This window comes from Canis lupus, chromosome 32, assembly GCF_003254725.2.
Source record: "Canis lupus dingo isolate Sandy chromosome 32, ASM325472v2, whole genome shotgun sequence".
Lineage (NCBI taxonomy): Eukaryota > Metazoa > Chordata > Mammalia > Carnivora > Canidae > Canis > Canis lupus.
The window spans coordinates 2,369,386-2,487,793 of record NC_064274.1 but is presented as its reverse complement, the minus strand read 5'-3'; the positions used below and the strand labels follow the sequence as shown (position 1 = coordinate 2,487,793).

Below are 118,408 nucleotides of genomic sequence, written 5' to 3'. Positions count from 1 at the left end.
TCAAAGAAGAAATAAAAACTTACATGGAAACAAATGAAAATGAAAACACAATAGTCCATAACCTTTGGGATGCAGCAAAACCTGTCCTAAGAGGAAAGTATATAGCAATATAGGCCTACCTCAAGAAACAAGAAAAATCTCAAATAAACAATCTAACCTTATACCTAAAGAACTAGAAAAAGAACAATAAACAGAATCTAAAGCCAGCAGAAGGAAGGAAATAATAAAGGTTAGAGCAGAAATAAATGATATAGAAACTAAAAACAACAACAGAACAGATCAATGAAGCAAGGAGCTGATTCTTTGAAAAAAAATAATAAAAATAATAAACCTCTAGCCAAACTTATCCAAAAAAAAGGAGAAAGGGCCAAAATAAATAAAATTATAAATGAGAGAGGAGAAATAACAACACAGAAATACAAACAACTATAAGAGAATATTATGAAAAACGGTATGTCAACAAATTGGACAACCCGGAAGAAATGGATAAATTCTTAGAAACATACAAACTACCAAAACTGAAACAGGAAGAACTAGAAACCTTGAACAGACCCATAACCAGCAAAGAAACTGAATCAGAAATCAAAAATCTCCCAAAAAACCAAAGTCCAGGGCTAGAGGGCTTCACAAGGGAATTGTACCAAACATTTAAAGAAGAGTTAATACCTATTCTTCTCAAACAGTTCCAAAAAACAGAAAAGGAAGGAAAAGAACCAATTACATTCTATGAGGCCAACATTATCCTGATGCTAAAACCAGATAAAGACTATACTATAGGGATCCCTGGGTGGTGCAGCGGTTTGGCGCCTGCCTTTGGCCCAGGGCGCGATCCTGGAGACCCAGGATCGAATCCCACGTCGAGCTCCCTGCAAGGAGCCTGCTTCTCCCTCTGCCTATGTCTCTGCCTCTCTCTCTCTCTCTCTCTGTGTGACTATCATAAATAAATTTTTTAAAAAATTTAAAAAAAAGACTATACTATAAAAGAGAACAATAGGTCAATATCCCTGATGAACATGGATGTAAAATACCTCAATTAAATACTAGCAAACCAAATCCAACAATACATTAAAAAAAAAGTCGTTAACCATGATCAGGTGGGATTTTTTTTCCTGGGATGCAAGTGTAGTTCAATATTCTCAGATCAATCATTGTGATACATCACATTAATAAAAGAACCGTATGATCCTTTCAATAGATGCACAGAAAGAACTTGACAAAGTATAACATCCATTCATGATAAAAACCCTTAACAAAGTAGGTTCAGAGGGAACATACCTCAACACAATAAAGGCCATATATGAAAAATCCACAGCTAATATCACCCTCAATGGGGAAAAACTGAAAGCTTTCCCTCTATGGTCAAGAACAAGACAGGGATGTCCACTCTCACCTCACCTCACCACTTTATTTAACATAGTACTGGAAGTCCTAGCCACAGCAATCAGACAACAAAAAGAAATAAAAGGTATCCAAACCGGCAAGGAAGAAGTCAAACTTTCACTACTTGCATCTGACATGATACTGTATCTAGAAAACCTGAAAGACCACCAAAAACTGATAAACAAATTCAGTAAAATCACAGTATACAAAACCAATGTACAGAAATCTGTTGCTTTTCTATACACCAAAAATGAAGCAGCAGAAAGAGTAATTAAGGAATCAATCCCATTTACAATTGCACCAAAAACAGTAAGATACCTAGGAATAAGCCTAATCAAAGAGATAAAAGACCTGTACTCTGAAAACTATAAAACACTGATGAAAGAAATTGAAAATAACACCAAAAAAATGGAAAAACATTCCATACTCATGAATTGGAAGAAAAAATATTGTTAAAATGTCTATACCACCCAAAGCAATCTAATTTAATGCAATCCCTATCAAAATACCAATACCATTTTTCACAGAGCTACTACAAACAATCCTAAAATGTGTATGGAGGCACAAAAGACTCTGAATAGCCAAAACAACTTTGAAAAACAAAAGCAAAGCTGAAGGCATCACAATTCCAGACTTCAAGTTATATTAGAAACCTGTATATTAATCAAAACAGTATGGTACTAGCAGCACAAAAATAGACACACAGGTCAACAGAACAGAACAGAAAACCCAGAAGTGAACCCACAACTATAGAGTCAATTAATTTTTAACAAAACAAAAAAAGAATATCTAATGGGAAAAGGACAGTCTCTTCAACAAATAATGTGGATAAACTGGACAGCAACATGAAACTAAACCACTTTCTTACACCATACAAAAATAAATTCAAAATGGATTAAACACCTAAATGTGAGACCTGAACAGGAATTTATCTGGCAAAGTGGTAGGGAAGAATTACTCTAACACATACAAAAGCTAGAGGACAGAAAGCATGGTATTTTTGGGAAACAACCTCAAATAAATCAGTATGCATGGAACTTAGAGTAGGGTTAAATGGGATAAGGCTAGAAAGGCAAGTTACAGCTTATTATTGTGGGTATTGAAGGGCAAGGCAACGTGCAATCAACCAAGGATCCTCAACAATGGAGTGATACAATCAGATACACCACACTGTCTTCCTTGGGGAAAATGGGGTAAAAAGGGAGAATCTATAGAGAGGAAAACAACTTAAGAGCTCTACTGTCCAACGTTACAACTGTCAGCCACGTGTGGCTATTGAGCTATTCAAATATGGTCAGCACAAATTGAGATGGCTGAAAGTAAAACATACACCCTGGATTTCAAAAACTCAGTATAAAAATAATAGTGTAAAATATCAATAATTTATATATATATAAAATACTGATTATATGTTGAAGTGAGTATTTTTGATACATCGGACTAAAAATATATTATGAAAATTAATTTCACCTACTTTATCTTGCATTTTTAATGCAGCTACCAGAAATTTTAAAATTACATACATGATTTGGGTTTGTGGCTGGCATTGTATTGGGTCACACATTGAACAGTGCTGATTTAAAGGGCTATTTCAGCAATCTGTATAATATACGATGATGAAGGCTTAAGTTAGAAGCAATTTGAAGTGGACTTATTTAAGAGATACATAGAATTGGGATAATTAGGTCACATTGATGGCTGGATGAGAAAAGAGAAATGAATGGCAAGACTTAAGGATGGATCCAGGCACATGGCTTGGGCAACCGAGTGGATATTAGTGATCTTTAATAAGATAGGAGAGGAGCTGGAGGAGCTGATTTAAGAGGAAGATATTGAGTTCACTTTTGGATAACTGATTCTGAAGGCCTCAATACCCAGGTTGGAAAAGCTAGGTAGGCAGATGGACACATGGATGTGGAGCTCAGGAGACAATGCTGGTAGATTTGCATATTGGGGCAACATCAGACTACAAGTGACATTTAAGGCCATGGGTACAACTGAGAGTGCCCAGAGAGGGAAGAGGATTGAGGAGTAACCAGTAGCAAATACAGACTTCATAGGCTATATGCAAATACTAACATACACTCTGAGATAAATTGTGTTGTGAATAACATTAGTCTCACAAGACATTCCTAAGAAAAAAATTCTGGGGGTGCCTGGGTGGCTCAATCAGTTAAGCATCTGCCTTCAGCTCAGGTCATGATCTCGGGGTCCTGGGAGTGAGCCCCATATTGGGTTCCATGCTCAGCAGGGAGTCTGCTGCTCCCTCTCCCCACCCCCACCCCCGCTGCACTCATGAGCTCTCTCCTCTCTCAAATAAATAAAAATCTTTTTTTTTAAAAGAAAAGAAAAAATTCTGTGGCAAAATATGAAAATTATATAGGGATTATATAATATGCACTAACATATTAATATATTAAAGATTCTGAGAAGTCGGGTGAAGAAATCTCTTTAGCATTTTCATCATATGTGATTACAGAAACCTTCTTCCCAATAATACTCGTTAATATCTTTAAGAAATACACTTTGGAAAAAAAAATACACTTTGAGAAGGATTTTTCTATGGTAATCTAACCCTTTAGTAGGATAAAAGGTCAAATAAAGTATATCTAAAGCATAACCTTTAGGGCAGATTTACAAAAAAAAATACTTTGGAATTTCTGTCAAATAGATAGATATACTTTTCATATCTAGGTTCCTCTATGCAAGCCCCAGCAAATTTGGGGGCATTTTAATGCTGTCTAGAATTCGAAGTGCTTGAAATAAAATACCAGATTCCCTATAGTTTACTCTCAATGCTAGAGAATCTGTAAACTTAAAACAGAAAAATTCTTTTTTTTTTTAAAGATTTTATTTATTCATGAGAGATACACAGAGAGAGAGAAAGAGAGAGAGAGAGAGAGAGGCAGAGACACAGGCAGAGGGAGAAGCAGGCTCCATGCAGGGAGCCTCATGGACTCGATCCCAGGACTCCAGGATCATGCCCTGTGCCCAAGGCAGGCGCTAAACCGCTGAGCCACCCAGGGATCCCCCAAAAGAAAAATTCTTGTTTAAGTTTGAATATGGGATATCTGATGATCTAGTAAAAGATTATCTCATGAAAACAAAGTTTAAAGGACAAAAAAAAAATTCTCAAGGCAGCCACTGAAATTGTCAAGAAGCAAAAAGTTGGGGATTTTTTTCTTATAAACTGCTTATTTAGCCAAAAAATGTACAAGCTACTATAATTTATATTACTTGTGGTGCCTTTGGTGTGTGGGTTCAGAAAATGAGTTGGGTAATAACACATCTTATAAGAGCAGCAGATGGCATAATAATTTCCCTTGCTTAGCAACTACTATGCCATCCACTTATGGGCACTGCCTTGAGTCCCATGCTAATTAATATACAGTATTAGAACATTTAACAATAAGAAGCTCCAACTTGTCAATAGTCTAGGTATAAGAGTCAGGAAGTACACAAATAACAGAATTCCTAAACAGAGGAATTCAAGCTTAAATTTTTAATTTTCTTTGGATTTAAGGTATCTTGAAATGCTGTAGTTTTTTAAACCACTTTAAAAACTGAATCATGATTGGATGTTAACTAGACTTGCTGTGGCGATCATTTTACTATATATATATATATATATATAGAGAGAGAGAGAGAGAGAGAGAGAGAGAGAGTCATTGTATTGTACATCTGGAATTAATATAATGTTGTATGTCAATTATACCTCAAAATTATAAAAAACTTGAATCATGCCATCACTTTGTATTTATGTAGTATATTTTGCAGGAGATGTTGAATAAATTGGATCTTATTTTCGGTAAAAAAATTCCTACACGATAGATAAGGAGTTAAGGGAGGAAGAAAAACACTGGACATTATCTAGTGCTTGGACTCACTAGTTGATTGACCTGGAGTAAAAACTTTATCAAGTTTCTATTTCTGCATTAGTAAATTAATAATAATACCAGTCCTACCCACTGCACATTATCAAAATTATTTTTTATCAAAATTATTAAGTCATAATACATATGGTTGTTGTGAGGACCAAAACAAAACAACAGATCTTACTAGAAATGTAAGCTCCTTAAATGCACAGATTTTTGTCTTTTTTTCGGTTCAATGCTATATCCTTAATACCTAGAAGTGTACCTGGCATATAGTGAATACTCAGTGAATGCTATAAAAATGCTTTTACTATTATAGAGATGCAATGTATTATATGTAAGATATCATTATTATTTACTATACCATGGAAAGTAAAAAAGGCAGAAAGAGGGTAACTTGCTCAAGTTATTTCTTAAGTCAGAATGGAATTAAGGCTGACTTTTGAGGTGTAGGCACTGTATTTATCTGGTCATTCAGCAATTTTTCAAGAGTGCATACTATATGCCAGGCATGGTGCTAGGTACAGGATATACAGTGGTAAAAAATATATACATGACAGTCAGACATGAGACATAGGCATTAAACAAATGAACATACAAATAAATTTTAACAAGAGCTATAAAGAATGAACAGCATCTTCTCTCTCTCTCTCTCTCTCTCTCTGTGACTAGCATGAATAAATAAATAAAATCTTAGAAAAAAAAAAAAAAGGGATCCCTGGGTGGCGCAGCGGTTTGGCGCCTGCCTTTGGCCCAGGGCGCGATCCTGGAGACCCAGGATCGAATCCCGCGTCGGGCTCCCGGTGCATGGAGCCTGCTTCTCGCTCTGCTTCTCTCTCTCTCTCTCTCTCTCTCTGTGACTATCATGAATAAATAAATAAAATCTTTAAAAAAAAAAAAAAAAGGGATCCCTGGGTGGCGCAGCGGTTTGGCGCCTGCCTTTGGCCCAGGGCCCGATCCTGGAGACCCGGGATCGAATCCCGCGTCGGGCTCCTGGTGCATGGAGCCTGCTTCTCTGTCTGCTTCTCTCTCTCTCTCTCTCTCTCTCTCTCTGTGACTATCATGAATAAATAAAATCTTAAAAAAAAAATGAACAGCATCTGATGGGAGAATGAGAGTGAGGGTTTCCTAATTTACATCTAGACTAAAATTTAAGCTAAAATTTATCAACAAAAACAGTTCATTTTGACAAGATGTGTATTTTAAGAGAATGTTCACTCATTTTTATACATATCGCTATTTCTAGCTATCGCCAAATCAGAAGAAACTTAGTATCATCTATAACCATCCAAGACAGACCTATTAAAATAAAAATTTGGAAAAAAATGACAGCATTATTCACTCACCCCTGTCATTTTAGTTTTCACAATTTGATGCTCATTGATATTTGCTGACCTTAATATTAAAACTCAGCTATAAGTCTCAAACACTCCTTCAAAATTATATACTATCCTAAAAACAAACTTACACCATGTCTTAATTACTTTTTGTAGGAACTCAAAGGTTCCCATTGTTTTTAATTTTATTCTTTTAAAATATCGAGAGTTATCGTTGTTATACTCAAACATTATTTTCCCATGGGAACATATATTTGTTAAATGATTAGCTTTCTCATTGAAAGAGGGTTTCTCCCAAACTACAGACATGTAACAAAGGCTCTGATTTATTTTTCCTTTGAATTATCAATGAATCCATTGAGATGATTTGACAAGTCCATCTGCTTTTAACGGTTAATTTAGGCTTTTAATCTATGCAAAATTGCTTTCTACCTTGTAGGCAATATTGGGAGAAGAGTAAGAGTTGAAATCAACCCCTTATTTTTAAATGAAGATAAAGAAAGGGAACATTGTAGTTAGGATTAAAGAGCAACTATTGGTAAATATGTGTGACACAGTCGACAGTTAAAATTTTAGGGTCAGATATTGGCAATTATCAGTAACTTTTTGAAAACTTAAAAAAAATAATACTAAGGGCAGAACCATTTTACCAAACAATTTAAGAGAAAAGAATAATTAAATGTTTGTGGGAAAAAATGGATTTATATAAGACTAGTGGAGGTGGAAAAAATGGATTTAACTACTCATTAGAAAAGGTATGATAGATACTTAAAAATCTTGCAAAGGGTAAGTTTTCAGAAGCTTTCTGTTAAATAAAAGTTACTGTAAGAAATTATTTTACTAATAAGTGGGAAATATCAGAAAGGGAGACAGAACATGAAAGACTCCCAACTCTGGGAAACAAACTAGGGGTGGTGGAAGGGGAGGTGCGAGGGAGGTGGGGGTGACTGTGTGTCGGGCACTGAGGTGGGCACTTGACAGGATGAGCACTGGGTGTTATTCTGTATGTTGACAAATTGAACACCAACAAAAAATAAATTTATTAAAAAAAAGAAATTATTTTACCACCTTAAATAACTTAGCCCAGAATTATTAATTTCTGTTTAAATTGATTTTAAGGAATAACTTACATGAAATAAAATGTACCCATCTTAAGCAGTCATTTCTTCTATAACCCAGCATAATTATTCCTAAAAATCACAGTGCTGTGCAAATTACCACAGTAGAAAACAAAAGGCCCCGGGAGAAAATGGGGTTAAGAAAGCAATAGTTTCCCTTTCCCTCTGTTCCTCCCTCCCCCAGCTCATGTGCTCTCTCTCTCTCCCTCTCACAAAAAAAATGTTTAAAAATAAAATAAAATAAAAGTTAAAAAATGTCCCACGTCACACACACACACACACACACACACACATACACACAAACTGTAGCTGGCTTTTTGCAAAAATTGACAAATTGATCCTACAATTTGTATGGAAACTTAAAAGACCCAAAATAAGTCCAGAAATAAACCCTTACATTTATAGTCACTTAATTTGTAACAAGGGTACCAAGACCACTGGCAGATGAAAAGAGCAGTCCTTGCAATAAATGGTGGTCAAACAACCAAATATCCATACACAAAGGAATAAAGTTGAACCCCCTACCTAACACCATATAAATATTTAACTAAAAGTGAATCAAAGACCTAAATGTAAGATTACAACTATTAATATATTTAGAGGAACACACAGGTGTTAATTTTTATGAACTTGATAAAAAAGGAGGGTTCTTAGATACCAAAAACAGGGCAGCCCGGGTGGCTCAGTGGTTTAGCGCTGCCTTCAGCCCAGGGTGTGATCCTGGAGACCCCGGATCGAGTCCCATGTTGGGCTCCCTACAGGGAGCCTGCTTCTCCCTCTGCCTGTGTCTCTGCCTCTCTCTCTCTCTCTCTCTCATGAATAAATAAATTAAATATTTAAAAAAATACCAAAAAACACAAAAATAACAACAAAAACAGACAAATCAGACATCATCAAAAGTAGAAACTTTTGTGCTTCAAAGGTCACCATTGGGGCAGCGTGGGTGGCTCAGTGGTTTAGCTCCAGCTTCAGTCCAGGGTGTGATCCTGGAGACCTGGGATCGAGTCCCATGTTGGGCTCCCTGCATAGAGCTTGTTTCTCCCTCTGCCTATGTCTCTGCCTCTCTCTCTCTCTCTGTGTCTCTCATGAATAAATAAAATCTTAAAAAAAAAAAAAAAAAAGGACAGCATCAAGAAAGTGAAAAGCCAACTCAGAGAATGGGAGACAAATCTTACAAAACATTTATCTGATAAGAAACTTGTATCTAGAATACATAATGACTTCCCAAACATCAATAAAAAACCAAACATATAACCTAGTTAAAAAATGAGCAAAAATTTTGAATATACACATCTCCAAAGAAGAAACAAATGTCCAATAAGCACATCTTTAACTATCCAGGAAATGCAAATCAAAACTACAAGGAGATACAAATTCACACCAAGATGGCTATAATTAAAAAAACAAACAAACAAACAAACAAACAGATAATAACAACTGTTGGTGACGATGTGGAGAAATTGGAATCCTTACATGTGCCAAAATGATTATAACATGATGCAGTCATTTTGGGAAAGAGCCTAGTATATCCTCCAAAGACAAAACACCAAGTAACCATTTGGTCCAGCAATTCTACTGCTAGGTAAATATTCAGGAGAAATTAAAACATATGTCCATACATAAGAGACTCTTAACTATAGGAAGCAAACTGAGGGTTGCTGGAGGGTAAGTGGGTGAGGAGTTGGGCTAACTGGGTGATGGACATTAAGGAGGACACATGATGTGATGAGCACTGGATGTTACATAAGACTGATGAATCACTAAATTCTACCTCTGAAACTAATAATACACTATATGTTAATTAAATTGAATTTTTTTAAAGTCTGTACAAAAACCTGTATACAAATGTTTGTAGTACTATTGTTCATAATAGCCAAATAATGGAAACAATCCAAATGTCCATTAACTGTTGACTGGACAAACTATGATGTAGTCATACAATGGAAAAGTACTCAAAAATAAAAATAAATGAAGTACTGATGCATGCTATAGAATAGATAAATCTTAAAAACATTATGCTAAGTGAAAAAGCTAGTCACAAAAGACCACATATTATATGATTCCATTTATTTGAAATGTCCAGAATAGGCAAATTTTTAAAAGATAGAATGTTTAGAGGTTACTTAGGGCTGGGGAAAGCATGTTAGGAAAATGAAGAATGAATAGATAGGAAATTGCCTTTGGGGTTTATAAATTTTTCAAATTGATGATGGTAATGGTTGCACAACTCTGAATATGCTAAAGAAAACCCAAAACTGTACACTACAAATGGATGCATTGTATGGTATGTCACTTATACCTTAATAAAGCTGCTATAAAATTTTCAATTAAATATGAACTGCATAAACAACAGAGAAAAATCAATTAATCTAAAGCTGCTTATTTATTTTTTTATTTTTATTTTTTAAATTTTTTAAAGCTGCTTTTTAAAAAAGATCAATAAAATAATAAACTTCTAGCTTAGAAGAATCAAGAAAAAAAGAGAAGACACAAACTACCAGTATAGAAGAGAGGGGCATCACCATATCAATATTAAAAGGATAATAAAGAAATACTTTAAGCACATTTATTGCAACAAATTTGACATTTTAGAAGAAATAGACAAAACCAAAACTGACAAAAAAATATTTTTAAAAAAACCCTGAACAATCCTGCATCATTTGAATAAATTAAATTAGTCACTTAAAATGTTTCTACAAAAAATATCCTAGTTCCAGATGGATTTACTGGTAACATTTATCCAAATTTGAGGAAGACATAATAGTTATCTTACTGAAAGTTTCAGAAAATAGAAGGAATATTTCCCAACTCATTTTGAATCATTACCCTGATGATAAAGCTATTACTAAAATATAAAATTAAAAAAAATTAAAGACCATTATTTCTCCTGAACCTTGCTGGAAAAGTTTCTAATAAAATCTTATCAATTCCAAATTGCAACATATAAAAAAGATAATGCAGCATGACCACATGACCAAATGGGATTTACCTCAGGAGCAGAAGGTTGGTCTAACATTTGAAAACAAGCAATGTAATTCACCATGTTAACTAAAAAAGAAAATCCATATGGTTCTCTAAATAAGTGTGGAAAAAAAGCACTTGATGAAATTTAACACCTATCATGAACAACAACAATAACAAAAAAATTCTCAGCAAACTAGAAATAGGAAAGAACTTCCTCAACCTTTCTCTGGCTAAGAGCCATTAAAGAATATTTAAATAAACACAGATACTAAACAGGTGTTAGAAGACAATATTGTTAACATACCAGTTCTATCTAAATTCAAATGCATATTCAATAAAATCTCAATCAAAATACAATAGCCCATTTTGCAGAAATTGATGAGCCAATTCTAAAATTTATATAGGAAAACAAATGGCCCGGGCAGTCTCCATGGCTCAGCTAAGGTTTAGCACCATCAGCCCAGGGCGTGACCCTGGGGTCCCAGGAGTCCCACGCTGGGCTCCCTGCATGGAGCCTGCTTCTCCCTCTGCCTGTGTCTCTGCCTCTCTCCCTCTCTGTGTCTCTCATGAATAAATAAATAAATAATCGTAAAAAAAACAAAACAAAACAAAAAAAAAGGCCTAAAACAGCCAGAACAAAAAAAAAATTTTTTTTAAAGACTTTATTTACTCATTCCTGAGAGACAGAGATAGAGGCAGAGACTCAGGCAGAGGGAGAAGCAGGACCCCGGGATCACACCCTGAACGGAAGGCAAACACTCAACCACTGAGCCAGCCAGGTGTCCCAGAACAAATTTTTTTAAAAAACAAAGTTGGAATGCTTACATAATTTGGTTTTAAGGTTTACCATAAATTATAGATATCAAGACAGTGTGGTATTAATATACAGACAGATATTAGAGAGCTCAAATACATACCTATACATATACGATTAATTAATTTTGACCAAGCCAAATATGGCTTGTTGTCTTTTCAACAAATGGTGCTAGAAAAATTAAGTATCTACATGGAAAAAATGCATTTCAATCATTATACCATGGAAAAAAATCTTTTTTAAATAAGCCAGAAACCTAAAAATGAAGGTTAAAAATTATAAACCCCCCCCCAAAATTATAAACCCCCCCAAAATAATAATAAAAAATAAGATAAAAATTATAAACCTTATAGAAGAAATGTAATACAGCAAAATATAGAAAAAAGTTTTGCAATTTTGGGGAAGGAAAGCATTAACCATATGAGAAACATAAAATAAAATAGTTATGAAAATTGTAAAATTCCACTTTTTGAAAGACATAACTAAGAAATGAAGTTAGAGCACAACTGGAAGAAAATATTTGCAACATATACATTACAATGGACTTGAAACCAAATTATATAAAATACTCATAACTCAGTAAGAAGACAACCCAATTTTTAAAGAGCAAAACATCTGAACAGACACCTTGTTCTAATTACAAAATAAGATATGAGAACATCTAATTAGCACATGAAAAGCTCATTAGTCATCAGAGGAATGCAAATTGAAATCACAATGATACCACTACACACCCACTAAAATAGCTAAAATTAAACAAATGAAAAACCCAACTGAGAATATTAAGTAATTTCAACTTTCAGATGTTGCTGGTGGGAGTATAAAATGGTATGACCACTTTGTAGACCTATTTGGTTGTTTCTTGAGAAAAATGTCAGTTACCATAAGACCTAGCAGTTCCATTATTTATCCAAGGGAAATGAAAGCAAATGTCCACCAAAATAAAAACAAAAAGTTTGTACATGAATATTCAGTTTTATTCATAATAGCCCCAAACTGGAAACAACACAAATACCCATCTGTTGAATGGATAAATACAGTTGCCGTATCTATATGAGGGAATATATTTCAGCAATAAAAAAAAAAAGAAAGAACACCATATTTGATATATATTATATAGCAACTTGGATAAATTTCAAAACATTATTCCTTTTTTTTTTAAAGATTTATTTATTTACTTTTATTTATGATAGACACAGAGAGAGAGAAAGAGGCAAAGACACAGGAGGAGGGAGAAGCAGGCTCCATGCCGGGAGCCCGATGTGGGACTCGATCCCGGGACTCCAGGATAGCGCCCTGGGCCGAAGGCAGGTGCCAACTCACTGAACCACCCAGGGATTCCCTCAAAACATTATTCCTGAGCAAAAGAAGCCAAACATAAAATACATGCGTCAATCCTATGGTCCATTTATATGAAAGTCTAGAGCAGTCTGCAAATCTGTTGCTTGAGGTGAAGGCAGGAATTAGTATAAATTGCACTAACTAAACTCTTTGAGGTGATGGAAATATTCTGCATTTTGATTTTCATCGTGCTCACATGTGTATAAACTTTTGTCATACTCAGTGAACTGTAAGGTCAGTTCTACTATAATGCTTACTTTTGACAATGTAAATTTGTTCTAACACGGTACAAAAAAATTACTATAAGTTAAATTTGACTTTGTGTGATTTCACCACTAAAAAACACCAGATGAACACAGAAAATTGTACCCAGCTGAAATGATATGCATATATAACTTGCCAACCTTTATGCTATTATTTTCATATTTTACTTCAAACTGTCATAAACCCCACCATACACTGTTACATTTGCTTTTAAAAGGTAATTTTTTAAATGATAAAAGTGAAAAAAAAATCTCATATTTTCCCACGTATTTACCACTTCTGGCATTTTTCATTCATTTGTATGGAACTAGGTTTATATCTGGTATAATTTTTCTTCCTCTAGAAGAACTTGTAAATTTTCTTGTAATTCAGGTTTGCTGGAAATAAACTCTTTGCTTTTGTCTGCCTCAAAATGTCTTTATATTGCTCTCCTTTTTAATGGTTATTTTCATTTGACATAGAATCTTAGATTATTTTTTTTTAAAGATTTTATTTATTTGAGAGAGAAAAAGCAAGAGACAGAGCACAAGCGGGGGGGGGGGGGGCAGGGGCAAAGAGAGGGAGAAGCAGACTCCCTGCTGAGCAGGGAGCCCCACAGGGGGCTCTGTCCCAGGAATCTGGGATCATGACCTGAGCCAAGGTCAGATGCCCAACTGACTGAGCCACTCTTAGATCAACTTTTTAAAAAAGCATATTAAAGTTATCATCCCATTCCTTGTTTTAGCTTGATTTTTTCTGACAAGAAATCAGTAGTAATTCTTATCTTGATATCCCTATATTTAATGTTTCTTTTTTTCCTTTGGCTGCTTCTCAGAGCTTCACTTTATCACTGGTTCTCAACAATTTGAATATGGTATGCCTTAGAATAGTTTTCTTTTCAATTATCCTGCATGGAATTTGTTGAGTTTAAGGCAATGAAACTTGCCTTAAAATTACTGGACAATAACAACAATGTACCGTATATAGCAGAGTTGGAACTTAAATCCTTAGTTTGACTCCAGGGTTTGTGCTCTTAATCACTATATTATTTTAGCAAACTACCTTAGAGAAGTACTTGCTCATACTTACAAAGACACACATAATAATTATGTTCATCAAAATGTTATATTGGAAAAAACCTAAATGTCTATCAATAGGGACTGGTAATATACATATGGTAATATATATATTAGGGTACATTCATATTATGGAGCAACATACAAACTTTAAAAAAATATAGTAGTCATAGAATAATGCTCCGGATATTGAGTAAAAAAATAATTGTAAAACATTAAATATAGTATAATGCAGTCGATTTTAATCCATATGCCACAGGCAATTGACTGTATACATGTGGGAACAGAATTTGTATAAGTATAGAAGATTCACATGGAGCCACCAGAGAGGTTGGGTGGGCGATTCACAGAAAGTTTTGATCTGATTGAATCTTTTTACCATGGGAATCTGTTCATGTGTTTATAATTAACAAAATGAAAATGAAATGGACATTTCTCCCCTCCAAAAAATAAATGGACACTTTTTTCTGCAAAGAATATCTACTATGTGTCTAAAAATACTTTGAGTAAGAAATATTTTGAGCTCATAGAAATAGTTACTGATTTCACAGAAATCAGAGATATTTAATAAAAATTCAAAGAATGAATGGGCCTTAAAGATTTGTTAACCCTCCCATCAGTGCTCCTGATTCTTCCTAAATATCCATCCAAGTTGTAGTAACCTAAATGTAGTACACATCTATTGGTTTTCATGCCCAACACGCAATAGCCACTTCTTTTGGTAAAAGCACCTCAATGTTCACCTGAGGACTTTCTTTTACCCTACTGAATGCATTTTCAGTGAAATGATCAATTCTGTCTTTTCCTGACCAAGGAGTGGGTGTGTAAGCTAAACTAGGCCAAGCAGACTCTCTGCCTTGAGAACTTAAATCTTGAGTGGAATGACACAAGGTCAGAAGACTGAGCTGATTCAGTAGCTGAGGAAACTGTCCATTGGTTCCTGCTACTTAGATTCCATGAGATGCTTCCTATCCTTTCCCAATACCAGTTCCTTGGCCTTTCCTTAAGTTCTGTGAATCATCCCAAATCCTTCTGATTAATCCCGTCTCTGTTTAAGTCAGTCAGTTTCCATTGACAGTAATTATAGAATGCTAACTGATACAGCTGGATGTAAATACACTCAATAAAGAGGTTACAACTAATTTGTAAGAGAGTACACTGCATTTAAGTTTTGCTTAACTTTGTGCCAGAACTTACTTCTTTATAAAATCTATATTAGTTACAGCTCTATGTCTGGAGCTTCAGAGTATCCAAGCTCCGTCTTGCAATGGCATATATTTAAAAACTATTATCAAAAAAAAAAAAAAAAAAAACTATTATCATTTGTACCTAAATACTTTCTTAGCAAAAAACTCATTTTCTCAATTAAAATATGTATAACTACTTCACACTGACTAGAAATGGTTATAAGAAAAAAGACAGACAATTCTAAATGTTGACGAGAATGTGAAGAAACTGGAAGCTTCATACCTTGCTGCAGGGAATATAAAATAAGACAGCCACTGTGGAAAACAGTTTATACGATTAAAATATTTATACAATTTAATGTTTTCAAATGGACTTTATAAATAATCACCTATTGTAATATCATCCCATGTCATGATATCCATGAAATCATGGTCTTTAGATGTTATATTTTTCTATGATACATTAAAGATACACTTAAATATTCATTTAAAATGTGGTTCACTTACTATTGAAATTGATTTCTTGTTCCGCTAATGGTAGATACTTATTGCCCTTTGGGAAACACTGTTTTTTTTTATATTTTAAAAAATGTATAAACTAATTTTCATTAAACCAATTACCAACTTAGGAAACAAAAATATAAAATTTATGTAACATGTGATGAGATACAGAAAGTATTAAACCTTTCATTTAGTAAATAGTGATTGTTTCTACTTGCCTTTTTTCAAAAGGAAGTGATTAAAGTGCTGGCAGTTTGGGAGCCAAGAAGTCTCTCTTCTACTCTGTACCCAACATGACCATAGCCACTCTATTTCAGGGAAAAAGGAGACCTCCACATAGAGAAAAGGAAAAAAAGGAAGTACAACAAAATGTTAACTGGTTATTTAAGAAATTATGGGTCATTGTTTTCTTTACATTTTTTACTGTGTTCTTTCTCCTTTGCTTCGCTTATTTAATGTTCCTCTATTTTTTAAAATAAAATTATATAGTAAAACTTTTTGTTCTTTGGATATGTTCAGATGAAAATATTATTTCAACCGATTCCTTATAATAGTTATATTTCTAATTTTAGATTTTGATTCAAAAATAAAAATTTAAGTGAGGATACCAACTTCTTCCTTATTTTTTGAAGTACTGATATTTATATACACCTTTTTTTAAAGATTATTTATTTATTCATGAGATAGATAAAGAGAGAGAGAGAGAGAGAGGGACAGAGACAGAGACACAGGCAGAGGGAGAAGCAGGCTCCATGCAGGGGGCCCGACATGGGACTCAATCCTGGGTCTCCAGGATCACACCCCAGGCAGTGCTAAACCGCTGAGCCACCCAGCCTGCCCTTATATACACCTTCTATAGCTAATTATGTTACTAAGTTCTCAGAGCAATAGAAATAGATATTTGCCCATTATTACACGAAAAATATATAGATATCTGCCCAGTATTACATGAAAAAAATTAATAAAAACTGAATGCCTTCAATGGCCTGAGTAGCACACACAAAAATTGGGTTCTGAGACCTAAAACCTTCTTGTAATTATAGCTTCATTATTCTCAAGACACTATTGGTTAAGATATATGATACATGGGATTTTTCAGAATTTGCTTTTAATTACTCTAGTAGGCATAAGGACAAACTGGGGGCTGGTGGATAGATGAAAGGGATAGATGTAATTAGCACAACTGCATAATGCTGATAATTACTGAAGGTGGGTGGTAAGTAAACAGGTTTTCCTTATTTTTTAAAATTTACTGTTTGAAAAATTCTATAATAAAATTTAAAACAAAGAAAAGAATTCTAAATGCACTATTTACAGTGACAACTAAAGCAAACTCCATGGTATAACCAAAACAGAATTAAAATGAACAAATAAAAAACTCATTATAAAACAAAGCTCCAAGTGGTCTATATAATAATTTTGCTTTTTTATCTGTATAGCCAAAGGAAAAAACCAAGTATTTACCAATAAACAAAGGCTATTTAAAAGTTGCATGAAAGCTTATGATCGCCACCTACTGTACACTGTTATTAACTGCTTGCTACAGAAAAACAATCACTATTGAATAAGTGCCTGCCTCCCCCTCCAGGCAAAGCATCTGGTCCTTCATGTGATAATCCTAATACCATTAAATTCATGTTTACATGTATGTTTATATTAGTAATATTAATTAACGTTCTATTAAATAACTTATAACAACGTGAAATGCCACCTGCAAAAAATATTTTGTCAGAAAAGCATAGTGGTACCATTTTACAATGTCCTTATTTTACAGAAGAAAGATCCTAGATTTTGAATTGTTTTCTCATACACTGAGAACCCAGAATTTAAATTACTTACACACAGAGATAAATCAAAAACCTATAAATTAGTCCTGGCTTTTTTTTTTTTTAAGATTTTATTTATTTATTCATGAGAGACACACAGAGAGAGGCAGAGACACTGGCAGAGGAAGAAGCAGGCTCCATGCAGGAAGCCCGATGTGGGACTCAATCCCAGATCTCCAGGATCATGCCCTGAGCCCAAGGCAGTTGCTTAACCGCTGAGCCACCCAGATATCCCAGTCCTGGCTCTTAAATTTGGTGCATTAGCTTTTTATTACCTGTTCTTAAAATTGCAACTTATTTTTTTTTTAAGATTATTTATTTACTCAGGAGAGACAGAGAGAGGGAGACAGAGACACAGGCAGAGGGAGAAGCAGGCTCCATGCAGGGAGCCTGATGTGGGACTTGATCCCGGGTCTCCAGGATCACGCCCTGGGCTGAAAAAATTGCAACTTTTATTGCAAATTTTACTTTTTTTTTAATAACCTAGCTAATTGCATATACCAGTGATTCTTTTCTTTAAAAAAAATTTTTTTTATTTATTTATGATAGTCACACAGAGAGAGAGAGAGAGAAAGAGAGACAAAGAGGCAGAGACACAGGCAGAGGGAGAAGCAGGCTCCATGCAGGAAGCCCGATGTGGGACTCGATCCCGGGTCTCCAGGATTGCGCCCTGGGCCAAAGGCAGGCGCTAAACCGCTGGGCCACCCAGGGATCCCCTACCAGTGATTCTTGATCCCGGTGCATCAGTATTACCTGTGACTTTTTTTTTTTTTTGAGTAGGCTCCATGCCCACCCAACACAGGGGTTGAACTCACAACCCAGAAATTAAGAGTCACATGCTCTACCGACTGAGCCAGACAGGTGCCCCTGGAGTTTTTATTTTTTTTAATATTTTATTTATTCATGAGACACACACACACACACACACACACACACACACACACAGGCAGAGGGAGAAGCAGGCTCCAAGCAGAGAGCCTGATGTGGGACTTGATCCTCGAGACTCCAGGATCACGCCCTGGGCAGAAGGCAGGTGCCAAACCGCTGAGGCACCCAGGGATCCCTCCCGTGGAGTTTTTAAATAAACTGTTTGTGGTATCACAGCCAAAGATGTTTTTTATCTAGCCAGAATTTAAAAAGCCAATAGAAAATAACAGGGGTTCTCAAAGTGTTATCCACGAAACAGCAACATCATCACCTGGGAATTTGTTAGAAATGTACATTTTAAAGGTTCACCCAAGACTGCTAAGCAGAGCCCAGAGATTCGTGATTGTGAGCCCACCAGGTGATTTGAATACAGGCTAAAGTCTGAATATCACTGGTATTTAATATAAAATTTTTAAGGTTTTAATCTCTTTAAATGTAAGATTTAATTCTCTGTTCTCTATGAAAATATGATGATAGTAATAATAATGCAAAAGAGAAAGACATTTACATTAAGGGTAATCTAGTACAATCCTATTTTCTAGAAACATATCATTATAAACACTCAACATTAGTTCTAGTTAGCCAAAAGGAAAAAAGCTTAATGAAAGAGTAGGGAATAATTTATCCCTTAATGTTAATAAAACCCTTGAATGTTCTTGCCTAGAGCAAATTTTCCAACCATACTTCCTTGTTCTGGTTTGTTCTGATCACAAAAGCACTTAAGACACAATTAAGACTTCTAGCCATATCATACCTTTTAACCCAGGGATGTCACTGCTAGGACTAGAGAGGAAAATAAACTACACTCAAAGATTTTCTCCAAAGCATTGTAAATAACAGAGAAGGGGGATCTGAAAGTGATTTAAATGTCCAACAATTAAGAAATGATTCCATAAATTACAGGACAGGATAGAATATTGCTCAACCATTAAAATGATGCTTTCCACATGAGATTTCAAATAATATGGAAAAATGCTTACTTTATAGCATCATGTGTATGTTCTCTGTCTCTCTGTCAAGTGAAAAAGACAATATAAAGCACCAAAATATTAATGCTCGTTATCTCTGAGTAGTAGGATTATGAGATTTTTTATAATTATTAGTGTTTTTAAAACTTTCCATCATAAGACTACACTTAATCTACTCATCAGAATAAGATCCACAAATATAAAATACAGCTTCTACTCTGAATTAGGATCTTCAAATAATGACTAATCAGTAAGCCTTCAAAAGATAGTAACTGGGGAAAACAAGTAAATATCTTTTTGTCTCCCTAACCTACACCACTCTTTTCTCATACCACTCCTTCTAACCCTTTTATTTCTACTTTCTTCACATCAGCTCTGCCATAACCAGAGATACTAAGACATAATTATCCAATGTTTTCACAATTTTAAACTGTTCAGTTAAACAGTCCAATTTATCTTAGAATATATAAAAAGGAGATAAAATACCCTAATGGTTAAGAGAACAGACTTCAAAATCAGACAGATCTAGGTTTGAGTCTTAGTTTAGGGGAGCTCACAGAGGTTTCAATTTCGTTATCTGTAAGTAGGAGTACCAACCCTCCTTCAGTGAACTGTTATGAGGATGAAATGAGAGGATGCATATAAAGCATAAGCTGGTAGTAGGCACTCAGAAGATAACTGCTATTACTATTTTATAGTTAATGTTAAAATTGTTTTAGGTAAATAGCCCTCAAATTTTAATTTTCCTGTGGAAAAAAGCTTACTAAGGTACAATGGTTGCTCACAGTCATTTGGACTCCTCCATCCACTTCTATTTCAAAAACAATTTGGAAGCTGCCAAAATACTCTTTACAAAGTGGGTGTTACTAAAACCCACCAACAAATTTATCAATGCTATTATTTCATGAAAGAAGCAGCATTTGAACATCTGAAAAAGAAAGAACAGAAGAGAAAAGAAAAGAAAAGGAAAGAAAAGAAAAGGAAAGGAAAGAAAAGTCTGAGGATAGTCTTTGGGTAAAGGAAATCATTCCAAAGAAAGGACAGTGGGCAACTGCATCTCAAACTTATCCTTATGTTTTCCATTTTGTCACCTGCCAGTAAATACATAAAGACCAACACCACTTTGCAAATGGACACTTGATGAAAGACACTCAACTTCCTAGCCTGATACTTCTCCAATTCAATGAAGTTGTTCTATCCACATCATGGGATGTTCATTCAACAAACACTATCCAAACCTATTACTTGCTGTTAAGTAAAGGAATTCAAGATCAAATGAGGTTAAGTATATGAAGTATAGTGAAAACACTATACACTATATGTATATTATAAAGCACCATTAAATTATATAGTGTTGTCATTATAAAACCCCACAAATATTTTAAATTAATTCCTAAAAGGAAAAACGATTTCCCACTCACATGTTTTAATGTCTTAGTCATTTTCTATGTTCACGCTATCACAAGTGACATTTAAAATTCTTAGAATGAACACTTGCCAGACTTTTTCTTTAGAAAATAGTCAAATTTGGGATCCCTGGGTGGCGCAGCGGTTTGGCACCTGCCTTTGGCCCAGGGCGTGATCCTGGAGACCCAGGATCGAATCCCACGTCGGGCTCCCGGTGCATGGAGCCTGCTTCTCCCTCTGCCTGTGTCTCTGCCTCTCTCTCTCTCTCTGTGTGACTATCATAAATAAATAAAAATTTAAAAAAAAAGAAAATAGTCAAATTTGTGATATAGCTCACGACTTGCCATTCTCTATCTTACAAAAATTGAGAATATTACTTTTCCCCAGACAGTATGGCTCTCAAGGGAAAGTTATTAAGCTAGATATTGCCACTATAATTACCAGCATGCAGAATCTAAATTCTAAAGAAGACAATTTAATAGGATTTAAAATATAGGTTCAGAGAGAGAAAATTTTATTTGCTTATTTTGGAAAGTGTTGTTGTAAGATTTTCCAAGTGTTAAAATTCACTGTCAAACACGATGACTGAGAAATAACAAGACACCAAATATAGAAATTATACAGTTTTATAATTTTCTCTGTTGCTTCTTAATCCACTGAAAATAATTTAATAATATAACATTTTTTACGCATCTTCTTTGTTACTTTCTTCGGTTTCTACTTCTTTAGGCAACAATGGCTTGATCTTTAGTAATAAACCTTCACTTGTTGAAGTACGAAGGAAAGCTCGTACCACGAAAGGTCCTGGAAACAAAGAATCAACTTTTGTTTTATTTCATAGATATATAATGAGCAAATAGAAACGTACAACAAACCTTTTAAAACTCATGTTATATTTTCTACTTGAAAAGTATTTATATAACTGAATTAATACTGTGAATTATAAAGATCATCTCATCTCTAAAGTAGAAGACAAACTAACTGTACTGTAGCATATTAGAGTTTTATCATTAAAACTACATATTCTGTAATAATTCATTTCTCTCTTCCAGAAAATGACCACCCAGAATTTATTTTACTGCAAAGCTGAAAGTGAAGGGAGCAGGTGGTGATATTTACATTTGATGGCATATTCTAAATATTTATATGAAACAGTACTGATGCTACTTTGTGTTACTGAACATTTAGCACAATTCCTTAAAAATTAAATAGCTTTTCATAAGAACAATTAAGGCACTTCATTTAAATTGTCAAAAAAAAAAAAAAGATGGGAGATAGTTCAAGATGACAGCTTAAGAAGATCCTTAACTCATCTCCTCCCACAGACACAATAAATTTACAACTATATATGGAACAAATTCCTCGAAAAAGTCCTGAAGACTAGATGAGCAGCATCTCCACAACAACGGATAAAAGGGCTGCACTGAGACACATGGGAAAGTCAGAGACAACACTCTGCAAAAACACCATCCCAGGCAAGGCGATCAACAATTAGGAGGGATCTCAAAAATACAGTACTTTTCCCTGAGGACCAAGGGCTTTGTCTCCCACACCAGGCATCCCAACCACTGTGTCTTATACAAGAGAGATGAGCTCCCAAAATATATGAATTTGAAAACCAACAGTGCATTCAGAACCCCAGAACTGGGAAGAGCAGAGAACTTGCTCTTAAAGGGCTCACACACAAACTCACTCACTCCACAACTGGTGCCAAAGAAGCAGTTTGAGAAGTGTCTAGACCATATGTGAAGGAAACCCACTTATTATCTTAAAGCAACTGCTAGAATGCAGGAACCTATTGAGACTCTCTCTCTGAGGATGAAAGTGCAGGTTGAGGCCATTTTTGCAATATCATTTGACTTCGCTAATGCTAATGCTGGAAGAGTCATGTTGGCAATGCCACTTTAACCTACTAGTGCCACCGGGCATGCTCTGCCCCCACATGCCATAGCCACAGCACAGCTGGTGGTCAAGAGTCCCATGTACCACTACCCTGCTGTGTTGCAGTCAAATCACAACCAGCCAAGTGGGCAGCCCCAACCAAAAATACAGCCTGTTACACAGTCAGCCAGGTGAACCCCCACCCCCATTCCTTCATTCCTACCATGCCACAAATAGATAAGCACCCCACATACAGCTGGCAGGTGTGTGAAGCCCACACAGGGTATATCCCTTGAGCACGTACGTGGCTCCCTCCTACAGCTAAGCACCACAGAAAATCTTGTACATGGCCAACAAATCTTGTTGCCTACAGAAATAGAAACCAAAGAAAGTAACAAATCTACCAGTCCCTCAAGTAATACATAGAAACACACAAAATCAGGCCAAATTTGGAGGTAAAGAAATATGTTCCAAATGAAAGAACAAGGAAAAACCTGAGAAAAAGACCTTAATGAAATGGAGATAAGTAATCTATCTGATAAAGAGATCGAAGTAATGGTCATAAAGATGCTCACTCAGAAGAATAAATAAACACAAGGAGAACTTCAACAAAGAGAGACAAAATATATGAAAGTACCAAACAAAAATCAGAGCTGAAGAATAAAATTACTGAATTGAAAAATACACTGGAAGGGTTCAATAGCACCTGGATGAAGAACATATCAGCAACCTGTAAGATGCAACAATGGACTCACCCAGACAGGGAAACAAACAAACAAACAAAAAAAGAATTTTAAATTGTGAAAATAGCTTAAGGAATACATAGGACAACACCAAGCAAAATAATATTCTCATTATAGGGGTTCCATAAAGAAAAGAAACAGGCAGAAAACTTATAACAAAGAAAAAATAACTGAAAACCCTAACTTGAGGAAGGACATCAACATCCAAATCCAAGAAGGTCAGAAAGTTCCAAATAAGATAAAACCAAAGAGATTCACACCAAGACACATTATAATTAAAATGTCAAAAGTTAAAGTTAAAAGTAGCAGGAAAAAAACAACTTGATACACACAAAGGAAACCCCATAAGGCTATCAGCAAATTTTTCATAGGAAACTTTGAAGGCCAAGAGTAAAGGGCAGGACATATTCAAGGTGCTTAAAAGAAAAAACCTACAAGCAGGAATACTCTACCAAGCAAAATTATTCAAAATAGAAGGAGAGATAGAGTTTTTCAGATAAGTAAAAGCTAAAGGAGTTAATAATCACTAAACTAATCTTATTAAGAAATGTCAAAAGGACTTCTTTAAACTGAAATGAAATAGTACTAATAATGACAAGAAAACATACTAAAGTAAAAAGAATCTCACTGGAAATTGTAAATATATTATAAAAGTAGTACATTTACTCACCTATATGGCTAGCATAAAAGTCAAAAGACAAAAGTAGTAAAACTAAAACTGTAATAATTAGTTAAGGGATATATAAAATGAAAAAGTGTAAAATGTGACATAAAAACCATAAAATACAGAGGGTGGAAAAAAACTGTAGATTTCCCAGGGTGTTAGGGTGGCTCAGTTAGTTAGGGATCTGCCTTTGGCTCAGGTCATGATCCCAGAGCACTGAGATCAAGTCCTGCATCAGGCTCCCTGCTCAGTAGGGAGTCTTCTACCTCTACCTTCCTCCCACTCATGCTTGCTCCCTCTCTCTCACTCAAAGAAATCAAATCTTTAAAAAAAAATGCAGAGTTCTGGAATGAGTTTCAATTAAGTTGCTACCAATTGAAAACAAACTGTTATATACATAGAATGGTATATATGAACCGCATGGTAGCCACAAGGAAAAAAACCTATCACAGGGATCCCTGGGTGGCGCAGCGGTTTGGCGCCTGCCTTTGGCCCAGGGCGCGATCCTGGAGACCCAGGATCGAGTCCCACGTCGGGCTCCCGGTGCATGGAGCACCTTAAAGCAGCAAGAGACAAGAAATCACTGACTTTTATGGGGAGGAGTATTAGGGTAACAGCAGACCTCTCCACAGAGACCTGGCAGGCCAGAAAGGGCTGGCAGGATATCTTCAGGGTCCTAAATGAGAAGAACATGCAACCAAGAATACTTTATCCAGCAAGGCTCTCATTCAAAATGGAAGGAGAGATAAAGAGCCTCCAAGACAGGCAGCAACTAAAAGAATATGTGACCTCCAAACCAGCTCTGCAAGAAATTTTAAGGGGGACTCTTCAAATTCACCTTTAAGAAGAGGTTCAGTGGAACAGTCCACAAAAACAAAGACTGAATAGATATCATGATGACACTAAACTCATATCTCTCAATAGTAACTCTGAATGTGAACGGGCTTAATGACCCCATCAAAAGGCGCAGGGTTTCAGACTGGATAAAAAAGCAGGACCCATCTATTTGCTGTCTACAAGAGACTCATTTTAGACAGAAGGACACCTACAGCCTGAAAATAAAAGGTTGGAGAACCATTTACCATTCGAATGGTCCTCAAAAGAAAGCTGGGGTAGCCATCCTTATATCAGATAAACTAAAATTTACCCCAAAGACTGTAGTGAGAGATGAAGAGGGACACTATATCATACTTAAAGGATCTATTCAACAAGAGGACTTAACAATCCTCAATATATATGCTCCGAATGTGGGAGCTGCCAAATATATAAATCAATTATTAACCAAAGTGAAGAAATACTTAGATAATAATACACTTATACTTGGTGACTTCAATCTAGCTCTTTCTATACTCGATAGGTCTTCTAAGCACAACATCTCCAAAGAAACGAGAGCTTTAAATGATACACTGGACCAGATGGATTTCACAGATATCTACAGAACTTTACATCCAAACTCAACTGAATACACATTCTTCTCAAGCGCACATGGAACTTTCTCCAGAATAGACCACATATTGGGTCACAAATCGGGTCTGAACCGATACCAAAAGATTGGGATCGTCCCCTGCATATTCTCAGGCCGTAATGCATTGAAATTAGAACTAAATCACAAGAAGTTTGGAAGGATCTCAAACACGTGGAGGTTAAGGACCATCCTGCCAAAAGATGAAAGGGTCAACCAGGAAATTAAGGAAGAATTAAAAACATTCATGGAAACTAATGAGAATGAAGATACAACCATTCAAAATCTTTGGGATGCAGCAAAAGCAGTCCTAAGGGGGAAATACATCGCAATACAAGCATCCATTCAAAAACTGGAAAGAACTCAAATACAAAAGCTAACCTTACACATAAAGGAGCTAGAGAAAAAACAGCAAATAGATCCTACACCCAAGAGAAGAAGGGAGTTAATAAAGATTCGAGCAGAACTCAACGAAATCGAGACCAGAAGAACTGTGGAACAGATCAACAGAACCAGGAGTTGGTTCTTTGAAAGAATTAATAAGATAGATAAACCATTAGCCAGCCTTATTAAAAAGAAGAGAGAGAAGACTCAAATTAATAAAATCATGAATGAGAAAGGAGAGATCACTACCAACACCAAGGAAATACAAACGATTTTAAAAACATATTATGAACAGCTATACGCCAATAAATTAGGCAATCTAGAAGAAATGGACGCATTCCTGGAAAGCCACAAACTACCAAAACTGGAACAGGAAGAAATAGAAAACCTGAACAGGCCAATAACCAGGGAGGAAATTGAAGTAGTCATCAAAAACCTCCCAAGACACAAGAGTCCAGGGCCAGATGGCTTCCCAGGGGAATTTTATCAAACGTTTAAAGAAGAAACCATACCTATTCTCCTAAAGCTGTTTGGAAAGATAGAAAGAGATGGAGTACTTCCAAATTCGTTCTATGAAGCCAGCATCACCTTAATTCCAAAGCCAGACAAAGACCCCGCCAAAAAGGAGAATTACAGACCAATATCCCTGATGAACATGGATGCAAAAATTCTCAACAAGATACTGGCCAATAGGATCCAAGAGTACATTAAGAAAATTATTCACCATGACCAAGTAGGATTTATCCCTGGGACACAAGGCTGGTTCAACACCCGTAAAACAATCAATGTGATTCATCATATCAGCAAGAGAAAAACCAAGAACCATATGATCCTCTCATTAGATGCAGAGAAAGCATTTGACAAAATACAGCATCCATTCCTGATCAAAACTCTTCAGAGTGTAGGGATAGAGGGAACATTCCTCAACATCTTAAAAGCCATCTATGAAAAGCCCACAGCAAATATCATTCTCAATGGGGAAGCACTAGGAGCCTTTCCCCTAAGATCAGGAACAAGACAGGGATGTCCACTCTCACCACTGCTGTTCAACATAGTACTGGAAGTCCTAGCCTCAGCAATCAGACAACAAAAAGACATTAAAGGCATTCAAATTGGCAAAGAAGAAGTCAAACTCTCCCTCTTCGCCGATGACATGATACTCTACATAGAAAACCCAAAAGTCTCCACCCCAAGATTGCTAGAACTGATACAGCAATTCGGTAGCGTGGCAGGATACAAAATCAATGCCCAGAAGTCAGTGGCATTTCTATACACTAACAATGAGACTGAAGAAAGAGAAATTAAGGAGTCAATCCCATTTACAATTGCACCCAAAAGCATAAGATACCTAGGCATAAACCTCACCAAAGATGTAAAGGATCTATACCCTCAAAACTATAGAACACTTCTGAAAGAAATTGAGGAAGACACAAAGAGATGGAAAAATATTCCATGCTCATGGATTGGCAGAATTAATATTGTGAAAATGTCAATGTTACCCAGGGCAATATACACATTTAATGCAATCCCTATCAAAATACCATGGACTTTCTTCAGAGAGTTAGAACAAATTATTTTAAGATTTGTGTGGAATCAGAAAAGACCCCGAATAGCCAGGGGAATTTTAAAAAAGAAAACCATATCTGGGGCATCACAATGCCAGATTTCAGGTTGTACTACAAAGCTGTGGTCATCAAGACAGTGTGGTACTGGCACAAAAACAGACACATAGATCAGTGGAACAGAATAGAGAACCCAGAAGTGGACCCTGAACTTTATGGGCAACTAATATTTGATAAAGGAGGAAAGACTATCCATTGGAAGAAAGACAGTCTCTTCAATAAATGGTGCTGGGAAAATTGGACATCCACATGCAGAAGAATGAAACTAGACCACTCTCTTGCACCATACACAAAGATAAACTCAAAATGGATGAAAGACCTAAATGTGAGACAAGATTCCATCAAAATCCTAGAGAAGAACACAGGCAACACCCTTTTTGAACTCGGCCATAGTAACTTCTTGCAAGATACATCCACGAAGGCAAAAGAAACAAAAGCAAAAATGAACTATTGGGACTTCATCAAGATAAGAAGTTTTTGCACAGCAAAGGATACAGTCAACAAAACTCAAAGACAACCTACAGAATGGGAGAATATATTTGCAAATGACCTATCAGATAAAGGGCTAGTTTCCAAGATCTATAAAGAACTTATGAAACTCAACACCAAAGAAACAAACAATCCAATCATGAAATGGGCAAAAGACATGAACAGAAATCTCACAGAGGAAGACATAGACATGGCCAACATGCATATGAGAAAATGCTCTGCATCACTTGCCATCAGGGGAAATACAAATCAAAACTACAATGAGATACCACCTCACACCAGTGAGAATGGGGAAAATTAACAAGGCAGGAAACAACAAATGTTGGAGAGGATGCAGAGAAAAGGGAACCCTCTTACACTGTTGGTGGGAATGTGAACTGGTGCAGCCACTCTGGAAAACTGTGTGGAGGTTCCTCAAAGAGTTAAAAATAGACCTGCCCTACGACCCAGCAATTGCACTGTTGGGGATTTACCCCAAAGATACAAATGCAATGAAACGCCGGGACACCTGCACCCCGATGTTTCTAGCAGCAATGGCCACGATAGCCAAACTGTGGAAGGAGCCTCGGTGTCCAACGAAAGATGAATGAATAAAGAAGATGTGGTTTATGTATACAATGGAATATTACTCAGCTATTAGAAATGACAAATACCCACCATTTGCTTCGATGTGGATGGAACTGGAGGGTATTATGCTGAGTGAAGTAAGTCAGTCGGAGAAGGACAAACATTATATGTTCTCATTCATTTGGGGAATATAAATAATAGTGAAAGGGAAAATAAGGGAAGGGAGAAGAAATGTGTGGGAAATATCAGAAAGGGAGACAGAACGTAAAGACTGCTAACTCTGGGAAATGAACTAGGGGTGGTAGAAGGGGAGGAGGGCGGGGGGTGGGAGTGAATGGGTGACGGGCACTGGGTGTTATTCTGTATGTTAGTAAATTGAACACCAATAAAAAAATAAATTAAAAAAAAATTAACTCAAAGAATTTGAAAAATTGAAAGTAAGACCTGAAACCATAAAACTGCTAGAAGAAAACACAAGTCATAAGCTCTTCAACATTGGTCTTAGCAGGTTTTTTTTCTTAGGATGACTAAAAAGGGCAAAAAAAAAAAAAAACAAAAAAAAAACAAGTGGGACTATATTAAACTAAAAAGTTCTGCAGAGCAAAGGAAACTATCAACAAAATGAAAAGGCAACTTACTGAACAAAAGAAGGTATCTGCAAATCATATATCCAATAAGGGGTTAATATCCAAAATTTATAAAGAACTCCTATAACTCAATAACAAAAAAATTCAACTTAAAATTGGGCAGAGAATCTAAGTAGACAGTTTCCCAAAGACATACAGATGGACAACAGGCACATGAAAAGAAACTCAACATCATTAATCATTGGAAATGCAAATCAAATACCTGTCAGAATGGGTATTATCAAAAATAACATGTTGTAAAGGATGTGGAGAAAAAGATAACCCTCATGCATTGTTAGTGGGAATGTAAATTGGTGCAGACACTGGAAAACAGTATGAGGATTCCTCAAAAAATTAAAAAAAGAACAGTCCAGCAATTCCACTTTGGGGTATATCTAAAGAAAATGAACACACTGGTTTGAAAAGATATAAACACCTCTATGTTCCTTCAGCATATTTATAATAGCCAAGATATGAAAACAACCTAAGTGTCCATCTATACATGAATGAATAAAGAAGATATGGTACACACACACACACACACACACACACACACACACTATGGAATTCTACTCAGGCATATTAAAGAATGAAATCTTTCTGTGACACTAAAGGACCTTGAAGACACTATCCTAAATGAAATGATTCAGACAGAGAAAGACAAATACCAATGATTTCATTTATAAGTGAAATCTAAAATACAAAACAAACTAACAAAACCAAACCAAACCCCGTGTCACAGATAAGGAGAACAGAGCGGTGGGTGCCAAGGGGGTATAGAGTTGGAGGAGGGGACAAGATGGGTGAAGGGGATCAAGAGGTAGAAACATTCAGTTATGAAATAAGTCAATGGGATGTAATGTACAGCACACGGAATACAGTCAATATTATTTTATTAACTTTGTATGTTGACAGATGGTAACTAGTCTTATGGTGGCGATCAAGATCAATTTGCAATGTATACAAATGCTGAATTACTATGTTGTACACTTGAAACTAAAAGAACATTATATGTTAATTATACTTCTATTTAAAAAACTGTAAAAAGAGGATATATTCCTTTTAGAGATTTAATGTTCATCATTCCACTCCTGCCATAATCTCAGAAGATCCTATACTGAAATTAAAGTGCCTCATAGAATATAAGAATGCATACACATACAATTACTAAGAACTATGGCCATATCTACAACAGCAGAATTAACAATGAGGTATTTATTCACCAGTGTGTTTAACTCCCAAAGAGGGTTAAAAAAAAAAAAAAAAAAAAAGCTTAAGATTGTGTTTTAATTATACACTGGGTTATAAAACTAAACTTGACAGAGTCCTATAATAGTAAGTCTATAAACAAAGAGTCTACTGAGTATAATGAACCCTTTTTTGGCTGCAACCAGCCAGGAGTGAAATTGCAAAGAGAATATGCATGGCACATAATGCAATAATAAGGGCACTATATGTGTTCCTAGCCTACTAAACAGCTTCCAGAAAATAATGCTGCTATTGTATACTGTACTTGCTCTTAACTTGATTGTTTTCTTAATATTTTACATTCTTAAAGAATCACAGAGCAATAGGGAAGTACTCCAGCAAATCACTTACCCAAACTGAGTGGTCTGTGCTTACAAACTTCACTGATAACTGCTTGCAGATTGGCAGCTATCTGGTCACTTTGCATATCCAGCTGAAAGAAAAGGATATATAACATTAATAATGTGAAAATGAGAAGATAATGCAACTCTTGGTGACTACACTAGTATTTATTTTAGACAGTGTTTTCCTGAGGCAGAATACACCATCCCTGATCCCTATCTCCAAGGATTTAGTGATACTTCCTCTTAAAGTTTTTTTTGTTTTCTTTGTTTTTTTTTTTTTTTTTTTAAGATTTTATTTATTTATGATAGAGAAAGAGAGAGAGAGAGAGAGGCAGAGACACAGGCAGAGGAGAAGCAGGCTCCATGCCGGGAGCCTGACGCGGGACTTGATCCCGGGACCCCAGGATTGTGCCCTGGGCCAAAGGCAGGCGCCAAACCACTGAGCCACCCAGGGATCCCCTTAAAGTTTTTTTTTGTTGATTTACTTTTACTTTTTGTTTTCTTTTTTAAAGATTTTATTTGTGAAATAGAGAGAGCAAGAGTGGGGAAAGGAGGGGTGCAGAGGGACAAGCAGACTCCGCACTGAGAGCAGAGTCCAAAATGAGGCCCAGAGATCATGACCTGAGTAGAAGTCAGACGCTTAACTGAGTAGAAGTCAGACGCTTAACTGATTGAGCCACTCAGGCATCCCCTTTGTTGATTTACTTTTAAAGGACGCCAAGAAAATGTTTAGAAATTCATGCTTAGGATCCCTGGGTGGCGCAGCGGTTTAGCGCCTGCCTTTGGCCCAGGGCGTGATCCTGGAGACCCGGGATCGAATCCCATATCAGGCTCCCGGTGCATGGAGCCTGCTTCTCCCTCTGCCTGTGTCTCTGCCTCTCTCTCTCTCTCTGTGACTATCATACATAAATAAATATTTAAAAAAAAAAAAAAAGAAATTCATGCTTTCAGGAGTACAAAATAAAACTACCACACATTCAAACATACATATCTGATACAGAGACATTTTTCAGGATGCTATGGTAACACTCTATGCAATAACAAATATCTTGCTATTCAACAAAAATTATAGTAAGTACATATATAGTGAACAAGCCCTATTCATAAAACTCCAAAACTTAGCTCACAACTTTGGAATGTTTATCATTCAAATTTAATGCATGTTACTCTTCTAAAATATACCAATTAAAATCAGTTATATTACATCCCGATGTTTAAAGGATTTTACACTTTGCCAAATGAATCAATTTTTTGAAATTCATGTAAAACTCATAATAGCATAATGGAAAAAAAAACTCATAATAGCATAATGGCAAAAAAAAAAAAAATCACATGGTAAGAGTTCAAGTATGTTTTCTATTTTCTAGTGACTCTGAAACCCCTGTGGAAAATGTGCTGTGTAAGCATGAAGAGAATTCCTCATGAAAAAAAAACTATTCTTATCATCACCATTTATTTTACATTCACTTGGACATGATGCAATACCAAATCCTAAATGAGAAGGTTTGGATATTATTGGAGGCATTTTCACGTTATACCAATCCATAAGTGAAACTGTGAGAGGAAAAAAAATAATATCAAGCAATGCTTAATTCACCTTCTTAAGTCCACAGAACTCCATATGTTCTAACCAAGTAGTTCACTGGCAGAAAAGGCACCTTACATTTGCTTTGTTAAAAAGCAAAACAAAAACTAAGATGATCAGCATGTGTCTCCCTTCATCTGTACTTCTCTACGTTAATCAAATTGTCCTTCTTTCTATTATCTAATGAAGTAACCACCACAGCTCTAGTAAGCTCCCTCACCCTTTGTTAAAGACCCACTGCTACCTTAAATTTGGGAAAGTACTAAGTACAAGAAAAAGCAAGATGTCCAACGTATGTTTTTACTATTTACTATTAAGTTACGCTCTACACTGTTATATAATATACTGAATATACTAAACTCAACTATACTTCTGTGGACTCATCCTGCCTACAGTAAGATAAAACAAGATGCTAAACATATGCAACATATGCTTGAAAAACACAAAACAAATACTTCCTCTGCAACTTTCATTATTAGGATAACTTCAATGATTTCATTAAGTTCTGAAATACCTAAAAATGTTTTCAAACATAGTTCATGTTTTTGTCCAAATTTTAGCATGTCTAATTTTTAGTACTGTGTCCTCTACTAAATTTTAAAATATTTATGGGCATAATACGTAATTTTACCTTTTCTTTTAGATATTACATAAAATTATGAAAAAAATCTATATATTTTATGGTTTATGCAGTAACTGTGATTATTTAATTGGCTATTTGTGCTAATTATGGCCCAGTAAAAGTATGCATGTATGAATTTTATCAAAACTTGCATAGGAAAGGAATTTGGGCTGACAATAACCTAGATAACTCAGGAAAGTTAACATTCGTAGGCTTCTCTATCTATATCTCAGTTACTCTGCACTTCTATAGTGCCCTCATGCAATAACATTTTATAGTCTTACAAAAGTAGGACAGACCATTTTGAGATGATATTATCTGTTAGATTCTCAATATCAGAGCATAAGACTTGGTACAGCAGAAAAGAAAACTGGGATTGGTGAACCCTGAACTATAGTAAGCACCATATTCATACATGTGCCTATGTGTCCATTTGAATATCTAATAGTTACAATCCTACTTACGTTTAGTTAAATGACTGCCCATTACAGAACATGATAGTTATTCCTCATTCTGTAGCAGACATGGTTTCAAGAAAAGACTACTGAATCTTCCTTTCTGCTTAACATCCCTTATTATGTCAGAAATAATTCCCTAAGCAGACTAGATGGAAGACTTACCAAAGATGTTTTTGGGTAGAGGCTCAGTGCATATGTCTCTCTTTGCTTTAACTCTCAGATTTTCCTCTTTCCATGCAATTCCTAACCTTTGCCCTCAATTAGTTTTTACAATTATGAGAAAACTAAAAATCAATGGTTCCTGACCATTTTTTCATCCCTTTGAGATGTAGATGTATGCAAAGCAAACTGTAGTCATGAGTACCTAACACAATGATTTTCTTTCAAGTTTTTATTTAAATTCCATTAGTTAGAACATGGTATAATACTAGTTTCAGGTGTAGAATTTAGTGATTCATCACTTACGTACAATACCCAGCGCTCATCTCAACAAGTGCACTCCTTAATACCTATCACCCATTTAACTCCTCCCTCCCTCTCTAGCAACCTACAATTTATTCTCTACAGTTTAGAGTCTGTAGGGGTATCTGGGTGGCACAGTTAGTTAAGCATCCAACTCTTTGTTTCAGCTTAGGTTGTGATTTCAGGGTCGTATGATTGAGCCCAGAGTTGGGCTCCAAGCTCAGCAGGAGTCTGCTTGAGATTTTCTCTCCCTCTCTCTTTGCCCCTCCCATTCATGTTCTTTCTTGCTCTCTCAAATAAATCTTTTCTTTTTTAAAAAGTCTTTTCTCTTCCCCCCCCCACATTCATGTTTCTTAAATTTCATATCAGTGAAATCATACAGTATTTGTTTTTCTGATTTATTTCACTTAGTATACTACAACTCTTTAGCTCCAGAACTCCCTTCCTCTGCAGCACCCACAATCTGTTTCTCCCCCAAACCACATCTTGGCACTTCCCTACCTTCCTGGAGGTGACCTCTTCTCTCCCTTTAGCTATGCAGTTTGTTCTATCAGCCCTCAGGTTGATTTCTTGAGTATTCAGAATGATTTGATAGTTATCTAGCTGTGTTCAAGGGACAAGGAAAGTCTAGGGTCCTCCTACTACACCACCATTTTAGTCCGCCCCCCCCCCCCAAGGCAATGATTCTTAAATTTTGGGAGGTTATCAAATCTCACTCCAGAAAACTGCACACAGGCACACACAAAAATTAGTCTATGCTTTCAGGGTCTTCATAAAGATTCTCTGATTAAAAGAAAGGGGAAGGGAGAAGAAAGGCTTCTGAGGAAAGTGTGTCTGTTAACAGGGATCTATAATCACACTTTGAGAACTGCTAGAAAAAAAGATGAGTCTCCAAATATTTTGGAGGACTAAGGACTATAGTGTAGGAAAAGTATTTGACTTAATTTTTTACCTTTTACAGGGGATAAAACTAAAGCAAACAAGTGAAGTATGTACACACAATTTTTTAACAATCACACGTTCCTTTTCCTAAGGTTGTCAGGTGCTGTCACTGTAAACGTTCTGACAGCCCGTAGATGATCATCTCTAACTGAAAACCGTGGAGAGGACTGCTCCTTTGGAAAGCACCTGTTAGAACATCTGACCTCCAAAATTTCTTCCAAACACAATATTCTAAGATTAAATACAGCATGGCCTAGCATACAGTTTCTGCAGACGGGCCAGTGGTCTTAATCACCATGACTCCTAACAGTCTCAACCAAGAAAAGGAAAATAATGTGTGTCTCCTATATACATTAAGGAAAATAATAATAATAATAACTGATTGAGCATCTCGACTTTTTTTCAAACATTTTATTTTTTTATTTATTCATGAGAGGCAGAGAGAGAGAGAGAGAGGCAGAGACACAGGCAGAGAGAGAGGCAGGCTCCATGCAGGAAGCCCAATGTGGGACTTGATCCCGGGACTCCAGGACCACGCCCTGGGCCAAAGGCAGGCACTAAACCGCTGAGCCATCCAGGGATCCCCCAAGCATCTCAATTTATTGAGTAAATCCTTTGCGCCAAGCTCTGTTCTTAGCACTACATAAATATTCTCATTCATTTCTCCCAAGAATCCTTTGAGATAGGAACTACTGCAATTCCTCTTTTACCATTAGAAACTAAGACTTGGAAAACTTTGTAACTTATCCAAGGGCACATACCCCTGGTAAGGAAGGAGTGGCTCAACAGCTATAGTGAGATCTAAAGGCATAGAAATCTTAATCTGAAGTCCACTTACACTACTTACTAGCTTGTGACGTGGGACACAGTTTTTAAGTGTTGGTAGCTCTTATGAAAAATAAATTATCAGTTGCCTGGAAAACACAAATGAGTTTGTTATAGAGTAGGAAAAGAAGAAACTAAGTGAAATACTTAATGGAAAAAATATGCATTTAAGTGGGAAAAAATACAAATTTTTCTGTCAAATGAATCCTTTACCACCTGCCAACTTTTGGTAGAGACAGTAACACCATATAATTCAGAAACCCTTTCTCATCTCCCACTCTGTCCATCATCAGGTTGGGAACTAGGAGCAAAAGATGAATAAGATACAAACCTTGCTCTCAAGGAACTTACAATCAGGTAACTAAAACACATCATCATATATGCCACTCCATGTGAACAATGTAGTATAAGGGCACAGAGGAAGAAGTGATTGACTTTGAGAGAAAAGGCTACCCAAAGACAGTGACAAGTAAGTCTTAAAGATTAACTGAGTCTTAAAGGATGAAGGGGTTTGAGGGACAATGAGGATCTTCTAGGCAGAAGGAGCAGCATGATATAATATGATAATAAGGTAGAACAGATGAACACAAGGTAGTTCACTATATCTAGGCCTGTGTAGCAAACTCAAATGCCTACAGTGGCTAGAGCAGGTTAACTCGTAGGATTGAGGAGGACCAGATGTGAATGCATATGCATACAAAACCTGTGTGACACAGGCTGCACAGAGGTGGGTAGCACCACTCCACATGGGGAAGGCAGAAAGCTACTTAGCACTGAGGCCCATGAGAGGCCAGCGTTAACAGAATTCCTGACTTGTCAAGAACTAGAAATCTGAACTTCTTTGTGATATCCTCTAGTTTTTCATGCTGATTCAAAAAAAACAAAACAGGGTAGCCCAGGTGGCTCAGTGGTTTAGCGCAGCCTTCGGCCCAGGGCGTGATCCTGGAGTCCTGGGATCGAGTCCCATGTCGGGCTCCCTGCATGGAGCCTGCTTCTCCCTCTGCCTGTGTCTCTGCCTCTCTCTCTCTCTCTCTCTCTCTTTCTCTCTCTGTCATGAATAAATAATAAATAAAATCTTTAAAAAAAAAACAAAAAAACATGGGATCCCTGGGTGGCGCAGCGGTTTGGCGCCTGCCTTTGGCCCAGGGCGCGATCCTGGAGACCCGGGATCGAATCCCACATCGGGCTCCCGGTGCATGGAGCCTGCTTCTCCCTCTGCCTGTGTCTCTGCCTCTCTCTCTCTCTCTGTGACTGTCATGAATAAATAAAAATAAAAAATCTTTAAAAAAAAAAAAAAAACAAAAACAAAAAACAAAAAAACAAAACCACTATTTGGGCCCAAGCAGTATGAGGACCAAATTTAGCCTGTAAGCTGCCAATCTGTAACTCCAGACTTTAGCCTCCATCACCGAAAATAGGAAGAAATACTGAGTCCAAACCTGACACAGGGATTGGAGACCACGAAAAGATTGAAATGTAAGGCTAAATATTTTTTTTTTTTGGAACTGCGAAGCTGTGAGAAACTATTTAATGTTTAATTTTTCTCAGCAGACAAATGGTATATCTGAGTGGATTTTAGAAAGAATTCTACAGGATGGGTGTAAAACAGGAGTTGTTATACTTTCTCTATAAATGGTCAGATAACAAATATTTTGGGTTCTGCAGGCTAAACAGTCTGTGTTGCAACTATTCAACTCCACTCTTTAGCAAGAAGGAAGCCATAGACAATACATGAACAAATGAGTCCAACTGTGTTCCAGTGAAATTTGCCTTACGAAAACAAGTGAAGAACTAGAAATGGCCCACAGACCAGTTTGCAGACCCCTGGTATGGAAGACAGACTGAAGGATGATGTTTAAAGACGTGAATGGGCAAAAAGAGCCATTAATTTTTGCTAGATCAAAAAAGATTTTGTTTTGTTAACAGAAAGCTTTGTCAGATGCTGAGACATTTCTAACTAACTATCTACTATGCAGATGAAGCAAAAAAATGTTTTGTCAGGCTAAGAATTGCATTGCCATTTAAAGTAACAGTAGGAAAAATGCTTAGCGACTGCTTTAACAACTGTCCAAAGCTTGGATATGTGTTTAAATTCTTTTATTTTTATTTTTATTTTTTTTTTTTAGATTTTATTTATTTCTGCATGAGACACAGAGAGAGGCAGAGACATAGACAGAGGGAGAAGCAGGCTTCCCGCAGGGAGCTCGACATGGGACTCAATCCCAGGATCCCAGGATCATGACCTGAGCCAAAGGCAGAGGCTCAAACATGGAGCCACTCAGGTGCCCTAGATATTTGTTTAGAAGATGTTGTATGGGGCTTTTCTGGAAGTTTCTTCAGGACTTTCAGATCAGGTGATAAATCTGAAACAAAAAAAGGCATACTACAAGTACCCTATATTCTTAACAGATTTTTTTAAAAATATTTATTTATTCATAGAGACACACAAAGGAGAGAGAGAGAGAGAGAGAGAGAGAGGGGCAGAGACACAGGCAGAGGGAGAAGCAGGCTCCATGCAGGGAACCCGATGCGAGACTCGATCCAGAGTCTCCAGAATCACACCCCGGGCTGCAGGCGGCGCTAAACCACTGCGCCACCGGGGCTGCCCAGTACCCTATATTCTAAAGAAAGATAACCAGCAATTAAAGGCGCCAAAAAAGTCCTATTATAATCAACATCCACCTAAGTAGAAGCAGGCCAAATAAGGAGGCAAAGCTCCAAGAAGTCTTGGAGAGAGGGGGCACCTAGCAAAGGGGAGACTAGCTGGCTAAACACATGCTATGAAGGACACCAAAACACTAAGGGTTGCCAGAGATGTAGCAATAATCAAAGTGGAGACAAGAAATATACATAGGTAAGCAGAGGCCTGTGCCTTCTATCCCTTATTCCCTTCATCAGGTCTGCAAAGGTGATTGGGACAAGGTATTTCAGAACTGAATCAAGTCATTGTAGCACTCTAAGTTCCAGAGTGGGAGGAGGTGTGAGTGAAAACTTAATGAAGCCCTCCTCACTTCAGATCACATGAGCCATAAAAGCCTGGTTCCAAACTGAGCAAGGGAAAGTTCTGCATATGAGATTAGAGTTCTGAACTGAATCAGATTGCACTTTTAATTACTGAGAGTCACTCGAATTATGAGATCTATCTAACATGTCAGAGAAGGAAACAAAGAAAGGAAATCGTACACATGGCACAGCTAGAATCAGAACGGAGAAAACTACTCTGTGTTTGTATCGCACTAAATTCAGACTTTTATACACAGACTGTATTTCTGTACCCATGAAAGATGTGAATTTATGTTCACAGGAATGATATATATAATAATGAGAGATATCACAGTCTAAATGCCCAAGAAAAGGATCAAGTTTGAATAAATTATGATATACCTACATGACATTATAATATAGCTATTAAAATGGTATCTTGCAAGAATTTTAATAATTCGAAAAGTATTCAAGAAACAGTATTTAAGAAAAAGAAAATATAAAGTTAATTTATAGTATGATAGCAATTACATAAACAAAAACTACAAGCATAGAGACAGCAGTAATAAAAATACTAAAATGTAACCAAGGGCAACCCTTGTATGAATTTTATATTCTTATGCTATTTAACATTTTTTAAATATTTTATTACATACTTGTTAATAAAAAAATTAGTTTCAGTTTAGTATTTAAAATTACAAAAGCAGTCCTTTATGATGCTACAAATTATAGGGCATACTTTCTGTCTTCACATTTTTTTGAAATGAGACTCATTCATAGTGATAGTGGAGGGAAAAGCAAAATCCCCACCTTCACCACCACCACAGCCCCAACAGGCTAATTATTTTGTTACAGCTGATATGCTTTTTAATTATATTTTCAGGATTAAAGACAGATTAAAATGCAATTATATTTTCAAGATTAAAAATTGACCTTTTATAGGTTTACAGTTCCATGAATTCTAACTCACACATACATTTGAGGAACCATCACCACAATACATAATAAATAACCAAAAGAACTTTCTCACGTGATCTCTCTCTGCCACTCCTAACCCTGGCAACTCCTGATATGTGACTAAAGTGTTGTCTTCTCAAAAATGTCATACAAATGGAGTAACAGGGCATAACTTTTCTTCCCTTTGTGATTGTTTAAAACTGTGGTAAAATTTACATAGCATAAAATATACCATTTTAACTGTTTTGAAGTATGTGGTTCAGTGGCATTAAGTATACTCTCATTGTTGTGCAACTCTCACCACCATCCATCTCAAAAACCTTTTCCGTCTTCCTCATCTAAAACTCTGTACCCATTTAACACTAATTCCTCATTCTCCTGTTCCTCCAGCCCCTGGAAACCACCATTCCACTGTCTCTATGAATATGACTGCTCTAGGTACCTCAAATAAGTGGAATCATAGAGTATCCTTTGTCAATTGGTTTACTTCATTCACCATAATGTCTTCAAGGTTCATACGTGTTATATATATGTGTAAGAATTTCCTTCCTTTTTAAGACTGAATAATATTCCATTGTATATATAGCTAGCATACCTCATTTTCTTGAACTTCACTTTATTGTATTTTACAGATACTGCATTTTTCACAAATTGAAGTTCTGTGACAACCTTATGTCGAACAAGTCTGCTGGCACCATTTTTCCAACAGCATTTGTTCAATTCATGTCTGTCATATTTTGGTAATTCTCACAATATTTCAAACCTTTTCATTATTATATTTGTTATGGAGTCAATTGCAACAATCCAACTTCATTGTTGACTTATTTTAAGAATTTAAAATAAGAATTTCCACAGCCACCTAACCTTTAGCAACCACTGCCCTGATCAATCAGCAGCCATCAACAGGAAGGCAAGACCCTCTATCACTCCATCAGCAATAAGATTACAAATCCCTGAAAGCTCAGATGATGGTTGGGATTTCTTAGCAATAAAGTAATTTTTTTTTTAAGATTTTATTTATTCATTCATGAGAGACACAGAGAGAGAGGCAGAGACACAGGCAGAGGGAGAAGCAGGCCCCACGCAGGGAGCCTGACGCGGGACCCGATCCCGGGACTCCAGGATCATGCCCCTGGCCGAAGGCAGGCGCTAAACCGTTGAGCCACCCAGGGATCCCCAATAAAGTAATTTTTAATTAAGGCACATATATTGTTCTTTTAGACATAATACTATCTCACACTTTAACGGACTACAGTATAATATAAACATAACTTTTATATGCAGTAGGAAACCAAAAAAATTCATTTGACTCACTTGATTGTAATATTTACTTATTGCAGTGGTCTAGAACTGAACCTGCAATATCTCCAAAGTACGCTTGAATATGCATTTTGTTTATCCATTCATCTGTCTTGGACACTTGGGTTGCTTCCACCTTTTGGCTATTTGAATAATGCTGCAATGAACATGGCTGTACACACATCTGTTTGAGTTCCTGCTTTCAATTCTTTTGGGTATATTAACTATGACTACAATCTATGGATCTACGGTAGCTGTATGTTTAATTTTTTGAGGAACTGTCATGTCATTTCCCACACCAACCGCACCATTTTACATCCCCACCACCAACGCACAGGGTCCCAATTTCTTTGTATCCTCACCAACACTTACTTTTGGGTATTTTTGATAACAGACAGCCCTGTAAGTATGAAGCAGTATCTCATTTTGGTTTTAATTTGCATTTTCCTGTTGGCTAATGATGCTCAGCCTCTTTTCATGTCTTTATTGGCCATTTGTATATCTTATTTGGAGAAATGTGTATTCAGACCCTTTGCTCATTTTTTAATATAGTTTTTAAAAGATTTTATTTATTCATGAGAGAGACAGAGAGAGAGGGGCAGAGACATAGGCAGAGGGAGAAGTAGGCTCCCTGTGAGGATCCTGAAGCAGGACTTGATCCCAGGACCCCGGGATCATGCCCTAAGCCAAAGGCAGATGCTCAACCACTGAGCCACCCAGGTGCCACTCCTTTGCTCATTTTTTGAATTATTTATAATTTTATTATTGAGTTAGAGTGGTCCCCCCTTATCAATGGAAGATAGGTTCCAAGACCCCCAGTGGATGCCTGAAACTGCAGATAGTACCAAACCTCTATACTATGTTTTTATACATATCTATGATAAAGTTTAACTTATAAATTAGGCACAGTAAGAAATGAATAATAAAACAGAAAAATTATAACAACACACTATAGTAATAAAACTTATGTGAATGTGGCCTCCCTCTCTGTCTTTCAAAATATCTTACTCTACTATGCTCACATTTCTTGTGATGATGTGAGATGGTAAAATGCCTACACGGTGGGGCACCTAGGTGGCTCAGTTAAGTGCCCAACTCTTGATTTCAGCTCAGGTTATGATCTTGGGGTGGTGGGATCAAGTCCTGTGCGGGGCTCCAAGCTCAGCAGGAAGTCTGCTTGAGATTCTGTCTCTCCCTCTCCCTTAGCTCTTCCCCACGCCCCCCCCCCCAAATAAATAAATAAATCTTTTAAAAAAATGCCTACATGGTGAGATGAAGTGAGGTAAGTGACACAGGCATTGTGATGTAGCGTCAGACTGTTACTGACCTCCTGACAATGCATCAGGAGGACTGTCTACTTCCAGATAGCAGTTGACTGTGGGGAACTGAAACTGTGAAAAGGGAAACCACAGATAAGCGGGGGTGGGGAAGACTACTGTGTAAGAGTTCTTCATATATTCTAGATACAAGTCTCTTACCATATATATGATTTGCAGATATTTTCTGCCATTCAGTTGGTTGCCTTTTTACTCTGCTGATAGTAATCTTAGATGCACAGTTTTAAATTTTGATGAAGTCCCATTTATCTCTTTCATTGCCTGTGCTTTTGGTGTCAGTATGTAACCTTCTGAGTACTTTCACTTGGGTTATAGAATGTAACCTTTTGAGATTCTCTAAAGTTGTTCTATAGGTAGTTCATGCCCTTTTTATCCCTGAGTAGTATTCCATTGCATGATATACCAGATGGGGTTTTTTAATCCATTCACATATAGAAGGACAACTGAGTTTCTTCTAGCTTTTGATGATTATCAATATAATTTCTATAAACATGTATTCAGATATTTGTATGAATATAAGTTTTGATTTCACTTTAAATGTTTCAATTTTAGGGGTGCCTGGATGGCTCAATCGGTTAAGCATCCAACTCTGATCTCAGCTCAGGTCTTGATTTTAGGGTCATGAGCTCAAGCCCCTCCCTAGGCTTCTTCTCTTTCGGGGAAAAGGTTAGATCTTTGTATTGGCCTATAGGACCCTAAGCCTTTCTTACTTTTCCCTAGATTTTGTCTTTGTTTTTCAGATTGGATAATTCCTATGATCTAGCTTCAAGTTCTTTCTTTCCTCTGTCCATCTCTAGTAATTCATAAATAATTTTTATGAGGTCCCTTTTCTAGTTTCCCCCCTCTCCTTGATCTTCCTAGTACCTTCTGATTCCCTAAGACTCTCCTTTCGGAACCCTGGCTAGATAGCTGGGGCTTTATTTACCCCATTTTGCCACTTACTCTCTGTAACTGTTCCTGCATTGGTTGCCAACAGACAAGACAGAGAGAGAAAAGAAGCAAAGACAGTGTGCACACCCATCTTCTTGTGATCATAGATCCTCCAGTCAGAGAGGAAGGCTCTCTGTTCTCAAATTTTAGATACTTGTACCAATTTTCTGCACCAATTGTCCCCACTAGGATCCATGTTCTCTACTTATCAAGCCTGAAGTAAAAGGCTTCTCGTGAAACTCTCCGCCTGCATCAATGTCCGCTTTCCAGTTTTAGACTTATGGTGAGAGTAGTTCATGTGACAAGACAAGGAGAAAAATGGCAAACTCATCACCAGTGGTGAGTGAGTGGTGGTACTTCAAATTCTGGTCTTCCCTAATTCGCCTGCTACTATTTACTTTTCGGGGTCTTCAAATAGCTACTCCATGCATTCTGTCCATGTTTTATAACAGCTGCATTCAGTGCAAGAGACAAGTTGTCATATGATTACACCGTATCACCTGGAACCAGAACTTCAGGCTTTTATGTTATGTATTTATATTTTAGAGTTGGGAAACTTTTTCTGCAAAGAACCAGATGGTAAATATATTAGGCTTTTAAGGCCACATACGATTTTTGCTGCATATTCTTTTTTTTTTTTTCTTCTTTTTAACAGCCCTTTAAAAGATCATTCTAAGTGGTGGTACAAAAACAGTGGTACAAAAATAGACTCACAGAGCCACTGTTTGCCAACTCCTGTATGAGAATACATTATTTGTCACCAAATATATAAGAATTCTTGCAAAGACAAGTTGTGGTATGAGTTATGCTTTACATCATTTTAACAAATTCCTAACTTTACCAAAATCTAAATGGGGGAAGGAGGGTACTCTCAGGCAACAGCAGCTTTCCTCATTGCTAATGATAAACCTATTTGGAAAACACTTAATTTTGTGTTTCTACTTAATATATTTAATAATTTGAAACAGGGGCTTATTGGTATTTTGTTTACTATTTATACAATATTAGTGAATGTTATTTGTTTGAAAGTAACAGTGATGAAACTTACAAGGAATTATCTTTCAGACCCATTCAATTTCCTTTCCCAGCATTTGGATAAAGATAGATTTCAGTAAAACCTATCAAACTTATCACTGGTTTTTGAAGTAAAGTTAACAAAAGAAAGCTATATGTGCAGTACATGCAGTATACTGACAACTACTTGCTAACAAATGGATTAACAAAGGAAAGCAAGTCAGTTTATTCCCCTTTTACATGTTATGACCTACTCATATTTTTCATGTTATTCTATTAATCAATGATCACTACATTATTAAGTTAATGCAATTAATTAAAGAGAAAAGTTAGTGGTTTCTCTCAAATGGTATGGTTTGTCCTATGGTATTATTTATATCTGATAGAACGGGAAAGTCCCACCTTCAATTTCCCAAAAGCTCTTGGAAATTTTCCTCTAATTTCATGACAATATAGGTAAGAAAATTGGAAATGGTAATAAATAACTCTTGACCTAATACTGATGAATATCCATCCAAAGGATGTAATGTAACATACTACAAGAATTATTCATCCCAGTTAAATATACATCTCTCACAATAAAGCATCAAGCAGGGATCCCTGGGTGGCGCAGCGGTTTGGCGCCTGCCTTTGGCCCAGGGCGCGATCCTGGAGACCCAGGATCGAATCCCACATCAGGCTCCCGGTGCATGGAGCCTGCTTCTCCCTCTGCCTGTGTCTCTGCCTCTCTCTCTCTCTCTCTGTGACTATCATAAATAAATAAAAATTAAAAAAAAAATAATAAAGCATCAAGCAGAAGGCTGGCACATACTGGGTTCTGGATAAATATTAGTTTCTTTCTCCTCTTTCTTAGATGCACACTCTTGAAGATCGAAGATCTATCACCAATCTACTTCCTTCTTTTTAAATGAGAACTAACAAGTACAGAATTTGACTTTTACATTCTAAAGTTTATTTTCTCCTCCTTGTAATTCCCTTACCTATGAGACAGCTCACTGTAGTATGCCAGAAATAATGCAACAAATGAAAAGTTAATTATCAAATGGAAGGAATGGAGGAAAAAGAGAAGTGGCAGTGAACTATGAGCCAATGGACTACCACCTTTTATCCAACTATTGCTTGGATCTAACTGATTTAAGCAATATTCTTTGCTTGCCACTTTCACAATTTATAGGCCTCATTGCTACAAAATAAGCCTTCAATTTCCATGAATGATATTATCCACATCTTGTTTAAGTGAACTTCAATACATTCACTTCTCCTGTTGTAACATGTTTGTTAAAACTGGAGGCTCTGGTTTCATCACAAGATTTTACTATGTTTATATTCTCTTAACCTGAACTTGTTTATTTTTGTTACAATATACTTCAGCTTTCATTAGCTGCCAGGTTAACAATAATCTTGCCACAAAACAATTCACTATTACATAAGTAAAGCAAAGTAACATGCCTATGAATGAACCATGTCTACAACTTTAATTAAGAGAAAAAGCATATTGAAGACACTGCCTTTTTAAGTGTGTCAAAGATCCAAGTATTTTTGAAACCTGAACAAGAAACACTAGTTTAATCAGGCCTTGGCTCAATCTGGTATAAATGTAAATCTGAGCTGTCCTTTCCTGTTTTTTTTTTAGAAAATGAGTATGGGCTTTATTTGTTGATACATTTATCATTTATAAGTCTTCAAAAATCTGGTTGTTTATATGATTGTAAAAGGGCTTCAGCTGTTTTTTTTTTAATAAATTAATTTTTTATTGGTGTTCAATTTACCAACATACAGAATAACACCCAGTGCTCATCCCGTCAAGTGTCTCCCTCAGTGCCCGTCACCCATTCACCCCACTCCCCGCCCTCCTCCCCATCCACCACCCCTAGTTTGTTTCCCAGAGTTAGGAGTCTTTATGTTCTGTCTCCCTTTCTGATATTTCCCACACATTTCTTCTCTGTTTTTTCTTTAATGCTATGAATAACTGCTCATGTCAAAGCCAGTCTATTATATAATGTATATTTTAAAGATATATATTCTTCAAAATTGCAATTATATTTAGTGAAGTTTTTACAAGTCTTCCTCATTCCAAATCATCCAAGATTTTATGTTCTAATTATCCAAAGGATATACAAACATAGTGCTTCAAAGGACTACATATTAAAAAATTAAAAGAATAGAAATAGTTTCTAAACTGAAACAGAACAAATGACATACATGTTTTTAAAGAATATAGTTGCTTTAGAATACACTCTTTTATTTACTTGGTTTTATAGTATACTAGTGGGATCTTGTCCTGTAACATAGGAAAATATAAAGGAAGAGGAGGACTCCATTCACTCACAAGAGGAATCAATGTTTAATAATAAATTTACTGATGCCACTAATTTGGAATTAGTAATAATTCACAGACTGTCAAATATATTTTTTAAAAGTTTATAATGTAACAAATGAATAATACAAGACCACAGGAAAACATTTAAACACCGTTAGAGAACTTTTATATTAAAAACATTTTTAGAAAAAAAAAACATTTTTAGATAAACAATGATTTGTTAAGACAGAGCATTATAACTTTGGCAACAAATACCAGGCAACATTTTGTGATTAGATACCCTAAGCAATCAAAGTTAACTTGAATGCCACTGAAAAATTACTCTGTGGTATTCACTTCCCACTAATTCATACTAATTTTCCCATAAATTTAATTATATTTTCATCTTTCCAGTATGTAAGTGGACAGCCAAAGAGGGAGGGATGAGTAGAAAAGAAGTAAAAAAAGAAAAGCAAAAAGAAGGAGAGGGAGGAAGAAAATAGAAAGGAAAAACTTCAAAGAGCTATTAAAAGAAAAAAAGAGAGAGCAGAAGGCAGAAAGAAAGGAAAGGGGAATCCGAAAACAAACCTTACTATTACTACTACTGCTGCTGCTCCTGCTATTATTATTACTATCACTATCATCATTATTATTACTGAACCAAGCCTCATCTAATCCCCTCCTGCCAGAGTTCTGAAAGCCAAGTCAGGGGAAGGGAGGGACTGGGGATAGAGGAAGGATTCCTCAGCATTCAGTATACCTAGATTCACTTAATCTCCATTATCAGTTTTCTCAACTTCCAATCTCCCCTAGGTTAGAAACTGTCTGTTTTAATCTTTCTATCCATCTGCCAGCATGGGAAAGGGCAGCTACCCAGTGTCGTGAAGTATGTAAGAATCTTCAATAGTTTTAATTAAAGCTCCCTATTTCAGAGGGCTTTTGTCCCATCTCCAGATGTACCACCAACACTCAGTTCCGGAGGTATCTAGAGTAAGATCCTGAGGCTCTTTGCAAGATCCTGAAATTTAGACTGTACTCGTTTTTTGGCTTTCTCCACTGCTGGCTTAGATTTGGCATTTTCTAATCAGTTATCACTGTGGTGTTCAATCTGTAATCTTTACCTGGAAGCCTCACCATATACGTTATTTTGAAGCGTCACTGGTACACTTGAAAAAAGAATACCGGGGATCCCTGGGTGGCGCAGCGGTTTGGCGCCTGCCTTTGGCCCGGGGCACGATCCTGGAGTCCCGGGATCGAGTCCCGCGTCAGGCTCCCAGCATGGAGCCTGCTTCTCCCTCTGCCTGTGTCTCTGCCTCTCTCTCTCTATCTCTGTGACTATCATAAATAAATAAAAATTAAAAAAAAAAAAAAGAATACCAATCTTACACCACAGGCCACAATGAAAGATTCAAGAAATTTTTAAAAAGCAAAAACTACATAGAATGCCTTCAACAATAAGGCAGTCAAACTAGAATAAAACAAAAACAAAAACTTAAGCCAAAAAAGGTTCCAATTTTCTTTAAGTTTTTTTTCTTAAAGATTTTATTTATTTATTCACGAGAGACACAGTGAGAGAGGCAGAGACAAAGGCAGAGGGAGAAGCAGGCTCCTCGCAGGGAGCCTGATGCGGGACTCGATCTCTAGACAAAAGATCATGCCCTGAGCCAAAAGCAATCTCTCAATACTCAACCATTGAGCCATCCAGGCATCCCTAAGAAGTTTTTTTTTTTTTTTTTTTAAATAATCTGCCAAAAAAGATTTAAAAAATACCATGACACAGTATTTTAAAAATAATGACAAGAAAACTAAATATAAAGACATACAATCAGAGGCAAATTCACAGATTTAAACTCTTTGGAATTTAAGATACAAGACAGATGAACATAGGGAAAGGGGAGAAAAAACAGGAAGGCAAACCATAAAGACACTCTTTACTATAGAGAATAAACTGAAAGTTACTGGAGGTAGCTGGTAGGAGGATGGGCTAGATAGGTGATGGGTATTAAGGAAGGCATTTGATGAGCACTGGGTGGTATATGTAAGCAATGAATCACTAAATTCTACTCCTGAAACTAATATTACCCTATATGTTAACTAACTAGACTTTAAATAAAAATAAAAAGGGAATACTTATAAATCTCATATAAAACTTAGAAAATTAGGGATCCCTGGGTGGCGCAGTGGTTTGGCGCCTGCCTTTGGCCCAGGGCGCGATCCTGGAGACCCGGGATCGAATCCCACGTCGGGCTCCCTGCATGGAGCCTGCTTCTCCCTCTGCCTGTGTCTCTACCTCTCTCTCTCTCTCTCACTATCATAAATAAATAAAAATTAAAAAAAAAAAAAAAACTTAGAAAATTAGAAAACCAATGAGCAAAAATCTCAGGATAATAGGATAAAGAAAAAGAACAAATCAATAAATTATAAATAGAAAAAAGGTACTAATAAATTATAAAAGCCATACCAAAAAATGAAACTACTTTGAAAAGCATATATAGAAGAATATTCTATACTTAGGCTCTGCATGAGAAAATATTTAGCATGAAATGTTATGATGTCTGCAACTTTATGTGTTTCAGAAAATAAAAAGATATCTACTACTTTCTCTAAGCAAACTACTTTTACTAGTTTTTCTAAGCAAATGTGGCAAAATTAGTGAATCTAGATGGTGATGAGAATATAGTATATAGGTGTTCATTGTACTATTCTTTCAACTTTCCCATTCATTTAAAATTTTTCAAAATAAAAAACTGAAGAAAAATACTGAGGATATTTACAAATAGGAGCTTAACTAGAGGTAAGAATAAGCAATAAATCCCAAGAAAATGTGTGGTATTTAATTTCTTTACTTTCTTACAGAAATATAATGAATATGGTTTAACTACGCTTCAAATTTTCTTTTCTATAGTGCTATGAACCCAGGTGCCCCTATTGTTTTAAGAAAAAATGAAAATAAAACATCAAGATTCCTGATTTTATTATTTTTCAGAAAATATTATAATGAAAAGTGATTTTAAAAATCCTCACTTTATGTACATGTATACTTGAAAAATAATTCTTTTGAAGTAAAAAAAGAGAAAAAAATGACTGGAAATACAGGTCTTAACTAACCATTCTTTCAAAGGCCAAACACTTTTTCATAGTGTGAAGAATTCTCACAAGTTGCTATGCTGACAGTAGAACATTTAATAATAAAGGAAACAAAACTACAAAAAAAAATTATCTGAAACTAAGTAGATTCACAGTATACTGCACCCTTTGAAAGGTGCAGTGTGCATTACAATGCAAATCTATATCTTTATCCTCAAACTTCTTCCAACTTTGTTAATCACAAAAGATTTTTAAATTAGAACTGATTTGAAAATCAAAGCTTAAACCCCACAAAAACTACAGTGAGTGCTTCTATATATGTAAGATACTAATAAACCGGATTCAGACATAAAAGTTAGCTTGGTTGAGGAGTTGAGGGGGCTGGGTAAAAAAAAAAAAAAAGTGTAATTGCTAGTTGAAAACACATATACAGAAACATGGGTTTGATTTTTATGGGCTTTTGCAGGAGTGTATATAATAGGCCATGAGAGTCATATAATTTATTATGGTATTAAATACTATGATAGGTTAAATACACTAAATAAACACACTGCAAATTTTCCTTTAAACTGCATGTCGTCTGTTCTGGATAAATGCTTCCCACTACAAGTCTTTTTTTTTTTTCCTACTACAAGTCTTAATGTGACATATTTTACGGCTATAGTAATCTTTTCCTAGTGAATAGTTCTGTTTCTTGATAGTCATTCTCAGCAACTGCATTATCACACTTGTTCTTGAAATATGTGAGGCAGTCAACATTAACCAAAATGAAAGGAGACAAAGAACATTTTAGTATTTGATAAATATAAAAGTATTATGTGTCTCTGTAAAGTGGGAAATCCCATATCAATAGAAAATTAGAAATTTTTATTATTTCCTTATAATAAAGGAAAACAATAAGAAAGGAAAGTAATAAGAAAGCTAATCAACAATGCGCCTGTCCTATAATTACACTTAGAAGTGTCCTGGAAAAGGAAAAAAGAAAAAAAGAAAAAAAACAGGCTGGAGGCCAAGTATCTTAAAACACACAAGAAAACTATCAGTAAGAAAAAAACAAGGCATATTCTGAAACCCTCACAGCTAATATAAAATGGATTTGTGGTATATTATAAAATACTAATAGGTGTCCTTTGAAAATTACTTCAAATTCTGGCAGGTTTATTTCTGGATATAGTCTAACTTTCTTGTCTAATGTCAAAATATATACCTGGCTAAGCATTTCTATAAATAAAAGACAGGATTTTTAATTCTCTCCTTTTGAGAAATTTCACGAATTAAAATTTTCACTTTCAATATTACTTCATTAGCACTGTTTGAAAAGTTGGGTATAAATCAAATTTTTAATAAGACAGGACACTGATTCACTATATATACATTTAAAATGTCTTAATTTCTAACTGATCTTCAACTGGCAGTAGCTTTTGTTATTCATATATTTGTATATTCACTCATTTAACAACTACTTGCTGAGCACCTACATTTGCCAGGTACTATTCTAAGAACTGGGGATACAGCAATAAACAAAACGAACAAAAATTCCTTTATTTTCTTATTCTTTTGGTTTCTTGGTTCCTCCTCAGCTGTGTCAAAACCTTAATTATTGGGCAGCCTGGGTGGCTCAGTGGTTCAGCGCCGCCTTCAGCCCAGGGCGTGATCCTGGAGACCCGGGATCGAGTCCCAAGTCGGGCTCCCTGTGTGGAGCCTGCTTCTCCCTCTGCCTGTGTCTCTGCTTCTCTCTTTCTCTCTCTCTCTCTGTGTCTCTCATAAGTAAATAAATAAAATCTTTAAAATTTAAAAAAAAAAAAAACCTTAATTATCTCACAAATCTAGCCAGTCTTCTTTTATTTATTTTTTAAAGATTTGACAGAGAGAGAGAGGGAGAGAGAAGGCGTGAAAGCACAAGCAGGGAGAGTGGCAGGCAGAGGGAGAGGGGGAGGGAGAGGGAGAAGCAGACTCCACACTGCACAGGGAGCCTGATTCAATCAGGACCCTGGGATCACGACCCCAGCCGAAGGCAGATGCCTAACTGACTGAGCCACCCAGGTGCCCACCAGCCTTCTTTTAAATAAAGTTTTTCTGAGCACATGGTCACCAGCTAGCACAGATCTTCAGCTAAGCCATACCTGTAAGCTCTGACCGTGGTGTAGGGGCAGAAGTGATGAGGTCAATGGTTCACATGCTTGAAAGAAAGCTGCTTGCTCTCCATCTCCTTCTTGCCTCCTTCACACAGGCTACAAATCAGACATGGTATCCGCAAGAATTAAGCACCCAGAATAAAAGACCTTAGCAGATGGAAAGAAAAGGGGGTTGGGGGGAGAACTTTGACTCCTAGATGACTCTGGGGCAGAACAGCCCTAAGCTGCCCACCAGCAGCTCAAACTTGGGAGAGAAATAACTTTCGACCATGGTGAAGTCACTGTTATTTAGTCCCTTTAAAACAGCTAAACCAATATAGATATATAGGAGACCACTCATCATTTTGTGTATTATTTTAAAATATAAATAATGACCCTTAATTTACCTGGTATATATTTTCAAACTCCTCATAGAGAAGCCATCCTTGATCTACTCCATGCCATGATTACATCAATCACAGCTCCTTACATGCAACTTCTTCATTTTTTATATGAATCTCTATTATTACATTTATCATACTTTATTATAGTTTACTTCCATATTTATCTCACTATTAGTTATGTCTTAAGAAAAATATTCTTTTTTGTATCTAGCACAGAGCCAGTACTTAATATTTATTAAATAAAACATGTTAAATTGGTTGTTTTTGGTTTTTTCTTTTTTTGGTTAGGTTATAAGTAAACTATTAGTTTTTTGTATTCAGAGAATAAAGTTTAAGAAAAATCAATAAATGAAGATATTTTTTATACAGGATGCAGGGAAAATCTCTAATACATTATGGGCCAGAAAAATCAGCCCAAAAACACTGGGTAGAAAAGGCCTTATTGGGATCCCTGGGTGGCGCAGCGGTTTGGCGCCTGCCTTTGGCCCAGGGCACGATCCTGGAGTCCCGGGATCGAGTCCCATGTCGGGCTCCCTGCATGGAGCCTGCTTCTCCCTCTGCCTGTGTCTCTGCCTCTCTCTCTCTCTCTGTCTCTCTGTGACTATCATTAAAAAAAAAAAAAAAAAAATTTAAGAAAAGGCCTTATTTTCAGTAATTAGCAGATGTTAGGCAATCTCAGTATCTGTAAACATTTCAATTTTACAAGCACCCTGAGTCACTTAGTAGGCACTGGTAAACAGAGCAAGGCATGGCAGAGGTGAGTCAGACAGGGTCACAGTAAAGGGAGTCATAGGAACCCACATAGGAAAAAAAAAAGTGTTGGAAAATCAGAGCAGGTTAGAAATATAGAAAAAAGGAGTAAGAATGGGATGGGGGGAAGGATGAGGAAACTCAGAATCTTAAGAAGAACAGAAGAAGAAAACGATAATGCTTACCCTGGAATTTTTAAGCTGTTAAAAGTACGCGCACACACACACACACACACGTAATATGTCACTTAACAAACAAAATGATTACATCTGATGATACCTAATTCTGGTGAGTAAGTGAGGTAACACACATAACACACTACTGGATGAATTGTAAGTTAATATAAACATGTTAGAGAGCAATTTAGCAATACTTACAATAACATTTTCTTTTCTTTCTTTTTTCTTTTAAGATTTTATTTATTTATTCATGAGAGACACAGAGAGAGAGAGGCAGAGACACAAGCCGAGGGAGAAGTAGGCTCCATGAAAGGAGCCCGATATGGGACTCGATCCCAGGCTACCCAGGCGTCCCTACATAACATTTTCAATAGAATTCTATTTCTGGACACTTATCTTCTGGGTATACTTGGAAAAAACTGGCAATGTGTATTTATAAGAATGTCATTATGGGATCCCTGAGTGGCTCAGTGGTTTAGCACCTGCCTTTCGCCCAGGGTGTGATCCTGGAGTCCCGGGATTGAGTCCTGCATCAGGCTCCCTAAACCACTGAGCCACCCAGGTGTCCCTCATTTCTTTTTCATGGAAAGAACCATAATTTTAAAATAAGTTAGGGTCCGGTTAAATATGCTTTTTCTCCCCTGCGAATCTTTATTTTTATGTTTTAAAATCTTTCCCTTAAATTTGGTTATTTAGCAATTTACTTTTATCCCAACCAACATATCCTTCATGCCGAAAAAAAATGGTGACTACTTGATGGTAATATAATTGACAGAAAAATAAAATATTCCAATAACCTGTTGTGTTTGCATTATGTTCAACATATCACTTAAATGGCATTTTCATAAATGAAAATCAAATAAATAAATAATTTTCTCTCAGAAAAATAAGTTGCATTTTCACTGATATGAGCATTTGATCTACTAGCATGCAGTCATAACCAATTTCATGAATATGTAAATTATAGGCACAAATGGTAGAAAAGATTAACAAAAAAACTAACTTAACTATAAGTAACATTCCTGACAAATGTTAGATATTGGCTAGCTATAAGGGCATTTGTACAGGTTTGATATACAATGGCATTAGTAGTTGAGTTCTAACACCCAAGATACTAATCTTCAAGTCAGATAACTAAGAAAGATCATTCAGCTGGAAAGCCTGCTTAAGATCAATTTTATATTACATCAATACTAGAACAGATCTTGAAGCAATGTGGCAGTATAGACCCTTTGAGAATCGTAACAACAGATATCAAGTGATTTAACTGAAGTAAGATAGTCTCTCCTCTACAAGCAAATAATTAATTATAATTATACAAATAATTATACAAATTATTATATATATACATATATACATATATATATACACAAATACAAATAATTATACAAATAATTATACAAATAAAATAATTAAACAAATTTAATACATTTTACTCTCCCAAAAAACATCTTTGTAGATCAGAGGTCAGCAAATCTTTTCTCTAAAGAGTAAAGATTTCAGGCTTTATGGCTACATAAAATCTTTGCAGCAAATTCTTTGTTTTATTTTTTACAACCCTTTAAAGTTGTAAAGAGCATTTTGGCTCACAGGCTGTATAAAAGCTGACCACAACTGGATTTGGCCCATGGGTTATAGTTTGTTGACCTGTGCTCTGTATACCTTCCTTCTTATATACCAAAATAAGGCCCCTTAACAGGCATGTGATCTACCAGTGCTCTTTCATCTGCATACTCTTTCTAAATCCAGGCCTCACATCACACAGATGGCAAAAACAAATGAACAAAAAGCCCAACATCTTCAATATTTCCAACTGTATAGTAAGAGTAACATCACTCAGGGTGCATGGGTGGTTCAGTGGGTTGGGCAACCAACTCCTGGTTTCAGCTCAGGTCATGATGGGGTCCTGGGATTGAGACCCATGCAGGGCTCCACACGCAGTACGGAGTCTGCCTGAGGATTTGCTATCTCCCTCTCCCTCTAACCTCCCCCCCTTCTTGTGTTCTCTCTTTCTCTCAAATAAATAAATAAATCTTAAAAAAAATAACATCATTCATAGAAATCTCAAACTTTTGAGAAAGATATATTGCTTTGCTTTAAAATCTTTGTTATCTGGGGATCCCTGGGTGGCGCAGCAGTTTGGCGCCTGCCTTTGGCCCAGGGCGCGATCCTGGAGACCCGGGATCGAATCCCACATCAGGCTCCCGGTGCATGGAGCCCGCTTTTCCCTCTGCCTGTGTCTCTGCCTCTCTCTCTCTCTCTGTGTGACTATCATAAATAAAAAAATAAATAAATAAAATCTTTGTTATCTGATACTTATAATAAATAAAATTCATATAATAGCTATATTAGATAAAACTGTAAATACATTTTATTGCTTTTAAAATAACTATTGATATACTTGACACACTGCATATTTTTTAAAAATATTTATTTATTCATGAGAGAGAGAGAGAGAGCGAGGCAGAGACACAGGCAGAGAGAGAAGCAGGCTCTAGGCAGGGAGCCTGACGTGGGACTCGATCCCAGGTCTCCAGGATCACCTGGGCTGAAGGTGGCACAAAACCACTGAGCCACCCGGCTGCCCACATACCGCATATTTTTAACTTGATTGAGGTGTATTTTGCATATCATATTATTTACCATTTTCTAATTTATGTTTATTTTTAGTAAGCTTATCAAGTTGTGCAATGATCACCGTAAGTTTTAAAACATCTTCATCACCCCAACATGATCCTTTATGCATGTTTACTGTTAATGCCTACACTTACTGTTCTCACCTCTGCCCAAGACAACCATTCATCTATTTTTTGTCTTTATAGTTTTGCCCTTTCATATAAATGGTATCACATAGTATGTGGTTTCTATGTCTGATTTCTTTCACTGAGCATAATGTTTTTGTGACTCACATCAGAGCAGGTATCCATAGTTCATTTCCTTTTCATTGCTGAATAGTATCCCACAGGATATGCTGCACATTCTTAAAAGTGTCAATTTATTAAGTTGTGACATATGCATATACTAATGAAAACCTCACCAGTCAGAATAACAAGCACATCAATCATCCCCAAAATTCCTTGTGCTCCTTTATAATCCCTCCTCCCCCTACTCCCCATCTACCTCTGCCCATTATAACTACTGGTCTGCTTTCTGTCACTATACATTAGTGATACTATATAAATTTGCATTTGTCAGAATTTTATAAAAGTAGAATCATACAGTATGTAACTTCTCTGGCTTTTACTTAGCATAATCATTTTTATATTCATCCGTGTTAAAGCATGTATCAATTTTTTTATTACTAAAGAATATTCTATTACATAGATATAACAAAGTGTTTATACATTCACCTGTCAATGGACATGTGGGATGTTTCCAGCTTTTAGCTATTACAAATAAATCTGTTATGAGCATTTGTTCATAGGTCTTTGTATGGACATATGTTTTCATTTCTCCTGGATAAATATCTAAAAGTGAAATGGTGTATCATCTAGCAAGTGGATGTTAAATTTCCTTTTTTTAAAAGATGTGTTTATTTATTTTAGAGAGAGAGCAAGGGCAGCCCCGGTGGCGCAGCGGTTTGGTGCCGCCTGCAGCCTGGGGTGTGATCCTGGAGACCCGGGATCGAGTCCCACATCGGGCTCCCTGCATGGAGCCTGCTTCTCCCTCTGTCTGTGTCTCTGCCTCTCTCTCTCTCTGTGTCTATGAATAAATAAATAAAATCTTTAAAAAAAAAAAAAATAGAGAGAGAGCAAGCAGAAAGAGAGAGAGGGAGAGAATCCTGAAACAGACTTCCCACTGAGTGTGGAGCCCAATGCATGGCTCAATCCTAAGGCGCTGAGATCATGACCTGAGCCAAAATCAAGAGTAGCCACCCAACTGACTGAGCCAGCCTGGCACTCTTGGATGTTAAATTTCTTAAGCTGTCAAACTGTTTGCCAAAGAGGATATATCATTTTACACTGTCAAAGTAGTGTAAGTGTTCCAGTCTCTCCATATCTTTACCAGTCCTTGCTATGGTCAATCTTTTTAATTTAAGCATTCCAACAGATGTATAGTGATATCTCACTGTGGTTTTAATTTGGATTTCTATAACAACTAATAATGTTGAGCATCTTTCAAATTGTTTCTCATCTCTATGCCATGTGTTTGTTACATTTTGATGAGGTATGTTCCAATCTTTTGCTGGTTTTTAAAACTGGGTTGTTTTATTATCGAGCTTTGGGAGCTCTTTATATATTATGGATATTATTGATAACAGTTATATGATTTATCAGTATTTTAACCCAGTCTGTGATTTATCTTCTCATTCTCTTAACAGTGTCTTTTATTTTTTTTATTTTTATTTATTTATTTTTTTTGTTTGTTTTGTTTTTTGTTTTTTTTTTTTAACAGTGTCTTTTAAAGAGAAAATGTTGGGCAGCCCGGGTGGCTCAGCAATTTAGCACCGCCTTTGGCCCAGGGTGTGATCCTGGAGACCCGGGATCGAGTCCTGCATCGGGCTTCCTGCATGGAGCGTGCTTCTCCCTCTGCCTGTGTCTCTGCGTGCCTCTCTCTCTGTGTCTCTCCTGAATAAATAAATAAAATCTTTAAAAATAAATAAATAGAAAATAGAAAGCTAAAATAGCTTTTAGTTTTTATACAGTGAAATTTATCAATTTCTTCTTTTGTGGATCATGACTATGCTTTACATTCACATCTAAAAAAAATCATTCCCTAACTCAACTTTTTCTTCCAGAAATTTTATAATTTTAGGCTTTATATTTACATCTTTGATACATTTTGAGTTAATTACATATGGTATAAAGTAATGGGTCAAAGTTCATTTTACTGTAGATAGATATTCAACTGTTCTGGTATCATTTCTTGAAAAGACTAATGTTTCTCCATTAAAAATGACTTTGCAACTTGTTTTAAATCAGTTGTCCATATATGTTTTGTTTTGTTTTGGGGGGACTCTATTCTATTCCATATCATTTTGTCTTCTTTGGTGTCAATTCCACACTGTCTTAAATACTGTAGCTTTATAAATCTTGAAATCAGACCTCTAATTTTGCTATTTATCAAAGTTGTTTTAGTTATTCTAGATCTTTTGTATTTCCATATTTTATTATCAGCTTGCCAGTTTCTACAAAATAAAAAAGGCTAAGTGGGATTTTGATCATGAATATGCTAAATCTATACATTACTTTGGGGACAACTGACATCTTTAAAATACTGGATTTACTGATCCATAAACATCATATACCTCATCATTTATTAGATCTTCTTTAATTTCCCTCAAGTATATTTTGAAATTTTCAGTGTATGGATCTTTCACATCTTTTGTCAGATTTATCTCTAAGTATTTCCTATTTTTTTATATTACTATAAATTATTATTTAAAACTTTTAATTTCTTTAAAGAATTTTAATTTCTAATTATTGCTGCTATACAAGCAAAACTGGTTTTTGTATACTTGTATCCTGCAACCTTACTTAATTTACTTCTTTGTTTTTGTAGCTAGATCATACCATCTGTGAATAACAACTATTTTATTTTTTCCTTTCTAATCAAGATGCTCCTTTTTTTGCCTGATTGCACTGCCTAGAATCCCTAGATCAATGGAGAACAGAAGTGGTGAGAGTGAATATCCTTAACTTGTTTCTGGTCTTAGAAGGAAAGTATTCAGTCTTTTAGTTCTAAGTATGTTAACTATTGGTTTTTCTTAGATGCCGTTTATCAGGTTGAGGACATTAACTTCTAGTCCTAGTTTGCTAAGACTTTTTAATCAGGAATAAATGTTGGATTATATTAAATGCTTTCTCTATATCTACTGAGATGATCAGATGGCTTTCTTTTATAATTTGTTAATATGGTGAATTTTAATAATTGATCATTGAATGTTACACTAACTTAGCATTCCTAGGATAAATCCTACTTGGTGATCTTATCCTTTTCATATATTGCTGCATTCTATCAGATAAAATTTAGTTTATAATTTTAACACCTATTTTTCATAAATGATACTAAACTGTTAGTTTCTTTGCCTGGTTTTGGTATCACGGTAATGCTGACTGTTTCAGGTGAGAGAGTAAATCAGGTTCCTGTTACTTCATGTTAGCCAGAAATAGAAGTCTGCTTTATACTCATTATTTCACCTACTCCTTCCTAACCTAGAAAGTAATTATCATTATTAACTTCATTTCACATTAGGGGGAATGGGGGAAAACTAAGGTTCAGAGAGCAAAGTAACACAATTCTAATCTGGAACTAGGATTAGAATCCAGATAGTATGGATCTAAAACCCATTCTCTTAACCTGCTTATTATACAATACTATAATATTTAAGTAGTATTCAAAAAAAGTTGCTTTAAACACAGAAGTTCATTTATTTTTCATTAAGAAAAAGCATTCTACCTCTAAATGATACAAGTAATCTGAACTGGAGCTCATGTAATCACTTAATCACTATGGCATCTGTTAAAAAGAATAAATGAGATGTCATGGTTTCTTATACACTGAGTCAGGATCCATTAAAAAAAATATACTGAAAACATAACAAAAAGAAAAGATCCAGCTGGAAAGAAATAGTCTTATAAAGACATCCAATAGTCCCCAAAAGTCCAACTAAAACAGTAACAACAGACCACCTGGGTGGCTGGTTGAGCATCCGACTTGGTTTTGGCTCAAGTCATAATCTCTTGGGTCGTGGGATCAAGCCCTGCATATAGGGCTCCCCGCTCGGCAAGAGTCTGCTTAAAGATTCTCTCCCTCTGCTCCTCCCTCCACACACTCTATCTCTGAAATAAAATAAATCTCTAAAAACAAAAAAACAGTAACAACTGCTGTTTCCATTTCATATTTTTATTTAACCTTCAAAACTACATTGTGAAATAAATATTACTACATAAATTCTACAGCTCAGGAATTCAAGACAAACATTAAGAAACTTGTTTTTTGGGATCCCTGGGTGGCGCAGCGGTTTAGCGCCTGCCTTTGGCCCAGGGCGCGATCCTGGAGACCCGGGATCGAATCCCACACCAGGCTCCCGGTGCATGGAGCCTGCTTTTCCCTCTGCCTGTGTCTCTGCCTCTCTCTCTCTCTCTCTCTCTCTGTGACTATCATAAATAAATAAAAATTTAAAAAAAAAATAAATCATCCTGGAAGAAACACAAACTTTAAAAAAAAAAAAAAAAAGAAAGAAACTTGTTTTTTACAGTCTGCCATCCCATAAGTAATAGAACAGGTATTCAAACCTAAGTCTCTACAACTCTAGAATATTTTCTTAAAATTTCCATTTTTTTCGTTTGCTTTTCCCATTACAATGTTGTCATCCCTAACAAACATGAAACACTGCCAAGGGCCTCCTGGAAATAAGGAAAGTACAACATCAGATTCTAGGAGAACACGATACCACACAATTGGTGCTGAGCTCTAATGCAATGACAATGAGGGATTTCCCAATCCCTGACTAGATTAAATTATTCTGCCCTTTTCTAAAGCAAGTTTTGGGGCAGCCCAGGTGGTTCAGCAGTTTAGTGCCACCTTCGGCCCATGGTGTAATCCTGGAGACCCAGGATCAAGTCCCATGTCGGGCTCCCTGCATGGAGCCTGTTTTCTCCCTCTGCCTGTGTCTGTGTCTCATGAATAAATAAATAAAATCATAAAAAAAAAAAAGCAAGTTTTATGGGGATCCCTGGGTGGCTTAGTGGTTTAGCACGTGCCTTTGGCCCAGGGTGTGATCCTGGAGACCCGGGATCAAGTCCCATATCGGGTTTCCTGCACGGAGCCTGCTTCTCCCTCTGTGTCTCTGCCTCTCTCTCTCTATCTCTCATGAATAAATAAATATAATCTTTAAAAAAAATAAAGCAAGTTTTCATTCTATAAAACTAGCTGAGTGCCTTTTCCCTACTTCTGATGAACTATATTGGGCATAGCTCAATTAGCTTGGACTATTAGCCACTAGCTATAATGCAGAATTCCTCTTAAGAGCTGGATGGAAAGAGGAATAAGCTATTCAAATAATTCCAGGCATGAGGGAAGATGGTTTGGGGCAAAGAACCTGGACTCTTAAAAAGACTGCCAATGTTTAAATACCTATTCTGCCTCATATTAGCTGTGAGACCTTAGAAAAATTATTTAAACTCTTTGGGCTTCTGTGCCTTCATCCATTAAATAGTGATGATAATTTGTCCTCTCATAGTGTTGAAGATTAAGAAAGGGAATGTATGAAGAGTGTTTAGAATAGTGTCTGGCACTTGCTAGGTACTGTTTAAATTTTATTATCAATATCACTATTATTCCTATGGTTAGTTACTAAACAGGAAAAAAAAAACTGAAGATTTTTTAGCATAAAGAAGGTATTAGCAAATAACTATATATCTACAAACATAGTCCTATAAACCTGATATATCTATAACAGAGTCCAAAAAATAGCTTTGGAAGTTGATTTCCAGTCTCTTCTATGAGTAGGCAGTTTTAAAATACAACCAGGGATAATCAAAATAATTCATAAAAATAAAGCAAATTACTCAATTCCATTGTTGTAGTATTAAATACCTACTATGGGCTGAGCATTATGCAACGTTCCACAGGGATATACAATCCTACTCTCAATAACCTTAGAATATCAGAGAGCAAAAAATGCATACGTAGAATAATCAAATAAGATAAAGGACAGTATCATTGAGTGGCACATGAAGGAATTCTTAAATACCATTAATATTTAGGAGTTCAATCTACAGAACAGAAAAAAATTATCTAACTGTATATTAGTGCTATTCCTGATGCTAGAACCAAGAACAAGTTCAAAGGACTGGCATATTGTATTATAAATTATCAGGCACTTAAGCGAAAAAAGAAAAGATGGTTACTTAATAATTTCTACTATAACTTACTGTTGCTATTTTGGTCTCGAGAAAGTTCTCCCTTTCTTCATCTACCTTAATTTCATGTCCAGTTTTAAATAATTCAAGCATTTTGGGGATGTCACGGCCAATAGAATCTGGTTAGAAAAATTAAAAACCCAAAGTTATCACTATATATAAGTAACAAAAATTACTGAATAAGAGAAACATTCATTCCATATTAAGACATAGCAAACAAGTTGTGGCAGACAGACTTTAGAGTGGCCCCTTTGATGCCCATTTCCTGGTTTTCATGCTCTTTCGTGATCCCCTCCCACCCCCGAGTGTGGATAGGAGTGACACCTTGCTTCTAACCAAGTGACAAGATGCTTATATGTACATGATTACATTACATAAAACCATAATGCCCATCTTGGAGAACACTCTCTTCCCTACTAGTTTTAAAGCAGCAGCTGCAATGTTTTAAGCTGACACATGAAAAAGTTCTAGCAACCTGCAAAGAACTGAATCCTGCCAAAAAGCCAAATGAGTCCAGAAGAGGACACTTCCCCAGTCAAATCTCAGATGAAACCGCAAGTTCTGAATGATATCTTGATAGAAGCTTTATGAGACACTGAAGCAGAGGGGACTCAGCTTAGCTATATACACATTCCTAACATACAGAAACCATGAGACAGTACATGTGTGTTGTTTTAAGCCACTAAATTTGTGGTAATGTTCTTGCACACTAATAGATAACCAATAAATAAGTATATGCAAAGATGACACTTATTGCACTTTAGAAACATTAGGACAAATTAAAATAAAATCTTTAAGATTTTCTGTGATAAAAAAAAAAAAGATTTTCTGTGATAAAAGCAAACAGTAGTCTTGAAATCTTTTAAGAAGTTTTTTACCTACTTTAATGTGAAACTCACCTGACCTTTCCTACCATAAAAAAGAGAAACGAACTAGAAAAGTCACAAGATTTAGCAGTAGAAATAATAATCATAGTGACTGACAGTCCAGAAGCAGCTCATTATTGCACAAATGGCTACAGAAACTGGCATGAAAAAAGAGTTAAGAATTGAAACTCAATTTATAGGATTCTAATGGACTCTGGCCAATGTTCAGCGTCTCATCCACTTGGAAATGAGCCAGTCTTTTTTGCAAAGTTGGTTAACCAAGAACCTTTTTCTTCTCAACTGTAAATAGCTGTGTTTTTGTTTTACAGTGGGTGGAGGGAGGGTGGGGAATATAAATTTGTTGCATGAGTAAATGGGTCAGACCTTTAGTGTAAGCATGCACCCTTCTGCCAGAGAGGGCATCATGTTGAACATAAGCACCTTGGTAACTAAGCCCCTTTACGTAGCTATAAAGGTTTTAGTTCTGTATTGATTCAGTTACTGTAAAAGCTTGGATTTACTTTTGTAGGACTTAATGGCTAAGAATTAGAACATAGCAGTGGGCTGCTCTGTTGGAGTAATGTAAATTGTAATTACAAATAAACATGCAAACCTTTAAAAAAAGAAAAAAAAAACTTTGTCCTCCACTATGGTAGAAAAAGAAGTATAACTGAATATAGAAAGAAGAAAAATTAAGTCAAGGTAAAAATTAAGAATTTTCAAAGGATCACAGAGAAGACTTCAAAAATAAACTGTACCTCCCAAATTTCAGTCATTAATTCAAATTTAATACACAAAATATAAGTTTTTAAGATTTCGTGACAACGCAGCTTAACTTGAAAATTTTTCAATTTTGTACATAGAAAATATGAATTATTTGAAGAGTAAGAAATATAATAAGGAATATGCTACTAAAGACACACCACTCTTCAGTGTATCCAATAATTCTTCCCATGATAAGTCAACGTGAAGATATCATTACATAGAGAGTATGGTATATCTTCAGCATATTTTAAGGATCATCTGAGGAGTTGTTCAGTATGGCTCAGGAGCACTTCACTGTAAATGAAAGCAATTATCCACAAGGAGCTTACAATCTAATTGTCATTGATGGGAAGAAAAGGGATGTGCAGATGGAGCAACTACTATAAAATGCTACTTTTTTTAATATCACATTCTGATGTAACTAGTATTAAACAGTATGAAAAATAGTATCATATAAACAGTAAATGCTGATAGTGGTGTACAAAAAACAGGCACTCCTATCTCTACTAAATGTTGTTCCTTAAGAATAGTGCCTTCTACAAAGTGAGAGCTCAAGAATTATGTTGACTAACCAAAATCTATAACCACAATGCCTTCTTCCTTTCTGTCACTGTGAATGAAGAGTCTGTGCTCTTAGCAAAAGCCAATCATCTTCATTTGTGCACTAGATCCCACCCCTCCCTTCTATTACACTGTCAATTTTCTTAGACATGCTTTTCTAAAACACTATCAACAGCTTACAAACTTGAAATAAAACCTCCCAACTTAAAACACATCTACAACTTCATAATGTCTTCAGGCGGCCAATACTTCCCTTAAGAGTATTAGTTCTCAAAACAGCTGTCTAGTCTTTCTCTCTCTACTTCCTCTTTCCATTTTCTCTTAAATCTACTTCAATCAGGTTATCATCCACTGAAAATAATAGTGTCAAGGTCACCAATGACCTTCACAATGATAAATCTAATAATCATTTCTCAATGCTCCTCTGACTTGACCTATCAAGAGCAGTTCAGAGTATATATATATATCTTCTTTTCTTAAAATATCCAGACTTGTTCTCTGAAACACTACTCTTACTAGCTGTTCCACTCAATTTGTTGGTTGACCCACCCTTCCCTAGGTGACTTACAAAGATTAAACTACCTTAGAGCTCAGTCATCTGACCTCTTTCTATTAATCACACTTAAGTGATCTCATCCAGATACATGGCTTTAAAAACCATTTATCTACAGATAATTGCCAATTTTATCTCCAGTTACAACCTCTCTCATCAATGATCTCCAATAGCCTACCTAATATCTCTGTCTAGATGCAGGTAGGTTAATTAGTAAGGAGTACAAAAGGGCAAATGTTTGCTGAAAGAATAAACAAACAACTTCATCATCTTGGGTCTGATCTCATAGTGACGTTCAATGAGTGTGAAAGATCAGGGCTTAAGAAGAAAATAGAAATAGGTCTGCATTAAAACATACTGAAGAGAAGGTTCTGATGGAGTACTAAAAAACTTATATATAGTGTGTTTACAGTTAGAATATGAAACCAGAAAAAAAATTGATAGATCGGGTTTAGTAATGATGCAGATTTGAATTTTCAGGCCAATTCTATCCCCAAATAAAATCTTCCTTTGACCTAACATATTCCTTTTTCTTCCTGTTTTTTTTTTTTTTTTTTAAGATTTTATTTATTCATGAAAGACACAGAGAGAGAGGCAGAGACACAGGCAGAAGGAGAAGCAGGCTTCATGCAGGGAGCCTGACGTGGGACTCGATCCCAGGACCCCAGGATCATGCCCTGGGGCAAAGGCAGGTGCCAAACTGCTGAGCCACCCAGGGATCCTCCTCTTTGTCTTCTAACCAAAGTCTGTCCTTGTTGATTTGCATTTACCTAATGACCAAGATGTTGAGCATCATTTCTAGTGCTTAATGGCCAAATGTAGATCTTATTTTGTAAACTGCCTGTTCAGTTCTTTTGCTCCTTTTTAAAAATAGTCTCTTCCTAAATTATAGAGTTCTTTGTATATTCTGGATATAAGTCTTTTATCAGATATATATGTAGCAAATATTCTCCACCAAACTGAGGCTTGTCTTTTTATTTTCTTAGTGGTGTTTTCCCATAAGCAAGTTTTTAATTTTAATAGTTCAATGTAGCAATTTCTTCTATGGCTCATGCTTTTTGTGTCCTAAGAAATCTTTGCCTAATTCAGAGCCAAAAAGATGCTCTTCCAGAAAATTTTCTTCTAGAATTTCATGGCTTTAGCCCTTACAATTAGATTTGTGATCCATTTTTAATTAATATTTGTGTTTGATGTGAGGAAAGGGATATCCAGTTATTTCAAAACATTCATTGAAAAGTATTCTTCCCCCATATAACCTTGGCAGCTTTTCCAAAAAGCAGTTGTCCCTTAGGCTTGGGTCTATTTTTTTTAACTCCCAATGTTTGATCTACACACATCCATACTCATGCCATACCACACTGTCCTGATTACTACAGCACTAAAGTCTTAAATCAGGTAATGCAAGTCCTCCAATTCTGTTCTTCCTTTTTTAAAAACTTTTTTTTTTTTAATTCCAGGCTCCTTCCATTTCCACTTATGTATTAATTCAAAAATAAATGTTATTAATTTCAAAAAAAATGTTTTTTTTTTTTTTTAATCTTTCTGGGAGCTTGATTGGGACGGCACTAAATTTGTAGAAAATATAGGAAAAACTTCCTCTTAATAATATTATCCTTCAAAAAGCAATGACATGCCCCTTTATTTTCTTAGGTATTCCTGACACTTTCAGCAACATTAAACAGCTCTCTGTAAGTAGGTCTTGTGTCTTTTGTTAAATTTATTCCTTATTTTGACTTATTATTCCCTTATTTAACCTTCTAAACTCTTATTAATATTATTTTTATAAATTTCATTTTGATTAGCTATTGCTACTATAGAAATACAGTTGATTTTGTGTATTGATCTTAAATACTTTAACCTCTCTAAATTCACTTATTAGAATTCACTCAGGATCACAATTTCTGGGTATAAAGACAGTTTGATTTTTTCCTTTCCCATATGTATGCCCTTTATTTCACTGACCTTCAGTACAAGGCTGAACATAAATGATGAGAGAACAAATCTTTACTTTGTTCCTGATTTTAGGTAGAGAGCACTCAATCTTAATGGTTTCATCACTAAGAATGATATAAACTGCTGATTTTTCATAAATGTGCTTTGTCAAGTTGAGGAAGTTCACTTCTATTCCTAGTATTCTAAATTCTTAGCATGAATGGCTGCTGTAGACTTTGTCAAATGATTTCCCTGCATCTACTGAGATGATCTTAAGATCTACTTCCTTTATTCTTTTTTTTTTAATCTTTTTTTTAAATTTGTTTAGTCTTTTATTTTTTTAAAGATTTATTTATTTATTCATTCAGAGAGAGCGAGAGAGAGGCAGAGACACAGGCAGAGGGAGAAGCAGGCCCCATGCAGGGAGCCCGACGTGGGACTCGATCCAGGGTCTCCAGGATCACACCCCGGGCTGCAGGCGACGCTAAACCGCTGCGCCACCGGGGCTGCCCTACTTCCTTTATTCTATTAACATGATATAGTATATTGATGTTCAGATGTTAAGCTAACTTTGTGATCCTAGAATAAACCTTCTTAGTTAGTGTTTACTAACCTTTATATACATACATATATACATAAAAACATACTGCTGGATTCAATTTGCTAATATTTTGTTAAAAATTCGTGCTTCAATGCTCATGAAGGATATTGGTCTGTTGTTTTCTTTGTTTGTAATGTCCTGTCTACCTCTGATATCAGGGTAATGCTGAGTTCATAAAATGAGTTGGTAAGTGTTCCTTCCCCATTATTTTCTAAAAGAGGTTGTGATATTATTTTTGCCTTAAATATTGGATAGAATACACCAGTAAGAAGTCACCTGGCTCTGAACTTTTCACTGTGGGAAGCTGTAAATTACTAATTCAATTTCTTCAGTTGCTATAGATCCATGTAGATTTTCTAGATACGCTAGTGATCTGTGTCTTACAAGAAATTTGCCCGTTTCACTGGCATAAAGTTGTTCCTAACAGCCCTTGTCTCAACAGTCCATTTTGTCTGGTATTAATACAGTCAGTCCAAGTCACTAATGCTTACTGTTTTCATAGTATATCTTTACCTATCATTTTATTTTTAGCCTATTTGTATGTTTGAATATAAAGTGTGTCTCCTGTAAACACCATAAAATTGGATTTTTTTTCTTTGTCTTATAATCTCTTTCAGGTGGAATGTTCATTCATTCCATTTCCAAATAACAAAACTATTGATATGGCTGGATTTAGGTTTTTATTTTGATGTGTTTTCTATTTGTCTCATTTGTCTCACCTCATATGTTCCTCTTTTCTTCCTTTACTGCCTCTTCTCTTTTAAACAAAAATATTTTAGTGTATCTTTTTTTTATTCCTTTATTTAGTTTTAACCTGTATCTGTGCATGATTTTCACTTACTCTAGAAATTACAATGTGCACATTTATTTATCACAACTTATTCATCTTCATACTGACTTCTAGGAAAATAGAATAAATTTGTGCCAGCCTAACTCTATCTTCCCTCTTTTGCCTGATATGATCATGCCCAAACCTGTTTCACCACCTGTCTATTTCATAGTATATACTGGATTACTCACAACAGAAATCAGGGAATCATTCTAGATTCCTCCCTCGCCCTTACCCCCCTATATCTAATCAGTAACTACTGTTCATTCTGCCTCCTCAATATCCCACAACAGCCTTCCTCCTCTTCATTTTTATTGCCGCTGCTCAGATTCTGTCCTTATTCATCTTTTACTTAGCCTACTGCGTTAGCCTCCTACTGGTCTCTGTTTGAGTTACATCATTTCTCTATTACCATGCTATCACTTACACAGCTCCCACATACAGTAATTCAAATAAGCAAATCTTACATCATTCTTCTGAGCAACATTTTTCAATGGCTTCTAAGTGATAAAGGATAAAATCTAACCTCCACAGTACATCACACAAAGCCCTCGGTCATCTGGCCCACTGCCTATCACTGTCTAACCCCACTGATCACCATTATCTGATAAAATGTTATGTACCAAATGATAGAAAAGTATTTATAATTTCCTGAACACAACTTTCTCATATTTTTGTGCCATTTCCTCTACATGGAATGTTCTCCCCATGCATGTCAGGAAAGAAAATACTTACTAATACTTACTAATCCTTAACCTCTCAACTGCTGTCTCCTTTATATAATCTGATTCTACAAAGTAGTCCCTCAATCCTCTCAACACTTTGCACACTGTACACTAGTTCTCTTTCTGCATTTTAGTGCAGTAGTTTGTTCTTGTCTCTCTCTTTTTAAATCTCCTTAAAGATGGAAACTATCTTTTTATCTTTCAACCCTCAGTGCACTGTCTGGCACATAGTAGGTCCTCAATTATTATGTTTTTAATTAATAAATGAATTATGAAGGCAGAAATGATATATAAAGGCATGAACAAGAATGAATACTCCTAAATTAACTGCAGAGAATAAATAGCTACCTTAGGAATTGCAGGGAGTCAGTAATAATTATAGTTCATTTATATTATGCACCTATCACCCAGCCTGTGCTAAGCTCTTACACACACTATAACAAAAACACTATAGAGAGATGTTATCATGAAATCCATTTTGTAGATGCATAAACAGAGACACAAAAATGTTAAAAAGCCAGTTGAAGGTCGTAAGTGAATAAACATAAGACCAAGACAGGTATATATTAACCAATATTCCATTCTGCTTTTCAATATAGCCCAATGTTAAATCTTCACCACTATTTCTAGGGCTCTGCTAGCCCTTATTATATGTAGTTGCTGTCTTCTTCATTTTCTCTTTTCTCTGTACTTTTATATTCTTCTACCTCTCTCTTTTGTCTTCCCTTCCCTTTCTCTTCTTCTAATTCTACCAATTTCCATAATGAACATAATCAGTATTAAACTATATAATCAGGTATTTCACTCTAATATTCTCTTTTCTCCTTTATCCAAGAATATCATAGGAAAGAAGAGAGTAGGATAAAACAAGACAGGGAAAAAAAAGTAGGGACAGTTAATAAGAAAGAAGGTGAGTTAAGATCATATAGTGTAAAAGAAAATTTCCAGAAACAAAAAAAAAATTAGAAGAGATCTCTGAATACGGCAGAAGAAAAACTGATGATTTTTACTAAGAGCAACATTTTAGTTGAATTATGAAAGAAGGATGTAAGAAAGAATAATACTTGGTAAGGAAAAGGAGACATCCAACCAGTGAAGACCACTTGTGTAAAACAGTATAAAACAACAAAGAAGAAAAGATCATAGCTAGAAAAGATAGCTAAATCAAATAAAGGTTTTTTATATATCAAATATATGTTTTATGGTTCTTTTGTTTAACTAGAAATCTGAGCATGATTAAATATCAAATTAAATAAGTTTGCCTGCTGCAAAAAACAGTTCTGTGACAGTAAGGGCCTTGTCTATCTTGTTCATACTTACCACACTCAAGGCTTGGGACACAGTTGATACAGATTCTCAATAACTATACATACAATTATTCTAATCCAAAAAAAATCTATAAATTGTAATTCATTCCTCACTTGACTTAATTTAATGTTGTATCTTCTATCAACTGAATGTTACAATGTGCATTCACTGTACAAATATTTGTTGAGGCCCCCTATGTGCCACATATCATTCTAGGCCATATGAATACAATTGGACAAAACCAAAAAATACTCATACTCTAATAAGAACCAAATACACACAACAAAAAAAAAGGATATAAAATGAAAGATGAAAATCATGTGATCATCTTAGTAGATACAGAAAAAGCAATGACAAATTTCAATATCTGTTCCTGATAAAAACTCTCAACATCTATATAGAAGGAACATACCTCAACATAATAAAGGCTAAATATGACAAATGTACAGTTAACACTATACTCAATATGACAAACTGGAAGCTTTTCCTCAAAAAACAGAAATAAGATAAGGATGTCGACTCTTACCATTTTTATTCAACACCTACTGGAAGTCCTAGCAATAGCAATCAGACATGAAAAAAAAAAAGGGGGGATCCAAACTACTAAGGAAGAAGTATAACTGTTACTATTTGCAGATGATATAATACTACACAGAAAACCCTAAAGACCACCAAAAACTATTATGCCTGGGTGGCTCAGTTGCTTAAGTGTCTGACTTCAGCTCAGGTCCAGTGTCCTGGGATCAAGCCCCACATCAGATTGTGCTCAGCAGGAAGTCTGCTTCTCCCTTTCCCTCTCCTTTTGCCCCTCCTCCTGCTCATGCTAGCTCTCTTTCTTTCTCTCTCTCAAATAAATAAATAAAATCTTAAAAAAATAAATGAATTCAGTAGGCTTGCAGGATACAAAATTAATAATACAGAAATCTGTTGCATTTCTATACATTAACAATGAAGCAGCAGAAAGAGAAATTAAGAAAGCAATCTCATCTACAATTGCACCAAAAGAGAATAAAATACCTAGGAATAAATTTGACCAAGAGGTAGAAGACTGAAAACTATAAAACATGGATGAAAGAAACTGAAGATGATACAAACAAATAGAAAGATATTCCATGCTCATGGACCAAAGGAATTAATATTATGTTAAAATTAAGCAATGCATTAAAATGTCCATACTACCCAAAGCAATGTACAGATTCAATAGAATATTTATCAATACCAACAGCATTTTTCACAGAACTAGAACAAATAATCCCAAAATCTGTATGGAGCCACAAAAGACCCTGAATACCCAAAGCAATCTTGGGAAGAAAAAAAACACACAAGAAAAACAGAACAAAGTTGGAGGTAAAAAATCCCACATTTCAAGATATACTGCAAAGTTGTAGCAATCAGAAAAAGTATGGTACTGTCACAAAAACAGACACATGGACCAACAGAACAGGACAGAGTCCAAAAATAAACCCACACTTACATGGTCAATTAGTCTTCACCAAAGAAGGCAAGAATATACAATGGAGAAAAGAAGGTCCCTTCAATAAACAGTGAAAAACTAGACAGCTACATGCAAAAGAATGAAGTTGGACCCCTTTTTACACTAAACAAAAATAAACTCAAAATGGGTTAAAGACTTAAATCTGGGACCTAAAATCATAAAACTCCTAGAAGAAAACATAGTCAATAATCTCTGATATAAACTTTAGCAACATTTTTCTAGATACTTCTTAGACAAGGGAAATAAAAGCAAAAATAATCTAATGGGACTACATCAAAAAATAAAAAGCTTTTGCACAGTGAAGAAAATAATCAACAAAACAAAAAGGCAACCTACTGAGTGGGAGAAGATATATGCAACTGATATATGTGATAGTGGGTTAACAGCCAAAATATATAAAGAACATACATAACTCACACCGAAAAACAATCCAATTAAAAAATGGGCAGGGGATCTGAAGAGACATTTTCCCAAAAAAGACATGCAGAGGGCCAAAAGACACATGAAAAGATGCTCAACATCACTAGTCATAGGGAAATGCAAATCAAAACCACAATCAGACATTACCGTATACCTGGTCAGAATGGCTAGTATCAAAAACACAAGAAATAACAAGTGCTGGTGAGGATGTGGTGAAAAAGGAATCCTTGTGCACTGCTGGTAGGAATGTGAATTGGTACAGTCACTGTGTAAAACAGTATGGAGGTTCCTCAAAAAATAAAAGGTAGAAATTACCATGCAATCCAGTAATCCCACTGCTGAGTATCTATACAAAGAAAATGAAACCACTAATTCAAAAATATATATATGCATCCCTATGTTTGTTTATTGCAGCATTATTTACAATTGTCAGGACAGAAGCAACCTAAGTGTTCATCAACAGATGAATGGATAAAAAAGGTATGATTGATACATACATACACACACATACATACACACACACACACACACCAAATGGAAAGTTACTCAGACATAAAAAAGTATGAGACTTTGCCATTTGCAACAACATGGATGGACCTGGGGGCTATTATGCCAAGTGAAATAAGTGAGACAGAGAAAGGAAAATACCGTATGATTTCATTTCTATATGTAATTTAAAAAACAAACAAAAAAGCAAAATACCTATAAACACAGAGAACAATATGGTGGTTGACAGAGTAAGATGCTAAAAGTGATTAAGTCCTAAAAAATTAAAAAACTGCAATAATGAAAAAAATCAGTGATTAAGAGGGCATGGAGGATAACAGTTTCTATAGGGTAGTTATGGAAGGCCTCTTTGCCTAGGTGATATTTGAATGAGAAAGTGAACCAGGTTAATAAGCAAAGAGCATTATAGATAGATGAAACAGTAAGTCCAAAGATCAGAGAAGGGAGAACACTTAGTGTGTATGAGGAAGGGCAAGAAGGCCACTATTGCTAGAGTATAGGAAATGAAGGAAGAGTAACAAAACCAGCTGTAATATATCAATAATTAATCTATAATAATTATCATTATTCCTAATTATCATTGGAGTCTTTCACACATAAATAGTTTTTAAACTAATACATGAGGGGGGAATTTAGAAAAATTTCTAATTCGTTACTGTGCAAAAATCCTGTCTTCATATTTTTCTTTATATAACCAAAGAGTTCCAATTGTTTTAAAAATGCAAGTAATACTCTTAAGTACAGCATGTCAATCTATGAGTTAAAAATATTTCACATTAGGTTTCAGTAAGTTTACATCCACTAGTGTCAAATATGATACAATACCATCTTCCATACAGAAAGCAGTGCCCTTACTCAGTAGATGTGAATACTCTTTGGACAAGACTGCTACAGCATCCTTTCTTTCTTTTTTTTTTTTTTTAAAGATTTTATTTATTTATTCATGAGAAACACAGAGAGGAGAGAGAGAGGCAGAGACACAGGCAGAGGGAGAAACAGGCTCCATACAGGGAGCATGACATGGGACTTGATCCCGGGTCTCCAGGATCACACCCTGGGCTGAAGGTGACACTAAACCGCTGAGCCACCCGGGATGCCCTACAACAACCTTTCTTTTTGAAAAGACTCCAACTAGAGTATTGATGTTAACTCTAAGAGCTATGTGTTAAAGATAAACTCAAAATGGATGAAAGATCTAAATGTGAGACAAGATTCCATCAAAATCCTAGAGAAGAACACAGGTAACACCCTTTTTGAACTCGGCCATAGTAACTTCTTGCAAGATACATCCACGAAGGCAAAAGAAAGAAAAGCAAAACTGAACTATTGGGACTTCATCAAGATAAGAAGCTTTTGCACAGCAAAGGATACAGTCAACAAAACTAAAAGACAACCTACAGAATGGGAGAAGAGATTTGCAAATGACATATCAGATAAAGGACTAGTTTCCAAAATCTATAAAGAACTTATTAAACTCAACAGCAAAGAAACAATCCAATCACGAAATGGGCAAAAGACATGAAGAGAAATCTCACAGAGGAAGACATAGACATGGCCAACATGCACATGAGAAAATGTATCACTTGCCATCAGGGAAATAGAAATCAAAACCACAAAGAGATACCACCTCACCCCAGTGAGAATGGGGAAAATTAACAAGGCAGGAAACCACAAATGTTGGAGAGGATGTGGAGAAAAGGGAACCCTCTTACACTGTTGGTGGGAATGTGACCTGGTGCAGCCACTCTGGAAAACTGTGTGGAGGTTCCTCAAAGAGTTCAAAATAGACCTGCCCTTCGACCCAGCAATTGCACTGCTGGGGATTTACCCCAAAGATACAGATGCAGTGAAATGCCGGGACACCTGCACCCCGATGTTTCTAGCAGCAATGTCCACAATAGCCAAACTGTGGAAGGAGCCTCGGTGTCCATCGACAGATGAATGGATAAAGAAGATGTGGTCTATGTATACAATGGAATATTCCTCAGCCATTAGAAACGACAAACACCCACCATTTGCTTCAATGTGGATGGAACTGGAGGGTATTATGCTGAGTGAAATAAGTCAATCGGAGAAGGACAAGCATTATACGGTCTCATTCACTTGGGGAATATAAAAAATAGTGAAAGGGAATAAAGGGGAAAGGAGAAAAAAAATGAGTGGGAAATATCAAAAAGGGAGACAGAACATGAGAGACTCCTAACTCTGGGAAATGAACAAGGGGTGGTGAAAGGGAGGTTGGCGGGGGGTGGGGGTGACTGGGCGACGGGCACTGAGGGGGGCACTTGATGAGATGAGCACTGGGTGTTATGCTATATGTTGGAAATTGAACTCCAATTAAAAAAAATAAAATAAGGAATCAGGGTTGCTAAAAGAAAAAAGAGAGAGCTATGTGTTAAGAAGAATACACATTAGTGAGTCCAATTTTCTAATCATGTCCCTCTTCCACCTACCTGCCAATAACTTAGCATAGTTTAAAAAGGATTCCACTTTCTCCATCTATGTCATAATACCCACTCATAGGTTAATATGTGTAATAAAAGACTAATTCCATTAAGTCAAGATATTTTTCATACTCATATTTTTTGTTTAATAAGTGTTAAAAGATAGGTTAGCAATAAAAAAAATCTAAAATATCAAAAAAACATATCTATATTAAAGAGGAAACAATCCAGAGGGCATTTACATCGGGAAAAGAAAGCTAGTTGACAAGCAAAATGAAACCCAATTTCTTCCAAGAAATTTGAAAAGCAAGTTTTAAATGTCTTTTTTTCAAAGAAAGAAGACATAATACTAGGAAAAGAACCCAAGTGTGCATTTGACAAGTAGAGAACTTGCCTACAGTTACGTAATTAAAATAAAATGAATAAAAATGCAGCATTAAACAAGCTGCAAAATGTGCACACTCAATCCAGCCAAGACAGTTACACCCACTCCCATTAGTAAAACAAAATGTAAGACAAAATGGGAAACTAATGAGCTCAGCTGTAGGGGCTTGTTTGTTTTTTAATTTTCATCCATTTGCTCAAAACGTAGTTTCTATTTTACCCTAAAATCTTTTGTTGGATATAAGGGGAATCAAATGTTCCTAAAGAAAAAAAATCAGAATAAGCTCTGAAAATGCATAATACAAATCTCATTTGTTCTTTTTTTTTTTTTTTAGTCTTATTTGTTCTAATAAACATCTGGTGTGTTCTGTGTTAACATTTTTGACAGGTTAATCGTTTGTCTTCATGTTTAAAGAACATAAATGTTTTGCCAGTGCTGTTAAACAGATCCTGAGGAGGGAGAAAAGAAAACGTTATAGGAGAAAGGTCTATTTTTTCAAGATGCTTTGTTAAAGCAAATCGAAGTGAAGGACTACATACCTAGGAAACTTGACCATGGTAGGTATACGGAAACCATGACTCATGAAAGTAGAAATAAAGTCAATTAATAAAGATAAACATTTTAAAGGGACACTTTTCTAATTTGAAATAAAGAAATAAGTTATTTGAAAATCTTTCAGGCTAAAAACAATAGTCTCAACGTTTATGATGAAAGCAGTAATAAAAAAAAACTCAAGGCTAAAGAATAAAGAAAGAAGCCAAGAGGATTCTTCAGAGAATGGATAAAGTAGCAAAGGTGACAAAGTTAATTTCTGTGAAAAATCAGTTCACTATGCAAAGTAAGGAGATTACTGGACACCGATATATTTGCTATTCAGTTTCACTTTTAATTGACTATATTTAGTATTGTTTGGTTTTAATGAGCTTAATTTAATTAGAAACAAAAAATTATGAGAGATATTTTCATCAAATTCAACTATAATTCCAGTTTAAATTTTAAAATAATGTTTAGTTTCACGTTTTCCTTAGGTAAGACTCGAAGTCCGATTCCATGACAATACACACTACCATAATGGACTAATGGTGCTAATAAAAAGCACCAAACTTCAATCTGATTTCTATTAAGGATGTGTTATTCAATGCAAGTTACCAAAATTAAATAAAACTCTACAACAATAAAAGAATCAGAGAGGACATTTGAATTAGCTTAAATACAGAACGTAATCTACAATTCAGATAAGTATTAGTGGCTATCGTATATCATGAATTAGTTCAATTTGAATTAGAATTTGAAAATGAATCTACTAAAACAATTTTAAAACACTTGTTCTGTTTATACCATAAAATTTTATCTCAAATCCAGCACACCTAAAAAAAATGTCAGCAAATAAACTTATTCTTCCTCCCAAATATTCCGTTTCCATTAGTATCAATTTATTAGGAGATCCCTAGGCTTCAAAATCTCAGCATTATAGGACTCCTCCCTTCCTCCTCCTCAACTTGTCCATTCCTATTAGCCCTAAGACCTAGTATCTTTGACATTTATCTCCTTACTCATCTCATTATGAAGACTTTAGTTTTAACATTACCTTTATTAGTCTCTGACAACTGCACCGAACCTGAGCTCCCAACTTCTAGTTTTGATGCATGCCAATATATCTTACACAAACTCTTTCTAGATTAAAACTGTAAGGAACTCCCCACTTTAAAAACTTCTAAGAAATTCCTGCTAAATACAGAATAAAAGCCCAAGCTTATTAGGATCTTACTTAAGATCCTTCCCAATATGGGATCAATCTTCCAATACAATTCCCATTATTCTCTTTCATTTCAATGTAGGGGTACCATTTGCTACAAGCCAAAGAAAATTAACTGACATTTTTTGTACATGGCCTATAATATCTGACTTATTTCATTGTAAATCATTAATAGATTTCTTCTATTTAAAATGGGATGCCTGAGTGGCTCAGTGGTTGAGCATCTGCCTTTGGCTCAGGGTGTGATCCTCGTCCAGGGATCAAGTTCCATAATGGGCTCCTTGCAGGAAGCCTGCTTCTTCCTCTGCCTATGTCTCTGCCTCTGTCTCTCTGTCTCTCTCATGAATAAATAAATAAATACAATCTTTAAAATTAATAATAATAATATTATTAATAATAATAATCTACTCATCCAATTTTTCAAGGTACAGGTTTTTTGTTTGTTTGTTTATTTAAGTAGGCTCCACACCAAATGTAGGGCTTTAATTCACAACTCTGGGATCAAGAGTCACATGCTCTACTGATTGAGCCAGCTAGCTGCCCTTTAAAGTTAAAGTTTATTTTCTTTTTTTTAAGATTTTATTTTTAAATAATCTCTACACCCAAAGTGGGGCTCAAACTCACAACCCTGAGACCAAGAGTTGCACACTCTACAGAATGAGCCAGCCAGGTGCCCTCAAATTATAGTTTACATGTTATCTCCTTCAGCATGCCTTCTCTGATTTCCCCACCAATGTATAAATTCCTCCTCTACTGAACACATTTGGCATACTGTGAATTTATCATATAATACCTCACACTATGGCTATTTATGTAACAACATTACCTCTTACTAGATTTCATAAGAGGGAAATGACTAGAAGGGGAAAGTTCCTTAAGGGAAATATCTACAGAGCCATGCACACAATAAGCATTATATATATATATGTATATGTTATATATATGTATGTTATATATATAGAACATACATGAATGCTGACATATACAAGCATACATATTATATTGATAAAGAGGTATAAAATAGTATGAAAATAACATATCTAGTGGGTTAAATATATGGCATTAATTTCAAACTTGAATGTGGCCTAAATTTAAAGAACTGGTATTATAAAGTAACTAGGTTTTCAAATTATTATTACCAGTATTAATGCCAAAGGGGAAAAAAAATCAAATCCACATGTTCTTACACAACATGAAATTCAAATACTAGAACATATTATTTACTCTACATATAAGCAGTTTCGTTTTATAAATAAATATATATATTAGAAAGCTTTTGACAGCATATTAAATTAATAAAAAGAATTCTCCCTTACTTCGAGTTAGTTTTGGAAATCTTTTTTTCAGCTTCTTCTTTAATGGATTAAGCTCAGGCATTATTTCTGGAACAGCTACATAAAAGTCTGATTGAATTTCATCATCCAAAATCTGAAAATCAGGGGAAAAAAGATAAATTATATGAAAAGCTTTATCCTTCTGAAAATAAAGTATAATGTAGTAATTTCCCTTAGAACTTAGAAAACAGACATTAAGCACAATTCTTTTCTTCAAACACAAAGACCTTACAAACACATTTACCAATTATGAAAACCATTAGAACCAAAATATTTTCTAATGTTCTTTTATTTTTTTTTATTTTTTAAGATTTTATTTATTCATTCATGAGACAGAGAGAGAGAGAGAGAGAGAGAGAGAGAGAGAGAAAGAGGCACAGAGACACAGGCAGGGGGAGAAGCCGTCTCCACACAGGGAGCCTGATGTGGGACTGGATCCCAGGTCTCCAGGATTACGCCCTGGGCTGAAGGTGGCGCTAAACCGCTGAGCCACCGGGGCAGCCCTGATGTTCTTTTAAAAACTGCCACATCCCTAAAAAAAAAATTCATCTGATTTAATTCTTACATGGGGTTATACTAGGCAAAAGTATAATAAACTAGAAGATAGCACTGATGTGTACATGCTTCATATACTCCTAACAAAGGTGAATTCCTATGTTCATTAAAACTGGCCATAGAAACAATGCCAAAAATTGTGCAATATATCACATGTAAAATTAATAACACTCAAATTGCTAGCAACCACACTGCTTTCCTAAATTTAGAGCATCAAGAGAACTAATCTATAATTATTTTCACAAAGAACTGAAACTAAACTTCTATTGCCTCCAATAACTAAAAATAAAAGAGGAGTGAGATGGTCAAAGATAAATTAATTTATAATATATTTATCCATACTCTTAATTCCATTTTAATAGCAAAAATAATAATAATAATATACAAATTTTTAAAAACAGTTTTAATGTAGGCAAGCATCTAAAATAATTATTAGACTACAATATACTCCATTTAAACATACAGTTGATTACAAAGTGATTACAAAAACATTTAGTTTCATTATAGAAAAGCAACTTTTTAGAATAATATTGCCTGGACAACAAATATTTTACCAATGATTCTTTTTGCATATACTATTACCATAGTATGTCACTCAAAAAACGCAGTTTGGGGCTACACAATAAACCCTAAAATCTTGTACCATGGCAAAATTAAACAGTGATTCTGGAATTTTACCTTTCTGTTACTATTCTTATTTTTACAAATTCTTTACTCCCTAAATAACTTACTCTGGTCCCCTTAACAATAACTTGCATTAAACAAGCACTTAACACATGTGCCAAGCATTCTGCTAAACATGTCAAATGATTTAGTTCATCCAGTCTTTACAATAATTCTAGGAGGCAGTACTGATGTTGGCCACACATTCCAGATAGGAAACTGAGGTCTCAAGGCATATTAGTCAGACTGTGCACTTACAAAAAGCAGACCCAGATCTCGAACACATGTAATGTAGTTCCAGAACCCAGAGCTCTCATTCATATAAATATGAAAACAGAGGCAATTTTTAAATGTCAAAGAAATGCATGTGAAATTTCTACTCTAAGATTACTTTCCAATATGGATTTTATGACATGTTCCTTTAAATTTATGTGTGAAAGTTATGTTACAGTTAACCTTAAAATCACATCTTGGAATAATACAAAACTATACAAACAAAAACCATGCTTTAGGGAGGAGTAAAAATTAAATTATTTAAAAATCTCTCACAACCAAGTATATTTGTGATATCTCAAAATGAAACAAAATGAATTTATTAAATAAAGGCCTTACCTAAATGACTATTAGTTTAGTAAATTCACCGTACCTTACCTTTTTTTTTTTTTTTTTAACCTACGATAGTCACACAGAAAGAGTGAGAGAGGCAGAGACACAGGCAGAGGGAGAAGCAGGCTCCATGCAGGGAGCCCGATGTGGGATTTGATCCCGGGTCTCCAGGATCGCGCCCTGGGCCAAAGGCAGGCGCCAAACCACTGCGCCACCCAGGGATCCCCGTACCTTACCTTTTATAAGTGCTAAGTAAAATAGTATTTAATCTAAATAAAAAATACAGAATGTGTTAAAAAAATTACACTCATGATACTATTTATAAAACTGGATTGAATTTATTTCATAACCTGAATACCTTTGAAAATTAACATGAATGAGGGATGCCTGGGTGGTTCAGTTGGTTGGGTGGCGTACTCTTGATTTTGGGTCAGGTCATGAGCTCAGTATATAGTCTGCTTAAGGAGTCTTTCCCTCTCCCTGTGCCCCTCCCCCCATTTATATGCTTGCTTGTTTTCTCTCTTTCTCTCTCTTCAATAAATAAATAAATCTTTAAAAAAAATAACATGGATGAGCTTTGAAAGATTCCATGTGAAAAAAAATAATAATAAAATAAATAAAAATTAAAAAATTAAAAAGAAAGATTCCATGTGAAAACCTGCAAGAATATGCTAGTGATGCCTTATACAGATGGCATTTTTCCTCTAGTAATAGATCATCAATGGTATCCCTAAGGGAAATTTTGTACCTGTAATATTGACCAAATAATTTCAAAATGTACTTGCTTTCCTTATTTGGGTTACTTTTTCAAATATGTTTTATTTAATAAACAATGTTACAGACATTTATTTCTTGAGAAGTAATTTCTTGCTTAACATTTAACTTCATTTAAACTCCATTGTTGTTTTGACAGTTCTACCAGACACTCTTATGCTTTCTGGAAAAAAAAAAAAAAAAAAAAAAAAAACAGATGGAAGGCGGTACACTAATTTAATAAGAATAGTTAGTTCTCTGGCTCCAGACATTACGCTCTACTCTCCAATTCCAAAGAATATGTGGTATTGTTTAGTTTTTAAAAATTAAAAGAATTTTAATAATTTGATTAAAGTTTATCATACATCAGAAAGAACTGGTACCACCCTCTGACTTTGAGCCAGACTCTGCATGAAAGCATAATCTCTTTGTATTTTCCATTAGCGCTACTCCCAAAAATCATTCTGGAGACTCTCCTTAAAAATACAGAATCCTCCCCACATTTAGAGTACTATTGGGGGTGGAAAAAAAAAAAAAAAACAACCTACAAACACTCTTCTACATCCCAAAGGAAGGGCCCAGTTCAAACTTTCCCCAAATCCAAATCTGAATATGGAACAAAAGAAATTTTCAGGGACACCTAGGTGGCTCACCAGTGAGCATCTGCCTTTGGCTCAGGGCCTGTTCCTGGAGTCTGGGGATCAAGTCCCACATCAGGCTCCTTGTGGGGAGCCTGCTTCTCCCTCTGCCTATATGTCTCGGCCTCTCTATCTCTCTCATGAATAAATAAATAAAATCTTAAAAAAAAAAAGAAATTTTCATATACTTTCTCTTGCGCCAAATACAAAAAGTATTCCTATAACCTAAACAATTAAATTTAAAAGAGAAAGATTTTAGAGAATGTTAAAGAAAATCTCTTGTATTTTCAAAAATAACTCCCAAAATTCAACAGACAGGCTTCTTCTTCCCACCTCTTAAAAAAAAATATATATTGTTCTGATTGCAATTCAGCTCCACAAATTCTTTGTTACTTTCTCAATACAAGCAGCATAACCACTTGTTGCCTCATGGGGAATCTATGCAACTCTGAAGTGGCTGCAGAGTAAAAGTTAAGATAATTAGAAGTATCATATTACAAAAAAAAAAAAGTATCATATTACTACAGAGGTCAGATACTATCCTTTGTGATCTGTAAAGTTAATCACACTTTTCACCTCAAGAAGGCAAAAACAAATATTTGAGCTTCAAAAAATGAATAATGATGTTCATGAGTGCTACCTTTTAAATGTCACTTTAAATCTCCCACTCAAAACCACAAAGAGTCATATTGCCCTTTCCAGTCTACTCACAAAACTCTCACAAACATACAGCAAGAAAAGAGGGGGAAAAAATCACACTATAAATCAAGCATAATTAGTATCAGACTGGATAGTTTTTTCTTAGCTTGATTTTGAGACTTAGAATGGGAAAATTCTTCCCTGTTCTACAAAGCTTTACTAACCATTTACATTACATCAAAAGATGTAAGCATAGTGGTTAGGTTCCACATGTAACAAATCAATGGATGGCAAAGATAACAATTTCTATAACTAATGAACATGAATACAACACTGTACCTTCTGAATCAGATTAGTTCCTCCTGCAAACGCAGCTCCATTTTCTTCTGCTATTTTAATCTCTGATGCATTCTATAAATACAATAGTTTGAACATCAATCTTTAAGTAAGTTCAATCTGCTTTCAAGTATTTTGTAAGAAATAATATCACAGGTCAAAGTAAAAATTGTGGTTTTACTTTTAACTGAAAATGCATCAATTCTCAATCAGACACATCAGAGATATTACATCCTGAACAAGTTTACTTTGTAGGTGATTAAGGTGTTTCTTGACTAACACATGAGGAAACACATTAAAACACATTGAACCAGAGTGGTTCAACCTAACTCTTCAATGCCTTCAATATATCATCTTCCAAAAGTAAAAGATTAAAATATGTTTAGTTTTGCTAACTTAAATGGAGACATCCCCAATATAGAAGAGGAAAAATTACTTAAGAAATGACAAAATCAAAACTACATTGTACACCTGAAATATAAGACTGTATGTTAACTAACTAGAATGAAAAACTTAAATTTAGCCAGCTGTCTGAAAATTCAAAAGAAAAACACAGGATTAGTTATTGTCTTTCTGTATATTCCATTTATGCCATTTGATTTTACTGTGAAAATGTATCACTCCTTTAAATCATTCAAGTTTTATAGCATTCCAACAGCTATATTCTCCACTTTTCTAGAAATAAAAAAAATCTCTTCCTTGAAAGTGAGGCAGATATAGAAGAATCAAAATGCTCTAACAATTTATAGATACATTACAAACAAATGTTTATAAGTAACACAAAAAGACAGAAAAAGAGCCGTATGACTCTGTTACAGCTTCGACTTTCCTGGCTTTCCAGACTAGATATTTTTAAAAGTGTGGTTTCTGTCTTCACAGTACTAAGTGAGCTCATTGCTTCAAAATAATTTCATTGTTTTTGAAAAGAGTACTTTGAGTTTGAAGCAGGAACTAGTAGGACAAATTCTCTATTTCTCTTCAGTTTCTTACAAGAAACATAATGTAGTAGATTAAAAATGATGAAATTAATATTCTAGTTTAGCTCTTTCTCAAACTAATGACATAACCTCAAATAAGGCACCTAACTGCTTCAAATGGGGGAAAATAAGGCTATGTGACTAGTCTACTCATTCAGTTAATCTAAGCACTGATCAATGTGATATGTAAAAAAGGTAAATGATATGAAAAGTTGGCAAAGGTTACTCACCTCTGTAAGTACAGCAACTTTATTGATTTCTGAAATGAATGGGTATGGAAAACTAAGAACACTGGCAAATGGCTCCACTTTTTTCTAAATATACAACAATGGAAAAATAATTAAGAAAAATTCATTCATCTTTTCTGTATCTCTTACATCTATAAAAAACAAAGCTAACATGTTTTGTTTTCAACATTTTAGTTCTACCATATGTCCTCTAATTAATTCAGAACTATTTACTGATTACTATTAAAGCATAAGAGACTATTAAGAAATCATAATGAAAATCTCTCTCTCTCCCCACCTCCATACTGCCATAGCACTTGGTTTCTATCTCTACATCATTCTTCACAGTCTCTCCTATATTAAAAGATGTGTTTGCATACCCATATCTTCCCCAGAACCTAGTACAATGCCTTCTACGTGATAGATATCATTAAAAGTTTACGGATGCCTGGGTGCCTCAGCAGTTGAGCATCTGCCTTCTGCTCAGGGCATGATCTCGGGGTCCACAGATCCAGCCCTGCTTTGGGATCCCTGCAGGGAGCCTACTTCTCCCTCTGCCTGTGTCTCTGCCTCTCTCCCTCTGTCTCTCTCATGAATAAATAAAATCTTTAAAAAATAAATAAATAAATAAATAAAATAAAAAAAAATAAAAAAATAAAAAATAAAAAAAATAAATAAATAAATAAATGTTTACTACCTTGAATTAAATTAAAAAGAACATGTAAGTTTTTTGATACTATAAGGAGTATATGAGCACAGCTATGCATAATGGACAACAGAAAATATCCAGCTAATCTGCTTAGTAGGTCACTATTAACCCTAAATCAAAGGTAGAAATGCCAAGCATGAAAGGCTCTTCTGACTGGGTCTATTCTGAAACTATACAGACTGCCTACCACTTTGAAAGACATTTGGGAAGTCAGTTGGAAAATCCAAGATATGTAATGGCGTGCATTGAGACACCCACCCAAACATGGGTGGAGATTCTACAGGGCCTCAGAACTTTTTTGTTCAGTTACCTAAGCCAAGGATCTGTCTAGCCCTGTGGCTCATATCACTTAGAGAGACTTCACATGGAAACAAGTTCTAGGCCCATAGTTTTTGTGCAGTTTTAAGATCTAGAAAAAAGGGAAAAAGGGTTGTTCCCTAATTAAAACTGATTGAAAGGTTATATATTTTTAAAAAACTTTATTTTGAGTAAAGATAAGCTCCTGAGGACTTCTTTTCAGACAAGAAGGCACACTCTTAAGCACACTTGTTATCAGACATGCAACTCAATTTTATTGACTGACATTCCTTTGCCATTAACATGTCACAACTGGTTTCAGGGAATTTTTCAATGGCCAGTAACCACGATAAAATCATAATAAAATTCCCTGGGGGAATATTAGCTTGTTGTAAAAGGGCTCTATCAAAAACAAAAAAAATGTCTTAGAAAGAAACCAGTACCCTTTCAATGTTAATGAAAGTGTGTGGTACAACAAGTCTTCATTATGAACCACAGCTGACCGCTAAAGAACTCAGGGTTTGGAGCACTATCCCCAGCCCAGTGGAAAATCTGCGTATGACTTTTGACTTCCCCAAAACTTAACTACTGATAACATAAATAGTCAACTAACACATATTTGGTACACTGTATATATTAGATACTATATTATCATATCAAAGAAAGCTAAAGAAAAGAAAATGTTAAGAAAATAAGAAAAATATATTTACAGTATTGTACTGTATTTATCAAAAAAACTGCATGTAAGTGAATCCTCAAATTCAGCCTATGTTGTTCAATGGTAAACAGTACATTAACGGCTGACTGAGAGGGTGATCATCTTGGATACCACAACATTTTTAAAATAAAAGAACTAACAGTAACACTGTGGTATAAAATAAAATTACAGCGTGGCTGGTATAAACTGTCTCTAATAAATAAGAACTAAGAAAAACGTTCTTGATTCAAGACCTTGATTCAAATCCTAACTCCACCTCCTATTCTGTGACCTTGAACAACTTACTTCAGTTTCTATGTCTCAGCTTCCTCTTTTGAGGTTATTATGGAATTAAATGAGAAAACGCATGCAAAGCACTTAACATTGTGGCTGGTACACAGAAAATTTTCCAGTAAATGTTGACTGTGATTATTAAACACTTACCAAATACTTTACATGCATTATCGCAATTAATCCTCTTAAAAACTGTATAAAAGAAGCATTTTATTTCCCCTTAAAGAAGGTAGAAAAATAGATCTGAAGAGGTTAAACCAGAAACCCAAAGAGCAAGTAAGTGGTGACACCAGGATTCTGGCCTGTACTGTAATCTGACTCCAGAGCCCATGCTCTTAAGGACTACACTGTACTGCCTCCTCCTACGTGTTCAACTGTTGTTGAGGTTGTTAAATTGTATTAAAAAATTTGTATCTTCTAGTTTGACCCAAAAAAAAAGACATCCTCAGAATAAAAATTAAAATACTGTTTCCAAGAAAATTAAATTTCTTAAATGCAACACTTCCAAATTTAGTGGTATAATGGACCTCAACTCTAATTTAGTATTTTTACTACTTTTAGAGTTTTATAAGCAAAAGTCTTCCAAAACTGCATATAAACAGATAAAGCAGAAAAGTTTAGGATGAAGCAAGAGTGAGGAGCTTGGTACATGCACATACAAACTCAGTCTCAACACAGGACTCGAAGGAACATACCTGCAGGCAACTGAGCTAATCCCAAATCCTCATTTACAGAAAAGGAGTATGACACTCAGGCAGCGTAAGTCACTTTTCAAAGTTATAGTAATACCTCAATTAATTTTAATACTACTTTTGCTGAAATTTATATCAGTGATTTTCAGGTGAATAGGAGACATGTTCATTAACTCTGCAGAGTATGTTCAACATATTTTATATTTGGAAAATAAAAACAAACATTTTTCATTCTATAGTATACAAAGAGCATAAGATTTCCCAAAAATTGTTATAGGAAACAAAGAATTAAAAAAATTAAGAAACAGCAATTCACACAGCTACTATTCACAAATTTATTTTAATTGAATTTACATACCTTCTTCCCCAGTGACATATCCAGTGTCAAATCAAGATAAACACCTTGCTTTGGATTAGTAAAGTCTAGAGTTTGAAATTTCTTAAGTAATTGAATAGCTTTCTCCACCTCATATATCTGCCTTGGATATAGGTGCTTTAAGTAGACATCATCCTCAGGTTCACCTTCCATAAAGGAATATGACTTTATTTTTTCTATCTCATCTTTTTTCTCATCTGATGCTTTGTCTTTCATACTTTTTTTTGTTTTCTTTGCAGGCCTTAAAAAAAAAAATTCAAGATCAGTTATCTCAATACATATTCTAAGAAACTTTTTTTTAAAAAGCCAATGTACATAATTCAGAAAAAAATAATAAAAATAAAGTTTATTTTTTTTTGTTTAATTCAAAAGCATAAACTGCTTTATAGTTTTTCTAGTTCAACAAGTATTAGGTGAACTTTTGTACTGTATGCAGTTGATACAAAGTTGGATAAGGCATTGATGCTGTTCTCCAGAAATTTAGAGAAATAGAGGAGACAGACATATAAACAGATAATTTCAATAGAATGGCTAAGTACTTTGACACAGTGTTATCAGAGCTGTAGGGAAGACATTTAATCCACTCTAGGAAACTAGGAAAGTGTTCTATGAGAGATGACCCTAACATCAATTCTTGAAGAATAAGGAAGAATTGGCCAAAGTATATACCCTAGAAAGACGAAAACATATGACCGCATGAAAAGGTGTACACAAATGTTCATAGCAGCATTACTCATAACAGCCAAAAAGTAAAAATAACCCAAATGTCCAATAACCGAGATCGATACGTAAATGTGGTGGTATATCCATACTTTTAAAATACCCGTATTCAGGCAGCCCTGGTGGTGCAGCGGTTTGGTGCTGCCTGCAGCCTGGGGTGTGATCCTGGAGACCGGGGATCGAGTCCCATATCGGGCTCCCTGCATGGAGCCTGCTTCTCCCTCTCCCTCTGCCTGTGTCTCTGCCTCTCTCTCTCTGTGTCTATGAATAAATAAATAAAATCTTAAAAAATAAAATAAAATAAAATACCCGTATCTTATTAAATATTAATCAGCAGTGAAAAGGAATTGAAGTACTGATACAAGCTATAACAAGTATGAACTGTAAAAACATTATGCCAGTGAAAGAAGCCAGTCACAAAAGACCATATATTTTATGAAACATGAAGGACAGGAAGTCCATAGAGGCTGAAAGTAGACTTAGTGATTGTCTGAGGCTGGGAAAGGAGGTTAGAAAAAATGGGGCATCACTGTCAATAGGCATGAGGTTTTAGGGGAAGTTAACAAAAATGTTCTAAAATTGACACTGGTGATGGTGTCAAAAGTGTGAATATACTAAAAACCACTGAATCGTACACTTTAAATGGGTGAATTGTAGGCTTTGTAAATTACATCTCAATAAAGCTATTACTTTAAAAAGTAGGGTCAGCCAGGCAAAGAAACAACATAATAAAAGTATTGAGTCATGAAACAGAATACAAGTATTCAAGGAGACCAATTATAAATTCTAACTGATGGGCAGCCCTGGTGGCTCACCGGTTTAGCACCACCTTTGGCCCAGGGCCTGATCCTGGAAACCCAGGATCAAGTCCCACGTCAGGCTCCCTGCATGGAGCCTGCTTCTCCCTCTACCTGTGTCTCTGCCCCTCTCTCTCTCTCGTGAATAAATAAATAAAATCTTAAATAAATCAATAAATTCTAACTGATGAGAGCAAAGGTGAGCAAAACTTTTCTGGAAGGGACCAGACAGCAAAATATTTTATGGTCTCTTATCTCAGTATTTCAGTTTTGGCACTGTAATGTGAAAGCAGCCATAGACATTGAGAAATGAATGAATGTAGCCACGTTCCAATAAAACTTTATGAACAAATAGCTTAAATTTCATGTGTCACAAAATACTGTTTTTTCTTTTTTTACCCAATCACTTAAAAATGTAAAGACCATGTCCATGAATCATACAAAAATAGATAGTAAACCAGATTTTTTTGGTCCACTGGACATAGTTTGCTGACTCCTGAACTAAAGGGCAAAACAGAAGGCAAGATACATCAGAAGATGGGGCTGGAGAATCTAGATCACAGAGCGCCTTCGCTAGGGGTAATAAGAAGCCACGGAACAGGAGTGGCATCTGTATTTCCAACAGAGTATCCCAGCTACAATACAAGAGACAGATTTGAAGGAAGCTGAATTAGAGACAATATAAAGACCAATTCCTCCCTTTCTTCTCAAGGAAATATGACAGCCTCCAGAGTAGTATTGGTAATAGACCAGAGAAAATGAGATTATATATTTATAAAGTATACACTGCAGAAATAGAAAGATGGAAAAAGTCTATATAACATCTCCTACATTTCTAGCTTAGGTGACTAGGCATAGAGGAGTATCATTAAGACTAGAAATAAAGAAAGCAAAACAGTTTTCTTATAAGGGAGGTATTTACAAAGATGTTTAGTTTGAGGCAATACAGAGTTTGAGCGTGGGGTTAGTTGCATCACTGACTCTACTTCTTTATTCCCTCTCTTCATTCAAGTCCCTTTGCTGAGTGACTTTGCAGTTCCTCCTATTTAAAGAGGTAGAACAGGGATCCCTGGGTGGCGCAGCGGTTTGGCGCCTGCCTTTGGCCCAGGGCGCGATCCTGGAGATCCGGGATCGAATCCCACATCGGGCTCCCGGTGCATGGAGCCTGCTTCTCCCTCTGCCTGTGTCTCTGCCTCTCTCTCTCTCACTGTGTGCCTATCATGAATAAATAAAAAAAAAAAAAAAAAAAAAAAAAAAAAGAGGTAGAACATATTTCCCAGCACTTTGATTGGTCATCTGACTAGTTTGGCCAATATAATAAAGCAAAAGTGACAGTTTCTCTGCTCTAAGCTTAGGCCAATAAGAAGCTTAAAAGGTTTCCACTTGCATGTTTGTATTTCTGCCATTTCCATAAGAATATGCTTGGGCTACAAGAATAAGAGATACGTAAAACAGAGCTGACCCCACAGAGCCCCAGGCTAGATTGGACAATTTGCAGCTGACCTGCAGACTCAAATGTGCAGCAAGCCCAGCCAAGGTCCTAAGAGATACCCCATCCAAACCTGGCTTAGATCAGCTGACTAACACATGTGTGGGCAATGATAAATAATTCTTGAGTGGTTTGATACATAACAAAAGCTAACAAGGTGTTTATAAAATATCTAGGAAAATATGTTCAACAGGTAACTGCAGGTAAGAGTTTGAACCTAAGACAGAAAAAAAAAAAGAGCTAGAGATAATATATTTTAAAATCTCAACATTAATTCAAATCACACCTATAATCTTTTAACCATAGAGTTTGAAATTATTTAAGTAATATTTCTAAAATATTATGGTAGGCAGAATAATAGCTTTCCAAAAATGTTATATCTCCATGGCAAAAAAGGACTTTGCAGATGTGCTTAGGGCTAAAGACTTTGAGATGGGGAGACTGTCTGGATAATCCAGGGGGCCTATCTAATCACACAAGTCCTTAAAAGCAGAGAAATTTTTTTCCCTTTCCTAACTACATCTGACAGAGATGGGAACAAGAAATTCGAGCGTGAAAGGGAATCTGCCATTCCTGGCTTTGAAGATGGAGGAAGGGGGCCAGAATATTTTTTTAACTTACAAACAGAACACTGTTTTAGTTAAATAAAAAAAGGAGCATATTATAACACAGATCAAACAGGACTCTAAAAAGCACTTTCTTCCAAAATTAAAAAAAAACATAACTGAACAAAACCTGTCAATAATTAATTTTATATACCCACTGTCTGTTTTTCATGACCCTCCAAAAATATCTATCTTTATTCATTACAATCACATCCAGAAGAACTATTGTTGTTCATGCAATTATATAAGGCCCTATCAGGAGAGCTTAAATGCTAGGATTCTTGGGAATAAAAATAAATCATACTAAAAAGGTTTTTGCCAAGCCCAGGGAAAAATATCTGGCAATCTGACTTCAAGTGAATTTAGCTGTGGTTACCTATCTAAATGACATAGATTAAATATAACAAGAGACTATACTCAGGTAATAACTTTCTCCCTGCCTTATCTGATCCTTAACTCCAAAAGCATAAAAGGAAAAATAATTCCATGGTTATACTCAAAACAAAAAAAAAATCAGTGCTATACAATAAAGCTCATTTTAAGACCTTTGAAGATCTGTGACCCCAGAGATCGAGTCCCTTCAAGGCTGAAAAACTCTTTACACTGAGGAACTGCGGGATGGAGGTTGGGGGGCATAGTGATACACAACTTCCATCAAACTAAACTAAACAGAACTAAAGAGAAAATGCCTAGGGCATGTAATTATTAATGAAATGCAAACATCCTGACATCTTATTTCTCAGTGTAATTCTGTAAATAAGTTCACTAATATCTCTGATGCTTTTATTCATAAAACTAAATGCAGAAGTTCTGTTTATACTGACAATGTGAAAGTAAAAAAAAAAAAAAAGAAACCAGTGATACAAATAAATGAAAATTGAAAAATAAAAACTGGAATGAATATTAACAATTAGAGAGTTGGATAAAATCACAACTTTTCTTGAATGCATCACAAAGCTAAGATCACAGGGCAACCAAGTAGCCTTATAGCCAAGGAGAATCAGCCTGCATTCCCTATCCCCATTCCACATGTATACTCAGGACAGACCTGTAGCATAGTAGGAGAGAAAGGTAAGCAGGTAAGAAAAAAAAAACAGCTAAAATGTTAGGGCTACTAGAAACCTCCTGGGATATCCACACACAATAGGAGTTCACACTCAATTTGTAGGCCTTTTCCACTGACCTCCACCAGATGCTCCTGGGAAAGACTGGAGCAGGCCAGGAGACTAGAAAGCTTCCCTAAAAAATACAGCCACAGAGATTGGTCACTGCTACCAGAAAGACATGTAACCCTGAAACCACATAGGTCACAGGTAAACACCCATGTGTATAAGGAAAAGAAAGAAGAAAAAAACACAAAAACGTCTATCCTTAGGGGTAGGTCAGTAAACAGTCCTGAGCACAATATCTTCCAACAGTAGTCGAGTTGGGGAAGGGCCTGGACACTCTGGCAAAGACCTGCAATAGATAGAAACCGTGAGGAAAAGGGACAGAAATATTGAGAAAACCCCAACCTGAAGGTCCAGTCACACAGGGCGCACTCAAAGGCTGATTTGGAAAACAGAGAATCCCTCCTGCACCCATCTCCAGTCTAGCAAACACTAATAAGCAACAGCAATCTACACTAGGGAAGAAGCAAGAGTATGAAGAGAGACTCCCCCACCCCCACTGCCCCACCCTGAGGTACAGGTACACAGGCAAGGCAGAAAACAGAGCATAAAGGAGGAATGCTGAGAAAAATTTTCCAGCAACCCTGCCCCCACCTTTTGCACCATGTAAAGAACAGAAATTTGAAGCTGGTTGTAACCATAGCAACACCAAAACCAAAACCTAGCTCCACTTCTAACTGGGCTGATTCAACACTGTTACAAGAGGCATGTGCATTCCCAGGCATAAATACTAGGTACTTAGGTTTCAACTGTTCTACGCAAGATGTTCTGCAGTCAATAAAAAATTTTGAGATATGTGAAGAAAAAGAACCTATTATCAACAAAGAAACAGAACCAAAGTCAGAGATGACCAAAGTGGCCTTTTATATCAGGATCTGCCACTGACAAACTATGAGTATATGCACATACACGGACGAATGAAATGATGAGAGAAGAATCAAGCACAAGCCTCTCTACCCTGTCTCAAATCCTGATAAAAACAATTTTTGCCAGGGACACCTGGGTGGCTCAGTGGTTGAGTGTCTGCTTTCAGCTCAGGGTGTGATCCTGGAGCTCTGGGATTGAGTCCTACATCAGGCTCCCTGCGGGGGACCCTGCTTCTCCCTCTGCCTATGTCTCTGCCTCTTTCTCTGTGTCTCTAATGAATAAATGTTTAAAAAAATTTTGGCATACAAAAAACATTTTTTTAGTATATTATAAAGTCAGTATACTAAAAAACAAAAAACAAAAAACACAGGGCCATCTGGATGCCACAGTAGGTTGAGCCTCTGACTCTTAGTTTCGGCTCAGGTTGTAATCTCAGGGTCGGGAGATCAAGCCCCACATCGGGCTATGCACTCAGCACGCAGTCTGCTTGGGATTCTCTCTGTCCTGTCCCTCCCCACAGAGTGCATGTGCACTTGCACACACCCTCTCTCTCAAATAAATAAATAATCTTAAAGAATTAAAACCATAGGGCAGCCCCAGGGGCTCAGCGGTTTAGCGCTGCTTCAGCCCAGGGTGTGATCCTGGAGACCCAGGATGGAGTCCCATGTCAGGCTCCCTGCATGGAGCCTGCTTCTCCCTCTGCCTGTGCCTCTGCCTCTCTCTCTGTGTCTCTCGTGAATGAATAAATAAAATCTTAAAAAAAAAAATTAAAAACACAACTAAGATTATAAATACGATGATTCTCATCAAGCTATGGAATAACTCTCATTGTTCTTTTATTTATTTCTTTTAGAAATATTATTTTTTTATTTTTTAAAGATTTTATTTATTTATTCATGAGAGACATAGAGATAGAGATAGAGACAGAGACAGAGACAGAGACACAGGCAGAGGGAGAAGCAGGCTCCATGCAGGGAGCCTGACGTGGGGCTCGATCCCGGGTCTCCAGGATCTCGCCCTGGGCCAAAGGCAGCGCTAAACCGCTGAGCCACCAGGTATGCCCTCATTGTTTCTTTTAAATTCCTTTTCAACTTGCACTGGAATAGAATATGGGGAAGACATAGAATGAAAATTTTCAAAACAAAATTTTTTTCTATTGGATAAAGGAAACAAAGATAAAATATTCTCAGTGTAATTAATATCCCTAATAAGAATTTTCAAAAAGCAGGAAAAAAAAAAGACAAACAGTTCAACAGAAAAATAGGCAAAAAGATATAAATTAGAAATATGATAAAGAAACACAAATGAAGACTGACGATATCCAGAGTTTTTAGGAATGCAGGCACTCACTCACTGCTGGATGGGTATGGGAATGTAAACTGCTACAACCAATACTTCTCCAACTTCTCAATAACAAAAAGAATCCAGGAACTATGCAAACTCAAAGGAAGATTCCTTTCTAGTCACATTTCTGCCACCTCCCTCTTCATCCTATATTCAAGCTACAGCACAGTGTACTTTATCCGTATCATTCACTTTCATGCTTCTGCACCACTGAAATACTTTCCTCTCAACCCCTCTGCAAAATTCTATCTTCCAGGACCAACTTCAACTACTTCTTGCCATATCCTCTTCCAGGTAGAATTAATTTACCTTTCACCTGTGATCCCACAGCACTTGGTACATTTCTCTATCATAACAGTTAAAATATACAGTGCAGATATGTGCTAACTTATTATATAAGGAGCTCCCACTAATCAACAACAAAGAATCAGAATAGGACATGATCAAAAAATTTATACTAAACACTGCTCACTTCAACAGTACGTACACAAAAATGGAACAATACAGAAAGACAAATTCACAGAAAACAAAATGTGGATCTTAAACACATGAAAAGATATATAACCTCAATGATAATAAAAGAAATAGAAATTAAAACCTGATTCCATTTATTACGTATCAAATTGGCAAAGTTCAAAAATTTTAGCAATATTGTATATGGAAAAATGGACATTCTAATACTACTTTCTGGTAAGGACATAAATTGGCAATATCTCTATGAAGGCAATTTGGTTTACCTTTCAAAATTATAAATGCATACATCTTTTTTTTAATAATAAATTTATTTTTATTGCTGTTCAATTTGCCAACATACACAATAACACCCAGTGCTCATCCCGTCAAGTGCCCCCTCAGTGCCCGTCACCCATTCACCCCCACCCCCCGCCCTCCTCCCCTTCCACCACCCCTAGTTCGTTTCCCAGAGTTAGGAGTCTTTATGCTCTGTCTCCCTTTCTGATATTTTCCACACATATCTTCTCACTTCCCTTATATTGCCTTTCACTATTATTCATATTCCCCAAATGAATGAGACCGTATAATGTTTGTCCTTCTCCGATTGACTTACTTCACTCAGCATAATACCCTCCAGTTCCATCCACATCGAAGCAAATGGTGGGTATTTGTCTTTTCTAATGGCTGAGGAATATTCCATTGTATACATAGACCACATCTTCTTTATTCATTCATCTTTCGATGGACACCGGGGTTCCTTCCACAGTTTGGCTATTGTGGACATTGCTGCTATAAACCTCGGGGTGCAGGTGTCCCGGCGTTTCATTGCATCTGTATCTTTGGAGTAAATCCCCAACAGTGCAATTGCTGGGTCGTAGGGCAGGTCTATTTTGAACTCTTTGAGGAACCTCCACACAGTTTTCCAGAGTGGCTGCACCAGGTCACATTCCCATCAACAGTGCAAGAGGGTTCCCTTTTCTCCGCATCCTCTCCAACATTTGTGGTTTCCTGCCTTGTTAATTTGCCCCATTCTCACTGGTGTGAGGTGGGATCTCATTGTGGTTTTGATTCGTGTTTCCCTGATGGCAAGTGATGCAGAGCATTTTCTCATGTGCTTGTTGGCCATGTCTATGTCTTCCTCTGTGAGATTTCTGTTCATGTCTTTTGCCCATTTCATGATTGGATTGTTTCTTTGGTGTTGAGTTTAAGAAGTTCTTTATAGATCTTGGAAACTAGCCCTTTATCTGATACGTCATTTGCAAATATCTTCTCCCACTCTGTAGGTTGTCTTTTAGTTTTGTTGACTGTATCCTTTGCTGTGCAAAAGCTTCTTATCTTGATGAAGTCCCAATTGTTCATTTTTGCTTTTGTTTCTTTTGCTTTCGTGGATGTATCTTGCAAGAAGTTACTGTGGCCGAGTTCAAAAAGGGTGTTGCCTGTGTTCTCCTCTAGGATTTTGATGGCATCTTGTCTCACATTTAGATCTTTCATCCATTTTGAGTTTATCTTTGTGTCTGGTGAAAGAGAGTGGTCTAGTTTCATTCTTCTGCATGTGGATGTCCAATTTTCCCAGCACCATCTATTGAAGAGACTGTCTTTCTCCAGTGGATAGTCTTTCCTCCTTTATCGAATATTAGTTGACCATAAAGTTCAGGGTCCACTTCTGGGTTCTCTATTCTGTTCCATTGATCTATGTGTCTGTTTTTGTGCCAGTACCACACTGTCTTGATGACCACAGCTTTGTAGTACAACCTGAAATCTGGCATTGTGATGCCCCCAGATATGGTTTTCTTTGCTAAAATTCTCCTGGTTGTTCAGGGTCTTTACTGATTCCACACAAATCTTAAAATAATTTGTTCTAACTCTCTGAAGAAAGTCCATGGTATTTTGATAGGGATTGCATTAAAAGTGTACATTGCTCTGGGTAACATTGACATTTTCACAATATCAATTCTGCCAATCCATGAGCATGGAATATTTTTCCATCTCTTTCTGTTGTCCTCAATTTCTTTCAGAAGTGTTCTGTAGTTTTTAGGGTATAGATCCTTTACCTCTTTGGTCAGGTTTATGCCTAGGTATCTTATGCTTTTGGGTGCAATTGTAAATGGGATTGACTCCTTAGTTTCTCTTTCTTCAGTCTCATTGTTAGTCTATAGAAATGCCACTGACTTCTGGGCATTGATTTTGTATCCTGCCATGCTACCGAACTGCTGTATGAGTTCTAGCAATCTTGGGGTGGAGGCTTTTGGGTTTTCTATGTAGAGTATTATGTCATCGGTGAAGAGGGAGAGTTTGACTTCTTCTTTGCCAATTTGAATGCCTTTAATGTCTTTTTGTTGTCTGATTGCTGAGTTTAGGACTTCCAGTACTATGTTGAATAGCAGTGGTGAGAGTGGACATCCCTGTCTTGTTCCTGATCTTAGGGGAAAGGCTCACAATGCTTCCCCATTGAGAATTATATTTGCTGTGGGCTTTTTGTAGATGGCTTTTAAGATGTTGAGGAATGTTCCCTCTATCCCTACACTCTGAAGAGTTTTGATCAGGAATGGATGCTGTATTTTGTCAAATGCTTTCTCTGCATCTAATGAGAGGATCATATGGTTCTTGGTTTTTCTCTTGCTGATATGATGAATCACATTGATTGTTTTATGAGTGTTGAACCAGCCTTGTGTCCCGGGGATAAATCCCACTTGGTCATGGTGAATAATTTTCTTAATGTACTGTTGGATCCTATTGGCTAGTATCTTGTTGAGAATTTTTGCATCCATGTTCATCAGGGATATTGGTCTATAATTCTCCTTTTTGGTGGGGTCTTTGTCTGGTTTTGGAATTAAGGTGATGCTGGCCTCATAGAACGAATTTGGAAGTACTCCATCTCTTTCTATCTTTCCAAACAGCTTTAGTAGAATAGGTATGGTTTCTACTTTAAACGTTTGATAGAATTCCCCTGGGAAGCCATCTGGCCCTGGACTTTTCGGTCTTGGGAGGTTTTTGATGACTGCTTCAATTTCCTCCCTGGTTATCGGCCTGTTAAGGTTTTCTATTTCTTCCTGTTCCAGTTTTGGTAGTTTGTGGTTTTCCAGAAATGCGTCTATTTCTTCTAGATTCCCTAATTTATTGGCTTATAGCTTTTCATAATATGTTTTTAAAATCGTTTGCATTTCCTTGGTGTTGGTAGTGATCTCTCCTTTCTCATTCATGATTTTATTAATTTGAGTCTCCTCTCTCTTCTCTTTAATAAGGCTGGTTAATGGTTTATCTATCTTATTAATTCTTTCAAAGAACTAACTCCTGGTTTTGTTGATCTGTTCCACAGTTCTTCTGGTCTCGATTTCGTTGAGTTCTGCTCGAATCTTAATTAACTCTCTTCTTCTGCTGGGTGTAGGATCTATTTGCTGTTTTTTCTCTAGCTCCTTTAGGTGTAAGGTTAGCTTTTGTATTTGAGTTCTTTCCAATTTTTGAATGGATGCTTGTATTGCGATGTATTTCCCCCTCAGGACTGCTTTTGCTGCATCCCAAAGATTTTGAACGGTTGTATCTTCATTCTCATTAGTTTCCATGAATCTTTTTAATTCTTCCTTAATTTCCGGGTTGACCCTTTCATCTTTTAGCACGATGGTCCTTAACCTCCACGTGTTTGAAGTCCTTCCAAACTTCTTGTTGTGATTTAGTTCTAATTTCAAGGCATTATGGTCTGACAATATGCAGGGGATGATCACAATCTTTTGGTATTGGTTCAGACCCGATTTGTGACCCAGTATGTGGTCTATTCTGGAGAAAGTTCCATGTGCACTTGAGAAGAATGTGTATTCAGTTGAGTTTGGATGTAAAGTTCTGTAGATATCTGTGAAATCCATCTGGTCCAGTGTATCATTTAAAGCTCTCGTTTCTTTGGAGATACTGTGCTTAGAAGACCTATCGAGTGTGGAAAGCGCTAGATTGAAGTCACCAAGTAGAAGTGTATTATTATTATCTAAGTAGGTCTTAACTTTGGTTATTAATTGATTGATATATTTGGCAGCTCCCACATTCGGGGCATATATATTGAGGATTGTTAAGTCCTCTTGTTGGATAGATCCTTTAAGTATGAGATAGTGTCCCTCTTCACCTGCCACTACAGTCTTCGGGGTAAATTTTAGTTTATCTGATATAAGGATGGCTACCCCTGCTTTCTTTTGAGGACCATTTGAATGGTAAATAGTTCTCCAACCTTTTATTTTCAGGCTGTAGGTGTCCTTCTGTCTAAAATGAGTCTCTTGTAGACAGCAAATAGATGGGTCCTGCTTTTTTATCCAGTCTGAAACCCTGCGCCTTTTGATGGGGTCATTAAGCCCACTCACGTTCAGAGTTACTATTGACAGATATGAGTTTAGTGTCATCATGATATCTATTCAGTCCTTGTTTTTGTGCATTGTTCCACTGGACTTCTTCTTAAAGGGGAATTTTAAGAGTCCCCCTTAAAATTTCTTGCAGAGCTGGTTGGAGGTCACATATTCTTTCAGTTCCTGCCTGTCTTGGAAGCTCTTTATCTCTCCTTCCATTCTGAATGAGAGCCTTGCTGGATAAAGTATTCTTGGTTGCATGTTCTTCTCATTTAGGACCCTGAATATATCCTGCCAGCCCTTCCTGGCCTGCCAGGTCTCTGTGGAGAGGTCTGCCGTTACCCTAATACTCCTCCCCATAAAAGTCAGGGATTTCTTGTCTCTTTCTGCTTTAAGGATCTTCTCTTTATCTTTGGAATTTGCAAGCTTAACTATTAAATGTCGAGGTGTTGAACGGTTTTTATTGATTTTAGGGGGGGATCTCTCTATTTCCTGGATCTGAATGCATCCCAGATTAGGAAAGTTTTCAGCTTGATTTGTTCAAATACATATTCTGGACCTCTGTCCCTTTCGGCGCCCTCGGGAACCCCAATTAAATGTAGGTTTCTCTTCCTCAAGCTGTCATTTATTTCCCTTAATCTACTTCATGGTCTTTTAATTGTTTGTCTCTTTTTTCCTCAGTTTCCCTCTTTGTCATCAACTTGTCTTCTATGTCACTCACTCGTTCTTCCACCTCGTTAACCCTCGTCGTTAGGACTTCTAGTTTGGATTGTATCTCATTCAGTTGATTTTTAATTTCTGCCTGATTGGACCTAAATTCTGCAGTCATGAAGTTTCTTGAGTCCTTTATGCTTTTTTCTAGAGCCACCAGTAGCTGTATAATAGTGCTTCTGAATTGGCTTTCTGACATTGAATTGTAATCCAGATTTTGTAACTCTGTGGGAGAGAGGACTGTTTCTGATTCTTTCTTCTAAGGTGAGGTTTTCCTTCTAGTCATTTTGCTCAGTGCAGAGTGGCCAAAAACAAGTTGTATTGGGAAAAGGAGAAAGAGAGAGGAGAGAAAGATGAAAGAAAAGAGAAAAAGAAAAAAAGAAGAAAAAAAAAACAGAAGAAAAAGAGAAAGAAAAAGAAAGAAAAGAAAAAAAGGGTGGAGGAAGCAAACTGAAATCAAAAAGCAAAAAAACAAAACAAAACAAAACAAAAAACACGGGGGAGTATCTTCTGATTCTGTATACTTTAAGTCCCTTGACTTCCCCTGGAACTTGTCCGTCTAGCTGGTCTTCTGGGGGAGGGGCCTGTTGTGCTGATTTTCAGGTGTTAGCACTTGGGGGAGCTGTTCAGCCCCCTGCCTGGTGCAGGGCTCAGTGGGGGTTGTTTACCCCGTGAGGCCCCAGGAGGAACAACCACAGTGGCGGCGGCCAGCTCTGGAGCCCTGGATTCAGCTCCCGCAGTAACTACAGAGCTCTCCGTCTGCAGGGCATACATCTTTTGTTTCAAAAATTCTATTTCTCAGTGTTTATACTATGAATACATTCAAAATCTTTGACAAGATTTATGTACATGACTATTCATTTATAATAACAAAAGACGGAAAAAATAAATATGTACCAGAGGGGGAAATAGGGAAATGGTTAAATTATGATATATGAAATGAAACACTATAGGCATGTTCATTAGAGCATTATTTACAATAGCCAAAACATGGAAACAACCTAAGTGCCCATTGACAAATGAATGAATAAAGGAAATATGGTAGATATATAAAATGAAATATTATTCAGCCATAAAAAGAAAGAATGAAATCTTACCATTTGAGACAACATGGATGGACTTTAAGGGCATTATACTAAGTGAAACAAGTCAGAGAATAAAAGACCTTATGATCTCACTTATGCATGAAATCTTTAAAAAACAATAATAATAATAATTCACAGATGCTGCGAACAGACTGGTGGTTACCAGAGACAGGCGTGGTGGGTAAAATGGGAGGTGGTCAAAAGTACAAACTTCTAATTTTAAAATAATCATAGGGATATAATGTACAGCACCGTGACTATAGTTAATAAAATTATATTGTCTGTCTGAAAGTTGCTAGAAGAGTAAATATTCATAAGTTCTCATCACAAGAAAAGAAAGTGATAGCTCTGTATAGTGATAGATATTAACCAGACCGTGGTGAGCATTTCCCCAAACATATAAATAATGAATCATTATGTTGGACACCTGACAATAATATGTGTCAATTATATCTCAACAACAAAAAAATAAATAACTAGACAGCTCCATCTGAAACAATCTCCAAAATATATTGTTAAGTTAAAAGCAAGCAAGATGCAGGACAGGGTATTCAGGTATTAAATAAGAAACAATTCTAACACTAAATGTGTGGATTTTTTCCCACACCAATCAATTATCTGATACAAGCCAGGTATCCAACAATTAACGGCAGTTCTGATACTATCCACCTGGATTTAGCATCAGATCCCACAAGTTAAGGACTCAGTTCCATAAGACTGCCCCCACCTCAAATGCCAATAGCAATTCAAAAGGCCTCTGGTATTTGTGGCCAACTAGCTATAAATAAATCAAGGGGTCCTGTGACCCCTCCACAGACTTCATAATTTGCTAGAATAGCTCACAAAATTCATAGAAACACTTATTTAACATTTACCAGTTTCTTATATAACAAAAGATATGGTAAAGGATACAGATAAATAGGTACATAGGGCAAGATGCAGAAGAGTTGGAAGTGCAAGAGTTTCTGTCTCCATTGGGTCTGGATGCACCACCCTTTGGGCACAGATGTATGCTCACCAATCCAGAAACTTTCAGAACCTCACAGTATAGGGATTTTTATGGAGGCATGATTAATTATGAACTCAATGTCTAGATCCTCTCTCTTCCCTGGATAACAGATAGGGTTGGAAGCTTCTAATCATGGCTTAGTCTTTCTGGAGACAAGTCCCCATCTGGGAGCCTACCAAAAGTTTCTTATTAGGACAAAATGCTCCTATCACCCAGAAAATTACAAGAGTTTTAGGAGCTCTGTATCAGGAACTGGGTCAAAGACCAAATATTACAACAATAGATGCTCCTAGCATCCCTATCACTCAGGAGATTACGGGAATTTTAGAAGCTCTGTATCAGGAACTGGGGGCAGAGACCAATATAAATCTTATGTCACAAAGTCCTAGCTCCAACACTTACTACTACTGTGAACCTAGGCAGGTTACATAATCTTTCAATGCCTTGCTTTTCAACTGAAAAAAAGAACATAATAACAACAGCTTCCACATAAAATAGCTGTGGAGACTAAATTAGTTACTGAATAGCAGTGTTCAATAAATGTTAAGTATTACTATAATAAGTCATATTTTTCTTTTAAATTATAAAATGTTAAAAAAGCAGAGATGATAACTTTCATAATTCTATGCCCCTGTACATCTTTATGGGAAAAGCATGTTTTTTAATCAAAATTTTCAATAAAAGCAAACAAAATTAATAAAAAAAAGTTACTTACTTTGTAGCAGCAGCAAAATGTCTGCTGGACACCTGAACATATACAGAACAAGGATAAAGAGGTATCTGATAAACCTTCTTCGAAAGACTATGCTTTTGATGATGTATCAAGACTTGAAAGAAAAAAAAAACATATAAAATATTAACATTAAACATTACACCCATAATTTTTACATCTTTAATATTTTCCGAAAAAAAATATTCAATATTTTATGAGTCTCAACCATTCTTTAAAAAGCATAATAATAGGGGCAGCTGGGTGGCCCAGTCAGTTAAGAGTCCTTCTCCTGGTTTCAGCTCAGGTCATAATCTCAGGGTCATGGGATCAAGGCTCACATTGGGCTCTGTACTCAGTGAGGAGTTGGCTTGGGATTCTCTTTCCCTCTCCCTCTGCCCGTCCCACTTGTGCACATTCTTTCTCTCAAATAATAAATCTTAATAAAAAATTGTAAAAGTAGAAACTTCAATTCTTGAAACTAAAGCCAAGCAAACATCTAATTGAATAATTCGGTCTTTATTTACTTTTTTAAAAAATTTTATTTTTAGGTAATCTCTACACTCAACATGGGGCTCAAACTTACAAACCTGAGATTGAGTCACATGCTCTACCAACCGAACTTGGGAGGCACCCATGCTTCACTTAGTTTTAACTTAATCCAGTTCAGGATCAACAGAGTACGTTAGCTCTACTATTATGGAATATGATATACATATCCTGAATTTCTTTTTAAGAATTTAAATTTTATTCTCTATGTATATCTGAAATAGGACAAATGTTATTACCAATAACTTCATGAAGAATTCAATTAAGTGGGGTTAAGAAAAGGGATTATGCATAGGGAAAAGAGTATATTTAGATCCCTATCTCATACCACGCACACACTCAAAAATCAAATGTAGGTGGACTAAGGATTTACATTTGAATGACAAACTAAAGGTTTTCAGAATATAGGAAAGTATCTTTTTGACTGTTTGGGAGGGAACAATTTCACAAACAAAACCCAAAAGCGCTAGCCAAAAAGTAACTTATTAATGTTAAGAACATCTGTTTATTAAAGAAAATGAAAGGCAAGCCAAAAACTGGGAGAACATAATAGCAACCTATAGAACAAAGGATTAATATCCAGAATATGTAAGATCAACCCAATTAAAAAATAAAAGAGATGAACAGGCTAATTTTAAAGGAAACATAAACGGTACATGCATGTATGGGAAAATGCACAATTTCATTAGTAATCAGGTAAATATTAATTTAAAACATAATAAAATATCATTCCACAGTGCTATTTAAAGAGTGGTCAGTTGGCCTGTAAATCAAAATTACAGCAGCATGTAAATCAACCACATCACTAAGTATGTCATTTACTGCAGCTGACATCATTTTTTTCCACAAGAGTTCTTATGAAAAAGTAAAGAGTAAAGCAAGGAATGCTTTGATTAAATTGTGGACAGGTAACAGTTTCTAGGTGCGATCATTTAAGTAGCAATATTTTACATACATCAGATTGGCAACTTTTTTTTTTTTTTTAAGTCTGGAGTTGCTGAAAATGTTAAGTAAGGGTAAATTTTACACATAGTAAATAAAAGTATGAACTGGAATACCACTTTGGAAAATAAAATGGCATAACTCAATGAGCTGGGCATACATATATATATATATATATATATATATATATATATATATATCAGTGATGCAGTAATTCCACTTGTAGAAATATGCCCTAGAAGAACTCCTACACATGTGTACCAAGATACATGCCCAAAATAACAACATCATAATGTCAGGAGACTTCTGGGGAAGATGGCAAAGTAAGAGGTCCATAAGCTCTCCTCACCCCTGGGATACAACTAGATAACAACCAATTCAATGTAAATAACCCAGAAAATGCCCCAAAAGCTGGCAGATCAAACTCTCTACAGCTAAATGTAGAGAAGAGGCCAAGGCCACTTCAAAGAGGGGCTAAATGGACCTGCAAGGCTGTCCACAGGAGAGAGGGAGACCATGGACACAGAGAGGGGACAGAAACAGACCCTCACACCAAGGAGCCCACACAGGGAAGACCAATCTCCATAACATTTGGCTTTGAAAACCAGAGGGGCTGAATTTCAGTAGTTCTTAAGCAAGGCTTAAGACCTGGAACCTTACAAATCAGCAGGCTCATGGGAGAGACAGGAGGGAGAGACAGAAGGGAGGCAGGAGGACAAGAGGAAACTGAGTCCCTGCCCTTAAAGAGGCAGCAAAACAAAGAGTCCCCATGCAATACAGCACAATACAGCAGTTTGAAAAATGCCTGGGATGTACAGGAGGGAGACTGGTTTATATAAATCTCAGAGCATGTGCTGGAGAGGCAGGGATCCTTGAGAGACTTCTCCAGGAACAAAACTACTGGCAGTAACCATTTTCATGCCTTACCCCCAGCATCAACACACCAACACCTTTAGGAACCAGTGCATCATCAACACTTGCTACTTAACTTGCTAAGAGTGTGCCCTGTTCCCTGTTCTCTTTCTGACATGCCCCCACCAGCCAGCCCTCTGATCTGGGTCTCCTCTCACAACAGACCCATGCAAACCTTGCTAACACCATGCATCCCAATACTGAGCACTTCTGCAGATCTGCCCCCTCCAACACAACCTGTCTCAGTCTATATGGTGCTGGAGGTCTGGTCCTGTCAACTTGGTCCTTGCTGGCACCAAGCACCCTGCCCCCACATTCACCTATAGTTAGGTACTATCACATCTCTGGCAAATCCCTGATCTGACTCAACTTTAAGTCCAAGGTGGCCCCATACTAGCCCATTAATAACGGAGGGACCAAACCCTGCCCACAACAAGCCAAGAGAGCCACTGCAGATGACTGGACTGAAGGCAAACATGGTTCAGCCACAACAGCAGGGCACATGCAACAGTCACTGAAGATATGGTTGAAGTGCCAGGCTCTGGTGAGTAGGGGACATTGCACTGCAGCACACTACAGGACCTGTTCTCCATAAGGCTACTACTCTCAAGAGCAGAAGACAGCTGACTTTTTAAACACACAGAAACAGACACAGAGAGCTAGACAAAATGAGGATACAGATGAATATGTTCCAAGTGAGAAATAGAACAAAAATCACAGCAAGAGACCTAAATAATATGCCTGACAGAGAATGTAAAGTAATGGTCATAAAAATAATTCACTGGACTTGAGAAAAAGGTAAAGAATCTCAGTGAGGGGATCCCTGGGTGGCACAGTGGTTTGGCACCTGCCTTTGGCCCAGGGCGTGATCCTGGAGACCCGGGATCGAGTCCCACGTCGGGCTCCCGGTGCATGGAGCCTGCTTCTCCCTCTGCCTATGTCTCTGCCTCTCTCTCTCTCTCTCTGTGACTATCATAAATAAATAAAAATTAAAAAAAGGGATCCCTGGGTGGCGCAGCTGTTTGGCGCCTGCCTTTGGCCCAGGGCACGATCCTGGAGACCAGGGATCGAATCCCACATCGGGCTCCCGGTGCATGGAGTCTGCTTCTCCCTCTGCCTATGTCTCTGCCTCTCTCTCTCTCTCTGTGTGACTATCATAAAAAAAAAAAAAAAATTAAAAAAAAAAAAAGAATCTCAGTGAGGCTTTAACAAAGGGATGGAAAACATAAAATAAAACCAATCAAAGAACTCAATAGCTACAATTAAAAATATACTAGATGGAATAAATGGTAGTGACCTGTAGGATAGAATAATGGAAAGCAAATCAAGCTAAACAAGAGAAAGAAACATAATAATAAATATGAACATAGACTTAGGGAACTCAGTAACACCAACAAGCCTAATAATAGTCCCATTACAGGGATCCCAGAAGAAAAAAGGGGTGCAGAAAATTTATCTAAAGAAATAATAGCAGAAAATTTCTAAATCTGGGGGGCGGGGGGACAAAAATGCAGATCCAGGATGTATAGAGATCCCCTAACAAAATCAAACAAAGGAGGTCCACACCAAAACACATACGAATTAAAATGGCAAAAAGTAGTTGTTAAGAAAGAATTTTAAAAGCAGCAACAAGGCAGCCCGGGTGGCTTACTGGTTTAGCACTGCCCTCGGCCCAGGGCCTGATCCTGGAGTCCCAGGATCGAGTCCTGCATCGGGCTCTCTGCTTGGAGCCTGCTTTTCCCTCTGCCTGTGTCTCTGCCTCTCTCTCTCTTCCTCCCTCTCTGTGTCTCTCATGAATAAACAAATAAAATCTTAAAAAAAAAAAGGCAGCAACTGAAAAGTTACATATAAGGGAAACCCTATAAGCCTATCAGAAGATTTTCAGCACAAACTTTGCAGGTCAGAAGAAAGTGGCATGATAAACTCAAAGTGCTGAAAGAAAAAAAAAAAAAACGTGCAGCCAAGAACACTGTATCCAGCAAAGCTATCATTCAAAATAGAGGGAGAGATAGTTTCCCAGACAAACAAAAGTTAAAGGAACTTATGACCAAGTAAACTAGTCCAACAGGAATGTTAAAGGGGACTCTTTGAGTGAAAGGGAAAGACCATAAGTAGGAATAAGAAAAGCAGGAAACACAAAAGCTGTAAAAATAAGTATATCTATAAAAATCAGTCAGGGATTCACAAAAATAAAATGATGTAAAGTATGACACCATATATCTATAACATGGGGAGGAGAGAAGTAAAGAATGGATCCAAACTTAAGAAACATCAATTTAGACTGCTGTATGCAAAATATGTCATATAAAAACCTAACAGTAACCACAAATCAAAAACCAGTAATAGATATGCAAAAAGAAAAAAAATCCGGGGATCCCTGGGTGGCTCAGCGGTTTGGCGCCTGCTTTTGGCCCAGGGCGTGATCCTGGAGTCCCGGGATCAAGTCCCACGTCAGGCTCCCGGCATGGAGCCTGCTTCTCCCTCTGTGTCTCTGCCTCTCTCTCTCTCTATGTCTATCATAAATAAATGAATAAAATCTTTAAAAAAAAAAAAAGAGAGAGAAAAAAATCCAAGTGTATCACTGAAGAAAGCCAAAAAACCATGAGAGAAGAGAGAAAGAGAAGAAACAGAGAACTACAAACAATCATAAAACAAGTAACCAAATGGTAGTAATTACTTTGAATAAATGGACTATATGTTTCAGTCAAAAGACACAGAGTAGGGATCCCTGGGTGGCGCAGCGGTTTGGCGCCTGCCTTTGGCCCAGGGCGCGATCCTGGAGACCCGGGATCGAATCCCACATCGGGCTCCCAGTGCATGGAGCCTGCTTCTCCCTCTGCCTGTGTCTCTGCCTCTCTCTCTCTCTCTCTCTGTGACTATCATAAATAAATAAAAAATTAAAAAAAAAAAAAAAAAAAAAAAAAAAGACACAGAGTAATAAAATAGATTTAAAAAGCAACATGCATCTATATGTTGCCTATAACAAACTCATTTCAGACCTAATGACACATGCAGATTGAGGTATCTGGCTGGCTCAGTCAGTAGAGCATGTGACTCAATATCAGGGTCGAGCTGGAAGCCCACACACTGGAGTAGAGTTTACTACAAAAAAAAAAACAAAAAAACAACAACAAAAAAACAACCCCACAAATATGCAGAATGAGAGTGAAGGGATGGAAAAGCATTATCAGGCAAATGGAAGTGTAAAGAAAGGAGCAATATTTATACTGGACAAATAGACTTTAAAACAAAGACTGTAACAGGAGAAAAAAGGGGAACATTATATAATCACAAAGAGAAAAACAAAACAAAAAGATATAACGACTGTAAATATTTATGCATTCAACATAGAAGGACCCAATACATAAAGCAGCTAACAATAAACATAAAAGGAGTAATCAGTAGTAATATAATAATAGTAGGGGACTTTAACAACCCACTTACGTCAATGGATAAATTATTCAAATGGAAAAATCAACAAGGAAACAGTAGTTTTGAATGACACATTGGACAAGATATATCTAACATATTCATAACATTCCATTCCCAAACACCAAAATACACATTCTTCTCCAAAGCGTATGGAACATTCTACAGAATAAATCACATAATAGGCCACAAAACAAGTCTCAACAAAATCAAGAAGATTAAAGTCATCCCATTCATGTTTTCTGACCAAGACATTACGAAACTAGAAATCAACCCCAAGAAAAATCTGCAAAAAACACAAATACATGAAGGTTAAATAACATGCTACTAAACAATGAAAAGCTCACCAAGAAATCAAAGAGGAAATCAAAGAATACATGCAAATTAAAATGAAAACACAGTGGTCAAAGCCTTTGGAGGTGGAAAAGCTGTTCTAAGAGGAAAGTTCACAACAATACAGGCCTATCTCAAGAAGCTAGAAAAATCTCAAATAAAGAACCTAACCTTCTACCTAAAGGAGCTAGTAAAAGAAGAACAAACAAAACCTCAAAGCAGTAGAAGGAAGGAAATAATAGATTAGAGCAGAAATAAATGAAACTAAAAGCAAACAATAGAACAGATCAATGAAACCAGAAACTGGTTCTTTGAAAAGATCAACAAAATTGAGAAACCTTGAGCCAGAATCATCAAAAGAGAGAGAGAAAGGACTTAAACCAAAATCAGAAATGAAAGAGGTGGGCAGCCCGGGGAGGGCTCGGCGGTTTAGCGCCACCTTCAACCCAGGGTGTAATCCTGGAGACCTGGGATCAAGCCCCACGTCAGGCTCCCTGCATGGAGCCTGCTTCTCCCTCTACCTCTCTCTCTCTCTCCTCTCTGTGTTTCTCATGAATAAATAAATAAAATCTTTAAAAAAAAAAAAAAAAGAAATGAAAGAGGAGAAATAACATCTGACATCACAGAAATACAAACCATTATAAGAGAATACAATGAAAAATTATATGCCAACAAATTGGACAACCTGGAAGAAACAGATAAAATCCTAGAAACATATAATCTATCAAAACTAAAACAGAAAGAAATAGAAAATGAACAGATTGATTACCAGCAATGAAATTAGTAATCAAAAGTCCAACCAACAAACAAACAAAAGTCCAGGACCAGATGGCTTCACAGATAAATTCTACCAAACATTTAAAGAAGAGTTACCTATTCTTCTCAAACTATTCTAAAAAATAGAAAAGGAAGGAGGGCAGCTCCGGTGGCTCAGCAGTTTAGCCCCGCCTTTGGCCCAGGGCATGATCCTGGAGACCCGGGATTGAGTCCCACATCAGGCTCCCTGCATGAAGCCTCCTTCTCCCTCTGCCTGTGTCTCTGCCTCTCTCTCTCTCCTCTCTGTGTGTTCTTATGAATAAATAAATAAATCTTAAAAAAAAAAAAAAAAGAAAAGGAAGGAAAGCTTCCAAATTCATTTTATAAGGTCAGCATTATCCTGATGCTGAAACAAGATAAAGACACTACAGAGAAAGAGAACTAAAGGTCAATATCTCTGGGCATAGATGCAAAAACCCTCAACAAAATATTAGTAAACTGAGTCTAACAATATATTAAAAAGCTCATTTACCATGATCAAGTGGGATTTATTCCTGTGATACAAGTTTAAATATTCTCAAACTAACCAATGTGATGCATCATATCAATAAGAAATAAAAAACAATAGTATCATTTCAGTAGATGCAGAAAAAGCATTTGACAAAGTACAACATCCCTTCAAGATAAAAATCCTCAACAAAGAAGATTTAGAGGGAACATACCTCAACATAGTAAATGCCATATATGAGAAACCTACAACTAACATCATCCTCAAAGGAGAAAAACTGAGAGCTTTTCCCCTAAGATCAGGAACAAGACAAGGATATCCATTCTCATTTATTCAACATAGTAGTGGAAGTCCTGGCCACAGCAATCAAACAGTAAGAAATAAAAGGATCTAAATCAGTAAGGAAGAAGTCACACTTTCACTATTTGCAGATAACATACTATATAAAGAAAACCCAGAGACTCCACTAAAAAATTACTATAACTGATAAATGAGTTCAGTAAGGTTGCAGGACACAAAATCAATATAGAAATCCATTGTATTTCTTTATATTAATAATGAGGTAGCAAAAAGAGAAATTAAGAAAACAGTCCCATTTACAATTGCACCAAAAACAATAAAATAAGAAGGAATAAACTTAAAGAGGGGAAAGACATGTACTCTGAAAACTAGAAAACACTGAAGAAAGGAATTGAAGATAACACAAACTAATGGAAAGATATTCCATGCTCATGGATTGGGATAACAAATATTGTTAAAACATCTGTAACTGCCCAAAGCAACCTACAGATTTAATGCAATCCCTATCAAAATACCAACAGCATTTTTCACAGAACTAGAAGAAATGATCCTAAAATTTGTATGGAACTACAAAAGACCCTGAGTATCTAAAGTGATCTTTTTTTTTTTTAAACTTTTTTTTTTTTTTAATTTTTATTTATTTATGATAGTCACACAGAGAGAGAGAGAGGCAGAGACACAGGCAGAGGGAGAAGCAGGTTCCATGCACCGGGAGCCTGACATGGGATTCGATCCCGGGTCTCCAGGATCGTGCCCTGGGCCAAAGACAGGCGCTAAACCGCTGCGCCACCCAGGGATCCCTAAAGTGATCTTGAAAAAGAAAAATGAAACTGGTGGCATCTCAATCCCAGATTTCAAAATATACTAAAATCTGCAGTAATCAAAACAATATAGTATTGGCACAGAAATAGACACATAGACCAACAGAAAAGAATAGAAAGCCCAAAAATAAACCCATAATTAATGGCCAATTAATCTTTGTCAAACTAGGCAAGAATATGCAATGGGAAAAAGAAAATCTCTTCAACAAATGGCACTGAGATAACTGGACAGCTATGTGCAAAAGAATGAAACTGGACCATTATCTTACACCATACACAAAAATAAATTCAAAATGGATTAAAAACGTAAATGTGAGGGGTGTCTGAGTGGCTCAGTCAGTTGAGCATCCAACTTTTGGTTACAGCTCAGGTCACAATCTTATGGTTATGGGATTGTGCCCAGCACAATGCTCAGAGGGAAGTCTGCTTGAGATTCTATCTTTTCTCCCCTTCTCATTGCCTTTCCCCCTGCTCAACCTCTAACTCTAAAATAAATGAATAAATCTTTAAAAAAAAAAAAAAAAAAAACCTAAATGTGAGACCTGAAACCATAAAAATTTTAGTGGAGAGAACAGGCAGTAGTTTCTCGGACATCAGCTGTAGCAACATCCTTCTAGATGTATCTCCTGAGGCAAAGGAAACAAAAGCAAAAACAAACTACTGAGTTGACATCAAAATAAAAAGCTTCTGCACGGCAAAGGAAACAATCAACAAAACTAAAAGATGACCTACTAAATGGGAGAAGATATTTTCAAATGACATATCCAATAACAGATTAGTATCCAAAATATATAAAGTACTTACAAAACTCTACAAAAAAACAAATAATTCAATTTAAAAATGGGCAGAAGACATGAAGAGACATTTCTCCAAAAAGACATGGATGTCCAACAGACTCATGAAAAAATTCCCAAGATCACTCATCATCAGGGAAATATAAATCAAAACTATAATGAGACAGCACCTCATAACCTGTCAGAATGGCTAAAATCAACAACACACAAAAGAAATGTTGGCAGGGATACAAAAACAAAGCAACCTCAGGCACTGTTGGTGAATGTAACCTGGTGTAGACACTGTGGAAAAAAGTGTGGAGGTTCCTCAAAAAATTAAAAATAGAAAAAAAATTACCATATGATCCACTAATTCCACTACTGGGTATTTACCCAAAGAATATGAAAACACTAATTCAAAAAGATACATGCACTTCTCTGTTTACTGCAGCATTATTATAACAGCCAAATTATGGAAGTAGTCGAAGAGTCCATCCATCAATCAATGGAAAAAGAAGATGTGGGATTGGTGTCTGTGTATACACACACTATGAAATATTACTTAGCCATAAAAAAAGAATGAAATCTTGCCATTTGCAACAGCATGGATGGATCTAGATATTATAAGTGAATGAATCAGCCAGAGAAAAACAAATACTATATATTTCACCCATATGTGGAATTTAAGAAAAAAAAAATTAAAAAGAGAGATAAACCAAAAAAGGAAAAAAAAAAGACTGCTAACTATAGAGAACAAATAGATGTTACCAGAGGGGAAGTGGGTGGAGGGATGGGTGAAATAGGTGAAGAGGATTAAAATACACTTATCATGATGAGCACTGAGCAATATATAGAATTGCTGAATCACCATATTATATATCTGAAACTAACACTGTATGTCAACTATACTGGAATTAAAATAAATCATCATTCATCATCATCATTATCATCATCATATCTTTGTAATGGCAATACTGCAGAAAAGAACCCCAACATTTGGATCCCTGGGTGGCGCAGTGGTTTAGCGCCTGCCTTTGGCCCAGGGCGCGATCCTGGAGACCGGGGATCGGATCCCACATCGGGCTCCCGGTGCGTGGAGCCTGCTTCTCCCTCTGCCTATGTGTCTCCGCCTCTCTCTCTTTCTCTGTGACTATCATAAATAAAAATTTAAAAAAAAAATTTTTTTAAAAGAACCCAAACATTTACCTACAGTAGAATGCATAAATAAATTGTGGTATATTTCTATAATGGAAAGCTAGAGAAGAGTAAAAATGACTACACTATGTGTTATATGGATAATTTCACAAACATCATTTTGAACAAAAGTTCAAAAGATTTGAAAGAAATGAGAAAATCAGTCACACAAATTTCTAGAAAAAGCGTTCAAGCCCACCCCAGTTGGAAGAAAAAGTTGTCCCAAGGCAGAAATGTTCTTGGTGTTGATTAGGGCAATGTGACTAGAGAACACAGAGTAAGTAGAAAGGTAGCTGGAAAAGAGGTCAGAGAGGTAACCTGGGTGAGTGGGTGAGTAGGGGGGATAAGGCAGGTGTGAAGACCCTAGGCCAGTGCTGTCCAGTGGAAGTAGAATGTAAACTACACGTATATTTTTAAATTGTCTAATAGCCACATTAAAAAGGGTAAAAAAAGAAACCAGTGAACTTAATTAATAAAATTAACATATTACAGCTAATAACTCAAAACATTATCATTTCAACATGTTATCAATATAAAAAAAAACTCAGGTATTTTACCTTTTTTGGTACTAAGTCTTCAAAATCTAATATGTATTTGTCACACTCAATTTAGATTAACCACACCTGAAGTGTTCAATAGTGGATAACAATATGGACAACACATCTGTAGACCATTCTAAAAACTAAGAAAAATGGGGAGGTCTTACAGTTTTGAGAATAAGAGTAACATGATTTACTCTTTTGAGAACATAGTGAATGCCAGGTGAGGAACTGTAATGGCATGCAAGGTAGTTGCTATAGTGTAGTGAGGACATAAATTTTGGATTTATTTTGAAGGTAAACCAACAAATTTGTCAACTATTTTATGTGAAGTGTGGGAAAAAGAGAGGGAATTGTGGACATGCTTTTGGCCCAAACAACTAAGAGGATGAAGTTACCATCAAATGAGAGGGGGAAGACTGCAGGCTATGAGTCTGATTTCAGACAAGTGTTAAGTGCTAATGAGACATACAAGTGGAGACCTAGAATTGGCAGATAAGTTTAAGAATCTAAAGTTCACAAGAGGGGAAACCCTGTCAAGACCCCTCCCACTTCTGAGAGCTTTCTCTCTATCTTTGCTTAATAAACTTCTATCCCTTTACTCACTAACTAACTAACTAAAGTTTACAAGAGGCCCCAACCATAGATAAAAAATTGAGAGCCATTAAGACATAGATAATAGCGAAAGCCAGGAAACTTGGATGAGATCACTAGAGGAATGAATTTACATACAAAAGACATGAGGATTGGGGGACACTTAGGTGGCTCAGCAGTTGAGCGTCTGCCTCAGGGCTTGATCCTGCGGTCCCGGGATTGAGTCCCGTGTCAATCTCTCCCTGCATGGAGCATGCTTCTTCCTCTGCCTGTGTCTCTGCCTCTGTGTCTCTCGTGAATAAATAAATAAAATCTTATAAAAAAAAAAAAAGACATGGAGATTAAAGATGGGTTCCTGGCTCCTGAGGAATTGCAAGGTAAGAGACTGGGGAGAGGAGGTGGAACTAGCAAAGTAATGTGAGAAATGACAGGTGAGATAAAAAGAAAATTAAAGAGAGGAATGCCAGAAGCCAAGAGAAGAAAACGTGGCACGAAGAAAATGATAATCCTCAGTTCTCTTTTTGGTTTGTCTAATACAGTGTTATTTCTGTCATACATGTAGAAAATACCATAAGTCTCTTTTCAGTAAAGATACATTTTCTGGTTTGGTCACCACTCTTTTAAACAACTGTCCCCAACACAGAATCCTGTCTTGACGCTAAGCATTCCCAAAAGAAGCTCAAAGAGAAAAAGCAGGATGTAGGTTAAAAAATAAAAAAATAAAAAAAAATCTCTAGCCTAGGAGTGGAGCTTCAGTTTTGCCCCTGCCATTCACTAGTTATATGAGCGCTACCACATACTTTAACGGGATCAGTTTATTCCTCTGTAAAATAGGAGTGATGCTGGCTGCTGTCTTCAACTAAAGAGCTACCTTAATCAATAACAATATGTATCGGTGCTTCAAAATCACAAAACAAAAATTAAAAAGCACTGTACCAAAAAAAAAAAAATTTTTTTTTTTTGTACCAAAAAAGGGCCGTCCTCCTAGACCATGAATTGTGGAGTTTACTAAGTCCGGAAAAGAGCTACTACCAAGAAGTAGGACACAATTAGTCTCCCAATGATAAATGTTGATGCAGATTGAACTGATCAAAGTAGGAACTTCCCAGATGATGTATTTCACATGTATCCATTGTACCTGACTACGTGACAGACGTGGTTTCTAATTTATTTCCCGGTCCTACTGACACCTAAGCAGTCACTTCAAATTCCTTTAAGAATCACAATTGCCTGCAGCGATGAACTTCCGCAAGCGCCAGCGAGCGTTCCGAAAGGTGTTGGAAGTTCACGGTTGTGGATCACGTAAACGTACCACCTTTTCCACACCAGAACTCACGTCTCTTATGGAATTCTCCCACGCAGCCCACACCCCAGTGCTGGAGGCAGAACCGCGTCTTCACCCCGGGGCGGGCGGGCGGCTCCGGGGGGGGGGGGGGGTAGCAGCGCACACCCCGTCCCACTCCAGCCCGGGGGTAGGCGGCTCCAGGAAGGAGCGAAACGTTTGTGAAACCGTTTGTGAGCAGCAACAGCCCTCTGGAGAACCTAGAACTCCAAACAACAGGAAGCCTTCGAGCCCCCCGCGCAGACCCGTGCCTAGGAGGGTCTGGCTCACCGCAGAATACCAGGGCTACTTCCCCCCAAGCCCGGATAACGCATTGCTTTACCTCGACCGACGCATTTCATGGCCGCCGCCATGTTGACCATTCCGGATTGTGTCGACGAAATCGGTCCTACGCTTCAACTTGCAGGAAACTTAAAAAGGGTTCCTCTCCGGAACGGACAGAAGGGTGAGGATTAAGAAAGAGCGAGAGGAAAAGGGGCGGAAACCAGAAGAAGCTTCACACCGGCAGGGAACCTCGAACCCCCCGGGTCCCCCCCGCCCCGGTGGCGGTGTTACAATCGGGCTTCCGTGCTGGCCTCCCGTGCTAGGACCCTGTGCTTCATGGTTCCGGGAGGACAGCTTAAACCACCTGCAGAGAAATCTGCCCTTCATGGAAAATACGGTCTTGTTCGCGTTGCTCTCTTTGACTCAAATGTACTTAGAACGATAATTTAATATATCGAGAGAGTACCCAGCAAAGCATGAAAAAACAATCTGAGGAATCTCACCAGTTTCTATCGGCCCATTTCCGGCCTTGGGAAGACTTTAAAATGGCGGGCGTCCCACCCACTAACAAAACTCTCTTTTTGTCTCAACTAGAGACCAGCGTGGTCTTAAGGTCATCTTCACCTCAATCAGCTCGACGTGTTCCTTCTGCCGGCAAGCTGGCCCATTAGGGTCAACTGAATAGCACTTGAAAGATTTATAGAACACTTCTAGTTTTAAAATGGGAGATCTTGAGACCTACGCACAGGTTATTAGGACTCAAAAAAAACCCAAAAAACGGTGTCCTTTCCATCAGTCAAAGGTGTTGTCAGCATAGTTTAATCTTTAAAAAAAAAAAAATCTGATCATAGTTTATATCCCTTCCTAGTTTTGTGGGGGGTTTTAAAAAGATTTTACTTATTTATTCATGAGAGACACATAGAGGCAGAGGGAGAAGCAGGCTCCATGCAGGGAGCCCTGGATCCCAGCACCCTGGGGATCAGGACCGGAGCCACCCAGGTGCACCCCACCCCCTTCCCCCCTTCCTCCAGTAGCTACCTCCAGAGCTCACTTCTAGCTCCTGCTTATCTCTCCAGCCTCAACACCAGGCCAACACCTCTCTATCCCTACACACACACACACAAGCTCTCTGGCCATTCCAATGGCCAAAATTTACTTCGATGAAGCTGCCCATGAGAAGTTGAACTGATCAAAGTAGGAACTTCCCAGATGATTTATTTATTTCACATGTATCCATTGTATCTGACTACATGACAGACGTGGTCTCTAATTTATTTCCCTGTCCTATTAACACCTAAGCAGTTACTTCAAAAGGTCCATACCCATTTACGACCGGTATACACACAAATTCAAAGAACTTGGCATCTGCCTTTATAACTTTCGTCCCTTTCTGTCTCCTTTTCTTTTCTCCTTCCTTTTCACAAATACATGACTGTTTGCCATGTGTCAAGCAATGTGCTTGGCCACGCATGGAGGCGGCAAATGAAACCAACATAGCCATGGCCTTCATGATCCTTAAAAGCCAATTTCACTTGAGGGTAAATTCAACAATTAGGGCAAGTTTGCCAAATCCATTTCCAGACAAAAAAAGGTGATGAGGGGATCCCTGGGTGGCGCAGCGGTTTGGCGCCTGCCCGGTGCATGGAGCCTGCTTCTCCCTCTGCCTGTTGTGTCTCTGCCTCTCTCTCTCTCTCTCTGTATGACTATCATAAATAAATAAAAAAAATGTTTAAAAAAAAAAAAAAGGTGATGAAAGTGCTTTTCCATAGCCTCCACAACTCCCCATTCCTATACCTAAAGTAATCTCACCCCCACTTGTGTACTTCTTTGTGTCTCCTGTTACAACAAGATAATTTAAACACCTGCGTGGTTCGCCGTTGGTTCCCTGCGGGTTTGAGAGCTTATTTTGGTTTGGCCCTTTTTCCTCAGAGTAACAGGCAGTATGCTTGCAGTAAAGCAGTGTCCTGTAGTGGTGCAACTTACCCGACTGCCCACTTTGACCACCAGGACTTTTTTTTCTTTTTTTTAATTTAAATTCAATTGGCTAGGGCACCTGAGTGGCTCAGTGGTTGAGCAGCTGCCTTTGACTCAGGTCATGATCCCAGGGTCCCAGGATCGAGTCCCACATTCAGGCTCCCTGCATGGAGCCTGCTTCTCCCTCTGCCTATGTCTCTGCCTCTCTGTGTCTCTCATGAGTGAATAAATAAAATCTAAAAAATAAATAAATAAATTCTATTTGCCAACATATAGTATAACACCCAGTGCTGGGCAGCCCTGGTGACTCAGCGGTTTAGTGCTGCCTTCAGCCCAGGGCCTGATCCTGGAGTCCCAGGATCAAGTCCCATTTCGGGCTCCCTGCATGGAGCCTGCTTCTCCCTCGGCCTGTGCCTCTGCCTCTCTCTCCCTGTGTCTCTCATGAATAAATAAATAAAATTAAAAAAAAAAAAAGTTCTCATCCCATCAAGTGCCCTCCTTACTGCCTGTCTCCCAGTCATCCCATCCCTCTATACCACCCCCCTTCTCCAACCCTTTGTTTCCCAGAGTTAGAAGTCTCTCATCATGGTTTGTCTCTAATTTTTCCCCATTCAGTTTCCCTCCTTTCTCTTATAGCCTCTTTCACTATTTCTTATAGTCCACATATGAGTGAAACCATATGATGATTGTCTTTCTTCAATTACTTACTTCACTCAGCATAATATCCTCTAGTTCCATCCACATTGAAGCATATGGTAGGTATTTATCCTTTCTGATGGTTGAGTAATATTCCGTTTATATATAGACCACATCTTCTTTATCCATTCATCTGTTGAAGGACATCGTGGCTC

General features: G+C 36.5%; 1 protein-coding gene and 1 long non-coding RNA gene across 7 annotated transcripts; one reads left to right on the top strand and one right to left on the bottom strand.

Moving 5' to 3' along the window:
- Positions 1 to 21,457: 21,457 nt before the first annotated feature.
- On the bottom strand, positions 21,458 to 117,212 carry MRPL1 (mitochondrial ribosomal protein L1). 6 transcript variants are annotated; one of them, XR_007407736.1, is made up of 10 exons: positions 115,642 to 117,212; positions 102,334 to 102,445; positions 87,030 to 87,288; positions 83,986 to 84,069; positions 82,782 to 82,853; positions 78,571 to 78,682; positions 62,120 to 62,226; positions 51,917 to 52,075; positions 31,002 to 31,083; positions 21,723 to 21,768 (listed from the first exon to the last, which is right to left on the bottom strand). XR_007407736.1 is itself a non-coding variant. In XM_025427046.3 (9 exons), the coding sequence occupies exons 1-9, from the start codon at positions 115,679 to 115,681 to the stop codon at positions 21,650 to 21,652; spliced, it is 987 nt and encodes a 328-aa protein (XP_025282831.1). In that variant the 5' UTR covers positions 115,682 to 117,212; the 3' UTR covers positions 21,458 to 21,649. The 6 variants fall into 6 exon arrangements, 4 of the variants coding, with proteins under 4 accessions (XP_025282831.1, XP_048960869.1, XP_035565436.1 ...); XR_007407737.1 differs by having other exon boundaries at positions 21,724 to 21,768; positions 51,917 to 52,024; XM_025427046.3 differs by lacking the exon at positions 51,917 to 52,075 and having other exon boundaries at positions 21,458 to 21,768.
- Positions 42,454 to 46,048, top strand: LOC112646798 (uncharacterized). The gene is made up of 3 exons (XR_003127907.3): positions 42,454 to 42,565; positions 43,583 to 43,732; positions 45,261 to 46,048. It is a non-coding gene; the product is annotated as an uncharacterized LOC112646798 (long non-coding RNA).
- Positions 117,213 to 118,408: the final 1,196 nt, after the last annotated feature.

Bases quoted from the DNA above. Each gene is read 5' to 3' on its own strand.
- MRPL1 (XM_025427046.3), bottom strand. From the start codon at position 115,681: ATGGTCAACATGGCGGCGGCCATGAAATGCGTCGGTCGAG. The intron at 82,854-83,985 runs GTGAGTAACCTT...TTGTATTTATAG, and splicing joins AAGTTGCTGTACTTACAGAG to AATGCATCAGAGATTAAAAT. The intron at 78,683-82,781 runs GTACAGTGTTGT...CCTGATTTTCAG, and splicing joins GAACTAATCTGATTCAGAAG to ATTTTGGATGATGAAATTCA.